The 125,184-nt window shown below is 46.2% G+C and overlaps 2 protein-coding genes across 3 annotated transcripts; both read left to right on the forward strand.

Moving 5' to 3' along the window:
- The first annotated feature begins 13,765 nt into the window (after positions 1 to 13,765).
- ZHX1 (zinc fingers and homeoboxes 1) lies at positions 13,766 to 57,884 on the forward strand. Its single transcript, XM_038744503.1, is given in 6 exon segments — positions 13,766 to 13,837; positions 35,806 to 35,914; positions 37,573 to 37,776; positions 40,096 to 41,882; positions 41,884 to 42,984; positions 55,862 to 57,884. Coding segments are annotated over 2 exon segments (2,631 nt in total). The 5' UTR covers positions 13,766 to 13,837; positions 35,806 to 35,914; positions 37,573 to 37,776; positions 40,096 to 40,349; the 3' UTR covers positions 42,982 to 42,984; positions 55,862 to 57,884.
- An 18,980-nt stretch (positions 57,885 to 76,864) lies between these two features.
- On the forward strand, positions 76,865 to 94,998 carry C4H8orf76 (chromosome 4 C8orf76 homolog). 2 transcript variants are annotated; one of them, XM_038744515.1, is made up of 6 exons: positions 76,865 to 76,991; positions 82,818 to 82,913; positions 88,306 to 88,449; positions 90,140 to 90,651; positions 92,106 to 92,238; positions 94,718 to 94,998. In XM_038744515.1, exons 1-6 carry the CDS (start codon positions 76,881 to 76,883, stop codon positions 94,892 to 94,894), a joined length of 1,173 nt encoding a protein of 390 aa, XP_038600443.1. In that variant the 5' UTR covers positions 76,865 to 76,880; the 3' UTR covers positions 94,895 to 94,998. The 2 variants fall into 2 exon arrangements, with proteins under 2 accessions (XP_038600443.1, XP_038600444.1); XM_038744516.1 differs by lacking the exon at positions 88,306 to 88,449.
- Positions 94,999 to 125,184: the final 30,186 nt, after the last annotated feature.

Here is a 125,184-nt window from a genome sequence, read left to right on the forward strand (position 1 = left end):
GTCCACTCCGGCAGCTGGACGCCGAGGTCGGGGGGCGGAGAAGGGGAAAACCGAAATTTGAGGAAAGCGGGGGTCCGAACCCCGGCGCCCACCGCCCTCTCCGCCCCCCCATTCTGAGCCCGGGGTCTTCCCCCAGGCTGAAAAGCGGGGGGCTCAAACAATCCCCCAAACTGACACAGGGCCGCAGGCTTGAAGTCACCCGTACTTGGATGGGGATTGACGTTCCACTCATTAGCAGCGGGAAGATAGGGGTTTTTAAATATAAACTTGGCATTAAATACTAACTTAATACTATGGCTTTTAATACTGTGCTAAGCGCCGGGGTGGATACGAGCTAAGCAGGTTGCACAGAGTTTGAATCCCCGCTTTACAGATGAGGCAACCGAGGCACAGAAAAGTGAAGTGTTGTTGTGTTGCCAATTTGTACTTCCCAAGCGCTTAGTACAGTGCTCTGCACATAGTAAGCGCTCAATAAATACGATTGATGATGATGATGATGATGATGAAGTGACTTGCTCGAGGCCACACAGCAGACGACGACGACGATAAAGGCATTTATTAAAGCACTTACTACGTGCAAAGCGCCGTTCTAAGCGCTGGGGAGGTTACAAGGTGATCAGGCTGTCCCGTGGGGGGCTCACGGTCTTCATCCCCATTTTCCAGATGAGGGAACTGAGGCCCTTAGAAGTGAAGTGACTTGCCCAGAGTCACACAGCTGGCAGTTGGCGGAGCCGGGATCTGAACCCAGGACCTCCGACGCCAAAGCCCGGGCTCTGTCCACTGAGCCACGCTGCTCGGGATTAGAATCTAGGAAAAGCAGGCTGGGAGTCGGAAGGACCCGTGTTCTAATCCTGCATCTGCGACCTTGGACGAGTCCTGCTGGATTGGATTCAGCGAAGGAGAGAGAAAACCGTCAGACCGCTTCGAGGTGGGCCCACTACTTAGTTTTAGTGCCACAAGGCCTCCCTGCCTCTACGTCTCATTCATTCAGTTATTTATTGAGCGCTTACCTTTCATTCATTCATTCATCGGCGTATTTATTGAGCGCCTATTGCGCCATACCGAGCGCTTGGAAAGTACAGTTCGGCAACGGATAGGGACGATCCCTACCCGACAGCGGGCTCACAGTCTAGAAGGGGGAGACAGGCGTCAATAGCATCAAAATAAATCAAATGAATTATAGATGTGTACACAACACCTGCAGACCACTGTACTAAGCACTTGGGACAATACAGTAGGACAATCAATCAATCAATCGTATTTATTGAGCGCTTACTATGTGCAATAAACAGACGCATTCCCTGCCCACAGTGGGATCTCGCACAGTGCCCCTCTCCCTCCAGTCCGGGTCCAACACCGAGTTCTTTACACACTCATTCAATCGTATTTATTGAGCGCTTACTGTGCGCAGAGCACTGTACTAAGCGCTTAGCACAATACAGTAGAACAATCAATCAATCAATCGTATTTATTGAGCGCTTACTATGTGCAATAAACAGACGCATTCCCTGCCCACAACGGGATCTCGCACAATGCCCCTATCCCTCTCCAGTCCGGGTCCAACACCGAGTTCTTTACACGCTCATTGTCGTATTTATTGAGCGCTTACTGTGTGCAGAGCACTGTACTAAGCGCTTAGCACTGTTCTGTCACTGTACACATCACCAGGAATACCACTAGATGAGAGAAGTACCATGGCCTAGTGGAGAGAACATAAAGAGAACATATTTATTACTCTATTTATTTATTTCACTTGTCCATATCTATTCTATTTATTTTATTTTGTTAGTATGTTGGGTCTTGTTCTCTGTCTCCCCCTTTTAGACTGTGAGCCCACTGTTGGGAAGGGACTGTCTCTCTATGTTGCCAATTTGTACTTCCCAAGCGCTTAGTACAGTGCCCTGCACGTAGTAAGCGCTCAATAAATACGATTGATGATGATGATGATGAAGGCCTGAGAGTCAGGGAACCTGGGTTCTAATCCCACCTCCGCCACGTACCTGCTGGGTGACCTTCGGCAAGACACAACCCCTCTCTGTGCCTCAGTTCACTCATCTGCAAAATGGGGATTCCAGCAGCGTGGCATAGTGGGTAGAGCCCGGGTCTAGGAGTCAGATGGTCATGGGTTCTAATCCTGCCTCCGCCACGTGTCTGCTGTGTGACCTCGGGCAAGCCGCTTCACTTCTTTGGGCCTCATTTACCTCATCTGTCAAATGGGGTTTGTACAGATTTACCACTCTATTTTACTTGTACATATTTACTATTCTATTTATTTTGTCGATGATGTGCATCTAGCTTTACTTCTGTTTATTCTGATGACACCCGACCACATGTTTTGTGTTTTTAATAGCATTTATTAAGCGCTTACTATGTGCAAAGCACTGTTCTAATCAATCAATCAGTCGTATTTATTGAGTTCTTACTGTGTGCAGAGCACTGTTTTAATCAATCAACCGTATTTATTGAGCGCTTACTGTGTGCAGAGCACTGTTCTAATCAATCAATCGTATTTATTGAGCGCTTACTGTGTGCAGAGCACTGTACTAAGCGCTTGGGAAGTACAAGATGGCAACATATAGAGACGGTCCCTACCCAACAGCGGGCTCACAGTCTAAAAGGGGGAGACAGACAACAAAACCAAACATATTAACAAAATAAAATAAATAGAATAGATATGTACAAGTAAAATAAATAAATAAAGTGCTGAGGAGTTTGCACTGTGATCAGGTTGTCCCACGGGGGGCTCACAGTCAATCCCCATTTTACAGATGAGGGAACTGAGGCCCAGAGAAGTTAAGTGACTTGCCCAGAGTCACACAGCTGACAAGTGGCTGAGCCGGGATTTGAACCCATGACCTCTGACTCCAAAGCCTGGACTCTTTCCACTGAGCCACGCTGCTGTTGTCCGTCTCCCCCTTCTAGACTGTGAGCCCACTTTTGGGTAGGGACCGTCTCTATATGTTGCCGACTTGGACTTCCCAAGCGCGTAGTACAGTGCTCTGCACACAGTAAGCGCTCAATAAATACGATTGAATGAATTGAGTGAATGACAGGGACTGTGTCCAACACAGTAAGCGCTCAATAAATACGATTGAATGAATTGAATGAATGACCGGGACTGTGTCCAACACAGTAAGCGCTCAATAAATACGATTGAATGAATTGAATGAATGACCGGGACTGTGTCCAACGCAGTAAGCGCTCAATAAATACGATTGAATGAATTGAATGAATGACAGGGACTGTGTCCAACGCAGTAAGCGCTCAATAAATACGATTGAATGAATTGAATGAATGACAGGGACTGTGTCCAACACAGTAAGCGCTCAATAAATATGATTGAATGAATTGAAGGAATGACCGGGACTGTGTCCAACACAGTAAGCGCTCAATAAATACGATTGAATGAATTGAACGAATGACAGGAACTGTGTCCAACGCAGTAAGCGCTCAATAAATACGATTGAATGAATTGAATGAATGACAGGGACTGTGTCCAACACAGTAAGCGCTCAATAAATACGATTGAATGAATTGAATGAATGACAGGGACGGTGTCCAACACAGTAAGCGCTCAATAAATACGATTGAATGAATTGAACGAATGACAGGGACTGTGTCCAACGCAGTAAGCGCTCAATAAAAACGATTGGATGAATTGAATGAATGACGGGGACTGTGTCCAACACAGTAAGCGCTCAATAAATACGATTGAATGAATTGAATGAATGACAGGGACTGTGTCCAGCACAGTAAGCGCTCAATAAAAACGATTGAATGAATTGAATGAATGACGGGGACTGTGTCCAATACAGTAAGCACTCAATAAATACGATTGAATGAATTGAATGAATGACAGGGACTGTGTCCAACACGGTAAGCGCTCAGTAAATATGATTGAATGAATTGAATGAATGACCGGGACTGTGTCCAACACAGTAAGCGCTCAATAAATACGATTGAATGAATTGAATGAATGACAGGGACTGTGTCCAACACAGTAAGCGCTCAATAAATACGATTGAATGAATTGAATGAATGACAGGGACTGTGTCCAACGCAGTAAGCGCTCAATAAATACGATTGAATGAACTGAATGAATGACAGGGACTGTAAGCGCTCAATAAATACGATTGAATGAATTGAATGAATGACAGGGACTGTGTCCAACCTGACTTATTTGTATCCATCCCAGTGGTTATTACAGTGCCTGGCTCGTAGTTAGTGCCATAATAATAATAATTATTAGTATTATTATACCCGTGCTTCTTCCTACTTTAGACTGTGAGCCCCACATGCGACCTGATTATCTTTAATAATAATAATGATTTAATAATAATAATAATAATAATGATAGTAATAATAATAATGACTGTGGTATTTGCTAAGGGCTTACTGTGTGCTAAGCACTGATGTTCTCTGTCTCCCCCTTTTAGACTGTGAGCCCACTGTTGGGTAGGGACCGTCTCTATATGTTGCCAACTTGTACTTCCCAAGCGCTTAGTACAGTGCTCTGCACACAGTAAGCGCTCAGTAAATACGATTGATGATGATGATGATGATAATCGGGTTGGACACAATCCCTCTTCCACCTGGGGCTCACAGTTTTCATCCTTCTTTTGCAGATGAGGGAACTGAAGCACAGAGAAGTGAAGTGACTTGCCCAGGGTCACCCAGCAGACAAGTGGCCGAGCCAGGACAAGGACCCAGGTCCTTTTGACACCCAATCAATCGTATTTATGGAGCACTTACTGTGTGCAGAGCACTGTACTAAGCGCTTGGGAAGTCCAAGTTGGCAACATATAGAGACGGTCCCTACCCACCAGCGGGCTCACAGTCTTAAAGGGGGAGACGGAGAACTAAAATAAAATAAATAGAATAGATATGTACTCTTTCCGCCCTCCACTGCTTCTCCTCTTGTATCTACCCCAGCGCTTAGAACAGTGCTTGCTACATAGTAAGCGCTTAACAAATAACTCTGCCCATCCGCCAAACTAGCTCTCTTTCTCCCTTCAAGGCCCTGCTGAGAGCTCACCTCCTCCAGGAGGCCTTCCCAGACTGAGCCCCTTCCTCTCCCCCTCGTCCCCCTCTCCATCCCCCCATCTTACCTCCCTCCCTTCCCCACAGCACCTGTATATATGTATATATGTTTATACATATTTTTTTACTCTATTTAATTTATTTGTACCTATCTATTCTATTTATTTTATTTTGTTAGTATGTTGGGTTTTGGTCTCTGTCTCCCCCTTTTAGACTGTGAGCCCACTGTTGGGTAGGGACTGTCTCTCTATGTTGCCAACTTGGACTTCCCAAGCGCTTAGTCCAGTGCTCTGCACATAGTAAGCGCTCAATAAATACGATTGATGATGATGATGATGATGATAACACAATTAGAGAATAGAAGACCTGGGTTCTCTTCTTCTCAGGTTATTGTGGATTGGAGCTCACAAGGACCACTGGAAAGCCTTGGCATCCATGCCCACATTTCACTCTGTGCCCCAGCGGAAATACGGCTGGCAGGGATGAGAGATTTCAAGTGGCACTGCCCAACCCTGTTTGTAGGCATTTATTACTCTATTTATTGATTTATTTATTTTATTTGCACATATTTATTCTATTTATTTTATTTCGTTAATATGTTTGGTTTTGTTCCCCGTCTCCCCCTTCTAGACGGCGAGCCCGCTGTTGGGTGGGGACCGTCTCTATACGTTGCCAGCTTGGACTTCCCAAGCGCTTAGTACAGTGCTCTGCCCACAGTAAGCGCTCAATAAATACGATTGAAGGAATGAATGAACCCGCTAATGCGATAATCAGATTCCTCCGGCAAGACTTGCAGGATCTGAAGTTTCAAGACGGATGAGCAGAGACGAGTAGAGAAGCAGCGCGGCTCAGTGGAAAGAGCCCGGGCTTTGGAGTCAGAGGTCGCGGGTTCGAATCCCGGCTCCACCAATTGTCAGCTGGGTGATTTGGGGCAAGTCACTTCACTTCTCTGGGCCTCAGTTCCCTCATCTGGAAAATGGGGATGAAGACTGTGAGCCCCACGTGGGACAACTTGATCACCTTGTATCCCCCCCAGCGCTTAGAACAGTGCTCTGCACATAGTAAGCGCTTAACAAATGCCATCATTATTATTATTATTATTATTATGAGAGATTCCGCCATTAGACGTCAAAGGCAGGGAAAATTGCTTTCATTTTCCCTTAGAGAAAACAGTAGAGGCCTCTTGAAGAGGGAATTTCATCGAACGCTGACTTCTTAAGGTGTCAACCAGCTCTTAAATCCTAAGGTAAAAATGATTTTTTTTTTGTTTAAGTTTTGAGCTGTTTTAGAGTTTTTTCTGCAGGATTATCTGCTACACTTTTTTTTTTCCAAAAAGGAAGACGTGCCGAGAAAACCGTTCCAAGAAAAATTACTTCTTTTCAAATTCAGTGAAGTAAGGGACTTCTCCATCAATCAGTGTTGTTTATTAATAATAATAATGGCATTTATTAAGCGCTTACTATGTGCAAAGCACTGTTCTAAGTGCTAGGGAGGTTACAAGGTGATCAGGTTGTCCCACTTGGGGCTCACGGTCTTAATCCCCATTTTCCAGATGAGGGGACTGAGGCACAGGGAAGTCAAGTGACTTGGCCAAAGTCACACAGCTGACAATTGGTGGAGCCGGGATTCGAACCCATGACCCCTGGCTCCAAAGCCCGGGCTCTTTCCACTGAAGCCACGCTGCTTCTCTAAGTTTGTTGAGTGCTTATGTGCGGAGACATATGTGCAGAGACTGTACTAAGTGCTTGGGAGAGTACACTACAACAAAATTGGCTGACACGTTCCCTGCCCCTAATGAGCTTCTAGTCTAAAAGCTTTTCTCCCTTTCGAGTATTTTCAGTTACCAAGGAAGAAGACGCGTGAAAGAATGTGGATGGAGTTTATCGAGCGCTTACTAATACTAATAAATAATAATTACGGCCTTTCTTATAATGATAATGATGGTATTTGCATTTCTTATAATGATAATGATGGCATTTGTTAAGTGCTTACTATGTGCGAAGCACTGTTCTAAGCGCTGGGGGGGATACCAGATAATAATAATAATAATAATAATAATAGCGTTTATTAAGCGCTTACTATGTGCAAAGCACTGTTCTAAGCGCTGGGGGGGATACCAGATAATAATAATAATAATAGCGTTTATTAAGTGCTTACTATGTGCAAAGCACTGTTCTAAGCGCTGGGGGGATACAAGGTCATGAGGTTGTCCCACGTGGGGCTCACAGTCTTCATCCCCATTTTACAGATGAGGGAACTGAGGCCCAGAGAAGTTAAGTGACTTGCCCAAAGTCACACAGCTGACAAGTGGTGGAGCCGGGATTTGAACCCATGACCTCTGACTCCAAAGCCCGGGTTCGTTTCCACTGAGCCACCACTGACTCTCAACCTGATGATCAGGTTGTCCCCCGTGGGGCTCCCAGTCTTCACCCCCATTTTCCAGATGAGGTAACCGAGGCTCAGAGAAGTTATGTGATCTGCCCAAAGTCACACAGCTGACGTGTGGCAGAGCTGGGATTAGAACCCATGACCTCTGACTCCCGAGCCCGTGCCCTTTCCACGGAGCCACACTAATTGGTATGTGCCAGGCACTGTACTGAGCGCTGGGGGGGTTACAGGCAAATCGGGTTGGACATAGTCCCTGTCCCACATGGGGCTTCCAGTCTCAATCCCCATTTTCCAGATGAGGTAACTGAGGCACAGAGAAATGAAGTGACATGCCCAAGATCACCCAGCAGACACGTGGCAGTGGCGGGATTAGAAAACAAGACTTTCTTACTATGTGTAGAGCACTGTACTAAGCGCCTGGGAGAGTCCAGTGCAACAGATTGGGTAGACACGTTCCCTGCCCACAATGGGCTTACGGTTTAGAAGGGACTAATCTGTGAAGAGGAGAAATATATGCCGATTCGAACCCATTAGACAACCTCCACATCCCTAACTGTACTAAGCGTTTCTTAACCCTGGATCCTTGCAGTTTGACTGTACCAGTCGGGAGACAATAAATCACAAATCCCAACTCTGCCACATGTCTGCTGTGTGACCTTGGGCAAGTCGCTTAACTTCTCTGTGCCTCAGTTCCCTCATCTGTCAAATGGGGATGAAGACCGGGAGCCCCACGTGGGACAACCTGATTATCGCGTATCTTCCCTGGCGCTTAGAACAGTGATTGGTGAATAGTAAGCGCTTAACAAATACCATAATAATAATAATAAAACATGCGATAGGCATAATAATAATAATTAAAAAACATGCGATAGGTTCAAAAAGAGCAAAACCAAAAAAAACTTGGATTCTCCCAGTTCCAAATCCGTGACTGGAAAATCGTTCTGGACCCAAATAGCTGTTGAATTGTCATGTTTACAGTTCTTCCAAATGAGCCGATTGGGATAAAAACATGTTACTCCGCTAACATGATTTGGAAGCAGATTTATGTGGGTTGACACAATCTGCCATGCTAAACATACATTCCCGTTGCCTGGAGACGGCACGGCCTGTTTTTTGACAGTTTATCATCATCAATCGTATTTATTGAGCGCTTACTATGTGCAGAGCGCTTGGCACTGTTTATGACAGCCTCCTTCCAGTCCAGTAGACAAATTCACAGTTAAATGACTTAAAATGCTGGTTGGAACACTTTCACGGGAAGGACTTTCATTTATTCATTCATTCAGTCGTATTTCTTGCCAGTTTGTACTTCCCAAGCACTTAGTACAGTGCTCTGCACATAGTAAGCGCTCAATAAATGCGATTGATGATGATGATGATGCTGAACACTGGGCCAAGCGCTTGGAAAGTACAATCGGACAACAAGTAGAGACAATCCCTGCCCACGGTGGGCTTTCTGTGTCTTTGAGCTGCAGATTTTGAGGAGGTTCAGGAAAGAGAATTCATTCATTCATTCAAGAAAATGAATTCTTTCTCTTTCTCTTTCAGGAAAGAGAATAAGACAGCCTTTTCGAGAACCATTATTCTTAACGTCCAAATGGCAGCGCTCATCCTGAAGTGAAAAGATAATTTGACATTAATTCATTCAATCAATCAATCGTATTTATTGAGCACCTATTGTGTGCAGAGCACTATACTAAGCGCTTGGAAAGCACAATTCAGCAACAGATAGAGACAATCCCTACCCAACAATGGGGTCACAGTCTAGAAGGGGGGAGACAGACAACAAAACAAAACAAGTAGACAGGCATCAATAGGGGGTGAGACGGACAACAAAACAAATAGGATCAATACCATCAAAATCGATAAATAGAATTATAGATATATATAGTCATTCATTCAATGGTATTGATTGAGCGCTTACTGTGTGCAGAGCATTGTAGTAAGCACATGGAAAGTACAATTCAGCCACAAAGAATGACAATCCCTACCCACAGTGGGCTCACAGTCTAGAAGGGGGGGAGACAGACAACAAAACAAAACAAGTAGGCAGGCATCAATACCATCAAAATCCATAAATAGAATTATAGATATGTACACTCATTCATTCAATCGTATTGACTGAGCGCTTACTGTGTGCAGAGCACTGTACTAAGCTCATGGAAAGTACAATTCAGCAACAGAGGCAATCCCTGCCCACAGTGGGCTCACAGTCGAGAGGGGGGGAGACAGACAACAAAACAAGTAGACAGGATCAATACCATCAAGATCGATGAATAGAATTGTAGATATATACACATCATTAATACAATAGCGTAATAACATCGTTAATAAACTAAAATAGAGTAATGAATATGTACAAATATACACGTGTGCTGTGGGGAATGTGGCATCAACTAATCCATTGTATTTAGTCCCCTTTCTAGCCTGTGAGTCCTTTGTTGGATAGGTACTGTATCTGTTGCCGACTTGTACTTCCCAAGCGCTTAGTACAGTGCTCTGCACACAGTAAGCGCTCAATAAATACGATTGATTGAATGAATGAATGAATGAATAAGTGAATTTATTGAGCATTTTGTGCAGAGCCTAGGGGAAAGAGCCCGGGCCTGGGAGGGGGAGAACCTGGGTTCTAATTCTGCCCCTTTGCCTGCTGGGTGACCCTGGGCAGGTGGCTTGACTTCTCTGGGCCTCCTTCAGTTCCTTCCTCTGCAAAATGGGGGTTCAGTACCGTTGGGGTTTTTTTTACATGGTACCAAGCGCTTAGTACGGTGCTCTGCACACAGTAAGCGCTCCATAAATACGATTGAATGAATGAATGCATGAATTTATGGAGCATTTTGTGCAGAGCCTAGTGGAAAGAGCTCGGGCCTGGAAGCAGGACAACCTGGATTCTAATTCTGTCCCTTTGCCTGCTGGGTGACCCTGGGCAGGTGGCTTGACTTCTCTGGGCCTCCCTCAGTTCCTTCCTCTGCAAAATGGGGGTTCAGTACCGTTGGTTTTTTTTTTTACATGGTACCAGGCGCTTAGTACGGTGCTCTGCACACAGGAAGCGTTCAATAAATACGATTGATTGAATGAATGAATGAATGGGTGAATGAATGAATGAATCCTAAGGGGAGGCCGGGACGTGGCGACCGTTAGGCCCCGCCCACTCACACTGAGGGAGCAACGTCACCAAGGGGGCGTGGCTTCGACGGGGCCACGCCCACTTCACGGGGCAGTGTCGTGACGTCAGTTAAGCCGCGCCCATTGCCGGGGGTGTGCCTTCAATCAGGCCACGCCCACGCTCCCCTGCCGGGAGACATGACGTCAGCCAAGCCACGCCCACTACCCCCGAGGGGCGTGACTTCGGCCGGACCACGCCCACTCCCGCGCGGGGGGTCGTGACGTCAGCTATGCCCCGCCCATTGTGCGAGAGGCGCGGCGTCGGCGAGGCCACGCCCTCTCCCCCCACGGGGATGACGTCATCTAAGCCACGTCCATTGCGCGGAGGCATCATCATCAATCGTATTTATTGAGCGCTTACTGTGTGCGGAGCACTGTACTAAGCGCTTGGGAAGTACAAATTGCAAACATATAGAGACAGTCCCTACCCAATAGTGGGCTCACAGTCTAAAAGGGAGGCATGGCTCCGGCCAGGCCCCCCCCCCGCAGAAAGGCGTGACGTCACCAAGCCACGCCCACCACAGGGAGGCATGGCATTGACCAGCAGTGGGAAGAGCCCGGGCTTTGGAGTCAGAGGTCACGGGTTCAAATCCCGCCTCTGCCATCTGTCGGCTGTGTGACTTTGGGCAAGTCAGTTCCCTGGGCTTCATTTCCCTCATCTGTAAAATGGGGGTGAAGACTGTGAGCCCCCCCGTGGGGCTACCGGATCACCTTGTAACCTCCCCAGCGCTTAGAACAGTGCTTTGCACATAGTAAGCGTTTAATAAATGCCATTATTATTATTATTATTATTACTATCCGGGCACGTGACGCCAGCTAAGCCACGCCCACTGTGGCTTCAACCGGGCCCCGCCCACTCCCCCCGCCTGGGTGGCGTGACGTCAGCTAAAACCAATCTCATTGCAAGGAGGCGTGGCTTCGACCAGGCCACGCCCACTCAAACTGCAGGTTGGGCGTGACGCCAGGCAAGCCACGCCCCCTACCAGGGGGCGTGGCTTCGACCGGGACGCGCCCAATCCCCAGCCGGAGGAGACGTGACGTCGGATTTAGCCCCGCCCATTCCCACATTCCCGGGGGCGTGACGTCACTGAGACACGCCCACTCCCGCCCCCTGCTGGGGAGGCGTGGCCAATGCCCGCCTTACCTCCTTCCCCTCCCCACAGCACCTGTATCTAAGTATAGATCTTTGTACGGATTTATTACTCTATTTATTTATTTTATTTGTACATATTTATTCTATTTATTTTACTTTGTTAATATGTTTTATTTTGTTGTCTGTCTCCCCCTTCTAGACTGTGAGCCTGCTGTTTGGTAGGGACCGTCTCTATATGTTGCCAACGTGTACTTCCCAAGCGCTTAGTGCAGTACCCTGCACACAGTAAGTGCTCAATCAATCAATCGTTTTTATTGAGTGCTATCAATAGATACGCTATCAATAGATACGATTGAATGAATGGAGGCCTCAAGCGCTTGGTACAGTGCCCTGCACACAGTAAGCGCTCAATTAATACGTTTGAATGAACAGAGGCCTTCCCAGACTGAGCCCCCTCCTTCCTCTCCCCCTCCTCCCGCTCCCCATCCCTCCCGCCTTACCTCCTTCCCCTCCCCACAGCACCTGTATATATGTATAGATGTTTGTACAGATTTATTACTCTATTTTATTTGTACATATTTATTCTATTTATTTTATTTTGTTAATAGGTTTTGTTGTCTGTCTCCCGCTTCTCGACTGTGAGCCCGCTGTTGGGTAGGGACCGTCTCTAGATGTTGCCAACTTGGACTTCCCAAGTGCTTAGTACAGTGCCCTGCACACAGTAAGCGCTCAATAAATACGATTGTTGATGACTGAATGAATGAATGTTTTGCTTTGTTGTCTGTCTCCCCCTTCTCGACTGTGAGCCCACTGTTGGGTAGGGACCGTCTCTAGATGTTGCCAACTTGGACTTCCCAAGCGCTTAGTACAGTGCTCTGCACACAATAAGTGCTCAATAAATGCGATTGATTGATTAGTACAGTGCTCTGCACACAGTAAGTGCTCAATAAATACGATTGAATGAATGAATGATTGAACTTCTCTGAGCCTCTGTTCCCTCATCTGCAAAATGGGGATGAGGACTGTGAGCCCCACGTGGGACAACCTGATCACCTTGTATCCCCCCTAGCGCTTAGAATAGTGCTTTGCACATAGCAAGTGCTTAATCAATCAATCAATCGTATTTATTGAGCGCTTACTGTGTGCACGGCACTGTACTAAGCGCTTGGGAAGTACAAGTTGGCAACATATAGAGACAGTCCCTACCCAACAGTGGGCTCACAGTCTAAAAGCTTAATCAATCAATCAATCAATCAATCGTATTTATTGAGCGCTTACTGTGTGCACAGCACTGTACTAAGCACTTGGGAAGTACAAGTTGGCAACATATACAGTCCCTACCCAACAGTGGGCTCACAGTTTAAAAGCTTAATCAATCAATTGTATTTATTGAGCACTTACTGTGTGCACAGCACTGTACTAAGCGCTTGGGAAGTACAAGTTGGCAACATATAGAGACAGTCCCTACCCAACAGTGGGCTCACAGTCTAAAAGCTTAACACATGCCATCATTATTATTATTATTAAGCGCTCAATAAATACGATTGAATGAATGGACAGTCCAGTGCTCTGCACACAGTAAGCGCTCCATAAATATATATGTTTGTACATATTTATTACTCTATTCATTTATTTATTTTACTTGTCCATATCTATTCTATTTATTTTATTTTGTCAGTATGTTTGGTTTTGTTCTCTGTCTCCCCCTTTTAGACTGTGAGCCCACTGTTGGGTAGGGACCGTCTCTGTATGTTGCCAACTTGGACTTCCCAACCGCTTAGTCCAGTGCTCTGCACACAGTAAGCGCTCAATAAATACGATTGATTGATTGATTAGATGAATGAATGAATGAAAGTCCCAGGCCCCGCCCACTTCCGGGAGGCGTGTCGCGCGCTGGGCCCCGCCCAGTTGATGAGGGGCCGTGATGCGCATCGGCGCATGCGCGCGAGTACGCGCATGCGCGCGAGCTGCTCGCGGCCGCCCGCCTTCGGGTGTTCTCAGGCTTGTGGGCGGGGCCGGGGGGAGCGTTTCCGGGTTCAAGGTTCAGAGGTCACAGGTGACGCCCGGGCCAGGGCCGCTGGGCTGCCCAGCCAAGATGGCGGCGGCGGTGGTGGAGGAGGAGCAGGACTGAGGACAGGGCGCCCCCTCCAGGTACGGGCGGGAATGGCAGAGGACAGGGACCAGCAGGAGCAAGGCCCTACTGAGACCTCACCTCCTCCAGGAGGCCTTCCCAGACTCAGCCCCCCGCCTTACCTCCTTCCCCTCCCCACAGCACCTGTATATATGTATAGATGTTTATTTATTTATTACTCCATTTTATTTGTATATTTATTCTATTAATATGTTTGGTTTTGTTCTCCGTCTCCCCCTTTTAGACTGTGAGCCCACTGTTGGAGGGACCGTCTCTATCTGTTGCCAACTTGGACTTCCCAAGCGCTTAGTACATCATCATCATCATCATCAGTCGTATTTATTGAGGGCTTACTATGTGCAGAGCACTGTACTAAGCGCTTGGGAAGTACAAATTGGCAACACATAGAGTCAGTCCCTACCCAACACTCACAGTCTAAAAGGGGGAGACAGAGAACAAAACCAAACATACTAACAAAATAAAATAAATAGAATAGATATGTACAAATAAAATAAATAAATAAATAGTACAGTGCTCTGCACACGGTAAGCGCTCAGTAAATACGATCGAATGAATGAATGAGCGGGAGCCCCGGGGAGGGGGACACCCAGGGGGGCTCAGGACACCAAGGAGGGGGAGGAGGAGGGTGGAGGAGGGGACACCCAGAGGGGCTCAGGACATTGGGGGGTGAGGAGGAGGATGGAGAGGGGGACACCCAGGGGGGCTCAGGACATTGGGGGGTGAAGAGGAGGAGGAGGAAGGAAAGGGGGACACCCAGAGGGGCTCAGGACACCAAGGAGGGGGAGGAGGAGGAAGGAGAGGGGGACACCCATAGGGGCTCAGGATATTGGGGGGTGAGGAGGAGGAGAAAGAGGGGGACACCCAGGGGGGCTCAGGCCATTGGGGGGTGAGGAGGAGGAGGAAGGAGAGGGGGACAACCAGAGGGGCTCAGGACATTGTGGGGGGAGGAGGAGGAAGGAGAGGGGGACGCCCAGAAGGGCTCAGGACATTGTGGGGTGAGGAGGAGGAAGGGGAGGGGGACACCCAGGGGGGCTCAGGACATTGGTGGGTGAAGAGGAGGAGGAGGAAGGAAAGTGGGACACCCAGAGGGGCTCAGGACACCAAGGAGGGGGAGGAGGAGGAAGAGGGGGACCCCCAGAGGGGCTCAGGCCATTGGGGGGTAAGGAGAAAGGGGGACACTCAGGGGGGCTCGGGACATTGGGAGGTGAGGAGGAGGAGGTAGGAGAAAGGGGGACACCCAGAGGGGTTCAGGCCATTGGGGGGGTAAGGAGGAGGAGGATGGAGAGGGGGACACCAAAGGGGGCTCAGGACATTGGTGGGTGAAGAGGAGGAGGAAGGAGAGGGGGACACCCAGGGGGGCTCAGGACATTGGTGGGTGAAGAGGAGGAGGAGGAAGGACATTGGGGGGTGAGGAGGAAGGAGAAAGGGGGGACACTCAGGAGGGCTCAGGACATTGGGAGGTGAGGTAGGAGAGGGGGACACCAAGGGGGGCACAGGACATTGGGAGGTGAGGAGGTAGGAGAAAGGGGGACACCCAGAGGGGTTCAGTACTTTGGGGGGTGATGAGGAAGGAGAAAGAAGGGGGCACCCAGAGGGGCTCGGGCCATTGCGGGGGTAAGGAGGAGGAGGAAGGAGAGGGGGACACCAAGGGGGGCTCAGGACATTGGTGGGTGAAGAGGAGGAGGAAGGAGAGGGGGACACCCAGAGGGGCTCAGGATATTAGGGGGTGAGGAGGAGGAAGGAGAAAGGAGAGGGGGACACCCAGGGGGGCTCAGGACATTGGTGGGTGAAGAGGAGGAGGAGGGAGGAAAGTGGGACACCCAGAGGGGCTCAGGACACCAAGGAGGGGGGAGGAGGAGGAAGGAGAGGGGGACACCCAGAGGGGTTCAGGACATTGGGGGGTGAGGAGGAGGAGAAAGGAGAAAGAGGGGGATACCCAGGGGGCTCAGGACATTGAGGGGTGAGGAGGAGGAGGAAGAGGAGGACGGAGAAAGAGGGGGACCCCCAGAGGGGCTCAGGGGGGTGAGAAGGAGGTGGAAGGAGGGAGGAGAGTGGGACACCCAGAGGGGCTCAGGACACCAAGGACGGGGAGGAGGAGGGAGGGGGGACACCCAGAGGGGCTCAGGCCATTAGGGGGTGAGGAGGAGGAGGAAGAGGAGGAAGAAGAAAGAGGGGGACCCCCAGAGGGGTTCAGGGGGGTGAGAAGGAGGTGGAAGGAGAAAGAGGGGGACACCCAGAAGGGCTCAGGTCACTGGGGGGTGAGGAGGAAGGAGAAAGAGGGGGACACCTACAGGGGCTTAGGACACCAAGGGTGGGGGGAGGAGCAGGAGGGGGGTCATCAGGAGGGGCCCGGGATGACAGGGAGGAATAACGGTCCTTGGCACATAGTAAGCCCTTAACAAATGCCATCGTTATTATTAAGGGGAGGGGGACACCAAGAGGGACTCAGGACACTGCTGGTGGTGGTGGTGGTGGTGGAGGAGGCGGGGGCTCCCAGGACAGGGAGGAAGAAGGAGAGGGGGCTGCCAAGAGGGGCTCAGGACATCAAGGAGGGGGGGCGAGGAGAGGGTCACCAGGTGGGGCCTGGGATGACAGGGAGGAAGATGGAGAGGGGGACACCCAGAGGGGCTCAGGCCACCGGGGAGTGAGGAGGAAGGAGGAAGGGCTTATGACACCAAGGAGGGGCCTGGGATAACAGGGAGGAAGAACGGTGCTTGGCATATAGGAGGAGGAGGGGGCCACCAGGAAGGGCCCGGGATGACGGGGAGGAGGAAGGAGAGGAGGACACCAAGAGGGTCTCAGGACACCAGGGTGGGGGAGCAGGAGGAGAAGGAGGGGGCCACCAAGAGGGGCTCAGGTCACTGGGGATGGGAAGGAGAAAGGAGAGGGGACCACCAAGAGGGACTCAGGACACCGGGGTGGGAGTGGGGGGCGCAGGGGGAGGAGGAGAGGGGGCTGCCAAGAGGGACTCGAGGAGGGGGTCACCAGGAGCGGCCTGGTGTGACAAGGAGGAAGGAGGAGAGGGAGCTGCCAAAAGGGGCTCAGGACACCAGGGAAGGGGAGGAGGGGGCCACTAGGAGAGGACCACCAGGATGGCCCGGGATGACAGAGAGGAGGAGGAGGGAGAGGGGGACACCAAGAGGGGCTCAGGATACCGGGGGGCTGGGAGGGAGGGGTCTGGGGTTCCAAGGAGAAGGTGGGAGGGGAGGTCACGGGGAGGAGGAGGAGGAGGAGAAGAAGGTAGGACTCAAGCTACTGCCCTGGGATAGTGGAAAGTGGGGGCGAGGGAAGGGGTCAGGCCTCCCACCCGGCCCCCAATATTCCTGGAAGGATCAATCAGTGGTGTTTATTGACAGCTTACCGGGTGCAGGCCTCTGTCCTAAACGCTTGGGAGAGGACATGGTCCCTGCCAACGCAGGAGCTTGCAGTCTAGAGGACTCACCGTGACTAGAGAAGCAGCGTGGCTCAGTGGAAAGAACACTGGCTTTGGAGTCAGGTCATGGGTTCAAATCCCAGCCCCGCCACTTGTCAGCTGTGGGACTTTGGGCAAGTCACTTCACTTCTCTGGGCCTCAGTTCCCTCATCTGTGAAATGAGGGTGAAGACTGTGAGCCCCCCGTGGGACAACCTGATCACCTTGTAACCTCCCCAGCGCTTAGAGCAGTGCTTTGCATATAGTAAGCGCTTAATAAATGCCATTATTATTATTATTAATAAACACCACTGATTGAAGTCCCTTACTTGCATATAGTAAGCGCTTAATAAATGCCATTATTATTATTATTATTAGAGCACTATACTGAGCAGTTGGGACCGTCCACTATAACAGAATTGGTGGACGCGTTCCCTGCCCCCTACACTTTTACAGTCTAGAGGGCTTAGTGTGTGCAGAGCACTGTACTAAACGTCTGCTGGGTGACCTTGGGCAAGTCACTTAACTTCTCGGAGCCTCAGTGACCTCTTGTGTAAAATGGGGATGATGACTGTAAGCCCCACGCAGGACAACCTGATCACCTTGTATCCCCCCAGCGCTTAGAACAGTGCCTTGCACATAGTAAGCGCTTAACAGATGCCATCATTATTATTACTGGGAGAGGAAAACCGAGTTGGCAGACACTTTCCCTGCCCACGAGGTACCAATCTATGGCCTTTTAGACTGTGAGCCCACTGTTGGGTAGGGACTGTCTCTATGTGTTGCCAATTTGTACTTCCCAAGCGCTTAGTACAGTGCTATGCACATAGTAAGCGCTCAATAAATACGATTGATGATGATGATGATGATGATGATGATGATGATGGCCCTTACTGTGGGCAGAGCACTGGGCTAAGCGTTTGGGAGAGTACAACAGAGTTGGCAAGCGTGTTCCCTGTCCACAAGAAACTGTTTTAGACTGTGAGCCCACTGTTGGGTAGGGACTGTCTCTATTATGTTGCCAATTTGTACTTCCCAAGCGCTTAGTACAGTGCTCTGCACATAGTAAGCGCTCAATAAATATGACTGATGATGATGATGATGGGCTAGAGTAATTCTTATGTGCAGAGCACTGTGCTAAAGGCTGGGGAGAGGCCAGTATGAGTGGGCAGACACGTTCCCCGCCCCCGAGGCGCTTCCCGTCGAGAGGACCGGCAGGAGCGAAGAGACCCCGACCGCTCCGAGGAAGTCGGGGTAGCCCTGGAAGGGGACCAAATCTCTGAGGTGCCTCCAAAGCACCTACTATTCATTCATTCATTCAATCGTATTTATTGAGCGCTTACTGTGTGCAGAGCACTGTACTAAGCGCTTGGGAAGTCCAAGTTGGCAACATCTAGAGACGGTCCCTACCCAACAGTGGACTCAGTCTAGAGCACCGCCATAACGGCTGAAGTAATAATGATGGTATTTGTTAAGCACTTACTATGTGCAAAGCACTGTTCTAAGCACTGGGGAGGTTACAAGGGGAGTCAGCATGGCTTAGTAGACAGAGCCCGGGAGTCAGAAGGTCATGGGTTCTAATCCCGGCCCCGCCACTTGTCTGCTGTGTGACCCTGGGCAAAGTCACTTGACTTTCTTGGGCCTCGGTTCCCTTATCTGGAAAATGGGGCTGGAGATGTGGGTGCGGGTTCTAATTCCGGCTCCGCCACTTACCTGCCCTGTGACCTTAGGCAAGTCACTTCGCTTCTCTGGGCCTCGGTTTCCTCATCTGTAAAATGGGGATTGAGGCCGTGAGCCCCGTGTGGGACAGGGACCGTGTCCAGCCTGATTAACTGGTATCTCCCCCAGTGCTTAGAACAGTGCTGGGCACGTAGTGAGCGCTTAACTGGCACCGTAGTTGTTATTATTATTTCAAGACAAATAGATCGGGCACCGCCCCGGCCCCTTTTGGGACTCCCAGGGGTAGTAGGAGGGAGAACAATTATTAAATTCTCATTTTCAGATGAATCAACCGCGGGAAAACCGGGGGACTCGGGGATGGTGATGGAAATTTTGCAGGTGACTGGTGAAGGGATGAGAATGCGTTCAGACCACCAGAGTCAGGTAGGGGAAAAATGTCGGAGAAAGAGGAGTTGAGCAAGTAACCTCAGAAACCGTGGGTGGTTTTTTTTCCTCTACCTAAAATCATCGATTGCTATTAATGGCTATCTTCCCCTCTGGACTATAAGTCCATTATCCGTAACGTTTCTGCTAATTCTGTTCTACTGTACTCTCCCAAGCACTTCGAACAGTGCTCTGCACATAGTAAGCGCTCACTAAATACAGTTGATGGATTGATTGATTCATTCAGTCAGTCACATTCATCATCATCATCATCATCAATCGTATTTAGTGAGCGCTTACTGTGTGCAGAGCACTGTACTAAGTCCATTATCCGTAACGTTTCTGCTAATTCTGTTGTACGGTACTCTCCCAAGCACTTCGAACAGTGCTCTGCACATAGTAAGCGCTCACTAAATACAGTTGATTCATTCATTCATTCATTGTCACATTTATCATCATCATCATCATCATCATCATCAATCGTACTTATTGAGCGCTTACTGTGTGCAGAGCACTGTACTAAGCACTTGGGATGTCCAAGTTGGCAACATATAGAGACAGTCCCTACCCAACGGCGGGCTCACAGTCTAAAAGGGGGAGACAGAGAACAAAACCAAACATACTAACAAAATAAAATAAATAGAATAGACGTGTACAAGTAAAATAAATACATAACTAAAATTTATTGAGCGCTTACTGTGTGCAGAGCATTGTACTAAATGCTTGGAAAGTACAATTCAGCAACAGAGACCAACGACGGGCTCACAGTCTAGAAGGGGGGGGACAGGCAACAAAACAAGTAAACAGGCATCAATATGAGTAAGTAGAATTGTAGATATATACATCATTAATAAATCATTATCATCATTAATAAATAGAATAATCACCATTAATATCATTATCATGATTATTAATATCATATAATAATATCATTATAATATCATATAATGATTGTTATCATCATTAATAAATAGAATAATAAATCCGTACATATATACACAAGTGCTGTGGGGCGGGGGATAAGAGAAGAGGGAGGGAGTCGGGGTGATGGGGAGGGGAGGAGGAGCAGAGGAAAAAGGAGGGCTCAGTCTGGGAAGGCCTCCTGGAGGAGGTGAGCTTTCAGAGGGGCTTTAGAAGCGGGGAAGTGGGATTGTTTGGCGGATGTGAGGAGGGAGGGCATTCACAATCACAGCCCTATTCTGTCCAAATCTGTTTGGAGTTAAATGTCTCTCCTAGGGTTCTGCAGAAACTCAGTTTGGTTGGTGGGAGCAACCGACCAATTCTTTTGAAACTATTATTCTTATGAAAATAATCCTTATGAATGAAAAATCCATATAAATTCATTATAAATGGATACATTCATTATAGATGCATTATAAATGCATATGCATTATAGATAATTCATAAAGTAATTCTTATTATTACAATATTTTGAATAAGAGGTGATAGGATACCCAGAGCTTCATATTAGCTCATAAAACTACAGTTCCATCATTCTAGATGCCTTATACATTCATATTCATTGTAGATAATTCATAAAGTAATTAATTCTTATTATTACAATATTTTGAATAAGAGGTGATAGGATACCCAGAGCTTCATTTCAGCTCATAAAACCACAGTTCCATCATTATAGATGCCTTATACATTCATATGCATTATAGATAATTCATAAAGTTATTAATTCTTCTTATTACAATATTTTGAATGAGGTGATAGGATACCCAAAGCTTCATTTTAGCTCATAAAACTACAGTTCCATCATTATAGATGCCTTATACATTCATATGCATTATAGATAATTCATAAAGTAATTAATTCTTATTATTACAATATTTTGAATAAGAGGTGATAGGATACCCAGAGCTTCATTTTAGCTCATAAAACTACAGTTCCATCATTATAGATGCCTTATACATTCATATGCATTGTAGATAATTCATAAAGTAATTAATTCTTCTTATTACAATATTTTGAATAAGAGGTGATAGGATACCCAGAGCTTCATTTCAGCTCATAAAACTACAGTTCCATCATTCTAGATGCCTTATACATTCATATGCATTATAGATAATTCATAAAGTAATTAATTCTTCTTATTACAATATTTTGAATAAGAGGTGATAGGATACCCAGAGCTTCATTTCAGCTCATAACACTACAGTTCCATCATTATAGATGCCTTATACATTCATATGCATTATAGATAATTCATAAAGTAATTAATTCTTCTTATTACAATATTTTGAATGAGGTGATAGGATACCCAGAGCTTCATTTCAGCTCATAAAACTACAGTTCCATCATTATAGATGCCTTATACATTCATATGCATTATAGATAATTCATAAAGTAATTAATTCTTCTTATTACAATATTTTGAATGAGGTGATAGGATACCCAGAGCTTCATTTCAGCTCATAAAACTACAGTTCCATCATTATAGATGCCTTATACATTCATATGCATTGTAGATAATTCATAAAGTAATTAATTCTTCTTATTACAGTCTTTTGAATAAGAGGTGATAGGATACCCAGAGCTTCATTTCAGCTCATAAAACTACAGTTCCAACATTTTTAATCTCGAAAAGGTATTTGCCGTCCCTGGAAATAGCACGCCCAGTCCTTTTCCTGAAAGTAAAAACAGTACCATTTCACTTTGGCTGCGCTTTACCGATCAATCAGTGCCATTTATTGAGCACTTGCTACGTGTCAAGCATCTGGGAGAGGACATATAAAATCTCCCCAAGTGCTTTCAGTATCAGTTAAAATGAAAAAGGAAAGCAGAGAATGAAAATGAGGTGCTAGCACTGATGCTAATTGTGATTCATTAACCAACCTGACATTTCAAAAGCTTTCAGGTCCCCGGGTGTAAGTTGCTATGTACTTTCAAGTGGTGTTCTAATTGATTTACACAGCTACGGTGTTTTAAAGCTAGGCTTTTGAAATAAACTAAAGTTTCCGTTTTTTCAAGCGGCTAAATAGCATTGGGTGTTCGTTCATTCTGTTGAGCGCTTACTGTGTGCAGTGCACTGTACTAAGCACTTGGGAAGTACAAGTCGGCAACATATAGAGACGGTCCCTACCCAACAACGGGCTCACAGTCTAGAAGGGGGAGACAGACAACAAAACAAAACCTGTAGGCAGGTGTCAGTACCATCAAAATAAATAGAATTATAGATATATACACATCATTAATAAAATAGAGTCATAAATATGTACAAGTAAAATAAACAGAGTAATAAATCTGTACAAATATATATACAAGTGCTGTGGGGAGGGGAAGGAGGTAGGGTGGGGGGGATGAGGAGGAGGAGAGGAAAAAGGGGGCTCAGTCTGGGAAGGCCTCTTGGAGGAGGTGAGCTCTCAGTAGGGCTTTGAAGGGAGGAAGAGAGCTAGCTAGGCAGATGGGCAGAGGGAGGGCATTCCAGGCCAGGGGAAGGACATGGGCTGGGGGTCAACGGCGGGACAGGAGAGAACGAGGCACGGTGAGGAGGTTAGCGGCAGAGGAGCGGAGGGTGCGGGCTGGGATGGAGAAGGAGAGAAGGGAGGTGAGGTAGGAGGGGACGAGGTGATGGACAGCCAGACTGAGCCCCCTCTCCATCCCCCCCGCCTTACCTCCTTCCCCTCCTCACAGCACCTGTATATATGTTTGTACATATTTATTACTCTATTTTACATGTACATATTTACTATTCTATTTATTTTATTTTGTTAATATGTTTTGTTTTGCTGTCTGTCTCCCCCTTCTAGACTGTGAGCCCGCTGTTGGGTAGGGACCATCTCTATATGTTGCCAATTTGTACTTCCCAAGCGCTTAGTACAGTGCTCTGCACACAGTAAGCGATCAATAAATACGATTGAATGAATTGAATGAGGATGACACCGAGGTTGCGGGCTTCTGAGACGGGAAGGGTGGTAGTGCCATCTACAGTGATGGGAAAGTCAGGGAGAGGGCAGGGTTTGGGAGGGAAGATAAGGAGTTCAGACATATTGAGTTTTAGATGGCGGGCAGACATCCAGATGGAGATGTCCTGAAGGTAGGAGGAGATACAAGCGTGGAGGGAGGGGGAGAGAGCAGGGGCAGAGATGTAGATTTGGGTGTCATCAGCATAGAGATGATAGTTGAAGCCGTGGGAGCGAATGAGGTCACCAAGGGAGTGAGCGTAGATCGAGAACAGAAGGGGACCAAGCACTGAACCTTGCGAACCCGTACAGTAAAGGGATGGGAAGGGGAGGAGGAGCCCGCAAAAGAGACTGAGAATGAACGACCGGAGAGATAAGAGGAGAACGAGGAGAGGACGGAGTCTGTGAAGCCAAGGTTGGATAGCGTGTTGAGGAGAAGGGGGTGGGCCACAGTGTCGAAGGCAGCTGAGAGGTCGAGGAGGATTAGGATAGAGTAGGAGCCATTGGATCTGGCAAGAAGGCGGTCATTGGTGATCTTTGAGAGGGCGGTTTGGGCGGCGTGAAGGATGGAGGCCAGATTGGAGGGGATCCAGGAGAGAGTTGGCGTTCGAGGCAATGGGTGCAGACGCCTCGTTCTAGGAGTTTGGAAAGGAAGGGTAGGAGGGAGATAGGGTGATAACTAGAAGGGGAGGTGGGGTCAAGAGAGGGTTTTTTTAGGATGGGAGAGATGTGGGCATGTTTGAAGGCAGAGGGGAAGGAACCAGTGGAGAGTGAGCGGTTGAAGATGGAAGTTAAGGAGGGGAGGAGGGAAGGGGCGAGAGATTTCTTAAGATGAGAGGGAATGGGGTCCGAAGCACAGGTGGCCAGAGTAGCACTTGAGAGGAGGGAGGAGAGCTCATCCGAAGGTACTTCTGGGTAGGATGGGAGAGTAGCAGAGAGGGTTGGAGAGCTGGGCGGGGGGCGAGGGGTTGGAGAAGGCGGAGGGGTGACTTTGGAGAGCTCAGACCTGTTGGAATTAATATTACTAATGAAGTAGGAAGCCAGATTGTTGGGGGGGAGGGATGGAGGAGGGGAAGGAACAGGGGGCCTGAGAAGGGAGTTAAATGTACGGAAGAGCTGACGGGGATGATGGGCACGGGTGTCAATAAGGGAGGAGAAATAGTTTTGCCTGGCAGAGGAGAGAGCGGAGTTAAGGCAGGAAAGGATAAACTTGATCTGGAGTCTAGCGTTAAATCCCCTCTCCAAAGATTAGGGATGAGGTGGCACAATTTCCCGACATCTGACATTTGTTTAAGTTTCCAAAGTCATAATGGAACCGTGATTAGGAGGCCGCGTTTCGATCTTCTAAGGGCATTTTCATTTAAGGAAATCTGCCAATCGAATTCGTTTGTAGATCTCACTCTACGTAGAGTTTGCACTACCCTTTACTGTAAAAATAGGTGGAGAGGGAAAACGCTTCACCGTTAGAATTCATCACAGCATTGGGTTGGATCATTTAACGATTTTCTTGTCTTGGGATGATCGTGTACTAGTGAACTTAGGATAAGGATGTGATTATAAACATTTTTATCAATGCAGTTTTCACAACCACATTCTTATCCTAAATTTGTTGTGGCATGTACTACAGAGAAACATTTTTGATCATTTTGTTCTGCATTGCTGCGGTCCTGGGCTCCTTGCCTGAGAAAGGATAAGGCGCCCAAACCCTCTTCCATCTTCGTTGGTCTTCTCTTTGGTAATTATATTTGGCATTAAGTTATGGAGAGTTGAGTGTTTAAGTATGGTGGATTTTGAGACTAGGAGATTTGTTTCAAATGGGGCCATTCATTCAATCGTATTTATTGAGTGCTTACTGTGTGCAGAGCACTGTACTAAGGGCTTGGGAGAGGACAAGAGAACCGACCCACTCCCCACCCACAGCAAGCTTACAATCTAGAGGGGGAAACAGGCATAGACTGCATTATATTGAATAATAGGTGGATGAATAGTTTCATTTGCTTAGTCTTAAACGAACATCCAGACTTCACTCTGCCACCCGGATCATTTTTCTGCAAATTTGCACGAGCGAAATCTCCCCACTTTTCCCCCAAATCTCCAAGCATCACCTCAAGCAGAAACTCCTGCCCCTCGGCTGTGAACCGTTTGCGAGAAAGGGGCGACGTCCGACCTGATTATCTTCCGTCTTTCCCAGTCAATCAGGGGTATTTACTGAGCGCCCGCTGTGTGCAGGACGCTGTATCGAGCCCGTGAGAGAGTACATTCCTACAGAGTTGGTAGACACAGTTCCTGCCCACAGGGAACATGTGGTCTACATGGGGAAGACGGATTATTAAATAGATGAGGGATAGGGGAATTAATAGAGGATAAGAGTAATTATGTAAGTATTGGAGGAGCTGGGGTGAATATCAAGGTCCTTAAGAGAAGCAGCGTGGCTCAGTGGAAAGAGCCCGGGCTTTGGAGTCAGAGGTCATGGGTTCAAATCCCGGCTCCGCCAGTTGTCAGCTGTGTGACTTTGGGCAAGTCAGTTAACTTCTCTGGGCCCCAGGTACCTCATCTGTAAAATAGGGATTAAGACTGTGAGCCCCCCGTGGGACAACCTGATCACCTTGTCACCTCCCCAGCGCTTAGTGCATTGCACATAGTAAGCGCTTAATAAATGCCATCATTATTGTTGTTATTATTATTAAGGGGTTCACCACCAAGTGGTTAAGCTGACGCAGAGGGGAGGGTGGTTAATAAAGGGAAATGAAGGGCTTAGTCCGGGAAGGCCTCTTGGAGGAGGATTTTTAAGATGGGGAGCGGGAGGGAGAGTTCTAGGACTGAGGGAGGGGTCATTGGTGGGGTAGATGAGATAATAACAATAATTGTGGTATTTTTTAAGCACTTACTGGGAGTAATTTATTTATATTAATGTCTAGCTCCCCTGCTAGACCATAAACTCGTTGTGGTCTGCTTGTCTTGGGATGATCGTGTACTAGTGAAATTAGGATAAGGATATGATTATAAACATTTTTATCAATGCAGTTTTCACAACCACATTCTTATCCCAAGTTTGTTGTGGCATGTATTACGGAGAAACATTTTTGATCATTTTGTTCTGCGTTGTTGTGTCTGTTTATTGTTAAATGGTACTCTCCTAAGCGCGTAGTACAGGGCCGTGTCACAGTAAGCGCTCGATAAATATCATTGAATAAGTGAATGAATGTTCCAGGCTCTGCTGTAAGCGCTGGGGTGAATACAAGCCAGTCGGGTTGGACACGGTCCCTGTCCCACCCAGGGGTCACCATTTGAATCCCCGTTGTCCAGATGAGGAAACTGAGGCCCAGAGACGTGAAGCGACTTATCCAAGGTCACACAGCAGGCACGTGGTGGAGTTGAGATCTAGATACAGACAGTAGTTTGGTGTTAAAGGAGTGGAGGGAGAGGGTTGGGTCTTGGTTAGGGCTCGGCCGCTTGTCAGCTGTGTGACCTCGGGCAAGTCACTTCTCTGGGCCTCGGTTCCCCCATCTGTAAAATGGGGATTAAGGTGGTGAGCCCCACATGGGACAACCTGATCTCCTGTGTCCTCCCCAGCACTCAGAACAGTGCTTTGCACATAGTAAGCGCTTAACAGGTACCAAAATTATTATTATTATTATCGGTGAGGTAAGAAGGACAGAGCCGATCGAGCGCGTTAAAGCCCACGGAGAGTTTCTGTTGGATGTGGAGGCGGATGGACGGCCTTTGGGGTTTTTTGAGGAGATGGGTTATTTGGACCGAATAGTTTTTCGGAAGAACGATCCGGGCGGCAGAGCGAAGAGGGGAGAGACAGGAGGCAGGGAGGTCATTGAGGAGGCCGAGGAGGTAGTCGAGGCCGGAGATGAGGGCTTTAGGTCAGTGTGCCCGTCTAGGAGAGGAAAGGGCAGAGCCTAGCGGTGTCGCGAAGGTAGAATGGACAGGATCCCGTGATAGATGAACGTGTGGGTCGACTAATAATAATGGTATTTGGTAAGCGCTTACCATGTGCCAAGCACTGTTCTAAGCGCTGGGGTGTTGGGTATGGTGGTGCTGTCTACAGCACTAGGAAAGTGCTCCAGGAGGCCTTCCCAGACTGAGCCCCCTCCTTCCTCTCCTCCTCGTCCCCCTCTCCATCCCCCCATCTAACCTCCTTCCCTTCCCCACAGCACCTGTATATATGTATATATGTTTGTACATATTTATTACTCTATTTATTTTACTTGTACGTATCTATTCTATTTATTTTATTTTGTTAATATGTTTGGTTTTGTTCTCTGTCTCCCCCTTCTAGACTGTGAGCCCACTGTTGGGTAGGGACTGTCTCTCTATGTTGCCGACTTGGACTTCCCAAGTGCTTAGTACAGTGCTCTGCACACCGTAAGCGCTCAATAAATACAATTGATTGATTGATTGATTGAAAGACGAGGGGAGGAGGGGGTTCAGGTGCGAGGAGGAGAAGTTCTTTCTCGGGCAGGTTAAGTTTGAGGTGTGTCTGTGGGGCGTCCAAGTAGATTTTGTCCTGGAGGCAGGAGGAAACGCGAGATGGAGGAGAGAGGTCCGTGCTGGAGATGGGGCATTTGGGATTTGGGATTTGGGAATTACCCGTGTAGAAGTAGTAGTGGAAACCGAGAATATTTACCGTAGAGAGGCAGCGTGGCTTTCCACTGAAAGAGCACAGGCTTGGAAGTCAAAGGTCAAGCGTTCGAATCCTGCCTCTGCCACTTGTCTGCTGTGTGACCTTGGGCAAGCCACTTCACTTCTCTGTGCCTCAGTTACCTCCTCTGTAAAATGGGGGTGAAGACTGTGAGCCCCACGTGGGACAACCTGTTCATCTTGTATCCCCCCAGGGTGTAAAACAGTGCTTTGCACATAGTAAGCGCTTAATAAATGCCAGTTATTATTATTATTATTATTCTATCTGCAAATGGTTTTTGTGTCTCTGTCCCCCATGAGATGATAAGCTCCTTCAGGGTACCTTTTTTTAGTAATAATAATAATAATGGCATTTATTAAGCGCTTACTAAGGGCTTAGAACAGTGCTTTGCACATAGTAAGCACTTAACAAATGCCATTATTATTATTATTATTATTACTGTGTGCATGAGCACTGTACAAAGCACTGTTCTAAACGCTGGCGGGAGGGGGGATACAAGGTAATCAAGGTTGTCCCACATGGGGCTCTCGGTCTCAATCCCCATTTTACAGATGAGGGAACTGAGGCACAGAGAAGTGAACTCACTTGCCCATTTAGTTGGTAGATTAATCCCTGCCTACCAGGGATCTCACCATCCTGATTTTACCATTTAGGGGGGAGAGGCAGACATTAAAATAGTCAATCAGTGATATTTATTGAGCGCCTACTATGTGCAGAATACCATACGAAGCTTTTGGGAGAGTATAATACAACAGAATTAGCGGACATGAGCACTTAATTTCACTAATCCTCTGAAGCACCGATATAGGGGTGTAACCGCTTTCCCTTCTTCTTAGAGAAACAGCGTGGCTCAATGGAAAGAGCCCGGGCTTTGGAGTCAGAGGTCATGGGTTTGAATCCCAACTCGGCCACGTCTGCTGTGTGATCTTGGGCAAGTCACTTAACTTCTCTGGGCCTCAGTTCCCTCATCTGTAAAATGGGGATTAAGACCGTGAGCCCCACGTGGGACAACCTGATCACCCCGTATCCTCCCCAGTGCTTAGAACAGTGCTTTGCACATAGTAAGAGCTTAATAAGTTCCAATTATTATTATTATTCTATCTGCAAATGGTTTTTGTGTCTCTGTCCCCCACTAGATGATAAGCTCCTTCAGGGTACCTTTTTTTAGTAATAATAATAATAATGGCATTTATTAAGCGCTTACTATGTGCAAAGCACTGTTCTAAGCACTGGGGAGGTGACAAGGTGATGAGGTTGTCCCATGGGGGACTCACAGTCTTCATCCCCATTTTACAGGGGAGGGTACTGAGGCACAGAGAAGTTAAGTGGCTTGCCCAAAGTCACACAGCTGACAAAGTCCACTGAGCCACGCTGCTTCTCTAATGGTTTTTATTAAGTGTTTACTAGGTGTCAAGCGCTGGGGTACGTGCAAGTCCACTGTTGGGTAGGGACTTTCTCTATGTGTTGCCAATTTGTACTTCCCAAGCGCTTAGTACAGTGCTCTGCACATAGTAAGCGCTCAATAAATACGATTGATTGATTGTTAGAGACAGTCCCTTGTCCCACGTGGGGCTCCCGACCTAAACAGGAGGCAGCTGAGAAGACGTAGGTCCATTGTATTTTCTCCGGGTCATAGCACAGGGCTCTGCACAAAGTACCATCTCGATAAATACTATCGATCGACCGTGTCCGTATCAAGAGCGATTAATACTTACCCTTTCAGGACAGTAGTTGAACGTCTCATACGTTAGCCAGTCCTAAAGGCTTAGGTTGAGGCCCCTGCCTTCCTTACAGTGTTGAAAAAAACCCATAATTATGATACGTTATACAATTATGATATGTTATGTAATTATGATATGATTTGTTAAGTGCTTACTATGTGCCAGGCACTGTACTAAGCACTGGGGTGGATATAAGCAAGTCCCTGTCCCCTGTGGGGCTCACAGTCTCAATCTCCACTTTACAGCTGAGGTAACTGAGGCACAGAGAAGCGAAGTGACGTGCCCAAGGTCACCCCGCAGGCTCCTGGCGGCGCAGGGGTTAGAATTTAGGAATTGCGCGAATTTTCCCTGCCAGGGGCAGGGTGCGAAGTTAAAGTAGATGTTTCTTTAAATTTACCCCGTTAAGCATTTTTGTCATCTCTGCTGAAGTGGCGTTTGTTTTTTGCAGACACGAATAACACAGTTTGCATAACATTAGCTGCTGATCCTAATGTTCCAAGCTGGAGACTTTTTTTTCTGGATGTTTCCATAATTTGCAGTTAATTATTCTAAAATAGACTGCATGCTCTTTGGAGGTGCTTGCACATTTTTTAGGTTTAAGGGGAAATGGAGTCCCACCCTATTGTATATCGATATGGTACTTCATTTTGAGGAACAATAATCACTTTATGTGCTTCAAATCCTGAACTAGTGCGTCCATTATGTGCGGCGTTCTGTCGTTTGACTAGAGTAAGCGGTATTTGACTTGATAGCTAAAAGCTACTAAGCTTTGGGTTTTCTTGCTGTGTCTGAATTTTATCGCAAAGAGCAAAGTATAAACCTGAAGAAGCAAATGGTTTGCTTTTTAACAAGAAATGGAAAGCGACGCTTAAACCCCGCCCCGTGTTTTGAAGGCCAACTGTTCGTGACTGAAATGCTGCTCCGTAAGTAGTAACCGTAACATCGAATACTGAATGGAAACGGAAATTATAATTGTGAAGCCTTTAATTCTGTTAACAAAAACTGCCACGGACAAAGTAAACAGGATAAAATGGCTTTCCGTTTTAGGTCGCTATTGTTCACCCTTTCAGGGCCAGGATTTTAGACTTTTGTTTGGGAAAGGCGCTATTTCCATCCTTAGACGTTATTTCACGGCTCTGTGTGCCTCATGATTTTTCCCCTGCCTCATTTGAAAATATTAAAGCTGTAACACGAACGCTTCAATATTTCCTCTTAGCATTTTTTAAGGATCTTGTTCTCTGTGGCCCCTTTTCATCATCATCATCAATCGTATTTATTGAGCGCTTACTGTGTGCAGAGCACTGTACTAAGCGCTTGGGAAGTACAAGTTGGCAACAATATTGACAATTTTGACAATGTTTCATGGATCTGTCTGCTTGGCGTAGTAGAAGCAGCACGGTGTAGTGGGTAGAGCATGGGCTTAAAAGTCAGAAGGTCATGGGTTCTAATCCCAGCTCCACCACGTGGATGCTGTGTGACCTTGGGCAGCGTGGCTCAGTGGAAAGAGCGCGGGCTTTGGAGTCAGAGGTCATGGGTTCGAATCCCGACTGCCACATGTCTGCTGTGTGATCTTGGGCAAGTCACTTAACTTCTCTGGGCCTCAGTTACCTCATCCTTAAAATGGGGATTAAGACTGTGAGCCCCTTGTGGGACAACCTGATCACCCTGTATTCTCCCCAGCGCTTAGAACAGTGCTTTGCACATAGTAAGCGCTTAATAAATGTCAATTATTATTATTATTATTATTATTATTATTATTATTCTCTGGACTTGTTCCCTCATCTGGAAAATGAGAATTGAGACTGTGAGCCCGACGTGGGACGGAGACTGTGCCCAACCTGATTAACTCGTGTCTACCCCAGTGCTGAGTATAGTGCCTGGCTCATAGTAAGCGCTTAACAATGCCATAATTATTATTATTCCTTAATGATTTTGTCTTATTGAAATTATTAAAGCCCCGAACATTTCAATGCTACGTCTTAATAATGATGATGGTATTTGTTAAGCGCTTACTATGTGCAAAGCACCGTTCTAAGCACTGGGGAGGTTACAAGGTGGTCAGGTTGTCCCACGGGGGGCTCACAGTCTTCATCCCCATTTGACAGATGAGGTAACTGAGGCACAAAGAAGTGAAGTGACGCCCAAAGTCACACAGCTGACAGTTGGCGGAGTCGGGATTTGAACCCACGACCTCTGACTCCAAAGCCGGGGCTCTTTCCACCGAGCCATGGCATTTTCTAATGATCTGGCGGCATTTTGTGCACCTCTGAGTTTTAATGCCACCTTCCCCTCCCTGCCAGCCTGCTTATGGGGACACTTGGGGGTGGGTTGGACTGTCCAAAAAAGTTTGCCCACAAACTCTTGTACATTTTCTTTCCATCATGAAAAGGCTTCTCTGAGCACGCCTTCGCAGTTAAGACAGATCGTTCAAAGGCTGCTAAAAGTATATAAAAGGCTAAACAAAAAGCCAGAACATTTCCCTTCCCAGCAGTATCCTCAGAGGATCTCTCCTTCCGCCTCTCAAGTGCTACTTTGGCCACCTGTGCTTCTGACCCCATTCCCTCTCATCTCATGAAATCTCTCGCTCTGTCCCTTCTCCCCTCCTTAACTTCCATCTTCAACCGCTCACTCTCCACTGGTTCCTTCCCCTCTGCCTTCAAACATGCCCATGTCTCTCCCATCCTAAAAAAACCCTCTCTTGACCCCACCTCACCTTCTAGTTATCGCCCCATCTCCCTCCTACCATTCCTTTCCAAACTTCTTGAACGAGTCGTCTACATGCGCTGCCTCGGATTCCTCAACACCAACTCTCTCCTCGACCCCCTCCAGTCTAGCTTCTGTCCCCTACATTCCACGGAAACTGCCCTCTCGAAGGTCACCGATGACCTCCTGCTTGCCAAATCCAACGGCTCCTACTCTATCCTAATCCTCCTCGACCTCTCAGCTGCCTTCGACACTGTGGACCACCCCCTTCTCCTCAACACGCTATCCAACCTTGGCTTCACAGACTCCGTCCTCTCCTGGTTCTCCTCTTATCTCTCCGGTCGTTCTTTCTCAGTCTCTTTTGCAGGCTCCTCCTCCCCTTCCCATCCCTTTACTGTAGGGGTTCCTCAAGGTTCAGTGCTTGGTCCCCTTCTGTTCTCGATTTACACTCACTCCCTCGGTGACCTCATTCGCTCCCACGGCTTCAACTATCATCTCTATGCTGATGACACCCAAATCTACATCTCTGCCCCTGCCCTCTCCCCGTCCCTCCAGGCTCGCATCTCCTCCTGCCTTAAGGACATCTCCATCTGGACGTCTGCCCGCCACCTAAAACTCAACATGTCCGAGACTGAAGTTCTTGTCTTCCCTCCCAAACCCTGCCCTCTCCCTGACTTTCCCATCACCGTTGACGGCACTACCATCCTTCCCGTCTCACAAGCCCGCAACCTTGGTGTCATCCTCGACTCCGCTCTCTCGTTCACCCCTCACATCCAAGCCGTCACCAAAACCTGCCGGTCTCAGCTCCGCAACATTGTCAAGATCCGCCCTTTCTTCTCCATCCAAACCGCTACCCTGCTCGTTCAAGCTCTCATCCTATCCCGTCTGGATTACTGTATCAGCCTCCTCTCCGATCTCTCATCCTCCTGTCTCTCCCCACTTCAATCCATACTTCACGCCGCTGCCCGGATTGTCTTTGTCCAGAAACGCTCTGGGCATGTCACTCCCCTCCTCAAAAATCTCCAGTGGCTACCGATCAACCTACGCATCAGGCAGAAACTCCTCACCCTGGGCTTCAAGGCTGTCCATCCCCTGGCCCCCTCCTACCTCACCTCCCTTCTCTCCTTCTCCAGCCCAGCCTGCACCCTCCGCTTCTCTGCCGCTAATCTCCTCACCGTGTCTCGTTCTCACCTGTCCCGCCGTCGACCCCCGGCCCACGTCATCCCCCTGGCCCGGAATGCCCTCCCTCTGCCCATCCGCCAAGCTAGCTCTCTTCCTCCCTTCAAGGCCCTACTGAGAGCTCACCTCCTCCAGGAGGCCTTCCCAGACTGAGCCCCCTCCTTCCTCTCCCCCTCCTTCCCCTTTCCATCCCGCTACCTTAACTCCTTCCCCTACCCACAGCACCTGTATATATGTATATATGTTTGTACGTATTTATTACTCTATTTTATTTGTACATATTTATTCTACTTATTTTATTTTGTTAATATGTTTGGTTTTGTTCTCTGTCTCCCTCTTTTAGGCTGTGAGCCCACTGTTGGGTAGGGACCGTCTCTATGTGTTGCCAACTTGTACTTCCCAAGCGCTTAGTACAGTGCTCTGCACACAGTAAGCGCTCAATAAATACGATTGAATGAATGAATGATGGTTGAGTCATACATACACCAGTTCACATATCTTACAAATCTAATTATAATGATGCACAAGAGAAGAGCACGTAAGAGAAGAGCAATAGATTGTAATTATTGAGCACGGACCACTCTATCAAATGCTTGGGAGAAGACAATATAAAAGTTTGTAGACACATACCCTGCCCACAACGAGCTTCCAGTCCAGGGGTCTGTAGTCAGTCAGCACTCAGTCACTCGTATTTATTGAGCGCTTTACTGTGTGCAGAGCATTGGATTAAGCACTTGGGAGAGTACTGTATAACAGAGTTGGTCGATACATTCCCTGCCTCCAAGGAGCTTCCCGTCTAGAGGGAAAGTCTATAATCAATCAGTTGTATTTACTGAGCCCTTACTGTGTGCAGAGCACTGTACTAAGCGCTTGGGAGAGGCCAGTACAACTTTGGCAGGCAGGTTCCTTGCCCTCAAGAAAGTTACAGTCTAGAGGAGAAACTGAGTCGGAGCCCAAGCTAACTGGAATTTTTAGTGGAGTGAAGAGATGTGAGATTCATTCATTCGATCGTATTTATTGAGGGCTTACTGGGTGCAGAGCACTGTACTAAGCGCTTGGGAAGTACAAGTTGGCAACATATAGAGACGGTCCCTACCCAACAACGGGCTCACATCTTATGATTCATTTTACAATACACGATAAATCAGGTAGAGAGAGTCATGGCAGAAGAAGGAAGGGTTCCTAAACCAACATGTCTATTTTGACAGTGAAAATGTTCAGAAAAACTTAATTTTAAAAAATATTTGGGGTTTTGTTGTACACCTAATTAAAAAAAAATTGGGGCAAGGTTAATTACAGTCAAATCAGGTAAAAATCCAAATATCCATATCCTGTAGATTTGTTAGGGTGTAAATTTGAACATACAGTCAGTATTTTAATTCTCAAGTGTTGATGTACTTTTGCAGTGGTTATAGAGTATATTATAAAATGTCTTCATATAATTCCGTTTGACATCCTGATTACCAGATTATATTATGTTTGTACAATGTAGGGTAAGCAATTTTAGCAAAAAACATGAAAATGATTTTTTAAATTTTTTTTAGATTATTGTCTTTTGTGGACAATTTCCCTAAAATGGGTGACTTGATTGTATAATATCACTATTTTTTTTTAAATGTACCTGGAACTATACTTGTATCTGTGACCTTTGGACATTGGATAGTCACTCCACAGGACTTCTGTACACACGTATAAGTTATATATTAGAAATTACTTATTCATGTTCATGTCTATCTTCCCCTTCTAGACTGTAAGCTCGTTATGGGTAGGGAATGTTTCTGCTGATGCTGTTGTAGTATACTCTTCCAAGTACTTAGTGCAGTGCTCTGCACATAGATGGAGTTCAATAAATACCATTAATTGGTTGGTTATACTAAGTGCTGGAGTAGGTACAAGCTAATTGGTTTGACACAGTCCAGATCCCCCGTGGGGCTCACAGTTTTCATCCCCATTTTACAGATGAGGTCACTGAGGCCCAGAGAAGAGAAGGGACTTGCCCAAGGTCACACAGCAGGCATGTGATGGAGCCAGGATTGGAACCCAGGTCCTCTGACTTCTTCTTTCCAATAGGGCCACGCTGCTTCTCTCCCCCCATCTCCCCTGAGACTGTATGCTCATTGTGGACAGGGAATTATGTGTGTTATATTCTATTGCACACTTCAAAATGCTTAGTACAGTGCTCTGCACACAGTAAGCGTTCAGTCAATATGATTGATTTTGACTAATCAACTTTTTGGCAGTTTTCAAAGCGAGAGTGCATTAAAACAAATTATTTTCTATTTTCTTTGTAGGAAAAGGCGCAGCGCTGCCCTTAGATTCCACAGTTAGTGATGGCTTGAACCAAACCCCTCTCTCATTTCGAGGGTGAAACGTACCACCTCAAACTCCGAGGAAACTATGGTAAGTATATATTTCTTGGAAAAACCTGAGCTGTTTGAATGTTCATCATGTTTTTTGACTCTGTAAAGCGCGGTGCTCCTGTTGACCCACTTTTGAACTATTGTGAATGTAGCCGTGCCAAGTCAACGTGGCTTTTAAAATCAATTGATTTTCATTATTTTGAAAAAACCGTCTCAGCAGGAAGGTTATCTGTTACAACTATCACCTGATTTTCTAATTGAAACTGACGTGGTGCATCAGCACCACTGGAGCTGGTCAAATTTTACAGCTAGCGTGCTGGTTCGTAGAGGAAAAAATATTTCAAGTTGCTCAGCTGGGGAATTTCAGAGTCTGTTTTTGCACCATCCTTGACTGAACTTCATCGTCATCATCATCATCATCAATCGTATTTATTGAGCGCTTACTATGTGCAGAGCACTGTACTAAGCGCTTGGGAAGTACAAATTGGCAACACATAGAGACAGTCCCTACCCAACAGTGGGCTCACAGTCTAAAAGGGGGAGACAGAGAACAAAACCAAACATACCAACAAAATAAAATAAATTGGATAGATATGTGCAAGTAAAATAAATAAATAAATAAATGAACTTGATGTGTATGGAGGGAAAAAGGGCTATCCATCTTAACTACTGTTCAACTTAAGTATTTTAATTCAAGTAAAGATAACAAATCAATCAATCAATCAATCGTATTTATTGAGCGCTTACTATGTGCAGAGCACTGTACTAAGCGCTTGGGAAGTACAAATTGGCATCACATAGAGACAGTCCCTACCCAACAGTGGGCTGACAGTCTAAAAGACTGTCTAAAAAGTCTAAAATGGACAGTGTAAAAATGGAGCCTTTTATTTATTCAGTGGTTATAGTTTATTTTAAAATACTTCTAATTTTTTTACAGTATTTGTTAAGCGCTTACTTTGTGTCAAACACTGTGTTCTAAGCACTGGGTTAGATACAAGTGAATTAGGCTGGACACAATCAGTCCCTATCCCGCCTGGGGCTCACAGTCTAAGTAGGAGACTATTTTATTCTGTTAATTATTTTATTCTGTTATTTATTTTATTCTGTTAATATGTTTTGTTTTGTTCTCTGTCTCCCCCTTCTAGACTGTGAGCCCACTGTTGGGTAGGGACCGTCTCTAGGTGTTGCCAACTTGTACTTCCCAAGCGCTTAGTACAGTGCTCTGCACACAGTAAGCGCTCAATAAATACGATTGATTGATTGATTGATAGGAGGGAGGACAGGAGAACTGAGACACGGAGAAGTGAAATGACTTGCCCAGGGTAACACGGCAAGCAGGGATTAGAACCCAGGTCCTCCATGCTCTTTCCACGAGGCCATGTTGCTTCTCCGATTAGATTTTGCTTTTACGTGCTCCTTTTCAAAAGTCATTCGCCTTAGAATTTAGCTGGCCATTTTATCTCTTGTAGGAGGCATTAGATGGCTAATTTAAAATATTTCCAATGTCTTAATCCAGCAGGGAAGATATAATTTCCTGGCTTTGGGTGCGGAGGGATCGTAGGCTAGTGAAGACTCCAGGGAGTGTTGTTAAATGAACAGTTTCGGCAGCTCCGCTTCCCCTTCGTGCCACTTTACTTGGAAAACATTTTAAGGACTTGAATATTCATGACTTCTCCCTCTGCCTTCTCTCCCTTCAAGTAAGGAACTGTTCCTCCGTTTCACAAATGGGGAACCGGAGGCACACTGAAGTGACTCATCCAAGGTTTTGGACAGAGTATGGGTTGTACCTCTTTAAACTCATCGTTAAGGATTCCCAGGAGACTTTTACAAATCGCCTTTAGTTTTCTGTGGGGCTCATCTTTGTGGTGCTTCTAAAAGAAAAAAACAGCCAGAAAACGTCAGGTAAAATTTTTAAAAATTAACCAAAACGCGAGAGTTTTCCATTTTGTACTTTGAAAACTTTGAGTGGCAGTTAATTTATTTTGGGATGTTAAATAATTGCTAAAATATGTCATACGCATGTTTTTCCATTGTTACTTTCGTGAGATTTCCCTCTGGCTAGTATCTTTGTAACATTTTCCCTCCATTCTTTGTGGCGTATTCCTTTATTGTTTCCCAGTTTGTAATTCTGGTGAGTTGGCTATTTCTAATTAAATATAATTGTGGAAAATCAACGACTGTCAGCTGACTGAGCATAGCGCTTAGTAGAGTGCCCAGCACATTATAAGCACTTAACATACACCGTTAAAAAGAAAGACTGAGAGTGCTGACTTAGAGAGGGGAAAGGTGAAACTCAGATATGAATTCCAGAGCATTCTCGGGAAATTTTTGTCCTTTGCTATTTCAAGAAGTCCGTTCATTTATTTAGGTCAAAAATAATGTGATTCTCCAAAGCCTCAGCATTGTCAGAATGTTCTTATTTCACCCAGACGGCAAAGTTTGCGTTGAAAAAGGATTTTTTTTCTTTTTTTTTTTTAATCAAAATAACTGGTTTCAAGGTTGCTACGGACCAAAATAATATAGTGTTCATCATTGCATTTGAAATACAAAGTAACCAAAAATGGAGACTTGCCCATTTCATATAGCTTTAGTGAGACTTTTGAATAAGCAAGTTTTTTGGGATCTAGATAAATGCTAAAGAGATGATTTGAGGTGACCACTTGGTTTTTTTTTCTTCTGAACAAGAGAAGCAGTGCGGCCTAGTGGATAGTACCCGGGCTTGGGAGTCAGAGGGACCTGAGTTCCAATCCTACCTCCACCACTTATCTGCTACGTGACCTTGGGCAAGTCATGTCACTTCCTTTGTGCCTCGGTTTTTTGTTGGTGGTGTATTGAAGTGCTAACTCCGTGTCAGGCACTGTTCTAAGCGCCGGGGTAGATACAGGATAATCAGGTTGGGCGCAGTCCATGTCCCTCGTGGGGCTCACGGTCATCTTCCCCATTTTACAGAGGCGTTAATTGAACCCCAGAGAAGTGCGATGACTAGTGCAAAGTTATAGGGCAAAGCGGCGGAGCCAGAATTAGAACCCAGATCCCTCTGATTCCCCATCCTGGGCTCTATCTACTAGGCCTTCTGTAAAATGGAGATTAAAGCTGTGAGCCCCATGTGGGAGATAGACTGTGTCCACCAACCTAATGATCTTTTATCTACCCCGGGGCTTAGTACAGTCCCTGGCACGTAGTAAGGGCTTAATAAAAACCACAAAAATAGTGGAGGTAGAGGAGAGGGGAGATGTGTTCCCTGCCCTACAGGGGGACATTAATATCAATCGATCGATGGTATTTATTGAGCGCCTACTGTGTCCAGAGCACTGCACTAAGCGCTTGGGAGAGTCCGATAAAACAGAGTTGGTGGACACGTCCCCTGCCCGCAGGCAGCGTACAATCTAGAAGGGAAGACGGACATTAATATGAATCGATCATTCAAATGTGCCAGGCACTGTACTGAACTCTGGGGTAGCTACCAGGTTGGACACAGCCCAGGTCCCCGCTGGGGTTCCCAGTCTTACTCCCCATTTTCCAGATGAGAGAACCGAGGCCCAGAGAAGCCAAGTGACTGGCCCAGGGTCACCCGGCAGACAAGCGGTGGCTGAATTGGTGTGAGAACCCAGGCCCCGGGCTTTTTCTACTAGGCCATGCTGCTTCTCTGTTCTACAAATACTTGTCTCTGTTGTGAACACCCTCCCACCTTGGTAGTAGTTGAGGAATTGAGTCTGGAAGTAGAAAACAACCTGGAGTGAAGAGGAAACTGAGCTATTTGGAACGTGCGGTTGCTCAAGTCGTCGAAAGAAGAACGTGGGGAGTTTGTAATATTAGTACGAGTTCCCTCATCCGTAAATTGGGGGGTCGAGACCGGGAGCCCCGCGTGGGACGTGGACCGCGTCCGACGTGATTGCCTCGTACGTACCCCGGCGCTCGGTACAGTGCCCGGCGCGTAGTAAGCGCTTAACCAATACCGTTGAGGGGGGAAAAAAAAGTCACTTCTGTGTGCCTCAGTTCCGTCATCAGTAAAATGGAGATCAAGATCTTGAGCCTTTTGTGAGGCGTGGACAGTGTCTGACCCGATTAGCTTGTGTCTGCCCCAGTCCTCAGTACGGTGCCCGAGTAAGCGCTCCACGGATAGCCCAAAACAAACCAAAAAATTCATTTCCAGCGAGCCCTGTTGGGAACAGCCAAACAAAAGGTCCTCACTCCTTTTATCTCGTCACTTTTGCACTTTAGACGATGGCTCTCAGGCGCTCCGGGCGCCTCCACCTTTCCTCTCCCGACGGGCTGCTCCGTACCCGATCGCCCCCCGGCCAAGCAGCTAGAGGGACGTAGGGACCGAGTCCGACGATGGAGTTGGAGCGTCCCAAAACCCGGGCGCGGAATTAAGGCCCCCCCGCCACCCCCGCCGAAGGATCCGGAGCTCGATCCCGCTCCCCCGTCGCCGCCGCCGCCGCCTCCTCCTCCACCGCCGCCGCCGCCTCCGCAAAATGGCAAGTAGACGAAAGTCAACTCCCCCTTGCATGGTCCTTGCCAGCCAAGAGGTGGCCAGCGTAGAAACGGTAGCCGAATCTGACGAAGGTCCCCCTCTACTTGCCCCCGCAGAGACCAGCCCCGCGGTGAGCCCGGCCAGCGCGGAAGACGCCCGGGGCCGGGCGGCCGACGGGCCGACCAAGAGGGTGGAAGGCGGCTACGAGTGCAAATACTGCACCTTCCAGACGCCCGACCTGAACCTGTTCACCTTCCACGTGGATTCGGAGCACCCCAACGTCGTGCTGAACTCCTCCTACGTCTGCACGGAGTGCAACTTCCTCACCAAGCGCTACGACGCCCTCTCGGACCACAACCTGAAGCACCACCCGGGCGAGGAGAACTTCAAGCTGATCATGGTGAAGGGCAACAACCAGACGATCTTCGAGCAGACCGTCAACGACCTGACCTTCGACGGCAGCTTCGTGAGGGAGGAGGCGGAGGCGGCCCGGGCCGAGCCCCCGGAGCCCCCGTCCCCGCCGGGCATCTCCATCAGCAAGACCCCCATCATGAAGATGATGAGGACCAGGGCGGAGACGAAGCGGATCGCCGTCTTCCACAGCCCGGCCGGAGAGGCCGGCGAGGAGAGGGAGCCGGAGGCGGACCGGAGCCCGGCCTCGTCGGACTCCAGCTCGGCCCCGGGCGGCGCCCCGCCGGACCCCGCGGCCCCGGTCCTCCGGCCCGGGTTCGCCCAGGTGATAGCCACCGTCTCCGCCCCGCAGAACCCCGGCCTGCTCCCCAAAGTCCTCATCCCCGTCAACAGCATCCCGGCGTACAACGCCTCCCTGGACGCCAACCCCCTGCTGCTGAGCACGTACAACCGGTTCCCCTACCCGACCGGGTCGGAGATCACGGTCCTGTCGGCCCAGGCGAGGCACACGGAGGAGCAGATCAAGATCTGGTTCTCGGCCCAGCGGCTGAAGCACGGCGTCAGCTGGACCCCCGAGGAGGTGGAGGAGGCCCGGCAGAAGCAGTTCAACGGCGCGGTGCACACCGTGCCCCAGACCATCACGGTCATCCCCGCCCACCTGTCCCCGGCGGGCAACGGCCTGCCCTCCATCCTGCAGACCTGCCAGATCGTCGGCCAGCCGGGCCTGGTCCTCACCCAGGTGGCCGGGGCCGCCCCCATCGCCCTGACGGTGGCCGGGGTCCCCACCCAGCCTCACGCGCAGAAGAGCCGGGCCCGCGCCACCCCGCCGCCCCCGCCGCCGGGCGACGGCCAGCCCGCCGCCGCCCCGGCCCCCCAGCCCCGGGACCCCAGGCCCGAGGCGGCGGTGCCCCCCGACGCGGCGGGCGTCCGGGCCAAGAAGACGAAAGAGCAGCTGGCGGAGCTTAAGGTCAGCTACCTGCGGGGCCAGTTCCCGCCCGACACGGAGATCGCCCGGCTCATGGGCGTCACCGGCCTGACCAAAGGGGAGATCAAGAAGTGGTTCAGCGACACCAGGTACAACCAGCGGAACGCCAAGGGCCATCAGGGCGGCCCCCCCCGGCGGCGGGGGCGACCCCCCTGGCGCCGCCGCCATCGTCATCGACTCCGGTGACGAGACGGCCGAGCCGCCGCCTACCGGCGGGGGCCCGCACCCCCTCCCCGACTTGCCGCCGCCACCGAAGGCCCGGGAGAGGTTGGCGGGGGCCCCCAGGTCCGGCCCCGTCCCGTCCGACGGAGAACCCGACGGGCCGGGGGCCCAGGCCGGGCACCCCCACCGGGACGCGGACGCCTGGTTCGCCCCGAGGAGGAGACCGGGGGCCTCCGGACGGGAGGACCGGGAAGAGGAGGAGGAGGAGGAGGAGGAGGACGACGACGAGGCCGGGGGAGAAGAGGCGGCCCCCGGGGAGGAGCCGGGCGGGCCCAGGTGGAGCGCGGCCAACAAGGCGGGCAAAAAGTCCCCCGAGCAGCTGCACCTCCTGAAGAGCGCCTTCGTGCGGACCCAGTGGCCCTCGGCGGAAGAGTACGACGGGCTGGCCCGGGAGAGCGGGCTGGCCCGCACGGACATCGTCAGCTGGTTCGGGGACACCCGCTACGCCTGGAAGAACGGCAACCTCAAGTGGTACTACCACTACCACCACCACCACCACCACCACCACCGGCCGCACCACGGCCCCGGTCCCGACAGGCCCAACGGCCAGGCCCCGGCCAGGAGGAGGGGCCGCGGGAGGCCCAAGGGCAGGGGCCGGGGCAGGCCGCGGGGGCGGCCGCGGGGGGGGCGGAGGCGGCCCCCCGGCGGCGGCGGCGGCTGGGACCGGGGGTCTTCGCTCCTCAGGTTCAAGACCGGCCCGGCGGTCCTGCGGGACTACTACGTGAAGCGCGGCTTCCTCAACGAGCAGGACCTGGACGAGCTGGTGGCACGCTCCCACATGGGCTACGGCCAGGTGCGGGACTGGTTCGCCGAGCGGCAGCGCCGGGCCGAGGCGGGGCTGGCGCTCTTCGAGGGGGACGGCGCCGGGGAGCGGCCCGCCGGCGACCGGGGCGAGGAGGAGGAGCGGGACGAGGAGGAGGACGAGGAGGAGGACGAGGAGGAGGAGACGGACGACAGCGACACGTGGGAGCCCCCCCGGCACGTTCGGAGGAAGCTCTCCAAGGCGGGCGATTGACAGGTCAGTGTCCCCAAGGGTGTGGGCGGGCGGGCTCACGCGTGTGTGAGTAGACGTACTCCTAGGGGATCCCACACACACACCCGGAAACGTCCGATTCCATCTCGGGTGGGTTTTCCCGCCGACTCTAACCAAGCCCATTTTGGGGACATTCATTCAAGGCATCTTTCAATTTGCTTCCTGTAAGCGCCCAGCCAAAGTAGTCAATCAATCAATCAATCGTATTTATTGAGCGCTTACTGTGTGCAGAGCACTGTACTAAGCACTTGGGAAGTACAAGTTGGCAACCTATAGAGACAGCCCCTACCCAACAGTGGGCTCACAGTCTAGAAGGGGTAGACAGAGAACAAAACTAAACATATTAACAAAATAAAATGAATAGATATGGACAAGTAAAATAAATAGAGTAATAAATATGTACAAACATATATCATCATCATCAATCGTATTTGTTGAGCGCTTACTGTGTGCAGAGCACTGGACTAAGTGCTTGGGAAGTACAAGTTGGCAACCTATAGAGACAGCCCCTACCCAACAGTGGGCTCACAGTCTAGAAGGGGGAGACAGAGAACAAAACCAAACGTGTTAACAAAATAAAATAAATAGAATAGATATGTACAAGTAAAATAAATAAGTAGAGTAATAAATATGTGCAAACATGTATACATATATACAGGTGCTGTGGGGAAGGGAAGGAGGTAAGACGGGGGGGATGGAGAGTCGAATAGTTGAAGATCTGTTCGGCCTGGGGCTGAGACAGTCAAAATCTTGTCTAGTCCAGTCAATCTTAAACTTAATAGTAATTATTATTATTATTATTGTTATAGTACTTATTATAATAATGTTGGTATTTGTTAAGCGCTTACTATGTGCAAAACACTGTTCTAAGCGCTGGGGTAGATACAAGTTGATCAGGTTGTCCCACGTGAGGCTCACAGTCTTAATCCCCATTTTACAGATCGGGTAACTGAGGCACAGAGAAGTTAAGTGACTTGCCCGAAGTCACACAGCTGACCATTGGCAGAGTCAGGATTTGAACCCATGACCTCTGACGCCAAAGCCCATGTTCTTTCCACTGAGCCACGCTGCTTCTGCACTTACTGTGCGCCAAGCCCGGTTCTAAACACTGGGGTAGATAGAAGTTCATCAGGTGGGGCGCACACTCTTAATCCCCATTTTACAGATGAGGTGACCGAGGCCCAGAGAAGTGATGTGCCCAAGGTCACAGAGCAGACATGTAGCAGAGTCGGGATTAGAACCCAGCTTCAGCAGCGCTGTGCGCTGCATCACTTCCCACCTCTGACGAAGACCCAGGCAGAGCCAATTAGTTGCCGTCTAATTAGTCAAGATGAGCCAGTCCTAAATTATCTGTCTCTGGGTGATTTTTTCTGTTTTTTGTTTTTTACGGTACTCGTTAGTGGCTTACTACGTTTGAGGCGTTGTAGTAAGCGCTGGGGTAGAGACAAGCTAATTGGGGTGGACACCGTCCCCGTCCCACAACTGGGCTCACAGTCTCAATCGCCGTCTTTCGGAGGAGGCCCAGAAGAAGGGAAGTGACTTGCCCAAGATCACATGGCTGATAAGTGGCGGAGCTGGGATTAGGATCTAATTCCCAAGCCCCGGACTCCATCCAGTGGGGTGGGATGCTCCTATCATATTTGGGATCAGTTAGATCTACCCATTTATCTACTTCAGTCGGTCAGAAGTAAAGGCATTTTTTGATTGTTGTGCGGAAAAATGATCTGTTGTTCGGGGGGGAAATGTTCACAAGCAGAATAAATAATGATCAAACCATTTATTCTGCACCACTCCTTTCACTAAAACTTCATTTTGGGCCTCTTTAAGGGAAGAATTCAAAATCGAAAACTAAAAAAAGCAGAGGAAGGTATATATGTAGAAGCAGCGTGGCTCAGTGGAAAGGGCACGGGCTCTGGAGTCTGAGGTCGTGGGTTCAAATCCCGGCTCCACCAATTGCCAGCTGTGTGACTTTGGGGAAGTCTCTTAACTTATCTGGGCCTCAGTTACCTCATCTGTAAAATGGGGATTAAGACTGTGAGCCCCCCATGGGACAACCTGATCACCTTGTAACCTCCCCAGTGCTTAGAACAGTGCTTTGCACATAGTAAGCACTTAATAAATGCCATTATTATTATTTGTATATGTGTTTGTACGTATTTATTACTCTATCTTTTTTGTACATATTCTATTTATTTTATTTTGTTAATATGTTTTGTTGCCTGTCTCCCCCTTCTAGACTGTGAGCCCACTGTTGGGTAGGGACCGTCTCTATATGTTGCCAACTTGTACTTCCCAAGCGCTTAGTACAGTGCTCTGCACACAGTAAGCGCTCAATAAATACTATTGAATGAATGAATGAATTCCAAGGGAAAAAAGAACTCCAGTGGTGAGAATCGCTCAGTTTTAGGAAATTTAGGGGACAGTGGATTATACCTCTTTATTATAATAATTGTGGTATTTGTTAAGTGCTTACTCTGTGCTGGGCACTGTACTAAGTGCTGGGGTGGATACAAGCAAATCGGGTTGGACACAGCCCCTGTCCCACATATGGCTTACGGTCTCAGTTTCCATTTCACAGATTAGTTAACTGAGGCCCAGAAAAGGGAAGTGATTTGCCCAAGGTCACACAGCAGACGAGTGGCAGAGCCGGGATTGGAACCCATGACCTTTCTGTCTTCCAGGCTTTGCTCTATCCACTCTGCCACTGTTGTGTCTCAGATGTTCAGAACTTAAAATGTTGGTGTTTTCACAATTGTATCAGATTTTTACCTCTCTGAGAGGCTGATGCATTTTGTAGCCATTCAGTTTAAATGCAAATAGACTAGGCATTACTGGATTTCATGTTGGCTTAGACACTTGTTTGTATTCACAGTGTTTTTGAAAACTGTACAATAAATTGCTGGTAGTTTTGAAGACCAAACGCTCTGCTAAAAAGGTAAATACGGGAGTCCATGATATGAAACTTGGAAAGTTGCCTTGAAATTATTCTGTTAGAATAAAGAAGGAAATATTAGCCACAGAGCCCAAATGATAGGTTAAAAGCACATTTTGGCATTTATCAAATGCCAGAAAAATGCTTTCAATTTCTAATACATTGGCAGCTGACCCATATTTTGATTCTTCTGCGATATTACAATCTGGCATTAGTGCTTCTTGGGTCTTGTTAACATAGATAAAATCCAGTGGGAACCAAGTTTTGTGATTCAGTATGGGTTTAGCAAGATTTTGTTTTCATTCAGGCTACCCTTTATTTTATTTAATTTTGTAAATATGGTATCTGTTAAGCATTTGCTACGTGCCAGACCCTGTACTAAGAGCTGTGCCAGTCGGGTTGGACACAGTCCATTTCCCACATGGGGCTTACAGTCTTCATCCCCAGTTTACAGATGAGGTAGCTGAGGCTCAGTGAAGTGACTTGCCCAAGGTCACCCAGCAGACAAGTGGCGGAGCGGGGATTAGAACCCAGGTCCTTCTGTCTCCCAAGGCCCCGACTCTCTCCATTATTCCGTGCTGCTTTTCTAGCCCTTGTAAATTACTTTTATGCCCAAATTATACCAACAGTCAGATTTGAGTTCTCGTATTTCTCAGCTAAGAAATTAGTTTGTAGTAATAACTGAGGTATCTGTTAAGCACTTACTGTGTGCCAGGGACTGTACTAAGCGCTGGGGTGGAAACATCAAATCGGGTCGGACACAATCCCTGCCCCACGTGGGGCTCACGGTCTCAAACCCCATTTTGCAGATGAGATAACTGAGGCACAGAGAGGTGAAGTGACATGCCCAAGGTCACCCAGCAGACAAGTGGCAGGGCCGGGTTTAAAACTTCCAGGCCTGGGCTCTATCCATTAGTTAGTATGTTTGGTTTTGTTCTCTGTCTCCCCCTTTTAGACTGTGAGCCCACTGTTGGGAAGGGACTGTCTCTATATGTTGCCAACTTGGACTTCCCAAGCGCTTAGTACAGTGCTCTGCACACAGTAAGCGCTCAATAAATACGATTGATTGATTGATTGATTAGGCCATGCTGCTTCTCTGTGTAAAAAGGCAGGCAATCTGAGGGGAAACCATGGCAACCAATAACTGTTCCCTGCATTCACTCTGATGTCTAAATGCTTCTTCAGGTAAAGCAGTTTGATAAAGACATGAAATTCCCATTTTCACTCCCCTTTCCCTGTCTATCGGCGAAAATGACCAGGTGCCCAGTGGAGAAACAAAACCCGGAGGGCAAGAGGTAAATCTTTTTTCCAACCCAAATATGAAAGCAGAAACTTTCTAAAATTCCGCGATGACTTATTGTTTGGCAAGCCGCCGATCCCTCTTTGCGAAGAGTGCGCATCTTAGCTTTTGCTTTCCATGTGATCTTAGAAGAAGGTTTCGTTAATTAAACCTCCGTGGTCCGGCATGCATTCATCGTGTAATTTTCCAGACAACCCACTGTTTTTAAAAAAGACCGATGTTTTCAGCATGCCACAGTTTTCTAGTTAGAACTGAGTCCCTCTGGACTCTAAGCTCGTTGTGGGCAGAGAATGTGTCCGTTTATTTTTATATCGTCCTCTCCCAAGCGCTTTGTACAGTGCTCAGCACCCGGTAAGCGCTCAATAAATACGATGGGGTGAATGAGTGAGTTATTTAATCGTCGTCAGTGTGTTCCAACTCCAAACTGGCCACCTCCTTCCTAATAGGAGGGGGAGGAGAAGTGATAGTATTTATTAAGTTCTTAATTATGTGCAGAGCTCTGTACTGAGTGTCGGGAGAGAGTATATAGGTGGGAGTTGGACATTCATCCTTGCCCCTCAGTGGATTCATAATCTAAGAATAGTCATCATAATAATGATGAAATTTGTTCAACGCTTATTGTGTGCCAAGCACTTTTCTGATTACAAGGTAATCAGGTTTGGATGCAGTCCCCGTTCCAGTTCTTGGTATAAATGGGTAAAAGGGACTTTTATTCCAATGGTATTTATCAGTCAGTCGTATTTTTTGAGAGCTTACAGTGTGCTGAGCACTGTATTAAGCCCATGGGAGAGTGCAGCTGTTGAGTGCTTACTATGTATCAGACACTGTTCTAAGCAGGAGGTAGATACAGTTTAATTAGGTTGGGCAAAGTCCCCGTCTCACAATTAAAGTAGGAGGGAGAACAGGCGAGATGAGGAAACTGAGGCCCAGAGAAGCGGAGCGACTCCCCCACAAGTGGCAGAGCCGGGATGAGAACCCAGGTCCTCTGATTCGCAGGCCCGGGCTCTCACTGCTTAGAGAATCAATCAATCAATCAATCATATTTATTGAGCGCTTACTGTGTGCAGAGCACTGTACTAAGCGTTTAGTGTGAAGCAGTGTGACGTAGCGGAAGGAGCCCGGGCTTGGGAGTCAGAGGTCGAGGGTTCTCATCCCGGCTCCACCAGTTGTCCGCTGTGTGACTTTGGGCAAGTCGCTTCACGTCTCTGAACTTCGTCTGTCTAGAGAGGCAGTTTGGGGACATGTCCGGGGTAAAGAGGGTAGTTGAAATCGTGAACCCCAAGGGGGTGAGTGTCAGATTGAGAAGCAGAGTGGCCTAGTGGGTAGAGCTCAGGTCTGGGGGTCCGAAGGACCTGGGTCCTAATTCCAGCTCTGCCACGGGTCTGCTGTGTGACCTTGGGAAAGTCACTTGGCTTCTCTGTGACTGCGTGTGTAAGGTGAAGATTAAGACTGTGAGCCCCATGTGGGACAGGGACTGTCCAACCTTATTAGCTTGTATCTACCTCAGTGCTTAGTACAGTGTCTGGCCTGTAGTAAGTACTTAACAAATAACATAAGAAAAGGAGGGGGGACCCAAAACAGGGCCTTTGAGGGACCCTCAAAGTTGGCAAAAGAGAGAATTTACCGACCAGAGAGGGGAGAGGAGAAGCAGGAGAGGACAGTTAACTTGTGACTGAGATTTTTCTTAAAGTATACCCATTATTTCTTTCCCCCAAGAACAGGAATACTGAGTCAGTATTAAACATCTGTTACTTAATGTAACTGCTCTCTAGTCTGATGAATCTTTATTGACCATATAAAATGGTCAATAAAATTTTCATATATTCATTTATGTTCATATGAAAATAAAATTTTTAGACTGTGAGCCCACTGTTGGGTAGGGACTGTCTCTATGTGTTGCCAACTTGTACTTCCCAAGCGCTTAGTACAGTGCTCTGCACACAGTAAGCGCTCAATAAATATGATAGATGATGATGAAAATGGTGGAGTACTAAAGAGGCTGTTGACCGTAAGCTCATTGTGGGCAGGGAACGTGTCTACCAACTCTGTTAAAGTGTCCTCTCCCAAGCACTTATTACAGTGCTCTGCACACTGCGCTCAATAAATACCATTGATTGAAGGCAATCAGCCAGATGATCGTATTTATTAATCGCTTACTGTGTGCAGAGCACTGTACCACGTGCTTGGGACAGGCACATTCCCTGACCACAGTGAGCTTATAATAATAATAATAATAATTGCATTTGTTAAGTGCTTACTATGTGCCAAGCACTGTTCTAAGCGCTGGGGTAGATACAGCGTAATCAAATTGTCCCACTTGGGGCTCACGGTCGTAATCCCCATTTTCTAGGTGTGGTAAACTCAGGCACAGAGAAGTTGTGTCTTGTCCAAGGTCACACAGCAGACATTTGGTGCAGCTGGGATTAGAACCCACATCCTCTGACTCCCAAGCCCGGGCTCTTTCCACTAAGCCACGCTGCTTTAGTCGTATTTATTGAGCGGTTACTGTGTGCAGAGCACTGTACTAAGGGCTAGGGAGAGGACAATATAACAATAAAGAGACATATTCCCTGCCAACAGCAAGCTTGCAGTCTAGAGGTGGGGAGGCAGGCATTAATAGAAATCAATAAGTGATAGATATGGACATCAGTGGTGTGGGGCTGGGAGAGGGGGCCAAATAAAGGGAGCAAGTCAAGGCGATGCAGAAGGGAGCGGGAGAAGAGGAAAGGGGGCTTAAGTCAGGGGAGACCCCTCGGAGGCTCCTTTTCCTCTCTCCTTGTCCCCATTTGGTCCTTTCTGCTTGAAAAACCGTCACCCCAAAATGTGCCCTCCCCCCCCCAAAACAGAAATAACTAAATGCAAATTCTGTTATTTTTCGAGGGAGGTAAAAGGAAGGATTTGAGTTTCTTTTAAACTGTCTTATATAATTCACTGTACAAGCAGAACTAGGAAAATGCATCTATATTATGAACGTCAATGTTTGACGACTAACCCATTTGCCAAGGGATAGTCAGTCTTGTCTGGCACAGTTGAGGACCATTTTAAATAAATCTGGGATTCATTCCTCAGATATCATTCACAGTCTCTGGAAGAACATCAACTACCCGAAGGGTGTATTGTTCATATTGTTTATTTCTGTATCTAGGACATGCTTTGAATTTCAGATTGTAGTTGATAGAGTTGCTTGTTGCATGCTAGGTTTGTTTGAGGTCATTGCATTGCTCGTCGTGGCTCATATTGGCTGCTCCTGAGGGCTTAGTCCAGTGCTCTGCACACAGTAAGTGCTCAGTAAATAGCACTGATTTCCCTGTCCCACGTGAGGTGCTCTGTCTTAATCCCCCTTTTACAGATGCGGTAACTGAGGCCCAGTGAAGTGACTTGCCCGAAGTCACACAGTTTCACGCTGCTTCTCCTTGACATCCAACATAATATTTAGGAGTGACCTTAGTACCGTGCTCTGCACACAGTAAGCGCTCAATAAATACAATTGATGATGACCAGATAACATCCCTAAGTTTCCCTATCCAGAATTTATCTTTCAGAAAACCATTGTAACCACTCATTCAATCATTTTTCTAACCCCCTTCTGAGCCAAAAGTTATTTTCTGCTTGCACAGCTTCCTGTGGTAATGAACTCCAAACGCTTACCAATCACTGGGATAGTAAAAAAGGTTTCTTTTTGTAATGGTATTTGTTAAGCACTTACGGCGTACTAAGCCCTGGGGCAGGTACAAGCTAATCAGGTTGGACGCAGTCCCTGCCCGACATGGGGCTGACAGTCTTCACCCCCATTTTACAGATGAGGGAACTGAGGAAGTGAAGTGACAGCTGGCGGAGTTGGGATTAGCTCCTTAAGACTCCCTGTTCCGTCCCAATAGAGCCAATTAGGGACAAGGGGGTTCGTGACTCAGCTGCACAGATGGAACAAACCACGATATTCAGTAGCCAAGTAAGAAAGCATTTATTAACGTACAGAAAACGTGAATTGTAAAGGATCCTGCTTCTGTTTAGCCGTCGACCCAGGGGCGATGAGATCGCTGACCCTGTTGAAGCCCTCGACCCGGGAGCATTGAGAATTTCCTGTAGTGGGATGATCAGTTCCGTTCGGGTTTTAGTCCCATAACGGGTTGGATGGGCACGGGGGTCCCCCGGCCAGCAGGTCCCTCGGGCCTGGGCCGTCGTCCTTTCGGAAAACAGCAAAGGGGTGTTTCGCCCCAGCCTTCACACCATGCTCCTTGAGGGTTGCCCTAATCTGCTAATTATAGCTTCATTGTCTGCTGCTCTAAGCATCTCCCCCAACCCCAGGGTGACAACATTAGGAGCTAATAGGCCTGGCTCACCTGCGATTACAGGATTATTATGCCCTGTTTAACACTGTGTTTTCATGAAGTGCAAACTACACACTTCACTTCCAGACCCGGGCTCTATCCAGCAGGCTACACTGCTCGAGTCGGGGGTTCCCTGAGTCGGCTCTTACCCCGTGGCTGGTAGTGGGAATCGTCAAGAGCAGAGAAGAGATTGGGCGAAATATTGTTTTCTTCATTCACTAGGAATAATAATTGTGGTATTGGTGATGCTCGGTACTAAGCGCTGGGATAGATATAAGATAATAATCGTGGTGTTCGTTAAGCCCTTGCTACATGTCAGACACTGTACTAAGCGCTGGGGTACATACAACATAATCAGGTCCCACCTGGGGCTCACAGTCTAAGTAGGAGGGAGAACAGGATTGAATCCCCAGTTTTGCAAGTGATGGAGCCGAGACCCAGAGAAGTGAAGCGACTTGCCCAAAGTCATGCAGCGAACAAGTGGCGGAGCCGGGATCACAACCCAGGTCAGCCAGTCAGTCGATTGTATTTATTTAGCGTTTACCATGTGCAGAGCACTGAACTAAGTGCGTGGGAGAGTACGGTATAACAATAAACAGACACATTCCCTGCCCACAATGAGTTGACAGTCTAGATACGTACATAAATGCTGTGGGGCCGGGAGGGGAGATGAATTAACAGAACAAGTCAGAGCGTGGCAGAAGGGAGTGGGAGAAGAGGAAAAGAGGGCTTAGTCAAGGAAGGTCTCTTGGAGGAGGTGTTCCTTCAATAAGGCTTTGAAGCAGGGGAGAGTAATTGTCCTTCAGCTATGAGGAGGGAGGGCGTTGCAGGACGTGGGCGAGAGGTAGGCGGTGAGATAGATGAGTTTGAGGTACAATGAGGACATCAGCAGTAGAGGAGTGAATTGTGTGGTCTGGGTGGTAGAGGGGTGAGATAGGAGGGGGCAAGGGGATTGACTGCTTAAAAGCCAATGGTGAGAAGTTTCTGTTCGACGCGGAGATAGATGGGCCACCGCTGGAGTTTCTTGAGGAGTGGAGAAATGTGTGCCAAACGTTTTTGCAGGAAAATGATCCAGGCAGCGGAGGGAAGCATGGACTGGAGTTGGGAGAGACAGCAAGGAGGCTGATGCAGTGATCAAGGTGGGACTAGGCCTAAGTGATCGTGGTAACACGGTATGGAGACAGATGGATGGATGTTAGTCACGTTGTGAAGGTGGAACCGGCAGGATTTAGGGATGGAGTGAATATGTGGATTGAATGAGAAAGAGGAGTCAAGGATGATGCCAAGGTTAGGGCCTGTGAGACAGGAAGGTTGGTGTTGCCATCTACAGTGATGGGAAAGTCAGGGGGAGGACGGAGGGGGAGACTGTGAGCCCACTGTTGGGTAGGGACTATCTCTATATGTTGCCAACTTGTACTTCCCAAGCGCTTAGTAAAGTGCTCTGCACACAGTAAGAGCTCAGTAAATACGATTGATTGATTGATTGATTGGGAAGATAAGATCTATGTCAGATGTGTTAAGTTTGAGGTGACGGGAAGACATCCAAGTAGAGTGGAGGTTCCTCAGATGTAAGCGCTCAATAAATATGATTGATTGATTGATGGGGAAGATAAGATCTATGTCAGATGTGTTAAGTTTGAGGTGACGGGAGGACATCCAGGGAGAGTGGAGGTTCCTCAGACGTTCAGGCCTGAGCTCTATCACGCTATAAGACCACACTGCTTCTCCACGTTGGAACACGGTCTCCGCCCCGCATGGGCCTCGCGGTCTGAGAACTTTAAATGTAATTACATTTTTGCATTTCTAGACTGTGAGCCCATTGTTGGGTAGGGATCGTCTCTATATGTTGCCGACTTGTACTTCCCAAGCGCTTAGTACAGTGCTGTGCACACAGTAAGCATTCAATAAATACGATTGAATGAATGAATGAATGGTCTAAGATTCAGTGCATGTTCCATGAAGGCACATTTTGCATCGATACCCAATTCTACTAGCTGGAAATGAGAGAGCACTGAAATTTTACCCCTTTCCATAGTGATATTGTTTCAAAGATATACCTTAAAATACTCTCCTGGAAAATTTTATTTTAGACTGCGCTGGTTTAACCTAAATGCTTCCCATTGGGTCCTGTGATTTTTCAAGGTAGTTTTGCTTAAGAGACACATCCTCCCCAATTTAGAGGCCTAACCTGAAATGTTCACCAGAGGAACCCTAAACTAATATACCCGACTCTCCTATAATGCAAAGATTTCGATCTTGCAAAACGACACATTTAAAGGAAACTGGGGATGTGGTACTGAAAGTTCTAGCGCTGTGCGGATGCCTACAGGCATTTTTTTTTTCTGATAACGTGGCACGCTGAGTCCAATTCAGAGTGAAATTCTTGGAATCACATCTCCTAATTTCCTAACTGCATTTTAGCCAAGTGTTGTGTAAGCACACATTCTGGTAGAATTGAGTGTGTTCAGGGATATTAGTGCATATTAAGTGCCACGCACTCTTCTCCTGGAAACATTATCCAACGTCGGCTTTACTGACACTGTCTTCTCCTGGTTCTCTTTCTATGTTTGGTTTTGTTCTCTGTCTCCCCCTTTTAGACTGTGAGCCCACTGTTGGGTAGGGACTGTCTCTATATGTTGCCAATTTGTACTTCCCAAGCACTTAGTACAGTGCTGTGCACATAGTAAGCGCTTAATAAATACAATTGATGATGATGATGATCTCTCTGGGCGCTCTTTCTCAATCTCTTTTGCGGGCTTCTCCTCTGCCTCCCACCCCGTAACTCTGGGGGTCCCTCAAGCTTCAGTTCTGGGTCCCATTTTCTTCTCCTTTTACGTCCATTCCATATCACGGATCTTTGATGGCTTTTAAAATTTATTTTGATGGTATTTGTTACGCGCTTACTGTGTGCCGGCCACTGTTCTAAGCGTTGGGGTGGATACAGGGTAATGAGGTTGGACACAGTCCATGTCCCACGTGGGGCTCACGATCTTAATCCCCATTTTCAGATGATGTAAACTGAGGCTCAGAGAAGTGAAGGGACTTGCCCAAGGTCACACAGCAGACAAGTTGTGGAGCTGGTATTGGAACCTTCTGGCGTCCAGGCTCATGCTGTAACCATTAGGCTATGCTGCTTCTATCCTTTGACACCTCTTATCCTTTGATGCCCTCTAGACAGGGAATGTGTCTGCTAATTCTGTTGTATTGTACTCTCCCAAGTGCTTAGTACAGAGCTTTGCATAGAGAAGGCATTCAATAAATATCATTGATTGATAATCAATTGATAATCATTGATTGTCCCTCTAGACTGTAAGCTCCCTGAGAGCAGGAAAGGTGTCTACTCACTCTGTTGTGCTCTCTCAAACACTTAGTACTGTGCTGTGCACACAGTAAGCACTCAGTAAATATCACTGATTGAGTGATTGATTCATGGATCCAATTGTTAAAAATGTGATTTTAATCTGCAATTTTGTGTTATTTGAAGGAGAATGTGCATTCAGCCAAAATACGTTAACAGAACTTGTGCAGTACTGATTTTTTTTGTCCTAAGGCCCGATATCATATTAGAATTTATTTCTAATTTTCTTAGACTGAGAACTTTCTTCTCCTGTTTTAAAATTTAACTTTTTTTGTGAACAGCTTTGCTTGCGTGCAAATTTGCATGGTTAAAACATTACAGTAAACCCACTTGTTATTCATCAGAAGACAAATTCTCAGAACTTTACAGTTTTCAGACTGTTATTGCGCTTAATGAACATAATTTATGTATATTACGAATATACTCATATTGTATTTGTATTCAATATTTGTATTCAAATAGTTGTATGAATATAGATAAGGCTTGTACATAAGTACCCAAAAATTCAATCTCCAGTACTCAGTGAAATAAAGTCTCCATTCTTCTAGACATACAGCGGTGTGAAAAGCAGCATGGTCTGTGGATAGAGCCCGGGCTTGAGAGTCAGAAGGACCTGGGGTTCTCATCCTGGCTCCACTTGTCTGCTGTGTGACCTTTGGCAAGTCACTTCACTTCTCTGGGCCTCAATTCCCTCATCTGTAAAATGGGAATGAAGAGTATGAGCCCCGTGTGGGACAAGGGACTGTGTCAATCCTGATTAATTTGGATCCACCCCAGCAGTTAGAACAGTGCTTGGCACATAGCAAGTGCTTAACTAGTAACATTATTATTGTTATTATCAAGAAAGTTCAGTTTTGTAAAAATGCGGATATTGCTTTCTGATGGACCCTTTCATCTTTAACCATTTCAGGAGCTCCCTATTTGTTTTTTCTTTTCCTTTGTAGCTGTCCAACAGGGCGAAGGGCAAGCCATTCTCGAGAACCTCAAGGAGACGGACCGCGAACAGGCCAATTCTCACGTGATGCCGTGAACATTTTTGGACCGACACAAACGCACTTCGCTCTCTCTCGCAGCGAAGGATGGAACACTCGAATGGAGCGGAATTTAATGTTGTGCCAAAGTTTAAAAACAAAAAACCCCACAAAAACTACTGCAGCAGGCGAAACTTGCGCACTGTAAATAAAAACCCCCGACGAAAAGACAACTTGTAAAAAAAAAAAAATGCAGATTTTAATACAGTACATTTTTATTATGATACGTAACGTATTTCTTAGGCCTTTTCAAGGGGATTCAGTGACCACTAGATTTTAATCCTCTTATATTTTATCCCGCTTAATACTGTACGTTCTAGTAAAAGATGGGGTTCACTATCTGTGGTCTTTGATATGTGATTAAGCTTATAGCTTTGAGTGACCAAACATTTTACAGAGTAAAAGTTCTTAGAAGCGGTAAAGAAGAAACAGAAAAAAAACCCAAAAACCAAAAAAAAAAAAGCCCCGCAGGAAACGATTGATCTCCGTATCTTATTTATCGGGCTCTGCACTAACGTTGAAAATAGTGCATGTGTTTGTACGGCTTGTGCCTACGGGAAAATGCAACCCTTCTCACTCCGCACACAGTAAGCGCTTAGTAAATACGATTGAATGAATGAAATTGCACTTCCCCACCGTCCGTACGGCCGTCGTCGTTCCCGGCTCTTTCAAGGCGAAGACACAAACGAATGCTACGGTTGATAGGATTTATATTACCGCTTTTAGTTGATGCCAGCCCGCTTCCTACTAAACCGTAAGACGTTTTTGTACCGAAGAAAAGAAGCCGGAACAATAGCGGACAGAGAAGGACGCTTACGATAGACTTCATACCAAAAAATGTGAAAAAGAAGCGTGTAATCGACATCTGCTTCGGAGCATTCTTTTACAATCAGTTGAGAGCCAGAACATGTCGGGTTAGGTCGTGTTTAGGCGTTCTCATTTTTCAAGAATTAGCCCTCGGTAGGATTAGCTAACTGACCCAAAGCCAATTAAAAGTTAGCTTTTCACTTAGAGATGATTTAACTGTTGACTATTAACCTTTTGCCCTGTCAGGAGACTGAATGTTCATACTAACTTATTTGTAAAGACTGGTGCTGTTCATTGTCTTGAGGGATATTTGCTTCTCGTGACTACAAGGACCATTAAAAAAAAACCATTGCTTTCTTCATGAAGTAAAAGTTGAATCGAGTGGTGAATTTCAAAATACTCGTCTGAATGACCAGGTCTAATGGGTGTAACCAGTTCAGTGCGATACGATTTCATGGGAGAGAAATCTTAAGCTCTTCGCTTATGCCTAAAACGCCTCTTGAATGAATGAAAAGGTTATGGTGCATGCTGCTTTCAATTTTTAGATAAATCGTTTATCTTATTTTATTTTTAACTACTGTTAGTAATTCCAAAATATTGCTATTCAGTTGATCTTTTCACTACAGACAAGCTGGCTTTGTGGGTGGCTTTTTTTCATACTACTGTCAACTTTTTTTTTAATGATACAAAGTATGCAGCCATTTAATGAATTGCTCTTTTCCTTTTCACTTTTTTTACAACTCTACAGGACAAGCTATATTGTAATGATTAAAGTGCTCCTTTTTGAATCATCGCCCGACGTGGTCTGAAAACTATTTTGACAGCAGGTTTTAAACCGTTTCAGTTGTTAAAATGATTTGTTCCGCCTCCAACATGGTAATTTGAAGCCTTTGAATATATTTATATTGTTTCCATTTCAATAACGTTAACCATACGTAGTTGTAAATAGTTATTACTAGAACTTTTTTCATCCCTCCCCATTTTTCGTCTCAGTACTTAATGCCGCTCTGGTGTTTGCTAGCTTTTTAAATTATTTATTACAGGGCAGGGCGGGGGTGGAGGGGGGAGACAACTGCCTCTCCGAATTGATTTTTGTCTTTGAATACATAATAAAGGTCTGTATTCAGTAGCAATTCTTTTAGCGATTTTTTCCTTTTTTTTTTTTTTGGAAAGAAAATCACCTTTATTTATAAAAACATTTCATGTCCAATCACCTTTCATCTGTAGGATATACTCTGTGAGAGTGGATGCAGCAAATTATCTGGGGGAGAATTCGTATTTTTTGCAATTATGAAAGAAATGCTGAGTTTCAAAGTTTGTGAGAACAGTGGTTATTAAGTTTCCCAGGCAGTTAAGAATATTCAGTATTTGAGAATTTTTTAAATGTTTGATTTTCTTCTGATTATGGAACTCAGCTGTGTGTGTGTGTGTTTTGGGGGGGCAAATGTTGGAATAAAATAGAGAGAGTATTACTTCTGAGGCACTCTACTCTCTTGATGTAATTTTAATATCCACTTTCCTAGCTTTGGGATTGGCTGGTTTGGAGTTGAAGAGGCTAATATTATGTTTTTCTTCAATGAATAATTGGCCTAAATACTTGAAATTAGGAAGATGTTGAACGTCTATGATTTAGTTGCTTTTTAACCAGGTGTGTTTATTTCACAATGTAATCTGGTGACTGCCAAGAGAAATAAATAAATCCGTGTCACCTTTTTGCCAACTGTCAAATCCAGGTGATCCCAGCTACAGACCCTTGTAAATCAGTGTCCTTTAAGAGTGGTATTATATCTTGTCCAGCTTGATTACTTTCTTAATGTGAAAAACAAATCAGGGTCCTCAGTTGTATTTCAGTTTTCTGTGGAATTCATCTCTCCTGAAAATCTGGATTTCAGGGAGGCACTTAGGGGCCTTCTTGATTAGTGATTCTTGTCTACTATTCATTCATTCATTCAATCGTATTGAGCGCTTATTGTGTGCAGAGCACTGTACTAAGCGCTTGGGATGTCCAAGTTGGCAACATTATAGAGACGGTCCCTACCCAACAGTGTGCTCACAGTCTAGAAGGGGGAGACAGAGAACAAAACAAAACATATTAACAGGATAAAATAAATAGAATAAATATGTACAAGTAAAATAAATAAATAGTAAAATAAGTAAATAGTAAAATTAATACTAGTCTTAAGGCTGGCCAAAAGGGCTTCCAAGCAGCTGGTGGCCACCACTTTGTGGCCCAAGATGCCCAGGCTCAGAGTTTTGTGGTGCTGTTCTGAACCTGGCAGATACTGCCCTGGTGACAATCAGGGTAAGGACAGTGCTTTTATTTACCACCATAACTGGCAGGGTTTTGTGGCCCGAAATAATAATAATGGTATTTGTTAAGCGCTTACTATGTGCCAAGCACTGTTGTAAGCATTAAAGGTAATCAGGTTGTCCCACGTGGGGCTCACAGTCTTAATCCCCATTTTACAGATGAGTTAACTGAAGCACAGAGAAGTTAAGTGACTTGCCCTAAGTCACACAGCTGAGGTGGTGGAGCCAGTATTAGAACCCATGACCTCTGACTCCCAAGCCTGTGTTCTTTCCACTGAGCCACGCTGCTGCTTAAGGGGTTGTGTTTAAAAACAAACTTTTTCTCTTCAAGGAGCAGCACAAAATCAATCGTATTTATTGATCCCCAAGTGCATACTGAGAACTTTACTAAGTGCTCGCATAAAAATAATAATAATGATGGTATTTGTTAAGCGCTTACAATGTGCCTAAGCGCTGGGGTGGATAGAAGCAAATCAGGTTGGACACGGTCCCTGTCCCACGTGGGGCTCATGGTCTCAATCCCTGTTTTACAGATGAGGTAACTGAGGCCCAGGGAAGTGAAGTGACTTTTCCAAGGTCACACAGCAGACAAGTGGCAGAGCCAGGATTAAAACCCATGACCTTCTGATTCCCAGGCCCGGGCTCTAGCCACTGTGCCATATCTGTAGCTCTAGAGGAGCTACAATCTACCAGAGGAGAGAGACACTAAAATTACAGGGAGGGAAAGGGGACTTGTAGGGGAGATGATGCTTAAATATTAGATTATATAACAAATGTCTCAGAAGGGTTTTTCTTACGTTATTTTTAAGTTCCAGGCACTTTACCCAGCACTGGGGTTGCAGGCTAATCTGTTTGGACACAGTCCCTGTCCCACAGTGAGCTCACATTCTTAATCCCCATTTTACAGATGAGGTCACTGAGGCACAGAGAAGTGAAGTGACTTGGCCAAGGTCTCGCAGCAGACAAGTGGCGGAGCCGGGGTGAGAACCCAGGTCCTTATGACTCCCAAGTCTGGGCTGTATCCACTCGGCCACGCCGCTCCTCGAGGCTTGGAGACCTTAGGTGACGTTCAAGTTGCAGTTGAGGTTATATAACTTGAAAAGATTAGGGGTTAATCCAGGAGAGCCGCCTGGAGGAGGTTTGTTGTCTGAAATATTCTCATCCATCCTCGAGAAATCCCCCTCTGACTCCGTTTTATTGGACCCTCCCAAGGGTTCATTCATTCATTCATTCATTCATTCAATCGTATTTATTGAGCGCTTACTGTGTGCAGAGCACTGTACTAAGCGCTTAGGAAGTACAAGTTGGCAACATATAGAGACGGTCCCTCCCCAACAGTGGGTTCACAGTCTAGAAAAATCAGGTAGCCCGGGTTTACCGGGAGAAGCAGCATGGATTAGTGGATGAAGTCCGAAAGACCGGGGTTCTAATCCCGGCTCTGCCGCTTTTCTGCTGTGTGACCCTGGGCAAGTCACTTCACCTCTCTGTGCCTTCGTTCCTTCCTCTGTAAAGGGGGGATTAAGAGCGTGAGCCCGATGTGGGGCAGGGACTGCGTCCAACTTGATTTGCTTATATCCACCCCAGCGCTTAGAACAGTAGTAAGTGTTTAACAAAACCATAATCATTATAAGTGCTTAACGAAGCAGCGTGGCTCGGTGGAAAGGGCTTTGGAGTCAGAGGTCATGGGTTCAAATCCCCACTCCGCCAATTGCCAGCTGTGTGATTTTGGGCAAGTCACTTCACTTCTCTGGGCCTCAGTTACCTCATCTGTACAATGAGGATTAAGACTGTGAGCCCCCCGTGGGACAACCTGATCACCCTGATCAGCGCTTAGAACAGTGCTTTGCACATAGTAAGCGCCTAATAAATGCCATCATTATCAAAACCATAATTATTATTATTCTTATGCACCCAAATAGCCTTGGTGAATTGAGGCTTTTGATCTTTCTGAACTGTCTCCATGTGGAGAGGCAAGGCTGCGGGGAAGTGTGGTGTCAATATTCTCCCCTTCCCCTATTTTACCCCTGCTCAGTGCAGGGATATTTCAGGTGGAGAAGTTACGGGGCTTAGTGGAAAGAGAGGTTGTGGATTCTAATCCTGCCTCAGGCACTTATCAGCTGTGTGACTTTGGGCAAATGACTTAACTTTTCTGTGCCTCAGCTACCTCATCTGTAAAAACGGGGATCAAGACTGTGAGCCGCACGCGGGACAAGCTGATAGCCTTGTATCTCTCCCGGTGCTTAGAGCGGTGCTCGGCACATAGTAAGCGCTTAACAAATACCATCATTATTATTATTATTATTATTACTAGGCCATGCTTCTCAATGATCAAGACTGTATCAACCCTCGTATCTATCCCAGTGCTTAGAGCAGTGTTTGGCACATAGTAAGCACTTAACAAACACCACCATCATTATTATTGTACACGGGCAGTGAATGGGCCTGCTAATTCCATTGTATTGGAGTCTCCCAAGTGCTTATTACAGTGCTCTGCACTCATCATCATCAATCGTATTTATTGAGCGCTTACTGTGTGCACAGCACTGTACTAAGCGCTTGGGAAGTACAAGTTGGCAACATATTTTATTTTGTTGGTATGTTTGGTTTTGTTCTCTGTCTCCCCCTTTTAGACTGTGAGCCAACTGTTGGGTAGGGACTGTCTCTATGTGTTGCCAATTTGTACTTCCCAAGCGCTTAGTACAGTGCTCTGCACATAGTAAACGCTCAATAAATACGATTGATGATGATGATGATGATATAGAGACAGTCCCTACCCAACAGTGGGCTCACAGTCTAAAAGACTCAGTAAGCACTCAATCATTACGATTGATCGATTTATTGTCCTCTATCGGGTACTTGGTTCAGGGGTCAGTGGTCAGCAGGTGCTCAATAAATGCCATTAATTAATGGATTGATTACTCGTGGTGGTGGTGGCCAGTGAATTGTGGAGTCGGAAGCGGGTTGGAAGGGGGAAAAACAATCATATCTGGAATTAAATCAACTTGCCTGGCTGCTTATCACAGATAAGCAGATAATCACAGCTGCTTATCTGAAGCTGATAACTCCAGGTAAACGGGGCAATTAAAAGTTAGGAGGGCTCTATTTTTATTTGAATTACTGTCATTTTTATGGTATTTGTTCGGTACTTACTATGTACCAAGCACTGTACTGAGCGCTGGGGTAGACAGGTTGGACCCAGCCCATGTCCCACATGGGGATCACATTTTCATCAATCATATTTATTGAGCGCTTACTGTGTGCAGAGCACTGTACTAAGCGCTTGGGAAGTACAAATTGGCAACATATGGAGACGGTCCCTACCCAACAGTGGGCTCACATTTTCCAGATGAGGGAAGCAGCATGGCCTGGTGGAAAGAGCATTCATTCATTCAGTCATATTTATTGAGCGCTTACTGTGTGCAGAGCACTGTACTAAGCGCTTGGGAAGTACAAGTTGGCAACATATGGGTTTGGGAGCCAGAGGGCATGGGTTCTAATCCCGGCTCCGCCACTTGTCTGCTGTGTGACCTTGGGTAAGCCACTTAATGTCTCTGTGCCTCAGTTACCTCATCTGTAAAATGGGGATTAAGACTGTGAGCCCCACGTGGGACAACCTGATTCCCTTGTGTCTAGCCCAGCGCTTAGAACAGTGCTTGGTACATAGGAAGTGCTTAAAAAATGCCATATATATATATATATACATACACATATATACACATATATACATATATACATATACATTTTACTTGTACATATCTATTCTATTTATTTTATTTTGTTAGTGTGTTTGGTTTTGTTCTCTGTCTCCCCCTTTTAGACTGTGAGCCCACTGGTGGGTAGGGACTGTCTCTATGTGTTGCCAACTTGTACTTCCCAAGCGCTTAGTCCAGTGCTCTGCACACAGTAAGCGCTCGATGAATACGATTGATTGATTGATTGATCATGAGGGAACTGAGGCACAGAGAAGTGAAGTGTCTTGCCCAAGATCCACAGCAGACAAGTGGCAGTGCTGGGATTAGAACCCGGGACTTTTTTGTTATTTTTTAAAAATTTCCATCCTCTTTCTCCCTCCCCTCCACAGAATATATTATCGACTAATGGATTAATTTGGATGTGGGGGAAGGAGAGAATTTTACTTACAGGTGAGGTGTGTATGTTGTCAATAAGCCAAAGTATTCATTGTTTGAATCGATCAGTTGTATTTATTGAGTGCAGTGCACTGTGCTAAAGTGCTTGGGAGAGTCCAAAAAACAGTATTAGCAGGCATGTTCCCTGCCCATAGTGAGCTTAATTGGAATCATCATCATCAATCGTATTTATTGAGCGCTTACTGTGTGCAGAGCACTGTACTAAGCGCTTGATTCATGTTTTCCCCACGTGTGTTTCTGCATTAAGAAAACCAACTTCATGTCTTTCTCTGCCGAAAACTTTGGTTTCCCCTTGTAATATTTTTTACTTACTTCAAAGCGCATATGCTCCTGGGTCCAAATCAATCTTCCGCATGCTCAGAGCTCGCCATCTGCTCCGTGTAATAAGAACTTTTATAGCTTTTGGGGATCAGAGATCGGCTTCCCAAGGCAGCTTTCTGTTCCTATGGAAACTGAGAGTTTTTATTTTAATTACCGAATTTTAAAAGGACTTGTAGGATTTTTTTTTTCCTCCTTCCCGTCCTCTCAACCCCTGATGGACATTTTATAAGTATTCAAGGCCTCTGGGACTTGGATTTAATACGGTATTTACTGCGTGTAAGGTCCTTTGCTGTTTCATTTGTTTTTGTATTTTTTTTTTTAGAGTGTGTCCATTATCCTCCAGTCGTAAGTATGCAGAAACATAAACCCAATAATTAAATCCAGGAGGTGAAAGCTGTAATTCTCAAATTTATGAAGGCCACCCCCCGCCCCGCAGAAAACTATCAATTAAGGAGACCTGAGCCCCCAAATCATTCCCTTTGTGCTCTTCTCAGAGAAGCAGCGTGGCTCAGTGGAAAGAGCCGGGGCTTGGGAGCCAGAGGTCATGGGTTCGAATCCCGGCTCTGCCACTTGTCAGCTGTGTGACCTTGGGCAAGTCACTTAACTTCTCTGAGCCTCACTTCCCTCATCTGTAAAATGGGGATTATGACTGCGAGCCCCACGTGGGACAACCTGATCAAATTGTATCCCCCCCCCCAGCGCTTAGAACAGTGCTTCGCACATAGTAAGCGCTTAACAAATGCCATTATTATTATTATGATTATTATTCTCATGCAGGAGTTGGAGTCTTGTGGAACCCCATGTTAAAGAAAACACAGATTGAGGTAATCACCTTGTCCGCAACTCACAAACACGTCCACTTTATGTTGTGGGAAGAACATTCCCGTCATCAGTTGTGTTTATTGAGTGTTTACTTTGTGCATAGCACTGTACTAAGCGCTTGGGAGAACACAATGCAATAGAGTTAATTGGCCAGATTCCCTGCCCTCAACGAGTTTACGGTCTGGAGTTCCCTAATTCTGCCGCTGTTCTCCAGATAAAAAGCTTGAGGAAAATATAGTGATGGCAGAAATACGTGCACCTTGTATTCTACTCTAAAGGTTATTACAATTATTGTACTTAAGTGCTAACTGTGTCAAGCACTGTTCTAAGCGCTCTGGTAGATAGGCGTTCAGCAGGTAGGACACAGTCCCCACCCCACATGAGGCACACAGTCTCAGCAGGAGCCAGAACAGGCATTAAATCTCCATTTTCAGATGAGGAAACTGAGGCACCGAGCCATTATGTCACTTCATCATCAGTTGTATTTATTGAGCACTTACTATGTGCAGAGCACTGTACTAAGCGCTTGGGAAGTACAAATTGGCAACATATATAGACAGTCCCTACCCAAAAGGGTCACTTTTAGACTGTCACTTGCCAGAAGTCATACAGCAGCCAAGTGGCAGAGCTGGAATTATTCATTCAATTGCACTTATTGAGCGCCTACTGTGTGCAGAGCACAGTCCTAAGCGCTTGGAAAGTACAACTCGGAAACAGAGACAATCCCTACCCAATAATGGGCTCACAGTCTAGAAGGGGGGAGACGGACAACAAAACAAATCAAGTAGACAGGCATCAATGTAGATCAATCAATCAATCAATCGTATTTATTGAGCGCTTACTATGCGCAGAGCACTGTACTAAGCACTTGGGAAGTACAAATTGGCAACGTATAGAGACAGTCCCTACCCAACAGTGGGCTCACAGTCTAAAAGGGGGAGACAGAGAACAAAACCAAACATACTAACAAAATAAAATAAATAGAATAGATATGTACAAGTAAAATAGAGTAATCATCATCATCAATCGTATTTATTGAGCGCTTACTATGTGCAGAGCACTGTACTAAGCGCTTGGGAAGTACAAATTGGCAACATATAGAGACAGTCCCTACCCAACAGTGGGCTCACAGTCTAAAAGGGGGAGATAGAGAACAAAACCAAACATACTAACAAAATAAAATAAATAGAATAGATAGGTACTAGTAAAATAAATAAATAAATAGAGTAATAACATATATACAGGTGCTGTGGAGAAGGGAAGGAGGTAAGATGGGGGGGTGGAGGGGAGAGATAGAATTATATATCATTAATAAAATAAAATCAGTGCTGGGGAGTGGGGTAGAGCAGAGGGAAGGAGTTGAGGTGATGGGGAGGAGGAGCGGAGGAAAAGCAGGGGCTCAGTCTGGGAAGGCCTCTTGGAGGAGGTGAGCTTTTGGTAGAGTTTTGAAGTCGGGAAGTGTGCTAGTTTGGCAGATGTGTGGAGGGAGGGCATTCCAGGCCAGAGGAAGGACGTGGGCCAGGGGTCGACGGCGGGACAGGCGAGAACGAGGCCCAGTGAGGAGGCGAGCGGCGGCAGAGGAGCGGAGGGTGCGGGCCGGGCTGGAGAAGGAGAGAAGGGAGGTGAGGGAGGAGGGGGTGAGGCTTTGAAGCCAATAGTGAGGAGTTTTTGCTTGATCCGGAGGTTGAGCGCTTAGTACAGTGCTCTGCACATAGTAAGCGCTCAATAAATACGATTGATGATGATGATGATAGGCAACCCCTGGAGATTTTTGAGGAGGGGAGTGACACGCCCAGAGCATTTCTGTAGAAAGTTAGTCCGGGCAACAGAGTAAAGTATAGACTGAAGTGGGGACTTCAGCCCCTTCCTTCCTCTCCCCCTCGTCCCCCTCTCCACCCCCCCATCTTACCTCCATCCCTTCCCCACAGCACCTGTATATATGTTTGTACATATTTATTACTCTATTTACTTATTTATTTTACTTGTACCTATCGATTCTATTTATTTTATTTTGTTAGTATGTTTGGTTTTGTTCTCCGTCTCCCCCTTTTAGACTGTGAGCCCACTGCTGGGTAGGGACCGTCTCTAGATGTTACCAACTTGTACTTCCCAAGCGCTTAGTACAGTGCTCTGCACACAGTAAGCGCTCAATCAATACGATTGATGATGATGATGACTAGAACCCAAGTCCTTCTGACTCCCAGCCCTAGGCACTAGGGCCACATCTCTCTCTACCCGTGTTATATTATCCTCATGGTATCTGTAAAATGGGGATGAAGACTGTGAGCCCCCCGTGGGACAACCCGATCACCTTGTAACCTCCCCAGCGCTTAGAACAGTGCTTTGCACATAGTAAGCGCTTAATAAATGCCATCATTATTATTATTATTATTATTATTATTATTATTATCTACATCACCTTGCCATTGCACTTGGATTCGTACCCTTTATTCACCCTTCCCTCAGCCTCCCGGCACTTATGTACACATCTGTAACGTATTCCTCTTGTCTGCCGTGTGACCTTGGCTAAGTCACTTCACTTCTCTGGGCCTCAGTCACCTCGTCTGTAAAGTGGGGATTAAGATTAAGCCCCACGTGGGACAATCTGATTATCTTGTATCTACCTCAGGGCTTAGAACAGTGCTTGGCACGTAGTAAGTAATAATAATAATAATAATGATGGCATTTGTTAAGCGCTTCCTATGTGCAAAGCACTGTTCTAAGCGCTGCGGGGGATACAAGGTGATCAAGTTGTCCCACGTGGGGCTCACAGTCTTAATCCCCATTTTACAGATGAGGTCACTGAGGCTCAGAGAAGTGAAGTGACTTGCCCAAGGTCACACAGCGGACATGTGGCGGAGCCGGGATTCGAACCCACGACCTCTGACTCCAAAGCCCGGGCTCTTTCCACTGAGCCACGCTGTGCTTAACAAATACCATCAGCACTTAGAGCAGTGCTTTACAGGAGAAGCAGTGTGGCTCAGTGGAAAGAGCCCGGGCTTTGGAGTCAGTGGTCATGGGTTCAAATCACGGCCCCGCCAATTGTCAGCTGTGTGACTTGGGGCAAGTCATTTAACTCCTCTGGGCCTCAGTGACCTCATCTGTAAAATGGGGATTAAGTCTGTGAGCCCCCCCATGGGACAACCTGATCACCTTGTATCCCCCCAGCGCTTAGAACAGTGCTTTGCACATAGTAAGCGCTTAATAAATGCCATCATTATTATTCAGCGCTTAGAACAGTGCTTTGCACGTAGTAAGTGCTTGATAAATGCCATTATTATTATTATTGTTATTAAGCGCTTAATAAATGCCATCATTATTATTATCATTATTACCATCATTATTATTATTATTTTAGACTGTGAGCCCACTGTTGGGTAGGGACTGTCTCTATATGTTGCCAACTTGTACTTCTCAAGCGCTTAGTACAGTGCTCTGCACACAGTAAGTGCTCAATAAATACGATTGATTGATTAATTATTGATTTAATGTCTCTCCCTCTAGACAGCCGGTTGTGGGCAGGGAACGTGTCTACCAGTAGAAAGGAAGCAGTGTGGCCTAGTGAATAGAGCCCGGATCAGGGACTCAGAAGGACCTGGGTTCTAATCCCACCTCCGCCGCTGGTCTGCTGTGGGACCTTGGGCAAGTCGCTTCACTCTTCTGGGCCTCAGTTCCCTCGTCTGGAAAACGGGGTCGAAGACTGTGAGCCCCGCATGGGACAGTGAGCCCACTGTTGGGTAGGGACTGTCTCTATATGTTGCCAACTTGTACTTCCCAAGCGCTTAGTACAGTGCTCTGCACGTAGTAAGCGCTCAATAAAGACGATTGATGATGATGATGACAGTGATGGGGTCCAACGCGATCAGCTCGATCCACCCCACTGCTTAGTACAGTGCCTAGCACATAGGAAGGGCTTAACAAATACCACAATTGTTATTATTAGTAGTAGCTAAGCGCCAACCACAGAGTAAGTGCTCAGTAAGTATGATTGTTTGGGCTGTGGTGGCCCCACAGGCTCTGCCTGATACCAAAAAGGCTCGCACACTGCGCTCCTCCGGTGCTGCCAACCTTCTCCCTTGGCCTCCATCTCCCCTGTCTCACCGCCAACCTCCGGCCCATTATCATCAATCGTATTTATTGAGCGCTTACTATGTGCAGAGCACTGTACGTCCCGCCTCCGGCCTGGAATGCCCTCCCTCCTCAAATCATCATCATCAATCGGATTTATTGAGCGCTTACTGTGTGCAGAGCACTGTACTGAGCGCTTGGGAAGTACAAATTGGCAACATATAGAGACAGTCCCTACCCAACAGTGGGCTCACAGTCTAAAAATCCCCCAGACAATGACTCTCCCCACCTTCAAAGCCTTATTGAAGGCCCATCTCCTCCCAGAAGCCTTCCCAGACTAAGCCCCGCTTTTCCTCTTCTCCCATTCCCATCACCCCGACTTCCTCCCTTTGCTCTTCCCCGTCTCCTCAGCCCCACAGCACTTTATATATCCGTAATTTGATTTGTTTGGATCGATGTCCGTCTCCCCTCCTCTAGACTGTGAGCTCGGGGTGGGCAGGGAATGTCATTGTTTATTGTGGTATTGTACTTTCCCTAGCGCGTAGTGCAGTGCCCTGGACACAGTAAGTGCTGAATAAATACAACTGAATAAATGAATTCATTCAATCGTATTTATTGAGCACTTACTGTGTCCACAGCACTGTACTAAGCGCTTGGGAAGTACGAATCGGCACATATAGAGACGGTCCCTACCCAACAACGGGCCCACAGTCGAGAAGGGGGAGACCGACAACAAAACAGAACAGGTAGATAGGTGTCAATACCATCAGAATAAATATAATTATAGCTATATACACATCATTAATACATCTGTACATATGTATTCTATTTATTTTATTTTGTTAGTATCTTTGGTTTTGTTCTCTGTCTCCCCCTTTTAGACTGTGAGCCCACTGTTGGGTAGGGACTGTCTCTATATGTTGCCAACTTGTACTTCCCAAGCGCCTAGTACAGTGCTCTGCACACAGTAAGCGCTCAATAAATACGATTGATGATGATGATCATTAATAAAGTACAAATAAAATAGAGTAATAAATACATGCAGAATGAATGAACTGCCTGAGAGAGAGTTAATCAGAGAAGCAGCGTGGCTTAGTGGAAAGAGCCCGGGCTTAGGAGTCAGAGGTTGTGGGTTCTAATTTAGACTCCGCCACTTGTCAGCTGTGAGACTTTGGGCAAGTCGCAAGTTCTCTGGGCCTGTTTCCTCATCTGTCAAATGGGGATGAAGACTGTGAGCCCCACGTGGGACAACCTGATTACCTTGTATCTCCCCCAGCGCTTAGAGCAGTGCTTGGCACGTAGAGAAGCAGCGTGGCTCAGTGGGAAAGAGGCCGGGCTTTGGAGTCAGAGGTCATGGGTTCAAATCCCGACTCTGCCAATTGTCAACTGTGTGACTTTGGGCAAGTCACTTAACTTCTCTGGGCCTCAGTGACCTCATCTGTAAAATGGGGATTAAGACTGTGAGCCCCCCGTGGGACAACGTGATCACCTTGTAACCTCCCCAGCGTTTAGAACAGTGCTTTGCACATAGTAAGCGCTTTATAAATGCCATCATTATTATTAGTAGTAGTAGTAGTAAGCGCTTAACAAATGCCATTATTATTATTAATCTGGGAAGCTGCGCCTCTCTGTCCCCGCCTGGTGGCGGAAAAGTGTACTGCAGTAGCATTGCTCCGGGAAGCTGCGCCTCTCTATCTCCCCCTGGTGGCACCAATCGTCATACCGGGTGACTGTGCCTCACTACCGCCGCCTGGTGGCAGAATAGTGTGGTACTGCAATAGCATATTGATCATATATTTATTCTATTTATTTTATTTTGTTAATATGTTTTGTTTTGTTCTCTGTCTCCCCCTTCTAGACTGTGAGCCCACTGTTGGGTAGGGACCGTCTCTATATGTTGCCAACTTGGACTTCCCCAGCGCTTAGAACAGTGCTTGGCACGTAGTAAGCGCTTAACAAATGCCATTATTATTATTAATCTGGGAAGCTGCGCCTCTCTGTCCCCGCCTGGTGGCGGAAAAGTGTACTGCAGTAGCATTGCTCCGGGAAACTGCGCCTCTCTATCGCCCCCTGGTGGCACCAGTCGTCATACCGGGTGACTGCGCCTCACTACCGCCGCCTGGTGGCAGAATAGTGCAGTACTGCAATAGCTTATTGATCATATATTTATTCTATTTATTTTATTTTGTTACTATGTTTTGTTTTGTTCTCTGTCTCCCCCTTCTAGACTGTGAGCCCGCTGTTGGGTAGGGACCGTCTCTATATGTTGCCAACTTGGACTTCCCCAGCGCTTAGAACAGTGCTTGGCACGTAGTAAGTGCTTAACAAATGCCATTATTATTATTAATCTGGGAAGCTGCGTCTCTCTGTCCCCACCTGGTGGCGGAAAAGTGTACTGCAGTAGCATGGCTCCGGGAAGCTGCGCCTCTCTATCGCCCCCTGGTGGCACCAATAGTCATACCGGGTGACTGCGCCTCACTACCGCCGCCTGGTGGCAGAATAGTGTGGTACTGCACTAGCTTATTGATCATATATTTATTCTATTTATTTTATTTTGTTAATATGTTTTGTTTTGTTCTCTGTCTCCCCCTTCTAGACTGTGAGCCCGCTGTTGGGTAGGGACCGTCTCTATATGTTGCCAACTTGGACTTCCCAAGCGCTTAGTACAGTGCTCTGCACACAGTAAGCGCTCAATAAATACGATTGAATGAATGAATGAATGAATGATGATGGTATTTGTTAAGCGCTTACTATGTGCCAAGCACTGTTCTGAGCGCTAGAATAGCTAGAATAGCGCTCAGCAGCTAGAATAGGTCAGCAGGTTGTCCCACGTGGGGCTCACAGTCTTCATCCCCATTTTACAGGTGAGGGAACTGAGGCACAGAGAAGTTGTGACTTGCCCAAAGTCACACAGCTGACAAGTGGCGGAGCTGGGATTAGAACTAATAATAATAATAATAATAATAATAATAATAACGATGGCATTTATTAAGCGCCTACTATGTGCAATGGGGGGGGATTGCACATAGTAAGCGCTTAACATTGCAAGCGATGGGGGGGGGATACAAGGTGATCAGGTTGTCCCACGTGGGGCTCACGTGGGGATTAGAACTCATAATAATAATAATAATAATAATAACGATGGCATTTGTTAAGCACTTACTATGTGCAATGGGGGGGGATTGCACATAGTAAGCGCTTAACATTGCAAGCGATGGGGGGGGATACAAGGTGATCAGGTTGTCCCACGTGGGGCTCACAGTCTTCATCCCCATTTTACAGATGAGGTAACTGAGGCACAGAGAAGTTGAGTGACTTGCCCAAAGCCACACAGCTGACAAGTGGCGGAGCTGGGATTAGAATCAATCAATCAATCAATCGTATTTATTGAGCGCTTACTGGGTGCAGAGCACTGTACTAAGCGCTTGGGAAGTCCAAGTTGGCAACATACAGAGACGGTCCCTGCCCAACAGTGGGCTCACAGTCTATTAGAACTCATGACCTCTGACTCCCAAGTCAAGTCTCTTTCCACTGAGCCACAATTCTCCCCTTCTGGGCCTTCTCCTCCTCTCTACCATCCCATGGTGGTACTAGGCGTTGTTTTCTGCCGACCCCTGGCCCACATCCTGCCTCTGGCCCTTCTTCCTCAAATCCCACAGACAATGCCTCCCCCCCCAAAAAAAAACCTTACTGAAGGCCCATCTCCTCCAAGAAGCCCCCCCAGACTAAGCCCCACTTTTACTCTTCTCCTTTTCCCTTCACCCTGACTTGCTCCCTTTGCTCTCCCCCCAACTCCCCGCCCCACATCACTTATATACAAATATATATATATATATCACATATACATCACTTATATACAAATATATATATATATAACCTTCCCTTGTAACCTTCCCAGTGCTTAGTACAGTGCTTTGCACATAGTAAGCGCTTAATAAATGCCATTATTATTATTATTATATATATATTTAATTCTATTTACATTGATGCCTGTTTACTTGTTTAGATGTCTGTCATCCTCCCCCCCACCCCGCAGACTGTAAGCCCTTTGTAGGCAAGGATCGTCTTTCTTTATTGCCGCATTGTATTGTATTTCCAAGCGCTTAGGACAGTGCTGTGCACACGGTAAGCGCTCAATAAATACGAACGAGAGAATGAAAGAAAAAAAAAAGGAATCGGCTAAGAAAGAGACAACCGGAACCGTTTATCTTAGCCGTCCACCGAGGCGAACCGGTTTCAAGGGATTTGGAATGTTAAATGTATTCAGTATTGAATCTGAATTTTCACTCTCAAAAGAATCATCCGAATCATTTGTGCACGTGGGGAATTTCTACCAAACGACAACTGTGTTGATAATGCTGGTTCATCGAATAGCCTTGTTTGCAATATAAAGTGTTTATTTAGCCCTCTAGACTCTTAGCTCGTCGTGGGCGGGGAATGTGTCTGTTATATTGTACAAAAGAACAATATACTGCACACAGTAAGCGCTCAGTAAATACAATTGACTGGTGGTGATTGAGTCTTTAAGGAAATCAGAAAAGTTGTAATAGTCTCCCTGAGATTTGAGGACTCCCTCTCCTTTCACAGTTTCTCCCACCTTCGTCACGTCTGAATTATTTGGGATTTGTCTGGTGTGAGGTAACCTCAGAAATCGGACACCAAGCCAGGCTTAAAATGGAGGAGGAGTGTGGCGTAATGGGGAGAACACGCCCTTGGGAATCAGAAAGTCATGGGTTCTAATCCCGGCTCCGCTACTTGTCTGCCGTGTGATTTGGGGCGAGTCACGTGCCTCAGTTGCCTCATCTGTAAAATGGGGATTAAAACCGTGAGTCCCATGTGGGATAGGGATTATGTCTAACCTGATTAACTTGTATTTACCCTGACACTGAGAACAGTGTTTGGCGCACAGTAAGTTCTTAACAAGTTCTGTAATAATAATAATAATAATAATAATAATAATAATAATAATAATAATAATAATAATAATAATAAAAGGAAGGGTGTGAAGGCCGAACAAATGATTCTTTGCCCACTCAATCCTTTGATACAGGCCACTAGGGAAGCAGCGTGGCTTAGTGGCTAGAGCCCGGGCTTGGGAGTCAGAGGTCGTGGGTTCTAATCCCTGCTCCGCCACTTGTCAGCCGTGTGACTTTGGGCAAGTCACTTCTCCGTGCCTCAGTTACCTCATCTGGAAAATGGGGATGAAGACCGTGAGCCCCCCGTGCGGGCCAACCTGATAGCCTTGTATCCATCCCAGTGCTTAGAACAGTGCTCGGCACATAGAAAGCGCTTAACAAATGCCATCATTAGTATTATTATCACTAGGCCATGCTTCTCAATTAAGGGAATAAAAATTTCCATAATTTTGATAATAATTAGCTAAATGACATCCCTTGGTCTTCCTTGGGAAACTGAACTGTGCCAAGAGGAACCACTTGGAATACAGTTTTTTTTAAGACCCTGTTTATTTTGGATGTAAGAACCACCCTCTTGTGTGACCCCAAATTGTCGTATTGGGAAATACAACAAAGGAAAGACAATGCAGTCTGAGTGGACTTTATTTTTTCATGTGAAAGGCCAAAACGAAATGATGCTCAATTATGTGGGTTTTAGTTCTTACCATGTAGTTGCGTTCCCTAATATAGTGCAAATTTTGGAAGTAAAATGGACAGAACGGGGTCACTCTTTACATTTCTCCCGCATCTTGACTCGGACACCTGCAGGATTTTGTTTCAATTTTGAACAGAGCATCTGACGGGAGAGGCAACAGGGCCTTGTTGCTTCACTTCCTTGGGCCTCAGTTACCTTATCTGTAAAATGGGGATTGGGACTGTGAGCCTCATATGCGACAGGGACTCTGTCCAACCTCTTAACGTGTATGTCCTCCAAGTGCTTAGAACAATGTTTGGCACATAGTAAACATTTAACAAGAATAATCATGATGGTATTTGCTAAGCGCTTACTAGGTGTTAGGCACAGTACGAATTGCTGGGGTGGATAGAAGCAAATCTAGTTCATTCATTCATTCAGTCGTATTTATTGAGCGCTTAATGTGTGCAGAGCACTGTACTAAGCGCTTGGGAAGTACAGATCGGCAACATATAGAGACGGTCCCTACCCGACAACGGGCTCACAGTCTAGAAGGGGGAGACAGTTGGGCACAGTCCCTGTCCCACGTGGGGCTCTCAGTCTCAATCCCCATTTTACAGATAAAGTAACTGAGGCCCAAAGAAGTGAAGCGACTTGCCCAGGGTCACAGCAGACAGTGATTATGCGAATAATAAACAGAAGAACAAAGCGCTGTCTACCCAGTGCTTAGAACAGTACCTGGCACGTAGTATTTTATACTTTATATTAATGTCTGCCTCCCCAGGTAGGGAGGGGGTAAAGAAAGAAGGAAGTTGTGGGCCGGGAATGTCGGTTTATTGTATTATTGTAATAATAATAATAATAATGGTATTTGTTAAGCGCTTACTATGTGCCAAGCACCGTTCTAAGCACTGGGGTAGGTACAAGGTAATCAGGTTGTCCCCTGTGGGGCTCACAGTCTCAATCCTCGTTTTACAGAAGAGGTAACTGCGGCACAGAGAAGTTGTGACTTGCCCAATGTCACACAGCGGACAAGAGGTGGAATGGGGATTAGAACCCGCGACCTCGGACTCCCAAGCCCATGCTCTTTCCACTAAGCCACGCTGCTTCCCTACCCTCCCAAGCCCTTAGTACAGTGCTTTGCACACAGTAAGCGCTCCATAAATACGATTGAATGAAGCAAAGAATAGTAAGCACTTCAGAAGTTCCATAAAAAACTACAACAATAATAATGATACTACTAATGGTACTCTATTTTACTTGTACATATTTATTCTATTTATTTTATTCTGTTAATATGTTTTGTTTTGTTCTCTGTCTCCCCCTTCTAGCTTGTGAGCCCACTGTTGGGTAGGGACCGTCTCTATATGTTGCCAACTTGGACTTCCCAAGCGCTTAGTACAGTGCTCTGCACACAGTAAGTGCTCAATAAATACGATTGAATGAATGAATGATGATAAAAGACTGAGAAGCAGAAGGTCATGGGTTCTAATCCCTACTCCAGCACTTATCTGCCGTGCGACCTTGGGCAAGTCACTTCACTGTTTTGGGCTTCAGTTACCTCATCTGTAAAATGGGGATTGAGACTGTGAGCCCCACAGGGGAGAGGGACTATGTCCAACCTGATTTGCTTGTATCCCCCCCAGCGCTTTGTACAGTGTCTGGCATGTAGTAAGCACTTAACAAACACCATCATCATTATTATTATTACTGGCTTCTGATGGCCTGTTGCTTCCAGCACCTAAACTCCATCCCCCCCCATCTTACCTCCTTCCCTTCCCCACAGCACCTGTACATATGTATATATGTTTGTACATATTTATTACTCTATATATTTATTTTACTTGTACATATCTAGTCTATTTTATTTTGTTAGTATTTTGGTTTTGTTCTCTGTCTCCCCCTTTTAGACTGTGAGCCCACTGTTGGGTAGGGACTGTCTCTATATGTTGCCAACTTGTACTTCCCAAGCGCTTAGTACAGTGCTCTGCACACAGAAAGCGCTCAATAAATACGATTGATTGATTGATAAACTGACAGAAGTGGTGCTTCAAAGCCCTACTGAGAGCTCACCTCCTCCAGGAGGCCTTCCCAGACTGAGCTCCCCTTTTCCTCTGCTCCTCCCCTGCCCATCGTTCCCCTCCCCACAGCACTTGTGTATATTTGTACGTTTATTACTCCATTTTATTAATAATAATAATAATAATGTTGGCATTTAAGCGCTTACTATGTGCAAAGCACTGTACTAAGCGCTGCACTGTTCTAATGTGTACATAGCTATAATTCTATTTATTCTGTTGGTATTGACACCTGTCTCCTTGTTTTGTTTTGTTGCCTGTCTCCCCCTTTTAGACTGTGAGCCCACTGTTGGGTAGGGACTGTCTCTATATGTTGCCAACTTGGACTTAAAAAGCGCTTAGTACAGTGCTCTGCACACAGTAAGCGCCCAATAAATACGATTGATGATGATGATTTGTACTTCCCAAGCGCTTAGTACAGTGCTCTGCACGCGGTAAGCGCTCAATAAATACGATTGAATGAATGAATGATAGGCCGCGGCTCCCACAATGCAGCGGGGGCGCTCGGAAGCCTCCGTGCCCGCATCCAAGATGGCTGCTTAAGGGGGGGCCGCCCCACCTCGTGCCCTCATCCAAAATGGCTGCCAGGGCTCCCACAGTGCAACGGGACCCCTTCTCGCGCAAGCGCAGCTGAGCGCTCGGAAGCCCCCGTGCCCGCATCCAAGATGGCTGCCTAAGGGGGGCCGTCCCATCCCCGTGCCCTCACCCAAGATGGCTGCCGAGGCGTCGGTTGGCTGGCGTCCCATGTGCACGTGCGGCCTGGTGCTGCCCCTCGTCACGTTGACCCCGATGGAGGAGTTCATGGGTGCTGAGTTCGAGGATTCGCTGTTCGAGGAGAGGCGAGAGCGGCCCAGGCCCGGCCCTGCCCCCACCTACACTGCCAAGGCCTGCGAGCCCCAGGTCAGGCCCCCAACATCCACCCATAATAATAATAATAATAATAATAATAATAATAATAATAATGATATTTGTTAAGTGCTTACTATGTGCCAAGCACTGTTCTAAGCGCTGGGGGAGATACAAGGTCAGCAGGTTGTCCCACGTGGGGCTCACAGTCTTCATCCCCGCTTTACAGATGAGGAACTGAGGCCCAGAGAATCAATCAATCGTATTTATTGAGCGCTTACTGTGTGCAGAGCACTGTACTAAGCGCTTGGGAAGTACAAGCTGGCAACACATAGAGACGGTCCCTACCCAACAGTAGGCTCACAGCCTAAAAGTTTAACTTTTAAACTTTTTAAACTAAAAGTTTAACTTCTCTGAAACAGAGAAGTTAAGTGACTTACCCAAAGTCACACAACTTCTCTAAAACAGAGAAGTTAAGTGACTTACCCAAAGTCACACAGCAGACAAGTGGCGGGGTCGGGATTAGAACCCATGGCCTCTGACCCCCAAGCCCGGGCTCTTTCCATTGAGCCACGCTGCTTCTCAATCAATCAATCAATCAATCAATCAATCAATCGTATTTATTGAGCGCTTACTGTGTGCAGAGCACTGTACTAAGCGCTTGGGAAGTACAAGTTGGCAACATATAGAGACAGTCCCTACCCAACAGTGGGCCCACAGTCTAATAGTATCTGTTAAGCGCTTACTATGTGCCAAGCACTGTTCTAAGCGCTGGGGGAGATAGAAGGCAATCAGGTTGTCCCACGTGGGGCTCACTGTCTCCATTCATTCATTCATAATAATAATCATTCATCCATTCAATCGTATTTATTGAGCGCTTACTATGTGCAGAGCACTGTACTAAGCGCTTGGGAAGTACAAATTGATAATAATAATGATGGTATTTGTTAAGCCCTTACTATGTGCAAAGCACTGTTCTAAGCGCTGGGGGGGATACAGGGTGATCAGGTTGTCCCACGTGGGGCACACGGTCTTCATCCCCATTTTACAGATGAGGGAACTGAGGCCCAGAGAAGTGAAGTGACTTGCCCAAAGTCACACAGCTGACAATGTCAATCGTATTTATTGAACGCTTACTGTGTGCAGAGCACTGTACTAAGCGCTTGGGAAGTACAATTCAAACATCCTACTCATAACAACAACAACCGTGGTATTTATTGAGCAATTACTATGTGCTAGGCAGTTGTCACCTGTGTGACTTTGGGCAAGCCACTTAACTTCTCTGTGCCTCAGTTACCGCATCTGGAAAATGGGGATTAAGACTGTGTGAGCCCCACGTGGGACAGCCTGATCACCTTGTATCCTCCCCAGTGCTTAGAACAGGGCTTTGCACATAGTAAGCGCTTAACAAATGCCATCATCATTATTATTATTACTAAGTGGGATGCAGGCAAATGGCATTGGACACAGTCCCTCTGCCACGTGGGGCTCACAGTCTTCATCCCCCTTTTACAGATGAGGGAACTGAGGCCCAGAGAAGTCAAGCAGCCTGCCCGAAGTCACACAGCAGACGAGTGACGGAGCCGGGAATAGAACCTATGTCCTTGCTCCATCCATTAGGCCACACTGTTTCTCCTTCCATCCATCCCTCCGTGCTGTTTATTGAGCGCTTACTGTGGATGGGGCACTGTAGTAATAATAGTTGTGGGCTATGTTAAGCGCTTACTATGTGCCAGACACTGTACTAAGCGCTTGGGTTGTGGGTTGGTGTGGGGTGGGACACAGGCAAATGGCGTTGGACCAGCCTCTGTCCCTCACCTCCCCTTTTCCAGATGTGGGAACTGAGGCCCAGAGGAAAAAAAAAATGGCATTTGTTAAGCGCTTACTATGTGCGAAGCACTGTTCTAAGCGCTGGGGGGGATACAAGGTGATCAGGTTGTCCCCCGTGGGGCTCACAGTCTTCAGCTCCATTTTACAGATGAGGTCACTGAAGCACAGAGAAGTTAAGTGACTTGCCTAAAGTCACACAGCAGACGTGGCGGAGTCGGGGTTCGAACCCATGACCTCTGACTCCCAAACCCGGGCTCTTTCCACGGAGCCACGCTGCTTCTCCTTCCAGCCATCCTTCCGGGCTGCTTATTGAGCGCTTACTGTGGACGGGTCACTGTAATAATAATAATAATAATAATGGCATTTATTAAGCGCTTACTATGTGCAAAGCACTGTTCTAAGCGCTGGGGAGGTTACCAGGTGATCAGGTTGTCCCACGTGGGGCTCACAGCCTTCATCCCCATTTTACAGAGGAGGGAACTGAGGCCCAGAGAAGTGAAGTGACTCGCCCAAAGTCACCCAGCTGACAGTTGGCGGAGCCGGGATTTGAACCCATGACCTCTGACTCCAAAGCCCGGGCTCTTATAGCTGTGGTCTTTGTTAAGCGCTTACTCTGTACTGTAAACTGGGGTGGGTACAAGCAAACTAGGTTGGATATAGTCCCTGTCCCACGAGGGGCTCTCAGTTTCAATCCCCGTTTTACAGATGTGGGAACTGAGGCACAAAGAATCAATCAATCAATCGTATTTATTGAGCGCTTACTGTGTGCAGAGCACTGTACTAAGTGCTTGGGAAGTACAAGTTGGCAACATATAGAGATGGTCCCTACCCAACAGTGGGCTCACAGTCTTGAAGTGACCTGCCCAAGGCCACACAGCGTTCATTCGATCGTATTGAGCGCTTACCGTGTGCAGGGCACTGTACTAAGCGCTTGGGAAGTCCAAGTTGGCAACATATAGAGACGGTCCCTACCCAACAGCGGGCTCACAGTCTAGAAGGGGGAGACGGACAACAAAAGAAAACATGTGGACAGGTGTCAAGTCGTCAGAATAAATAGAAGTAAAGCTAGATGCACATCATTAACAAAAATAGAATAGTCAATATGTACAAGTGAAATAAATAGAGTAATAAATCTGTATAAATATATATATAGGTGCTGTGGGGAGGGGAAGGAGGTAGGGCAAGGGGAATGGGGAGGAGGAGAGGAAAAGGGGGGCTCAGTGTGGGAAGGCCTCCTGGAGGAGGTGAGCGCTCAGTAGGGTTTTGAAGGGAGGAAGAGAGATAATTTGGTGGATTTGAGGAGGGAGGGAATTCCGGGCCAAGGGGAGGATGTGGGCCGGGGGTCGACGGCGGGACGGGCGAGAACGAGGAATGGTGAGGAGGTGAGCGGCAGAGGAGCGGAGGGTGCGGGCTGGGATGGAGAAGGAGAAGAAGGGAGGTGAGGTAGGAGGGGGCCAGGTGATGGACAGCCTTGAAGCCGAGGCTGAGGAGTTTTTCGAACCCATGAGCTTGGGGCTCCTAGATCCCTGCTCTATCCACTCTGCTATACTTAAATGCTTGGGAGAGTCCAATAAAATAAAGTTACCAGGCACTTTCCCTGCCCATAACGGGCTAAAAGTCTATAGAGAGAGACGGGATTTGGGAAGCCCCCTCTGGACTCAGTGCTCTGCACACAGTAAGCGCTCAATAAATACGATCGATTGATGATTGATTGGACTCTAAGCTCGCTGTGGGCAGAGATGGGTCTACAGTGTTGTGCACACAGAGAAGCGGCGTGGCTCAGTGGAAAAGAGCCCGGGTTTTGGAGTCAGAGGTCATGGGTTCGAATCCCAACTCCACCACTGTCTTCCCCACAGCACCTGTATATATGTATATATGTTTGTACATATTTATTACTCTATTTATTTATTTATTTATTTTACCTGTACATATCTATTCTATTTATTTTATTTTGTTAGTATGTTTGGTTTTGTTCTCTGTTCTCTGTCTTCCCCTTTTAGACTGTGAGCCCACTGTTTGTACATATTTATTACTCTATTTATTTATTATTTATTTATTTTACCTGTACATATCTATTCTATTTATTTTATTTTGTTAGTATGTTTGGTTTTGTTCTCTGTTCTCTGTCTTCCCCTTTTAGACTGTGAGCCCACTGTTGGGTAGGGACTGTCTCTATATGTTGCCAATTTGTACTTCCCAAGCGCTTAGTACAGTGCTCTGCACATAGTAAGCGCTCAATAAATGCAATTGATGATGATGATGATGTCTGCTGTGTGACCTTGGGCAAGTCACTTATCTTCTCTGAGCCTCGGTTACCTCATCTGTAAAATGGGGATTAAGACTGTGAGCCCCACGTGGGACAACTTGATCACCTTGTATCCCCCCAGCACTTAGAACAGTGCTCTGCACATAGTAAGCGCTTAATAAATGCCATCATTATTATTATTATTACCAACTCTTGTTTTCTTAAAATTGGTATTTGGTAACATATTGTCCTTTCCCAAGTGCTTAGTCCAGTGTTGTGCACACAGTAAGCGCTCAATAAATACCTTGGGTTGATTGACTGCCCCTCCAGACTGTATACTTGTTGTGGGCAAGTATATATATATATGTATATATGTTTGTACATATTTATTACTCTATTTATTTATTTATTTTACTTGTACATATCTATTCTATTTATTTTATTTTGTTAGTATGTTTGGTTTTGTTCTCCGTCTCCCCCTTTTAGACTGTGAGCCCACTGTTGGGTAGGGACTGTCTCTAGATGTTGCCAGCTTGTACACTCTATTTATTTATTTTACTTGTACATATCTATTCTATTTATTTTATTTTGTTAGTATGTTTGGTTTTGTTCTCCGTCTCCCCCTTTTAGACTGTGAGCCCACTGTTGGGTAGGGACTGTATATGTTGCCAACTTGTACACTCTATTTATTTTACTTGTACATATCTCTTCTATTTATTTTATTTTGTTAGTATGTTTGGTTTTGTTCTCTGTCTCCCCCTTTTAGACTGTGAGCCCACTGTTGGGTAGGGACTGTATATGTTGCCAACTTGTACACTCTATTTATTTTACTTGTACATATCTCTTCTATTTATTTTATTTTGTTAGTATGTTTGGTTTTGTTCTCTGTCCCCCCCTTTTAGACTGTGAGCCCACTGTTGGGTAGGGACTGTCTCTATATGTTGCCAACTTGGACTTCCCAAGCACTTAGTCCAGTGCTCTGCACACAGTAAGCGCTCAATAAATACGATTGATGATGATGATGATATGTTGCCAACTTGTACACTCTATTTTACTTGTACATATCTATTCTGTTTATTTTATTTTATTAGTATGCTTGCTTTTGTTCTCTGTCTCCCCCTTTTAGACTGTGAGCCCGCTGTTGGGTAGGGACTGTCTCTATATGTTGCCAACTTGTACTTCCCAAGCGCTTAGTACAGTGCTCTGCACACAGTAAGTTCTCAATAAATACGAATGATTGATTGGGCAAGGAATGTGTCTGTCAACTCTGTTATAGTGTACTTTCCCAAGCGTTTAGTTCATTCAGTCGTATTTATTGAGTGCCCACTTTGTGCAGAGTACTGTACTAAGCGCTTGGAAAGTACAGTTCGGCAACAAATAGAGGCAACCCCTACATACAGCGGGCTCACGGTCTAGAAGAGGGGAGACAGGCATCAAAACAAGTAAACAGGCAAAAAAAGCATCAATATAAATAAGTAGAATTATAGATATATACACATCATTAATATAAATAGTTCTCAGCAAACAGTAAGCGCTCAATAAATACCATTGACTGTAGTCTGTCCCCTAGACGGTAAGCTCACTGTGGCCAGGGAACGTGCCTGACAACTCTGCTGTATTTTTTTTTTTTGTATTTTTGTATGGTATTTTTTAAGTGCTTACTATGTCCACACGAATCATTTGTGAATGTTTTTAATTAACAATGAACAATAAGTTGAAATTGTTGGTTCTTTGGTGTAAATACTGTCATCCACGCATCGTTTGCGGCCTACAAAGGAAAGTTATATTTGTGTGTTCTCTTTTAGTGGTTTTGTGAGAAAATAACCAGCAAGGATGATGTTGAAATTCTAACCGTCAAAAAATTCAGAGGAGATTTGGCTTACAGAAAACAGGAATTCCAGGTATCCTTTTTGTTGTAGATATTTAAACAAAATCAGATTATCTCACTTGAATTCACTATTGCTTGGAAGCAGCATGGCCTAGTAGATAGAGATACTGGGAGTCAGAGGACCCGAGTTCTAATGCTGCCTTCTCCACTTTCCTGCCGGGTGACCTTGGGCAAGTCACTACACTTCTCTGGGCCACCGTTTCCTCATTTGCAAAATGGGAATTAAAACTTGCACCCTCTAATTAGTCTGTGAGCCCCAAATGGGACAGGGCCTGTGTCCAACCTGAGTATCTTGTATTTACTCTAATGTCTAGTACAGTGCCAGGCACACAGTAAGCGCTAAACAGTAGTACAGTTATTATTATTATCATCATTTATCAGTGATCAGGGTCAAATTGGTTCTTCATTTGGTCAAATTGGTCAAATTGGTACTTAATTTATTAAGTATTGGGAAAATCCCAGAGGGGTTGGTCTGGTTTTAATAAAACAATCAATCAATCAATCGTATTTATTGAGCGCTTACTGTGTGCAGAGCACTGTACTAAGCGCTTGGGAAGTACAAGTTGGCAACATATCAAGTTGAACAATCAGTCGTAAGCTCCCTGAGGAGCTATGGGCCTGCCTGAATATCTTGTATTTACCCCCACGTTCAGTACAGTGCCTTGCACATAGTAAGTGTCTAACAAATACCATTCAAAAAAATCATTTGTTTCTGTTGTATTTGCCAAAGTGCAAGGCACTGCATTCAGTAGGTGCTCAATAAATACATTGACTGATCAATCAGTGGCATTTATTGAGCACTTACTGTGTGCAGAGCACTGTACTAAATGCTTGGGAGAGTACAATACAGAGTTGGTGCTCTACAACTCCGTACTCTACAGAGTTGGTAGAAACAGTCCCTGCCCACAGTGAGCTTATAGTGTAGAGGGACAGTTTATAGTTAATCAGTGGCATTTATTGAGTGCTTATTGCATGCAGAGTACTGGACAAAGAGTTTTGAGTGGGCAGTACAAGAGAGTTTATAATAATAATAATAATGATGATGATGGCATTTATTAAGCGCTTACTATGTGCAAAGCACTGCTCTAAGCGCTGGGGAGGTTACAAGGTGATCAGGTTGTCCCACAGGGGGCTCACAGTCTTCATCCCCATTTTACAGATGAGGTAAACTGAGGCCCAGAGAAGTTAAGTGACTTGCCCAAAGTCACACAGCTGACAATTGGTGGAGCCCAGATTTGAACCCATGACCTCCGACTCCAAAGCCCATGCACTTTCCACTGAGCCACGCTGAGACATGGTCCGTCCCCACAATGAGCTTACAGTTAATCAGTGGTGTTTATTAAGTACTTACTGCATACAGAGCAGTGTGCTAAGCGCTTGGGAGAGTCCACCACGACAGAGTTGGCAGACACATTCCCTGCCCACAACAAGCTTACAGTCTGGGGGAGAGTCTAGAGTCAATCGATGGTATTTATTGAGCGCTTACTACGTGGAGAGCACTGGACTAAGCGCTTGGGAGGGGACAGTTAGAAAGAGTTGGTAGACATACGCACAAGGATTTCATTGATAAAGAGCAATAAAATGAAGGAGGTGAGATGGGTTTCTGCTCTGCCCTTCAATATTCATGCCAGGATTTCCTGTTCAGAATTTCAGAGATAGTTTAGCATTGGCAGGGAGACTACTGTCAAAATCATCAACATCCATATATATATATATATATATATATATATATATATATATATATATATATATGTTTAAGATATAATAATAATAATAATAATGGCATTTATTAAGCGCTTACTATGTACAAAGCACTGTTCTAAGCGCTGGGGGGATACAAGGTGATGAGGTTGTCCCACGTGGGGCTCACAGTCTTCATCCCCATTTTACAGATGAGGGAACTGAGGCCCAGAGAAGTGAAGTGACTTGCCCAGAGTCACACAGCTGACAAGTGGCAGAGCCGGGATTCGAACCCACGACCTCTGACTCCAAAGCCTGGGCTCTTTCCCACTGAGCCACGCTGCTTCATAAAATGGGGGTTAAGCCCGTGAGCCCCATGGGGAACACGGACTGTGTCCAACCTGACTAGCTTGTGTCTATGCCGATATTAAGATATATATATCTTAATGTTTATATATAAATGTTTATATATATATTTACATATTTATTCTATTTTATTTTGTTGATTTGTTTTGTTGTCTGTCTCCCCCTTCTAGACTGTGAGCCCGCTGTTTGGTAGGGACCGGCTCTATATGTTGCCAACTTGTACTTCCCAAGCGCTTAGTACAGTGCTCTGCCCACAGTAAGTGCTCAGTAAATACGATTGAACGAATGAATGAATGAATGAATTTAAGGTATTTGTTAAGCTCTTACTATGTGCCAGGCACTGTACTAAGCGCTGGGGTAGAGTCAAGATCGTCAGGTTGGCTCACAATCTTAATCCCCCTTTTACAGATGAGATAACTGAGGCACAGGGAAGGGAAGTGACTTATCCAAGGTCACATGGCAGACAAAGGGCGGAGCTGGGATTTAGAACCCAGGTCCTTCTGACTCTCAGGCGCATACTCTATCCACAAGGCTACGCTGCTTCTCCTGATTGAGCTGCTTCTCTTATTGAGCCCCTCTTGGGTAAACAGTAAAGTATAGTGATGGCATTTATTAAGTGCTTACTATGTGCAAAGCACTGTTCTAAGCGCTGTGGTGCTTGGGAAGGGCACGATAAAGGTAGAGGATGTGGTGTCTCACATTCCCTTCCTTTGCACTTGGATTTGAACCCTTTATCCTCCCTTCCCTCAACCCCACGGCACTTATGTACACAGTTATAATCTATTGATTTATTGATTTTAATATCTGTCTCCCCATCTAGGGTGTAAGTTCACTGAGGGCAGGGAATGTGTCTACCAAATCTTTTATATTATACTCTTTCAAGTACAGTGCTCTGCACAGAGTAAGCACTTGATAAAGGTGATTGTTATGTCTGTAGAGTAGAATTATATATGTATAATTGTATATACTGTATATAACTGTATATACTGTATATAACTATATATGTATATATGTTTGTACATATTTTTTACTCTACTCTATTACTCTATTTATCTATTTATTTATCTATTATCTATCTATTTATTACTCTATTTATTTACTCCATTTATTTATTTTATTTGTACATATCTATTCTATTTATTTTATTTTGTTAGTATGTTTGGTTTTGTTCTCTGTCTCCCCCTTTTAGACTGTGAGCCCACTGTTGGGTAGGGACTGTCTCTATATGTTGCCAATTTGTACTTCCCAAGCGCTTAGTACAGTGCTCTGCACATAGTAAGCGCTCAATAAATACGATTGATGATGATGATGATGAATTAAGGTTTGTGCTTGGGGGAACGTCCAAATGTTCCAAATGTATTCATGATTTGCATTAAGTAGATCCAATCTCCCAGCATACCCACCTTTCATTTATGTCTATTTTACTTGTACATATTTACCATTCTATTTTGCTAATGATGTGCATTTAGCTTTAATTCTATTTGTTCTTCCTCTCCCCCTCGTCCCCCTCTCCATCCCCCCATCTTACCTCCTTCCCTTCCCCACAGCACCTGTATATATGTATATATGGTTGTACATATTTATTACTCTATTTATTTATTTATTTATTTTACTTGTACATATCTATCCTATTTATTTTATTTTGTTAGTATGTTTGGTTTTGTTCTCTGTCTCCCCCTTTTAGACTGTGAGCCCACTGTTGGGTAGGGACTGTCTCTATATGTTGCCAATTTGTACTTCCCAAGCGCTTAGTACAGTGCTCTGCACATAGTAAGCGCTCAATAAATACGATTGAAGAAGAAGAAGAAGACTTGACACCTGTCCACTTGTTTTGTTTTGTTGTCCATCTCCCCCTTCGAGACTGTGAGCCCGTTGTTGGGTAGGGACTGTCTCTATATGTTGCCAACTTGTACGTCCCAAGCGCTTAGTACAGTGCTCAGCACACAGTAAGCGCTCAATAAATACGATTGAATGAATGAATTAATTAATTAAGATTAGGTTAATGGCAACCAAAAGGTATTTGCTGAGTGCTTACTGTGTGTCAGGGACTGTACTAAGCACTAGAGTAGATACAAGCTAGTCAGGTTGGACACAATCCTTGTTCCACATGGGGCTCATTCATCCCCATTTTATGGATGAAGTAACTGAGGCACAGAGAAATCAGCGACTTGCCCTAAAGTTACACGACAGACTTATGGTGGAAATGGCAGTAGAACCCGGATCCTTCTGTCTCCCAGGCCCGGGCTATATCCACTAGGCCGTAAAATTCCCCCAGTTGTTATTTTGATAATTATTAGCTAAATGACACCCCTTAGTCTTCCTTGGCAAACTGAAATGTGCTGAGAGGAATCATCATCATCATCAATCGTATTTATTGAGTGCTTACTGTGTGCAGAGCACTGTACTAAGCGCTTGGGAAGTACAAGTTGCCAACATATAGAGACAGTCCCTACCCAACAGTGGGCTCACAGTCTAAAAGGGGGAGACAGAGAACAAAACCAAACATACTAACAAAATAAAATAGAATAGATATGTACAAGTAAAATAAATAAATAGAGTAATAAATATGTACAAACATATATACATATATACAGGATATACATATATACAGGATATACATATATACAGGAATCATCTGGAATACAATTTTTTTTAAGATCCTGGATAATTTGGATGTAAAAACCGCCCTCTTGTGTGACCCCAAATTGCAGTATTGGGAAATAAAACAAAGGAAAGACAATGCAGTCTGAATGGATGTTTTTTTTTTCCCATGTGAAGTGCCAAAACAAAATGATGCTCAATTGTGTGGATTTTACTTCTTACGACATAGTTGCATCCCCTACTATAACGTCAAATTTTTGGAAATGAAATTGACAGGACAGGGTCACATTTCTCCTGCGTCTTGACGTGAACAAGTTCAGGGTTTAAGTTTCAGGTGGACAGAGGATCTGGGGTGAGTGGTAGCAAACACTAGTGGGTAAAACCTGGGCCTGAGAGCCAAAGGATCTGGGTTCTAATCCTCGCTCCACCTCGTGTTTGCTTGATGACCTGGGGCAAGTCACTTCATGACCTTGAGCAGGTCGCTTCACTTCTCTGGGCTTCAGTTACCTCATCCGTAAAATGGGGATTAAGAGCGTGAGCCCCATGTGGGGCAGGGACTTTGTCCAATTCTATTTGCTCGTATTCACCTCAGCACTTAAAACAGAGCCTGGCGCATGGTAAGCACTAAAACAAATGCCGCTATTATTATTATTATTACGTGAAGCTTCATCCCTCACTGCATTTGATGGCTTTCTCACTCTGTCTCTCTGTCCTTCTCCCTCTTTCATTTTACAAAAAAAACCACCCATCACCCCCAGAAAGCCCTGCAGGAGTACTCCAACTGCTTAGAACTCTTGCCAGCGACCAATTTTTCCATGGGGCGAGACATTTGGGAGAGTCAGGCCCGGTGCTTAGCCCATCTAGGAAGGCCCAGAGAAGCACTGAGCATAGCAGAAAAGCTGGTAAGTAAGCTTCCCCTTCACATATTTTCCTCAGGCGAGGCTTCTCCTGTTTGAACCATAGTCTCTCGACTGTAATCTCGCTGTGGGCAGGGACTGTGTCCACCGATTCTGTTGTATTGGCCTCTCCCCCAGCGCTTAGAACAGTGCTTGCCACATAGTAAGCGCTTAACAAATCCCATTAAAAAAAAAAAGCTATACAAGCTCCCCCCTCCGTTTCCTTCTCAGTCATCTTGCGGAGTAGGTCAGCTTTTCTCAAGAGAATTTGGTTTCCATTTTGAATCAAGGCACTCAAGGACGCGGACCCCAGTGGAAAACCGAACAGACCTGGGAGTACATATCTTTAAATTAAATGTTATGAATTATTTATTTTACTGTCCGTCTCCCCCCTCTAGACTGTAACCTCGTTGTGGGCAGGGACCGTGTCTGCTAATTCTGTTGGACTGGACTTTCCCAAGCGCTTGGTTCAGTGTCCTGCATATAGTTAGGTTTCATTGAATACCATTCATCGATCGATTGTTTGATCAATCAGAGGACCTGGGTTGTCATCCTGGCTCTGCCACTTGCTTGCTGGGTAATCTTGGGCAAGTCACTACGTTTCTTTGGTCCTCAGTTCCTCATCTGTAAAATGGGGATTCAATCCTATACTCCCTCCTGTTTAGACTGTGAGCTCCCTGTGTCCATCCTGATTAACTGGTCTCTACTCCAGCTTGTAGAACAGTGCTTGACACATAGTAAGCACTTAACAAATATAATAATAATGATAAATCTGGGTCATGAGAAATAAGGTCTTTAGTAAGAACTGAAACGTCATACAGTGCTCTGCCCACTGTAAGCTTATAACAGATAACATTGATTAAACTGCATCTTTAACCAAGAATGATCATTCTTCAAGTTCTCTTTTCATTTGTTATGCATTGATTAAACTGCATCTTTAACCAAGAATAATTATTCTTCAAGTTCTCTTTTCATTTGTTATGCTCTTACTATGTGGCAGGCACTGTACTAAGCGCTGGGGTAGATACAAGCTAATCTGTTTGGACACAGGCCCTGTCCCCCATGGGGCTCACATTCTTAATCCCCATTTTACACAATAAGCACTCAATAAATACGACCGATTTATTTTACAGATGAAGGAACTGAGGCCCGGAGAAGTGAAGTGACTTGGCCAAGATCACCCAGCAAAGCAGGTGGTAGAGGTGGGGATTAGAACCCAGGTCTTCTGACTCCCAGGCTCACTAGGCCATGCTGCTTCTCGAGGCAGCGGATATTAATTAGCAAGTGAAGTAAAGTTGAGGCGTTGACCATTTTGCTGATTCAGGAAGCTTTCTATTGATGGACTGCTAAAAGAAAACTTCTGTTCCCTAGGCTGCTGATGGAAGGAGTTGAAATAAAATGGATGAATTTAGACCAGTCACCCCCGGGGACTCCTATTAGAAAAAGAATATTAAGCTGAGTGAATTTGCACGTTGCTAGGAAGATCGTATACCCTTTTCAGCATGGATTACTCAGTGGGGGAACACACTTTCCTCTTTAAAATCAATCGATCGTGCGTCTTGAGTGCTTACTACGTACAGAGCACTGAACTGAGTGCTTGGGAGTGTCCGATGCAATAGAATTAGCTGGCATGTCTCCTGCCCAGAGAACTCACTCGAATCTTTGATAACGTTTTGATCTCTTGGTTCATTATCAGCGCCAAGAAGCTACGAACTCAGACCACTTAACCACAGTGCTGTACCTCCAGCTGGCCATCTACCAGAGTCTGGGGGCCTTAGAAAAATCAATCCTGGCCCTTCAGCAGCTGGTCAGCCTGCATCCTTTCAATCCTTGGAACTGGAAGAAGCTGGCGGAGGTTTACCTCCGGCTTGGGCCTGCCAAATCTTCCCCCTCATCCCCTCCGCTGAACGGATTCCCCTCAGCAGACCCAACTTTCCGAGCCCCTCTGACGTCGTCGGGAAGAGACGCTCCCTCGCGTTCCCTGGAAAGCCAGAACAGGCCGGATCGACCTCGCACGAGGTTTTCTCCGGGAGTGGAGAGTGGAAAGGCCGCAGCCTCCTGTCACGGCCAGGAAATGGAGGAAGGCCTCACCGGTTTTCCGGGCCTCCTGGCAGGAGGGAACCAACTTGATTCTACCGTCAAAATCAGGGTTCCGGAAGGATCGACGGAGATCCGGGTTAATGCGTGTTCCTCCTTTGTAAGATCCAGGTAAGGGGGGAGAGCCTGAGTGAAAAATGCAAAGCAAGGTGGGGTCCAAACGAGGGCAAACTCTGAACCACACAAACAAGAGAAGCAGAGCGGGCTTTAGGCTAGAGCCAGAGCCTGGGATTCAGAAGGACCTGGGTTGTCATCCCAGCGCTGCCACTTGTCCTGCCAGGTGACGTCGCACAAGTCACCTCACTTCATTGTGCCTCAGTTTTTGCATCTGCAAAATGGGGATTAGAACTGTGAGCCCTGTGTCAGAATGAAAGTGTAATATACCGTACAAGTGCTGGGGTAGATACAAGCTAATCAGGTTGGACACAGTCCATGTCCCACGTGGGGCTCATAATCTTAATCCTTATATTACAGATGAGTTAACTGAAGCACAGAGAAGTGACTTGCCCAAGGTCACTCAGCAGACAAGTGGTGGAGCTGGGATGAGAATCCAGGCCCATGTGCCATCCCTTAGGCAGTGCTGCTCCTTCGGAGTCCTGTCCCTGGAATCTGCCCCGCCCTGTCCCACTTACTACTAAGCTCCCAAAACACAGAAGCGGTGAGGGGTATATTGAGTCAAACAATGGCAGAGAAGCCACGTGGCCTAAAGGGTAGAGCCTGGGATTGGGAGTGAGAAGGACCTGGGTTCTAATCCCGGCTCTGCCACTTCTCTGGGCCACAGTTCCCTCATTGGTAAAATGGGGATTGTCACTGTGAGCCTCATGTGGGACAGGAACTGTCCAACATGATTAGCATGTATCTAACCCATTGCTTAGGTCAGTGTCTGTCATGTAGTAAGTGTCTTAACAGATACTAAAAAAAAAAATAGGTATGGTGGACCATTGTAAACCAAGGAAACTAAAGAATAGTATAAGGTAGCATATCATCATCATCATCAATCGTATTTATTGAGCGCTTACTGTGTGCAGAGCACTGTACTAAGCACTTGGGAAGTACAAGTTGGCAACATATAGAGACAGTCCCTACCCAACAGTGGGCTCACAGTCTAAAAGGGGGAGACAGAGAACAAAACCAAACATACTAACAAAATAAAATAAATAGAATAGATATGTACAAGTAAAATAAATAAATAAATAGAGTAATAAATATGTACAAACATATATACATATATACAGGTGCTGTGGGGAAGGGAAGGAGGTAAGATGGGATGGAGAGGGGGACGAGGGGAAGAGGAAGGAAGGGGCTCAGTCTAGGAAGGCCTCCTGGAGGAGGTGAGCTCTCAGTAGGGCCTTGAAGGGAGGAAGAGAGCGAGAATTAGGGAATTCCAGAACCTCAGACAATTGCATTATGAGTCACAGCACTTCTCTCTTCAGGAAGCAATTTTTTTTTTATATCGACCAGCTGGCTACTTGTCTAAGTATCTGAACAACAAGAAAATTGACTTTCTGTTGGATTATTTATTCAAAAGCTGCTCTCCCCCATCTCCCTCTGGCTCTGTTTTTCAGGCTTTTGTTCCAACTCATCGAATCTCAGCAGACCTCCTTTGCCTTGGAAAAAAACTTAAAAGCTCAGGAAGAAATTGAAGAGCAAGTGAAAGCCTTTGGCTTTGAGGAAGAAACTTTATTATTGATCTCTGAGGTAAGCATAGATGACAGGTTTTCATTTTATTTTTTATTTTTGTATGGATTTCGTTAAGCGCTTAGTATACGCCTGGCTCTATAATAACCTCGGGGTAGATACAAGCTGATCAGGTTGGACACAGTCCATGTCCCACATGGGACTCACAGTCTTCAGTCCCATCTTATATATGCGGCAACTGAGGCCCAGAGAAATAAAGTGACTTGCCCAAGGCCACCTGGGAGACAAAAAGTGGCAGAGCCGGGATTAGAACCCAGGTCCTTCGTACTCCCAGGCCCGGGCTGTATCCAGTAGGCCACGCTGCCTCTCCATGGTGGTGCCTTCATTTTCATTCAATAAAGTAGTTCTCAGTTATTTATTCAGTGGTTGATTTTCTAGTGTATAGATATTTCAAACCCCTGTTTTTTCTCCCCTCTTCCCCCCCAAATTTTGGACACTTATCTATTTTTTTAGGTAGATGGGCAGTCTAAGGAGCTTAACATCAAACTAGGGGAAATACATAAAGGATACGTCTCAAGCAGAATACAGAAAACCGACAAAATTACAAAGATACCAGAAGATCTGGGGGAGGAGTTAGAGTAATTAGAATAAGTGCTAGTGAAGGCCTACTTCTGCCTAGTTACTGATGACCATCTCCTTTTTCTTATATTACATTTATAATATAAAGCCTTTCATTTCTCTTTCTCCCATCTGCAAATATAGACTCATGGCTAACCCTCATTTTAGTTCCCTGAAGAATCTAAAAATTGGTTTAAAACTCCTGTTCCTTGTGATAGGCAGGACAGTTAGTTAAATTTTGGTTTCTGGATAAGGGATCCCTCAAATAAAGGTGGAAATCCCTAAAGGAGTCTAGACTGTAAGCTTGCTGTGGGCAGGAAACTAACGCTGTTGCATTGGATCTCCCAAGTGCTTAGTACTGTGCTCTGCACACAATAAGTGCTCAATAAATTCCATTGATTCATTGACTATAGACTGTCCTTCTGAACTGTAAGCTCCCTGTGGGCAGGGAACTAACTCTGTTGCATTGCATTCTCCCAAATGCTTAGTACATTGCACATAGTAAGCGCTCAATTGGTACCATTGATTTATTGATTCCATTTAAGGTTCTTTCCACTCTCCGCTTCTCAACCAGTAGGTGACTGCGAGCTTGTAGTGGGCAGAAAATGTGTCTGCTGGTTGTTGTATGTACTCTCCCAAGTGCTTAGTACAGTGCTTTGCACACAGGAAACACTCAGTAAATAGGATTGAATTGAATTGGCGGAGATTTATGGCTATTCCCTGACCAGCAGAAGAGACTCCCACACCCCTAAATGTTGAGAACCACAAGAAGCATGTAGTATTTCTTTGACAGGTACTCTAGGGATGCTTTTTTTTTTTCTAGTATTCATTAAGTACTTACTATGTGCCAGGCACTGTACTAAGCGCTGGGGTAGATGTTTAGAACAATGCTTTGTACATAGTAAGCGCTTAATAAATGCCATTATTATTATACATGCTAATGAGGTTGGACACGGTCCCTGTTGCACATGGGCCTTACATTCTTCGTCCCCATTTTACAAATGAGGGAACTGCGGCCCAGAGAAGTGAAATGACTTGTCCAAGGTCACACAGCAGATATGTGGCACAGGATTAGAACCCAGGTCCTTCTGTCTCCTAGGCCCGGGCTGTATATACTAGGCAACACTGCTTCTCAAGGGAGCTGAGAGAAATCAGTTGAAGTTGTGGGAGGATTGTAAAATGTTGTGCGCTAGGAAGAGTGACTCCCAATCTGTCGTGTTGAATCAAAAGAAGCAGCGTGGCCTTGTGGATAGAACCCAGACCTGGAAATCAGAGGACCTGGGTTCTAATCCTGCTTCTGCCACTTTACTGCTGTGTGTTACCTTGGGCAAGGCACTTCACTTCTCTGGGCCTCACTTTCCTCAACTGTAAAATGGGGATTAAATCCTGCTCCCTTGTACTTAGACTGTGAGCCCCACGTGGGACAGGGGTTGTGTCCAAACTGATAAAGTTGTATCTACCCCAGCGCTTAGAACAGTGCTTGAGGCATAGTAAGTGCTTAGCAAAAACCAGAAATAAAAATCTGACAAAACAACCACCAGTTTAATTGTTTAAAAATGGTCCCTGTGAAGGAGGAGAAGTCAAAATCATCGCAATGCTTGGGTAGAAATGTTTCAAACCATTTTAAGTGTATTTCTATTTCCTGGCCACTGCCTGATGTAGCAGAGAAACAGTGTGGCCTTATGGAAAGAGCACAGCCCTGGAAGAAAGAAGCACCTGATTTCTCGTCCCGGCCCCGGCACTTATCTTCCACATGACCTTTGGCAAGTCACTTATTTCTCTGGGCCTCAGTTCCCTCATCTGTAAAATGGGGATGAAGACTTTAAGCTCGTATCCACCCCAGTGCTTAGGTCAGTGCCCGGCACATAGTGAGCTCATAACAAATACCATTAAAAAGCGTTTTCACTTCCTTTTATTGCAGGTCATGGGAGAGGATATCATTCCGGAAAAAGTCAAAGATGAAGGTCACGCCGAAGTGAAATGTGTCGGCTCTGCAGCTCTGGATGCCTTAGTAATCGCATCCGTAAAAGAATTTGAAGACAGGTGGTTCAGAAAGATTGAAGAGCATATCAGGACTTTTGAAAATAGGGGCCACTAGTAGGTAGACATTTCAACCTAGCACCCAATTTTAAAAGTTCTTGCTTCCGTTTGGCTTTTTCTGGTATTTCAAGCAGTAGTTGTGGCTAATAAGAGATGTAGTGAATTAAATTCGTTCTTTGTGATGTTTATGGAGTGGTTCCCCCCCCCCCCCCAATTTTCCACTACATTTATTACTTTAATTTATTTTAGCCCTTCATTATGCTTTGGGAACAACTTGAATTTTATTTCTTCCAGAGCTCTTAATGTTTTTGGAAGAGTTGTTTGTGGGTAGTATATGTTCATTAACATCATCAATGGTGTTTATGGAGTGTTTACCGTGTGCAGAGCCCTGAACCAGGGGTGTGATAGAGTGCAATACAACAAGGGTGGTATACATGTGTCCCTCTCACATTGAGTTTACAATCTAGAGGGGGAGAAAGACATTGATAAAAAAAAAATATCCTGATCAATCAGTTGTATTTATTGAGCACTTCCTGTGTGCAGAGCACTGAACTAAGCACTTGGGAGAGTTGGGTACGTTGTGGGCAGGGAATGTGTCTGTTTATTGTTGTACTCTGCCAAGCACTTAGTACAGTGCTTTGCATAAAGTGGATGCTCAATATGATTGAATGAATGGAGTAGGTAGACACATGCCCTCCCCCAACCATCAGGATTAGAACTCGGGTCCTCTCTTGTCACTCTACTGAGCCAAACTGTCACCTACTGGCTGCCCTTGAGGGTGGCTTCCCTCTCCGGAACAGTGTCAAGGCCAAGGTTTATTCACATTAGCTAGGAAAAAAAAATCCCATTTTAATTCCTATTCCAAATTGACAACCCTATTGTTCTCATATAAAATTTATTCCAGTCCTGAATATGGGATCCTGAAATCAGTCTTTGGCCAATATTATTTTTTTATGGTATTTGTCGAAGCGCTTACTATGTTCTGGGCATTGTACTAAACGCTGACGCAGGTACACACTAGTCAGGTAGGACACAGTCCATGCCCTATATGGGGCTCACAGTCAAAATCCCCATTTTAAAGAGGAGGTAACTGAGGCACAGAAAACTGAAGTGACTTGCTCAAGATCATATGGTAGACAGGTGGTCAGGATTAGAATTCAGGTCCTTCTTACTCTCAGGCCCGTGCTCTACCCACTAGGCCACGCTACATCTCATTATTTATTTAAATTAAATTAGGGAAAAAAACCCTATCTGAATTCACTGTCCAAATTAACAGGGTATTGTCTCCCATAAAATGTTTTCCAGTCATTAATATATGATCCTGAAAGGCCTTTATCCTAAAGTTAGCTGCCCAGTGAATATGTGAGGTAAACCTTTCCCCACCGTGGTAGTTATCCAACCCATTTCTTTTGAGGTTGATAGGTTCTCCGAAAGAAAAATGATTTAACGCATCCCATCCGGTGACTCCTTCAAAAGAAGAAAATATTGCCCCTGAGGGATCAGGCATGTGAAAGATTTATCATCCCTGATTTGTTCGCTGTCTATGTACTTCCTAAGCCAATAAATGGTATTTCTCCTGTTTCCCTTAAATGGAGCAAGCCTCTGTGAACAAAGTAGGTAGCATGGCCTAGTGGATAGAGCCAGGGCCTGGGTTCTAATGCCAGTTCCGCCACTTTTTGTCTGCTGGATGACATGGGGCAAGCCCCTTCACTTCTCTGGGCCTCAGTTACCTCATCCATAAAATGGGGGTGAGGACTGTGAGCCCCATGTGGGACAGGGACTGTGTCCAACCTAATTAGCTTATATTTACCCCGGTGCTTAGTACAGTGCCTGGCACATAGTACCCGCTTAACAAATGCCGTAAAAACAAACAAAAAGGTAAAGTCTGTGGTCTTGCTCCAACAGTGCCGCAGGCCCAGCCCTGCCCCTCATACTTGTCAGTCAATCGGTGAATGGAGTAGATAACTTCTATCTACCCCAGTGCTTAGTTCAGTGCTTGGTACATAGTAAGGGGGGGGGCGAGGTTTTGTTCTTTTTAAATATTTTTTTTCCTCAATTGAAGCAGGGAAGCAGTCTGGCCTTATGTATAGAGCATGAGCTTGGGAGTCAGAAGGACCTGGGTTCTAATTCTGCCTCCTCCAGTTGTGTGCTGTGTGACCTTGGCAAGTCCTTCTCTTCCCTGAGTTACCTCGTCTGTGAAATGGGGATAAAGACTGAGAATCCCACAAAGGACAGAGACTGTGTCCAACCTGTGAGCTTGTATCACCCCCAGCACTTTGTACAGTGCCTCGTTCCTAGTTAAATGCTTCACAAATAGAAAAAAAAAGTGAGTGTGAACCCCCCCTCCCCCATAAAGAAACAAATACTAGCCCCCAACCCTGGGACCCTCAAAGCAAAATTTAACTACCATCCACCCCATTGGCAGGAATCTTTCCTTTTATATTTCGGAAAACGTGTCTGCTAATTCTGTTGTATTGTACCCTCCCAAGCACTTAGTCCAGTGCTCTGCACATGGTAAGCGCTCAACAAATACCATCGATCGATTGATATTTAATCTAAACCTCTTTCGGTGGTGGAAACCCTTTTTGAGGTCAACTGGGTTCTTCAGCAAGCACTCAAATATCGATGTATGTCCTCAGTTCATTTATTCATGATTATTATTATCAAGTGCCGTCGAGTCATTTCCGATTCATAGCGACTCTAAGGATATATTTTCTCCAGAAGGCCCTGTGTTCTGCTCTAATCTGTGACCTTGCTAACAGTTCTTCTGTTATTCATGATCTCCAGGGTATATTTGTGAATGACCAGTTTTATCTGTGTTGTTCTTTTCTCTTGCCCACTCCGGGCTGTTTGTGCTTTTTGTCCACTTGCCTGACTCCCTTATTAGATTGTGAGCTCCTGAGCTCTGTTCCTTTCATCGTGTGCCCTCTAAGTGTCCACACAGTGCTCGCTCCAAGACTGTCAGCTTGGTGTGGGCAGGGAATGTGTCTGCTTATTGTGCTGTTGTACTCTCCCAAACGCTTAGTATAGTGCTCTGCACCCAGTAGGCGCTCAATAAATACACACCCCCACTCAACTGGCACCCCATGCTGGCAGAGGCACAACGTTCTGACAGGTGTTGAATTCACCTGTAGGATCCAGACAAGACGTACCTCCAGTCCGAGATGATGACCCTCTTCTGGATTTGCCTGGAGAATTTCCTGCTGGATTTTGCCCAGCACACCTCTCCTGCCACGCTCTGGATAGAAATGTTCTGTCTCCAGGGAAGAGCAGGCAACGATGGAGTATCTTGTTTCTCACAGTTCAGTCAATCAATAGTATTTATTGAGCACTTACTGTGTGCAGAGCACTGTACTAAGTGCTAGGGAGAGTCCACTAGAACAAAATCAGTAGACATGTTCCCTGCCCACAACAAGCTGACAGGCTAGAGGGGGAGACAGACAATATAATTGATAAATTATGGATATGTACATAAGTGCTGTGGCGTTAATGGGAGGTGAATAATGGGAGCAAATCAGGGTGACACAGAAAGGAGTGGGAGAAGAGGAATTGAGAGCTTAGTTAGGGAAGGCTTCTTGGAGGAAGCTGCCTGAGTTATCTCCTCAGGAAATACTCAGCCCCTACAGAACAATGTATGGTATTTGCTATGCACTTACTATATGCCAGGCACTGTATCAATCAATCAATCAGTCGTATTTATTGAGCGCTTACTGTGTGCAGAGCACTGTACTAAGCGCTTGGGAAGTACAAGTTGGCAACATATAGAGACAGTCCCTACCCAACAGTGGGCTCACAGTCTAAAAGGGGGAGACAGAGAACAAGACCAAACATACTAACAAAATAAAATAAATAGAATAGATATGTACAAGTAAAATAAATAAATAAATTAATAAGTAGAGTAATAAATATGTACAAACATATATACATATATACAGGTGTACACTGTAGTAAGTGCTGGAGTAGAGACAAGCTAATCAGGTTAGACACAGTCCATGTCTCATGTGGGGCTTGCAGTCTTCATCCCCATTTTACACAGTAAGTACTTAAGTATGATTGATTGATTGATTGTACATTTGAGGGAACTGAGGCACAGAGAAGTGAAGTGACTTGCCCAAAGGCACAAAGCAGACAAGTGGCAGAGCTAGGACTAGAACCCAGGTCCGTGCTGTATTCACCAGGCCCCACTGCTTCTCTCGAAGTCATCTACTTGAGAAGAATGAATCACGCAAACTGGGTTGTAGGGAGAGAAGAATAAGGATAAGCTGGAGGGAGAAAGCTGATAGAGCCCGGGCCTGAGAGTCAGAAGGACCTGGGTTCTGATCCCCGCTCCGCCACTTGCCTGCTATGTCACCTTGGACAAGTCACTTCACTTCTCTGGGCTTCAGTTACCTCATCTGTAGCATAGGTATGAAGACTGTGAGCCCCATGTGGGACAGGGACTGTGTCCAACCTGATGAGCTGTATCTTCCCCAGTGTTTAGAACGGTGTCTGGCACATAGTAAGCGCTTAACAAATACCATAAAAAATAAAAAGTGGAAGTGCGGGGCCCAGAAGTGGGGACAGGCCCCAACAGCCTCAGGCTGCCATAACCCACTTTGAGGTGGATGTCCAGGACCTGAGCTCTGTTGCACTAAACAAATTCACTCCGTTTTGGTCAAGAAGGATGCAGACAAATGCATCCTGTTTATGGGCTGCCTCCTGCACATCACAGAAGATCTCGGCATCCGGGAACACATCCATCAAGGTGGCCAGCACTTGGAGCGGGACAAGGCACAAAGTTCATCTTTTTTCCTTTTTTGATGGCATTTGTTAAGCACCTACTGTGTGTCCAGCACTGTACTAAGTGCTGCAAATGGGTTAATTTGGTCAGATAGTCCCTGTTCCACATGGGGCTCACAGTTTTGGTATGAGGAAAAACAGTTTCATTTTCCAGTTGAGGAAATGGAAGCCCAGAGAAGTGAAGTGACTTGCCCAAGGTCACACGGCAAATAGTTGGCAGAGTGGGATTAGAACCCAGGTCCTTCTGATTCCCAGACCTGGGCTCTGTCCCTTAGTCCACGCTGCTTCTCATTATCAGAGAGAAGGTTACATTCCTCCTCCCACATCGACTCCCACTCCCCAAAGAGAGGGGGGTGATGGGGGAATCAAGCGCTTAGTACAGTGCTCTGCACACAGCGCTCAATACGATTGAATGATGGGAAGAGGGCTGTTTCACCCAGATTTCAGAGACTCTCAATCTTGTTTCAATGTCCTTAGTAGTCAAGTGAATGGGGAGAAGGACCTGAACCAGCAAATAATTCCACTAACTGAGGCCAAAAAATTCAATTACCTGGACTTCAAAGGTAAGGACTTTTTTTCTGCCTTTGCAGTGTGTAGAATTTACTAGTGTAGATTGGATCTAAAATCCTCATATTATTAGAGACCCCCCCACATTCCCCATTTGTCTTGTACCTTACTATGGGCCTTAGGAGCTACAATTTGTGGTTAAGTTGCTATCTCTATAAGGGACTTAACTCATTCCACAGAAAGTAGCTTTTGTTCAGCTGGGAAGGTTTGACAACATCAAAGGAGCCAGCTGAAAGACCTAAGTGCTCTTGGCACTAAACTGAAACCAATCTAGTAATTTCCAAACTGATAATTGATCACAGGGATGTCAGTCCCAGCTCAAGCCCGTGAATGGGCCTGGCCTGTCATTAATCAGTCTATCAGTCAATGGTATTTATGGAGCACTTACTGTGTGCAGAGTACTGTAGTAAGCACTTGGGAGAGTACAATAGAATCGAGTTCTAGAATAGAATTTATCCAACACAGTACCAAATGCCTGGGAGTTTGTTATGGGCAGGGAATGTGTCTCCTAATTCTGTTGTATTGTTTTCTCCTAAGTGCTTAGTATGATGCTCTGTACATAGGAAGTGCTCAATAAATACCATTGATTGATTGAGAGAACAATAAAATTAGCAGACAAAATCCCTGGCCATGTGGGGCTCACAATCCAGTTGGAGAAATAGACACTAAAATACCTTATAAGCAAAAGGAATAAATGGAATTTAAAGACTGTGAGCCCGATGTGGACAGGGATTGTCTCTCTATATTGCTGAATTGCACTTCCCAAGCGCTTAGTATAGTGCTCTGCACATAGGAAGTGCTCAATAAATACCATTGATTGAGAGAACAATAAAATTAGCAGACAAAATCCCTGGCCATATGGGGCTCACAATCTAGTTGGAGAAATAGACACTAAGATACCTTATAAGCAGAAGGAATAAATGGAATTTAAAGACTGTGAGCCCGATGTGGGGAGGGATTGTCTCTTTATTGCTGAATTGTACTTCCCAAGCACTTAATACAGTGCTCTGCACACAGTAAGTGCTAAATAAATACAATTGAATGAATGAAGTGCTTCATGGAAGGGGTTGGGAGTGAGGAGGGTGTGCGTTTGTGTGTTCCCACTCCCCACAACTGTCCTACGTGCTCGCAGCAGAAGCAAGGTGTGTACAATAATGATGGTAATTATTCGGCACTTTGTGCCTAAAAACTGCACCAGGCACTGGAGAAGATAGATTTTCTTCTGCCTCTCATTCACACTTAGATTTGCATCTTTTCATTCATTCATTCAATCATATTTATTGAGCAATTACTGTGTGCTGAACACTCCAAAGCACTTCCAATACAGAAGAGAATTAGAGAAGCAAGCAATACAATTAAAGGAGCAGCGTGGCTCTAGTGGAAAGAGCCCGGGCTTTGGAGTCAGAGGTCATGGGTTCAAATCCTGGCTCCACCAATTGTCAGCTGTGTGACTTTGGGCAAGTCACTTAATTTCTCTGGGCCTCAGTTCCCTCATCTGGAAAATGGGGATTAAGACTGTGAGCCCCACGTGGGACAACCTGATCACCTTGTATCCCCCCAGCACTTAGAATAGTGCTTTGCACATAGTAAGTGCTTAACAAGTACCATCGTTATTATTATTATTACAGGTCGGCAATAGAGACAATCCCTGCACAACAATGGGCTCAGAGTCTAAAATGGGGGGAGACAGACAACAAAACAAGTAGACAGGCAGCAAAACAAGTAGACCTTTTATTCACCCCTCCCTCAGTCCCACAGCACTTAGGCTCAGATTTGTAATATACTGTTTTATATTAATGTCTGTCTCCCCCTTTACACTGTAAACTCCTTGTGGCCAGGAAATGTGTGTAGCAATGCTGTTCTGTTGTCCTCTCCCAAGTGCTTAGTACAGGGCTCCGCTCACTGTAAGCCCTCAACAGATAATAATAATAATAGTGGCATTAATTAAGCACTTACTATGTGCAAAGCACTGTTCTAAGTGCTGGGGAGGTTACAAGGTGATCAGGTTGTCCCACGTGGGGCTCACAGTCTTAATCCCCATTTTACAGATGAGATAACTGAGGCACAGAGACGTTAAGTGACTTGCCTAAAGTCACACAGCTGACAATTGGCAGAGCTGGGATTTGAACCCAAGACCTCTGACTCCAAAGCCCGTGCTGTTTCCACTGAGCCGCGCTGCTTCTCCCAAGATAGCATTGATTGAAATGTGTTTACCAACTCCGTATTATTGTTCTCTCCCAAGCACTTAATTCAGGGTTCTGCACACAGTAAGCGCTCAGTAAATACTATGGATCAATTGATTGGAGACAATCACCTCAGAGACAGGCCTTTTAGACTGTGAGCCCACTGTTGGGTAGGGACTGTCTCTATATGTTGCCAACTTGTACTTCCCAAGCGCTTAGTACAGTGCTCTGCACACAGTAAGCACTCAATAAATACGATTGATTGATTGATTGACAAAGTTTCTGTCCCACTTGGGGCTCCAGAATCTGTTCCCCACCACTGGGCTGTTCATTGGCAGCATGAGAAAGCATCGTGGGACTTTGTCTAGGCCCTGGGCTTTCAATCTAAAGCCAGTCAATCAATCAATGGTATTTATTTAGTGCCTACTATATGCAGAGCACTGTACTAACCGCTTGGAAGAGTACAACAGAATTGATTGACACATTCCCTTCCCACACTGAGCTTATAGTCTAGAGAGAGAGACCAATATTAATATAAATAAATAGATTATAGATGTGGACATAAGTGCTGTGGGGCTGAGGGAGGGGATGAATAAAGGGAGCAAATTAGGGTTGTAGAAGGGAGTGGGAGAAGAAGAAATGAGGGCTTAGGGAAGGTCTCTTGGAGGAGATGTGCCTTTAAATTGCCATAAAATTGCCCCATTTCCCCAGGTTCAGTGAGAGTTTAACCAGGGAAGCCCTCTTGGAAGAGATGTGCCTTTAAAGAGCCATAAAATCCCCCCATTTCCCCTGAATTCCACCTCCCTAAAACGAGGAGCAAGATGAAGGGCAAATTTGGATAAAATCATCGCACACTGAAAAATGAGTAGAAAGAAAAGGATCTACATTGTGAGGTTCTAAAAAGTCAGTTTTCCAGGTGTCTTTGCCAACCCTGGGACCTTCATTAGGGCTCTGAGTAAGAGTGGATCCAGGAGGTGAGGTGATAGCGTGGCTCAGTGGAAAGAGCCTGGGCTTTGGAGTGAGAGGTCATGGGTTCAAATCCCTGCTCCGCCAGTTGTCAGCTGTGTGACCTTGGGCAAGTCACTCAACTTCTCTGGGCCTCAGTTACCTCATCTGTAAAATGGGGATGAAGACTGTGAGCCCCCTGTGGGACAACCTGATCACCTTGTAACCTCCCCAGTGCTTAGAACAGCGCTTTGCACATAGTAAGCGCTTAATAAATGCCATCATCATCATCATCATGAGAAGCTGCATGGACTAGTGGCTAGAGCCCGGACCTGGTAATTAGAATGAATTTAAATTCTAATCTTAGCTCTGCCACTTGTCTGCTGTGTTACCGTGAGCAAGTCACTTCACTTCTCTGGGCCTCATTTCCCTCATCTGTAAAATAAGGATGAAGACTGTGAGCCTCATGTGGCACAGGGACTGTGCCCAACCCAATTTGCTCATACCCACCCCCATGCTTACTACAGTGCCTGACAAATAGTGAGTGCTTAATAAATCCCACAATTATTTTTATTATTATAAAGAGGCCATTACCTCCCAAACCAAGAAACTACTGGTACATTGTGTGTTTCTGGAACCTCTTCTCAGGGAACACTAGACTGGATTAAATTATTTTAGCTGCTTGAAATCAATTAGTGGTATTTATGGAGTGCTTGCTCTGTGCGGAGCACTATACTAAGGATTGGAAGAGGACAATGTAACAGAATTAACAGACACGTTCCCTGCCCCTATTGTGCTTACAGGCTTGAAAGACTGAAGGAAGCCCTTTCGCCCCTATCGGCCCTCCACTCTGCATCATCTCTGCTACCATATTAATCCAAGCATCCATCCTATCCTGCCTTGATTGCAGCATCAGCCTCCTTGCTGATCTCCCTGCCTCCTTTCTCTCCCACACTACAGCCCATACTTCATTCTGCCGCCCTGATCATTTTTCTACAAAACCATTCAGAACATGTCACCCAGCTGCTTAGAACTGCCCGCGGATGCCTGTCAACCTCCGCATCAGGCAAAAACTCCTCACCATCAGTTTCAGATCACTCAATCCCCATGCCCCCTCCTACCTCACTTCTCTACTTTCCTGCTACAACCCAACCTGCCTAATGCCAACCTACGCACTGCACCCCGATCTTATCTTGCCGACGACCTCTTGCCCACGTCCTGCTTCTAGCCTGGAATGCCCTCCTACTTCATATCGACAATTACTCTTCCCCACTTCCAAGCCTTATTAAAAGACATACCTCCTCCAAGAGGCCTTCCCTAAGTCCTCCTTTTCTTTTCTCCTACTCCTTTGCCCACTTTGACTTGCTCTGGTTTATTCATTGTCCCTCCCAGTCCCACAGCACTTATGTCCATATCTGTAATTTATTTATATTAATGTGTCTCCCCCTTTAGATTGTAAGCTTGCCGTGGGCAGGGATTGTGTCTGTAAGTAATGTTATATTGCCCTCTCCCAAGCGTTTACTACAGTGCTCTGCACACAGTATGCTTACTTACAATACATATGACTGAGTGATTGATGCCCTTGGCCATGTGGAAGTAAAAGACCCACCATTGTGAAGCTGAACTCCACCTTAAAGCCATCGACTCTGTAAACTCTGAGCCTATTCAGTTCAAATTCCTCAGCTGGTGGAGAGCCACTCAAGGTGGGCAGAATATGGGTCCTCTCATTCCCAAAGTTTTACCTACTTATGCCAACAGTCCCTCCCTGGAAGCCGAACGGGACAGAAGCAGGAAGGAGAGAAGCAGCACAGCCTAATGGAAAGGAGCTGGGCTTGGAAGTCACCCTGGCACATAGAAAGCGCTCAACAAATACCTTTAAAAAGGAAACAAAAAACAAAAAGGAGAGAGAGTAGGAGGGACAGTGGGGCCTGGGGACTGGGGAGGCCTCAGGGAAGAGCTTGAGTTCATTGATTCATTCTTAATAATGGCAGGCACTGTAATAAGAGCTGGGGTGGATACAAGCAAATTGGGTTTGACACAGTCCCTATCCCCCTTTTACAGAAGGGGTAACTGAGGCCCGGAGAGGTGATGTGACTTTCCCAAGATTAAACAGCAGACAAGTAGTGGAGCAGGGATTAGAATCCATGACCTTCTGACTCCCGTGCTCTATCCACAAGTCATGCTCCTCAATTCTTATTTAGTGAATACCCTCCTGGGTGCAATGCACTGTCCTAAGCTTTGGGAAAGCACTGGATGAAAATTAGACCCCATCCTCAAGGAGTAAGTAAATGGGTTGCAGGTGTCTATCATTAAGGATGTTTCTCCAGATCCTTTTAATGATGGGCAGCTGCAAAACCTTTTTTCCTTAATAGCCTTCTGCCTCTTCCTTCCTTGATCCTACAGCCCCACCCCCACAAAGCCAGTATCTCTAATAGGTGCATTTCAGTGGCGTAAGTAGCGTTGCCCCTTTAAAACCTCAGAGATTGCTGGTCCTTCTTCTATTTTAGGTAGGGCTCATGGGTGTTATTTCATTCAATTGTATTTGAGTGCTGTTGTGTGCAGAGTACTGCATTAAGTGCTTATTTCCTTTAGGCTGTGTAGAGGAGATGGACTATGGTTCTCTGGAGGTTTGGTGAGTAGGGTATGTGGACGCTCCCTTGATTAACTTACTTTCTTTTTATCTGGGATTTGGTGACTTTACTGATTATGGTGACTGAGGGAGGGGAGGAAGGGGCTGGGCTCAAGGACTTAAAATTAAGGGGTATGGAGGGGAGACCCAAGTCTGGGATAATTGACTGAAATAATGGTAGTGATACTTTGGTGGTTGGGGAGCGGGCTGCAGTTTGGAGTTACATTGTACTCACCCAAGTACTTAGTTATAATAATAATTGAGGTATTTATTAAATGCTTACTATGTGCCAGGCACTATACTAAGTACTGGAGTGGATACAAGCAAATCGGGTTGGACACAGTCCTTGTCCCACGTGGGACTCACAGTCTCAGTTCCTCTTTTACAAATGAGGTAACTGAGGCCCAGAGAAGTAAAGTGACATGCCCAAGGTCAAACAGCAGAGAAGTGGTGGACCGGGGATTAGAATCCATGACCTTTTGACTTTTCCAAGCCTGTGTTCTTTATCCACTACATCATGCTGCTCAACTTTTATTTATTGAATATCTTGGTGGGTGCGAAGCACTGTACTAAATGCTGAGCTATCACTGGATGAGAATTAGACTGAGTCCTCAAGGAGTATGTGAATGGGTTGCAGGTGTGTATAATTAAGGATGTCTTTCCAAATTCTTTTAATGATAATAATTATGGTATTTGTTAATACTATGTGCCAAGCACTATTTTAAGTGCTGGAGAGGCAGCTGCAAATCCTTCTCCTTAATGACTTTCTGCCTTTTCCATCCCAGATCCTACTGTCCCACCCTCAGGAACCCGGTTTTGGCACAGGTGCTCTTCAAAAGGGCAAGTGGCACTGTCCTTTTAAAACCCTAGAGGTATCTGGGCCTCTCCCATGGGTGCTAATTCCTGTAGGGTGTAAAGAGGAGATGGATTATGCCCCTCTGGGGATTTGGTGCACAGGGTCTGTGGATGCCCCCTTGATTAGTTTATCTTCTGTTCAGCTGTGACTTGGTGACTTTATTGAATATGGTGACTGAAGGGGTGGAGGAATGGGCTGGGTGCAAGTGTTTGAAGTTGAGGGGTTCGGAGGGAAGACCCAAGTCTGGGATAATTAATTGAAATAGTGGTGGAGATTCCTTGGAGGTCGGGGAGGGGGCTGCGGTTAGGACTGATACTGTACTCACCCAAGTGCTTAGTAGTAATAATAGTTGTGGTATTTAAGTGCTTAGTATGTGTCAGGCACTGTAGTAAGTGCTGGAGTGGATGCAAGCAAATTGGGTTGACACAGTCCCTGTTCCCCAGACCTGTGTCCTATCCACTATGTCTTTGCTGCTCAATTCTTATTAGCCTCCCGAGTGTAAAGCACTACGTTAAATGCTGGGAAAGTCCTGGATGAGAATTAGACCCTATCCTCGCAAAGTATGTGAATGGGTTGTAGGGGTCAGTCAATCAATCAATTGTATTTATTGAGCGCTTACTGTGTGCAGAGCACTGTACTAAGCGCTTGGGAAGAACAAGTTGGCAACATATAGAAACAGTCCCTACTCAACAGTGGGCTCACAGTCTAGAAGGGGGAGACAGAACAAAACCAAACATATTAACAAAATAAAATAGAATAGATATGTACAAGTAAAATAGAGTAATAAATATGTACAAACATATACATATATACAGGTGCTGTGGGGAAGGGAAGGAGGTAAGATAGGGGGATGGAGACGGGCAAGGGGGAGAGGAAGGAAGGGGCTCAGGGTCTATAATTAAGGATGTTTTTCCAGATCCTTTCAACAATAGGCAGCTGCAAATCCTTATCCTTAATAACCTACTTTTTTTTTTCCCCCTGATTCTACACCCCCATCCCCAGAAACCCAATCTTTCCACTAGGTGTGCTTCAATGGGGCAAGTGGCACTGCCCCTTTAAAGCCCCAGAAGCTTCTGGAACTCTTCTTATCCCATGTAAGGCCCGTGGGCACTACTTCCTATAGGCTGGGGAGAGGAAATGGAGTATACTTATCTGAAGATTTGGTAAGCAAGGCCTGCTGATGCCCCCTTGGTTATCTTATATTTTGTTTAGTTCTGATAGTTGATGCCTATTGAATTGGTGGTGCTCATGGGTGTGGGGGATGCCTTGGTTTCTGATAGCTCAGGAGAGATTTGGGTTGATGCTTTTAGGGGCAATTTAAAACTGGACTAATTGACTAGATTGGGGATGGGGTGGCTGGTGGGGGGGGTGGAGTTGGTTTTATATGGATGACTCAAATTGAGTGCTTATGGTTGGCATACTTGGAGACTTTATTAATGTTTGAGGGGAGTGGAGGAATGGGCTGGGCTCAAGGCTTTTAAGTGGTGTGGTGGGGAGAGGAGACATAAGTCTGTCACCTTTCAGTCAATTATCCCAGTGACACCTTGGAGGTGGGGGAGGAGGCTGCAGCTGGGAGTTATAGTATAGTCACACAATGCTTAGAAATATTAATAATTGTGGTATTTCATTCAATTGTATTGAGCACTTACTGTGTGCAGAGCACTGTACTAAGCACTTGAAGTACAAGTTGGCAACATATATAGTCCCTACCCAACAACGAGCTCACAGTCTAGAAGGGGGAGACAGACAACAAAACTGAACAGGTGTCAAGTTGTCAGAATAAGTAGAATTAAAGCTAAATGCACATTGTTAACAAAATAGAATAGTAAATATGTACAAACATGCAGGTGCTATGGGGAAGGGAAGGAGGTAGGGTTGGGGGGATGGGGAGGAGGAGAGGAAAAAAGGGGGCTCAGTCTGGGAAGGCCTCTTGGAGGAGGTGAGCTCTCAGTAGGGCTTTGAAGGGAGAAAGAGAGCTAGCTTGGCAGATGTGTGGAATGAGGGCATTCCAGGCCAGTGGGAGGATGTGGGCCAGGGGTCTGGCTGGACAGGTGAGAACGAGATACGGTGAGGAGGTTAGCGGCAGAGGAGTGGAGGGTGCAGGGTGGGCTGTAGAAGGAGAGAAGGGAGGTGAGGTAGGAGGGAGCGAGGTGATGGAGAGACTTGAAACTGAGAATGAGGAGTTTTTGCTTGAATATTTAAGTGCTTATTGAGTGCCAGGCACTGTACTAAGCACTGTGAACGGATACAAGCAAATAGGGTTGGACACAGTCTCTGTCCCACGTGGGGCTCACATTCTCAATCCCCATGTTACAGGTGAATGAACTGAGGCCCATTCAAGTGACTTGGCCAAGACAAGACAGCAGACAAGTTGGCATGACCTTCTGACTCAGTCCTGGGCGCTACCCACTATGCCATGCTGCTTCTCTCGTCCAGTGATCAGCACACAGTAAGTACTCCATAAATATGATTGTGTTTGGATGTGTATGTATATTCATATTGATGATTTGTGTTGATAATCTAGTGTTTGAATAACTGATATCTGCTGTACCAGTTTATCCAGGAGTTGGTGGATAAAGCTGGAGTGTGTGTGTGTGTGTGTGTGTGTGTGCGCGCACGCACTTGTGATGGGTGGACCGGCCAGGGCTGGTTAGTCAATATCAACTGCATTATTGATGTACTGGCTATGGAGAGGGCTGAGGGTGGTATGGGGAATGTGTTTGATACCAATGACTTGTCAATAAGGCTGATGTGGTGGTGATGATGGTATTGGTTAAGTGCTTACTATGTGTCAAGCACTGTTTGAAATTTTGGGGTTGGTAGAAAGTTGGACACTGTGTGTGGTTGACAGTGTTTGTGGCCCAGCCTCTGATTTGGTTCCAATCCTTGCGTCCTAGAGGGGCAGGGCATGCTTTGGGCTACACAGGCTTTGGTTTTTGCTGACTTGGAGATGAGTCTGGAATCCAGGAAGAAAAGTGTCTTCTTGTTTGGGACAAAAAAATGTCTCTGGAGTCGTGGAAGTTGAGGGGTTGTGATGGTATGTAGACTGTTTTTCAGGGGAGATAACTGGTGCTCTGGATCTAGAGATGAGGGTTTCAGTGGGGGGAGAGAAGGATGGGGCAGAAACCATGGGGTGCATGGGGGTGCATGCTCACTGTTTGTGTGTCTGTTTTTGTGTGTCTCATTGTGCCCTTCTCCTGTGCTCTTGCCAGTCCCAAGTCAGCTAGAATTTCCCACTCAACCAAAAAGTCACTAAGACCAGTGACATTGCACAAACTCAACATGGGACCCTGCACTGCAAATGTGGTAAGTGGGGGGCTGCTTCTGCAGGGGTCACGCCAGCCCCCCACAACCCACCATCATCCACAAAAGGGGGCACGCATCCAACCCCCATCCCCTGGAAGCCTCCCCCATCGTCAGCGGATTCAGCGCCGTGGTTCGGTCCTGGAAATGTCTGTCTCAGAGCATCAGACTGTGAGCCTCCAGGGGCAGGAACCGAGACCCGCCGATGGGAAAAGGGTGGGTTGGTACTGCCATGCACCCCTTGAAGGCAGGACTGTGCCGACTGCAGCTTGTCAGCTGGAGACTTTCTTTCTGGGCTTCCCAATATCTGTACCCCGATACCCATTACCCCTTCTCCCCTGTGAGACTCCATTATAGTCCCTCAAAAGCCCAGCAATGGGGTTCAGTGGCTGCACCTGTGTGCAGTAGACAAGCTGGTTATGGGTGGAGAATGTGTCTGTTCTGTTATACTCTCCCACGAACTTAATACAGTGATCTGCGCTCAATAAATATGCCGGCCTGACCCAGAGCACCACAGACACAAGTGCGGTTGTAGCAGCAGAAGCTGAGTGACCAACAGTAGTCATTCAGTACTTAACAGATGCAGAGCATCCTACTGAGCGCCTGTGAAACTGAGTTACAAAGTGCAAATCTCTCCTTGAGTTGGAACCTAGCCTGTAAAATATTTTCAGATGATTTCTCCCCCGACTCGTCATGGCTCCTACTTAAATGGATGACATTTATTTATGTGAACTGCCTGTCCCCCCCTCGAGATTGTAAGCTCATAGTAAGCAGGGAATCTGATAAGGGCTGGTTAAATACAACTGACTGATTGAAATGGGTGTCTTTAGCAATTGAGGCGTCTCACCCCCATCCTGCTCTTAGTACAGTGCTCTGTCAAATAGCATTTGATAAACACTACTGCTGTCTTAATGCAAAACTGCCACCCTTCACTCTATGTACTGGTTTACTGTTTTTTTTCTACTTGTACTGCCGATTCAAGCCTACCTTGGGTTCAGCGTGCACAACTTGATGTATCGACCTTGTATGTACCGTTCCACCTGTTCGTGCGCCTCAATTTTAATGTTTGTCATGTAGACTGGAAACTTCATGAGAGCAGGGGCCATGCGTGCTCTGCAGAGTTTCCCTCTGAAGCATCTGTACCATGTTGTTCTATGTTGATGCCTCCCCCTCTAGATGGTAAGCTTATTGGGGGCAGGGCTTGCATTGGTTGTATTGTTTTATTGTACTCTGCCACATGCCTAGTACCATTCTCTGCCCCTAGTAAGAGCGCAAATGTGATCGACTGCCTGAGTGTCTTAGATTGTATGCTCCCAAGGGGCAGGACTGTGTCTCCTACACCCAACTTGCCAAACAGGGTGCTTAATGAGGTGGGGTCTGATCCCTCAATCAGGCTCTATTGTGGGAGGAGGAGTAGGGGTGGAGGACCAGCCTGGCATGGGGTGAGTATTCAGGACCTCTGCGGCAGGAGGAGAAAAGGCAGAAACCCAGCTTCTTTCTGGCCCCTGGAGAAGTCTCCCTGACCATCCTGCTCTGAGGTAAGATCCTGGGGCATTGGGAGGCGGGGTGTGTGTGTTGGGGAGGGTGTCAGCAGAGGCTAAGACTTGGTGGGGGAAACCCTGACAGAGTGGGGTTTCCCGCCTTGGGGTGATAAACCAGCCAGGGCTTCTCCTGTAGGGTGTGTGAGTGGCAGCTGCTTTATTGTGTCTCTGCCTATCTTTCTTTCACTCTCTTGTGTTTGTCTCTCAACTCGTGTGAGTCTGCAGGGGACAGTCCAGCTGTGGGGTGGGGATGCATGGGGGGCTGGGCAGGGGGACAGAGTGAGATTGCTCTGACACCTCACTAAATGTATCTTTAGGGCCAAGGAAGGAGCCTGAGCTCCAGATGCAGCCTGGAAGACCCAGCCCCCTGGTCCATCCCTGCCTCCCCAAGGACATGTTGGTGGGGACACGACGGTTAGTGTCATGTCCTAACCCTGGGACTCTGTTTCAGGAAAGTGGGATGTATCAAAGAATCGATGACATTGAGCATGTAAGTTTAGGGGACTAGACTACACTCTTGAGAGACTATAGGGAAGAGATCTTTGTTTCCATTACACATTAACATAATTCACTGCGTCCTTATAGTCCCCAAACCAGAGCCGTGACCGACTCCAACCTGGCCCAGTAGTGACCCCTAAGCAGCCTCCTCTCAACATCTAACTTCCTGCTCCTTGGCTGGAGGTGTGGGCTCCCCACTGGAGCCCCATCCAAATCTTCTGCACCCTCTACCCCCCCCAACTGTGATGGGCTGGCATTCTCCCAAAGGGTGGGCTGGGGTACACCTCATCAGCCAACCAACGGTCACATTTGTCACCAGGAAGCTGCAGTATAGCCTCAAATTGGACCAACAGCCCCTGTGGACAGTGGAGGACTCACCGGCTGCCACGGACATTCATAGATCGCGCTGGATGTCAGGAGGAGATCGGTTGGCACCAGCTTGCTGCCCCCGGCCACCCTCCCTCTTCTCCCCCAGCCCCCAACTGTCTCCCCTCCTTCCAGACAATGCCATTTCCTTTGGGGTGTCAAGGGTCAAACTGCATCACGGGTGCCAAACCAGTCCCTTGCGACTCCAGGCGGTGATGGAGGTGTGGGTTTGTGTGTGTGTGTTGTGTGAGAGAACGAGGGCTGGGACCAAACAGGGTGAGATGGGGCCGCCCCTCTTTGGACAGGGAGAGTGTTCTGGAAACAGGGGTCTAGAGTTATGGGCAGGTCCTCCGTGGACCTCGAGCAGGTGTGAAGTCGCCCTGGGGCCCTTAATTCTATAGTCAGTGCAACTTCCTCCTGCCCTGGTCCATTGGGGGTTATCTGGCCAGCTCTGACTTCAAGAGTACAGACTCCCTCTTCCTGGTCAACGGGGGGGAGCCCTGGGGAAGCGGGGTACAGGGACAGGAGTAGTCACGGATGTGTGTCCATCTGCGTGTATGTGTGTGATTACCCTATATCCTCCATCTCTCTTGGATGAGCAGAATGAGGGGTGGAGAGGATGAGCAGCAAATTCTAGAGTGGGAAGATGCAAGGTGGTTTTTCCCCCATCCTACCAACAGAAATGGCAAAGTCTGGCCTCCTCCCCTCTCTGTCCCCTTGGTGGCCTGGGCTCTGTAAGCCCAAATGCATCTGTATGGAATAAAATGTATATGTTCCTTGTTGCTCCTGAGTCCCTTGAGCCCCTGGCAGCTGGCCCTGCTCCCCAGAAGGGTTATAATTTGTGAGTATTAGCTGTGTAATCAAAGCAAGAGTGATGTTACCAGCTCCTAACTTACAGGTTGACAACCCAGCACACTCTCTTCTCCCCACCCAACAGATCTTATTCCTTCATTCTCAGCCAGGCAGGGTAAGGGGACTGGAGTCTTTTACAGATGAGGTAACTCAAGCACAAGTCAAATGACTTGGTCGAGGTCACACAGCAACTAACTGGTGAAGTCAGGACTGGAGCCTGTGACCACCTGCCTCTGAGGCCCATGTCAGTAGTGGATGAGGATAGGAAGGACTTAATCCGGGAAGGCCTCTGGGAGGAGATGTGCTCTTGATAAGGGTTGGAAGGGGGTAGAGTAATTGTGTGTTGGATGGGAGAAGGGAGGGCATGCCAGGCCAGAGGGAGGATAAGTGGTAGGTAAGATGGATACACAGTGAAAAGGTTAGAATTAGAGAAGCAGAGGGGGTGGGCTAGGTTAGAGGAGGAGAGAAGTGAGGTAGGAAGGGGCAAGAAGTCAAAGGCACATGTGCAGCACAAAGACCAGAGGTGGGCATACACAAGCACGCACAGACACTTCAAAATATAATAATAATGATGGTATTTGTTAAGCACTTATTACGGGCCAAGCATTAGTCTAAGCGCTGGGGTAGATACAAGGTATTCAGGTTATACTATGTGGGGCTCATAGTCTTAATCCCCGCTTAACTGATGCAGTTACTGAGTCACAGAGAAGTGAAGCGACTTGCCCAAAGACACACAGATGACAAGTGGTGGAGCTGGGATTAGAACCCATGACCCGTGACTCCCAATAATAATAATGGCATTTATTAAGCACTTACTATGTGCAAAGCACTGTTCTAAGCTCTGAGGCAGTTACTAGGTGAGCAGGTTGTCCTACGAGGGCCTCACAGTCTTAATCCCCATTTTACAGATGAGGTAACTGAGGCACAGAGAAGTTAAGTGACTTGCCTGGAGTCACACAGCTGACAATTGGTGGAGCCACGATTTGAACCCATGACTTCTGACTTCAGTACCCATGCTCTTTCCACTGAGCCACACTGCTTATATAATTACACCCCCAATGTATAGGTAGTTCTCCGGGCAGGTGCACACACACACACACACACACACACACGTAGTGTCTGCCTCCCCCAGTAGAATGTAAGATGCTTGAAAGTAGGGATCATTTCTACTAGCTTTGTTGAGCTCTCCCAAACATTTGGTAAAGTGGTCTGTGTAAAATAAACCCCAATGTTTAATCTCCCATGTGGCCTCTTCAGCAAGGTCCAGCCTGCTGAGCCAAACTCTCCTCTAGTTAATAAGGCAGCTGGAGGAGAGAGAGAGGACAGAAATCTGCTGAGAAACCAGCTGGCTCCCATGCTCTCCTGCATAATAGTAATAATTAATGGAGGCATTTGTTAAATGTCCACTGTGTGCCAAGCACTGTACCAAACACTAGGTAGATTCAAGATTATCAAATCAGACTCAGTCCCTGTCCCCCATGGAACTCACAGATAAGGAGGTGGAACAGTTATTGAATTCCCATCATCATATTATTATTACTACTATAAATAATAATAATAATAATGTCATTTGCTAAGCACTTAGTATGTGCAAGTAACCATACTGTACCAAGAGCTGCGGTGGACACAAGCAAATAGTTGCACGCAGTCCCTGTCCCATGTGGGGTTAATACCGTGAGTTCTGATGACTTTTTTTTTTTCCAAGTCTGAATGGCAAAATCTCCCTATTATAATCACTTTTTTGGATGGAGGTATTTCTGGATGCTGCAGTGAGTCTATCCAAATCTTTGTGGAATTGTGATAATTGTTATATAATTAATCAACTGAACACTTACTGTATTCAGAGCATAGTACAAAGTGCTTGGGAGAGTCCAATACTAATTAATTAATGATGGTATTTGTTAAGCACTTACTATGTGCAAAGCACTGTTCTAAGTGCTGGATACCAAGTTGGGAGACACATTCCTTGCTCACAATGAGCTTATAGTCTAGAGGGGGAGACAGACATTAGTATAGATTACAGAGAGGGGAAATAGAGTGGAAGCATAATTGATGAGCTGATGACACTGTCCAGAAAGAAAAATCTTTTCTCATTCTCACATGGCAGATTGGAGAGATGAATTTGGGAGTCATTTATATTGATGTGATAGTCAAAGCCATATCACTATTATTGTTACTATTATTATGGTATATGTTGAGCGTTAAGCTGTGTGGCTTAGTGGATAGAGCCCAGGCCTAGGACTTGGGTTCTTGTTCTGTCTATGCCATCTGTGTGCTGTGCGACCTTGTGAGCCTCATGTGGGACATGGACTGTGTATAACCTAATTAGCTTGTATTTCCCTCAGGGCTTAGAACAGTGCCAGGCACATAGTAAGCGCTTAACAAATATCATTACAACCACAGTACTAAATGCTGTGGGAGATACAAGTTAATCCAGATGCGTATTCCCTGCCCCTCAACAAGTTTAAAATGGGGATTAAGACTGTGAGTCCCATGTGGGACATGGACTGTGTCCAACCTGATCAGCTGGTGTCTGCCCTGGCGCTTAGAACAGTGCCTGGAACATGGGAAAGGGCTTAACAAATACCATTTTAAAAAAAGGAGCATCCAGAGAGGTAGGATGAAAGTCTTACTTGGTGAAGAGAACTTCCAACTCATCCTGTTTTCCACTACAAACATTTGGGTAAGCTCGTTGTGGGCAGGGAATGTGTCTACCAACTCTGTGTTGTCCATTCCTGAGCACTCAGGACAGCGCTCTGCACCCACTAAGCACTCAATAAATATCATTGATTGATTGACTCTAGACTGTCCCTCTGGACTGTAAGCTTGTGGGCAGGGAATAGGTCTAAAAACTACGTTCTATTGTCCTCTCCCAAGTGCTTAGTCCAGTGCTCTGCACACAGTAAGAGCTCAATAAATACCATCAAAATGATTGATCAATTGGTTAAAGCCTGAGGAAATGGTGAGATGTGGGAGTCCCGAGTAAGAGCTCATCACTTATAGTTCTGATTAATTCATGTGAAGAGTCTACGCATCATCACCCAGTAGTCTGCCCTGTGAACCTGATGCCCAAGGGCTCTTCTTGATGATCATGACTTGTTCTCTGCAGAGTCAGGGCCTGTATGGCTTTAGAAGTCTGAAGTTTCCTCACCCCTGCCGTCAGCAGGAGCATCTGAAGCAGCAGAATCGAATTACCCAGTGACCTGCTAAGTGCAGTTCAGTGGGAAGTTAGCTGGCATAATTCATTATTCATTTATTCATTCATTCAATCGCATTTATTGAGCACTTACTGTGTGCAGAGCACTGTTCTAAGCGCTTGGGAAGTACAAGTTGGCAACATACAGAGACGGTCCTTACCCAACAAAGGGTGGATGCTGATCTGTCAATAACCACCTAACAGTTTCTCTCGGAGGGATTGCACCCAGCTGCTGCTTGCCCTGCTTCCAAGAGATCTGGGGGTGTGGGAATTACTAGAAAATCTCGGGGGTTTTCAGAACCCTGTAGAATCACTTTTCCTCAAACTGAGCTGTTCCGTGGGGATAGGAGGGGTGATCCTTGGAGGGGAGAGGAGCTGCATGTCAGAGATGGCAGGGAGTGGGGAGGATCTTCTATTGACCGTTGGCCTGCTGGGGAGAGCTGAATGAGACTGACCCTCCCAGAGCCAAGCTACAATGACTTGAGAACCCTCAATCCCCTTGCCTCCTCCTACCTTACCTCACTGCTCTCATATTCCAACCCAGCCCACATACTTTGCTCCTCTAATGCTAACCTTCTCTTTCTACCTTGATTCTTGTCTATCTCGCCACCCACATCCTGCCTCTGGCCCAGAACACCCTACTGCCTCATATCCGACAATTATTCTCTCCCTCTTCAAAGTCATATTGAAAGTACATCTCCAAGAGGCCTTCCCTATTTTATTAATTAATTATTAATGTTATTAATTGATTTTACTTTGTTTATGTGTTTTGTTTTGTTGTCTGTTTCCCCCTTCTAGCCTGTGAGCCCGCTGTTGGGTAGGGACCGTCTGTATCTGTTGCCAACTTGTACTTCCCATTCAATCATTCATTCAATCGTATTTATTGAGCGCTTACTGTGTGCAGAGCACTGTACTAAGCGCTTGTCGCTACCTCCTACCTCACCTCCCTTCTCTCCTTCTACAGCCCAAGCGCTTAGTACAGTGCTCTGCACACAGTAAGCACTCAATAAATACGATTGAATGAATGAATGAATGACTAAGTCCTCTTTTCCTTTTCTTCACCTTCCTTCTGCATCACTCTGGCTAGCTCCCCATATTCATCCCCACTCCCAGCCCCACAGCACTTTTGTCCATATCCGTAATGTATTTATGTAATATTAATGTCTGTCTCCCTTTGTAGACTGTAAGTTCACTGTGGTCAGGGAACGTGTTTGTTATATTGTTATAACATACTCTCTCAATTGTTTAGTACAGTGCTCTGCACACAGTAAGAGCTCAATTAATAGGATTGACTGCTTAACTCTGCTCGGCCAGGGGCTTTGGGGACTGGTAGTTGGTATTCTGTCCTGGCAAAACCTTGACCAGTAACCATTCATTCTGCTTTCCCAGCTTTTCTGTCACCCTTTCAGCTCACTTGACTTGAGTCGTGAGCATAAGTGCACCCCTCCGCCCCCCAAATTAAGGCTTGGAGACCTTGAAATCATTCTTTTGCTTTAGCTCCCAAGCGATCTTTCAGTTTTCTGAAAGAAAACCGATTAAGTTTAAGACAACTGTATCCCAGACATCGTGGCGGCCCTTTATTTTCCCCAGAGGATAATGTCCAGCTATTTGAAGGAAGCAATGGTGCTCCCAACCTGTTTACGCTGAAACCATAAAACAAGAGTCAGGGTGGACACTCATTGCTTGGAATGAGCCTGAAAACCCACCAGCATTTGTCTCAGTTGTCATCGGGTGTTTGTTAAGCATTTACTAGATATGGCGCAGGGTAGTAACTCTGTTTTGTGCTCTCCCAAGCACTTAGTACAGTGCTCTGCAGATGGTGTGCACTGAATAAATACCACTGATTGATGGATGCATTCTCTGGCTTTAAGGTGTCATCTCCAGATGTCTGCTCCTTAGCTTTTTCCTTGCTGAGAGAAGAGGGGGAGAGGGAGGGAAAAGGGAGGCAGGGAGGTGGAGAAGAAGGGAAAAGGATGGGGAAAGTGGGAGGGGGAAGAGGGAAAAGAGAGCAGGGGAAGAGGAAGAGTGTAAGCTCACTGAGGGCAGGGATCGTGTCTATCAACCCTAATGATTAATATTATCCGGGAAGTCTGATTTGTCCGTTCTGCGGGAGATTGATCAATGTAGGTGCTGTTCTCATTTCTCTTGCCACCTGTTTTTTGGGTGTTTTTTTTTAAACAGGTCTCTTAACTCTTCTATGCCTCAGTTACCCCTTCTGTGAAATGGGGATTACTGTATGCAGGGCACTGGACTAAGCATTTGGAAGTCACGATCCCTGCCCAGAAGGAGCTTACAAGCCTAGAAATGCTCACAAATATTTCATCTCCAGTTCAGTGATAATAACTGTGCTGTTTGTTAAGCACTTCCTATGTGCCCAGTACTGTAGTAAGTGCTGGGATAGATACAAGATCCTCAATAATAATACTAATGTTGGCATTTGTTAAGCGCTTACTATGTGCAAAGCACTGTTCTAAGCTCAATCAGTTCGGACCCAGGGTCTGTCCCACATGGGACTCACACTTTAAGGAGGAAGGAGAATAGGGATTGAATCCCCATTTTGCAGGTGAGGAAAATGAGGCCCAGAGAAGTTAAGTGAATTGCTTGAGGTCACACAGCAGGCAAATGTTGCCAATTTGTACTTCCCAAGCGCTTAGTACAGTGCTCTGCACATAGTTAGCGCTCAATAAATACGATTGATGATGATGATGAAATGGCAGATCTGGGATTAGGTCCCAGGTCCTCTGACTCCTAGGCATGTACTCTTTCCTGTAATCCAAGCCACTTCCCATTGCCTTAGAGAAGCAGCGTGGCTCAATGGAAAGAGCCCGGGCTTTGGAGTCAGAGGTCATGAGTTCAAATCCTGGCTCCCCCAATTGTCAGCTGTGTGACTTTGGGCAAGTCACTTCACTTCTCTGTGCCTCAGTTATCTCATCTGTAAAATGGGGATTAAGACTGTGAGCCCTCCGTGGGACAGCTTGATCACCTTGTAACCTCCCCAGCACTTAGAACAGTGCTTTGCACATAGTAAGCACTTAATAAATGCCATCATTATTTATTATTCCATAGTGTCCTCCTACCTCAAGAGGATCGGTAAGCAGAATTGCCTAGTGGAAAGTGCCGTGGCCTGAGAGTCAGAGGACATGGGTTCGAATTCATTTATTCAATTAATAATAATAATAATAATAATAATAATAATAATAATAATGATATTTGTTAAGTGCATACTATGTGCCAAGCACTGACACCCTCCTCCCCATCCCCATCCCCCTGCCTTACCTCCTTCCCTTCCCCACAGCACCTGTATATATGTATGTATGTTTGTACGTATTTATTACTCTATTTTATTTGTATATATTTATTCTATTTTGTTAATATGTTTTGTTTTGTTATCTGTCTCCCCCTTCTAGACTGTGAGCCCGCTGTTGGGTAGGGACCGTCTCTATATGTTGCCAACTTGTACTTCCCAAGTGCTTAGTACAGTGCTCTGCACACAGTAAGCGCTCAATAAATACGATTGAATGAATGAATGAATGAATGCTGGGGTAGATACAAGGTAATCAGGTTGTCCCATGTGGGGTGCACAGTCTCAATCCCCATTTTACAGATGAGGTAAGTGAGGCCCAGAGAAGTTAAATGACTTGCCCAAAGTCACACAGCTGATAAGTGGTGAAGCCGGGATTCGAACCCACGATCTCTGGCTCCCAAACCCGTGCTCTTTCCACCAAGCCACGCTGCTTCTCAGATTGTGTTTATTGAGCATGTACTGTGTGCAGAGCACTGTGCTGTTTGGGAGAAGACAATAGAACAACAGACACATTCCCTGCCCACACTGAGCTCACAGTCTAGATGGGGAGACAGACATTAATAGAAATAAACGCTTAACTAATACCACGGATATTTCTAATCCCTTCGCCTCCACATACCTACTATGTGACCATGGGCAAGTCACTTCCCTTCTCTGGATCTCAGTTTCTTCAAATGTAAAATGGGGATCGATCTTGTATCCCTCATGTGGGACTTATCTTGTATCTACCCCAGCAGCGCTTAGTATAGTACCTGGCACATAATAAGCCCTTAACAAATTCCATTTTTATTATTATTATTACATTGCCTGACACACAGTAAGCACCTAACAAATACCACTACTATTGTTATTATTATCATTACCACATCTCTCATCCTCAAGGCCTCCTAAAACTCCTCTTCTCCTCCTCCAGGAAGCCTTTTTTGATCAACTTCCAACCCCTTAAGTTGTAGCATTCCCATTAGCTCTATTAGCATTTAAGTATGTCACCCCAACTCCTCCATGTAGGTATATACGGATATATAGATTGGTGGAATATGATAGTCCCAACACCGCCACATGTCTGCTGTGTGACCTTGGGCAAGTCATTTAACTTCTCTGAGCCTCAGTTACCTCATCTGTAAAATGGGGATTAAGACTGTGAGCCCCACGTGGGACAATTTGATCACCTTGTATCCCCCCCTCCCCAGTGCTTAGAACAGTGCTCTGCACATAGTAAGTGCTTAACAAATGCCATCATTATTATTATTATAGTCTATTTGTACTGCTTATTTTTTCACTGGCCATCTCTTGCTCCTTGCTTCTGTACCTCCTCCTGTTGAATCCTTTGTGTCACTCCTATGACAATGTGGTGATCTTACATCGAATTGTAATAAATCACTGCGCGATTGAAATGCTTATTATGAGCCAAGCGCTGTCCCGAGCGCAGGGGAAGAGACGGAATAATCAGGTCGGCCACAGTCCCTGATTTGTCTGCTGTGGGCAAAGAGCTCTGGGCTTTTACCGAACCTGGCCTCAGAGAGCCAGTGGGACTGAACCAGACTTCAGACCTTGTTTTTCCAGCAGGTTTCATTTCTGGAGATGATCTGGAGTGGCTAGAGCATGGACCTGGGAGCTATAATGTCATGGGTTCTAATCCTGGCTCTGCCACTTGTTTGCTGTGTGACCTTGGGCAAGTCACTTCACTTCTCTGGGCCTCAGTTACCTCATCTGTAAAATGGGGATTAGGACTGTGAGCCCCACGTGGGACAGGGACCGCATCCAACCAGATTTTCTTTGTATCCACCCCAGCGCTTAGTACAGCCGGGCATATAGTAAGCGCTTAGCAAACACCATCATCGTTATTATTATTTATCCTAGTGATCCCCATGGGGGATGGGGCCTGGTCTCCCATTCCCGCTGGTGTCCAATTCCACCCACTGCCCCTTCCCAGTCACCAATCCGCCCCACACGGCTGTGGGAATTGGCCGGGAAAATGTGAAGAATTTCTCCAGCTTGGGGCTTCGGGCTAGACTGTAAATTCATTTTGGGTGGGGAACGTGTCTATCGATATTGTACTCTCCCAAACGCTTAGTTTTGCACACCGTGAGTGCTAACTAATTGTGATTGAGTGAATAAATGCATGAATGAAAGTAAGCGCTCAATAAATACAATTGATTGAGAAAGAGCTTCCAAGATAAATTCAGAGTACTCAGGAGGGGGATTAAGGGATTAAACCCATGCCAGGGTGCAGAGAGGGCCTTCAAAGGCAGACCTGCTGCTTCCAGGCAAGGGTTAAGTGCATGGCCTGTCACACAGGTGCCACCATTCTGAGGCTCTGCCCACTAAATGACCCGCATTGTTCTCAGCTGGGCAACTGTGTGTTCAGCAAGTAGAACCACTGCTTTTTCTGAGGGAGCCCAACCAGGCGAGAAGGTAAGCAAGCAGACACCACTGCCTATTACACAGTTTCTTGTGTCCAAACCCCCATTCCACCCCTGGCAGATGGGGCCTTAGGAACCAACAGACAGGAACCTGAAAATTTGGCTTGTTTTTCTCAGGCAACCTTGCCTACCTCACAGAACTATCCTTAGAATCAAGGGGAGGATCGTTCTGTTTTGAGTTAAATCTGTGCAGTTTTTTTTCAAGTGGAAAGGTGGGTTTAGAGGCATTTCAGCCAAGGGCTGAAGGAAAGAGGGAATCTCTTTGCCAGCTCTCTGATAAATGACTTTTCCAGTCTGGGAAGGTTTGGGGCTTGGATCTGTAGCTTTGGACATTTGATATTTGCCCAACCCCACCGCACTTATGTACATTTCTTTAAAGTATTATTTTAAATTACTTATTTGTTCATATTAATGTCTGGCTCTCCCTCGGACTGTAAGCTCATTAAGGGAAGGGAACGTTTGTTCTAGTTCTGTTGTACTCTCCCAAGTGCCTAGTACAGTGCTCTGTCCATAGTCTGCTCAATAAATGCCATTGATTTTTTGATTTTGAACTGTTGTTTTAATTTAAGGTCTTAGTGGCAATTGTTTTTTTGTCATAAACCAAGACTGTAAACTCATTGTAGGCAGGAAATGTTTCTACCAACAGTGCTTTGCACATAGGAAGTGCTTAATAAATGCCATTATTATTATTATTATTATTATTGTATTGTACTCTCCCGGGTGCTTAGTACAGCACTGTGTATACAGTAAGGGTTCAATAAATACCATGCTTAGTACCGCACTGTGCATACTAAGGGTTCAATAAGTACCACTGATTGATAACCTTTCACAAAGATATGACTTTAGGTTATGGCCTCTTCTCCTTGGTGTAACTTGCGCGAAGCAACCCAGCTGGGTAGGACCAGGTAAACCCTTGAAAGGAATATGATTTAATCCCCATTAAACAGATGAGGAAACTGAGGCCTAGATAAGTGAACTAACAAGCCTAAGGCCACACAGTGGCAGATCCAGGATTAGGACCCAGGTTTTCTGATGCCCAGGCTCTTTCCACTAGGCCACGGTGCTTCTCTGAGGAAGTGTAAAGACTTAGCTGAGCCCGTCAGAGAGAAGGAATGAGGAGGTAGTAGAAGAGACAGGGGGTGGGGATGGAGACCCTTGGCTATCGTGAAGGGGAGAAGTTAGCGAGCTGTATGCCTGGGAGAGCAGCACACAGGGAGAGCTCATGCTATGGACCCTTGATGGACACCGGGCACGAGGAGGGATCGGAGAGGATCCCTGGGGGTTTGAAGCCGGGCAGCCGGGATTTGGAAGGAGTGAGACTCCCACCCCTGAAGGAGAGAAGGATATGAGGTACGGAATATGTACAGGGAAATACCGAGAGTCCTGAAGGCAGGGGGTTGGGAGGAGGTGTGAAGTAGATTTGGGGGAAGCCTGTGTAACCTGGATTTGCCACCTTGTTGAGAACAAATTCAGTATTGTGTAGATAGCAGATCTGGGTGGTTACCTGCGGAAGGGGCTGGAAGAGAAGGTCACTGTACCGTGTCAGCCTGGTGCCACGGGAGCCGGGGGAGCACTTGGTCTGCGAGCTTCCTCCGGTCAGCCCCTGATGGGATCAATCAATCAATCAATCGTATTTATTGAGCGTTTACTGTGTGCAGAGCACTGTCCTAAGTGCTTGATGGGATGGGTGGGCTAGCCCCCCACGACACCTGCGCCTTCACAAAGAAGCCTGGGTTTCGGCGGCCTGGGGGAAATGGGAGAACCGGAGGGATGTATGACCCAGCCGAGGCTGCCTAGGGTCCACACACCCCTAAAATGACTCCGGGAGCTTTTGGGGACTGGATTTATCAATCAATCAATGGTATTTATTGAGCGCTTCCTAGGTGCAGAGTATTATACTAAGCTTGGGAAGAGTACAATCTAGCAGAATTAGCAGACATGTCCCCTGACCATAATGAGCGTAAAGTCTAGAGATTTAGGGCAGAGAACCACTGGTAATGGCCTTACAGATCCCAAAGATCCAAGCCCTGGGGCCACAAGCAACTCCAGTCCCGTTGGCAGTGTAGGATGGATTATTGGCCTCCCCGGGGGTTTTCATTCATTCATTCAATTTTATGGAGCACTTACTGTATGCATAGCCCTGTATTAAGTCCCTGGAAGAGAACAATATGACAGAATTAGCAGACACATTCCTACATATGTAATATGTGCAGTATTAGAGCTTATGTGCATAAATTACAGATATGTGAATGGGAGCTCAGTACCTATTCTCCTTCCTAATTGGACTGTGGGCCTCATGTGGGGCCTGAACATGTAGTAGCTACCCTAGTGCTTAGGACCTCGTTCTCGCCTGTCCCGCCGTCGACCCCCGGCCCACATCCTTCCCCTGGCCTGGAATGCCCTCCCTCCACACATCTGCCTAGCTAGCTCTCTTCCTCCCCTCAAAGCCCTACTGAGAGCTCACTTCCTCCAGGAGGCCTTCCCAGACTGAGCCCCCTTTTTCCTCTCCTCCTCCCCATCCCCCTGGCCCTGCCTCCTTCCCCTCGCCACAGCACTTGTATATATTTCTACAGATTTATTACTCTATTTTACTTGTACATATTTACTATTCTATTTGTTAATGATGTGCATATAGCTTTAATTCTATTTGTTCTGACAATTTTGATGCCTTTCTACATGTTTTGCTTTGTTATCTGTCTCCCCCTTCTAGGCTGTGAGCCTGTTGTTGGGTAGGGACCGTCTCTATGTGTTGCCGACTTGTACTTCCCAAGCGCTTAGTACAGTGCTCTGCACACAGTAAGCACTCAATAAATACAATTGAATGAATGAATGACTGACAGTGCTTGCACCTCACTTGTAATTATTATTATTAATAAAATATCTACACTCCTCCTAGTCTGATGGAA

The sequence above is a fragment of the Tachyglossus aculeatus genome, chromosome 4, assembly GCF_015852505.1.
Source record: "Tachyglossus aculeatus isolate mTacAcu1 chromosome 4, mTacAcu1.pri, whole genome shotgun sequence".
NCBI classification, from domain to species: domain Eukaryota; kingdom Metazoa; phylum Chordata; class Mammalia; order Monotremata; family Tachyglossidae; genus Tachyglossus; species Tachyglossus aculeatus.

Excerpts from the sequence above, each read along its gene's own strand:
- C4H8orf76 (XM_038744515.1), top strand. The coding sequence starts at position 76,881 with ATGGAGGAGTTCATGGGTGCTGAGTTCGAGGATTCGCTGTTCGAGGAG. Across the intron at positions 88,450-90,139 it reads TGAGCATAGCAGAAAAGCTG|CGCCAAGAAGCTACGAACTC; the intron begins GTAAGTAAGCTT and ends GTTCATTATCAG. Across the intron at positions 90,652-92,105 it reads TCCTCCTTTGTAAGATCCAG|GCTTTTGTTCCAACTCATCG; the intron begins GTAAGGGGGGAG and ends TCTGTTTTTCAG.